The sequence below is a fragment of the Jaculus jaculus genome, chromosome 4 (assembly GCF_020740685.1).
Source record: "Jaculus jaculus isolate mJacJac1 chromosome 4, mJacJac1.mat.Y.cur, whole genome shotgun sequence".
Taxonomy (NCBI): Eukaryota; Metazoa; Chordata; class Mammalia; order Rodentia; family Dipodidae; genus Jaculus; species Jaculus jaculus.
Window position 1 is genome coordinate 52,767,761 of NC_059105.1, and position 144,179 is coordinate 52,911,939.

The 144,179-nt window shown below is 40.1% G+C and overlaps 1 protein-coding gene across 2 annotated transcripts; it reads right to left on the reverse strand.

Annotated features, from left to right (window-relative positions):
- Positions 1 to 11,870: 11,870 nt before the first annotated feature.
- Itgav (integrin subunit alpha V) lies at positions 11,871 to 110,340 on the reverse strand. Of its 2 annotated transcripts, none has more exons than XM_045146685.1 (30): positions 110,116 to 110,340; positions 90,121 to 90,248; positions 68,628 to 68,719; positions 65,329 to 65,443; positions 59,728 to 59,789; positions 57,640 to 57,685; positions 54,123 to 54,248; positions 53,314 to 53,358; positions 52,122 to 52,165; positions 51,982 to 52,038; positions 49,307 to 49,359; positions 48,699 to 48,901; positions 44,174 to 44,365; positions 42,206 to 42,251; positions 39,999 to 40,106; positions 37,377 to 37,435; positions 34,554 to 34,708; positions 32,270 to 32,407; positions 30,226 to 30,293; positions 29,442 to 29,589; positions 28,831 to 28,923; positions 26,475 to 26,554; positions 25,633 to 25,713; positions 25,108 to 25,213; positions 24,435 to 24,593; positions 23,243 to 23,356; positions 16,867 to 16,980; positions 16,654 to 16,761; positions 15,950 to 16,072; positions 11,871 to 15,554 (listed from the first exon to the last, which is right to left on the reverse strand). In XM_045146685.1, exons 1-30 carry the CDS (start codon positions 110,313 to 110,315, stop codon positions 15,459 to 15,461), a joined length of 3,159 nt encoding a protein of 1,052 aa, XP_045002620.1. In that variant the 5' UTR covers positions 110,316 to 110,340; the 3' UTR covers positions 11,871 to 15,458. The 2 variants fall into 2 exon arrangements, with proteins under 2 accessions (XP_045002620.1, XP_004660331.2); XM_004660274.2 differs by having other exon boundaries at positions 90,121 to 90,251.
- Positions 110,341 to 144,179: the final 33,839 nt, after the last annotated feature.

Here is a 144,179-nt window from a genome sequence, read left to right on the forward strand (position 1 = left end):
TAACCATTCTACTTATGCTATTCCTTCAAAGACCCTACTTCACTTGCTGAACCTAGAGATACTGAGTTGGCTAAAATAGTTATCCAATGAGTTCTAAATATTCCTTGCCTCTGCCTCCACAGCAATGGGATTACAGATACATGCCACTGTGCCCAGCACTTTAACTGGGTCCTGGGGATCAAAACTCAGATCTTCATGCTTTCATGACAAGCACTTTACTTTTTAAGCCATTTCCCCAGCCAGCCCAAACACAGCTTCTAATCTGACATCTTACCTCGAAGCCATCCTGTCATACACTTTCAAATACTAAATTAAATAAAATGTGAATTAACACTCAATACAATTGCCCTAAACCAAACTCTATTGTTTTAAATTCTCAATAAATTCAGATGCAAAAATATTAATATTAAAAGAATAACTGTTAAGAAATCTTGCTGTAAAGAAAACATAGAAGCTATACAACATTTTATTTATATTACAGAAAATTTTCTTTCAAAAGACTAAGCTAAGTGACTCACAGGTCCCGTCAGACATCCAAACTGGGGATGACAACACTAGGAAGGTGAGCTGGGTAGCCTCGTGTTTGACCCACTAGACTCCCAAGTTTTCTGGATGTGATTATCAGCAGAAACACTGCTGACGTGGCTTGAAAGCAGGAAGAAAGTCATGTGAATGAAGTGCATTGTGTCTACAAAATTTTACAAGCTGTAATAGGTCTATGACATTAGTAATCATAAATATGTGCTATACTTCTTGAAGATAAAAAAAATTGATTCAGATGGCAGAAGTATGAATTTTCAAGCCTTAAAACTAAATAGAAATTATCCAGGTAGATTTGAAAGTTACTTGAGACCAGTAACTTCCCCTCCCCTTCCTGTTCCCATTGCCTTTTTAAAGCCAGAATGTCTATAAATGCATTTTGTCTTCCCCACTACTGTATGTTCAGAGAAAAGAAATAATTTCTTTAGTTTCCTAGACCCATATATAAAGAAAAACTATACCTCAAAATGTATCACATCCTATGCCTCAGCAATACTTAAATCAGAGGATGAGATTTGATCACTTTGAACAATAAGATTTAGACTTTTAATTGATGCTGTATTGGTTTGAGACTTTTGGGAATTTTTGGATTTTACATGAAAGAGTAATGTGCACCTTTAGGATCCAGAGACGCTTTTGTAGACATCATAAGACCCCAAAGATATCCATAGTCTATTTCGTTGATCCTTGGAATCTATTACATTGACTTTGAAGCAATTCATCACTAATTGATTATCCGATGCATGGTAAAGTGAAGAAGAAAGCCATCGTGAACACACTGGATGTAGGGAGCATATGGAGCAGGTGGGGCCAAGAGCTGAATTTGGAGGGCTGGACCTGAGGAGAGCTTGTCTGTGTGTGCTGCATAAGCAGATTGTCAGCTCCATCACAGAAGCACTGATATGCTGCAGCTGCCTTAGGGTTCCCCTGAGAGGTAGGACTGTCTGTTCCAAAGAAAATGGAATTAATTAGTGGCAAGTCATCACTAACTCTTACTTAGGAATCACTGGGTAGAGTGATTGAGAAAATACCCTTGAGGCTTAGTTTAGGCTACATATTCATCACCACATGGCAGTGAAATGTTTGACTATAATTTCAAGTAAAAATATAAAAATTGGTCTTGTGGCTTATATTTGAAATTCCTCTTCCCCCAAAGATTCATGTATGGAAGGCTGGATCCCCAATGTGAGTAGTGTTCAGAGCTGAAGACTTCAGGAAATGATCTGATCATGAGAGCTCTGACTTCATTGGTTCATGGATACAAAATGTAAGGAAACTATTGGAAGGTAGGAGAGGAGGACTAGCTAGGGTAAGTGGGTCACTGAGAACAGGGTTTGGAAATGTACCTTGTCCCTTACTAGCTTTTACATCCTCTCTGCTTCCTGACTGCCACGAGGTGAGCAGTGTCTGTCACCCCCTGTCGCCATCATAATGTTCTTGCCTGACCTCAGACTCAAAGCACAGGATCCAGACAATTTCAGACTGAAGCCTCAAAAACTGTAAGACAAGATACACCTTTCCTCCTTTTCACAGTTTCTGTTTGGCATTTGTCACAGCAATGCCATTACCAACAGACAGAAAATGTAGTTATTTTTTCATAAACTATTTTCCCTTACATTTCATCACTAAAGCATACTGAACAATTCCAAAATAATTATCTGATAATTAGGCAATATTGAATTTGAAATTGTTTGTGTCACTGAGAAGCTCATCAGCACTTTTTTTTTTTTGTTTAATTAAGGTCTCACTCCTGCCCAGGCCGACCTGGATCTCAGTTTTTGCAGGCTGGCCTCAAACACACAGGATCCTCCTACCTCTGCCTTGCCAGTGCTAGGAATAAAGGCATGAGCCAGCACATCTGGCCATTTATCCATTCTTTAAAAAAAACAAACAAACAAAAAACCTTCATTCATTTATTTGAGAGAGAAAAATGCAGATAGAGAGAGAGAATGGGTATGCCAAGCCCTCCAACCACACTGAACAGTAAAAGTATGCTGGACCTGGAGTTCAAAGGTATAAGCTTTGATCTCCTCTGCCACCAGTACCTTGGCTAGTACTGAACTCTGAGCACCAGGAACATTTTGAGGGGTGAGGGAGTCCCATTCTGACTTGTGCTTCACAGTAGCTTCACCATGCTGTGCTTGTGCCCTGTTTGAGTTCATCGAGCTTCTAGAATTGTAGGTTGCTACTTTTTAAATCAAATCTGGAAATTTGTTAGCTTTAAATAATTTGTTTACCCTGTTTTATAGCTGAACCTCCTTTGCTATCTAGATTGCTCCACAAGTCATTGAGTTTGAATACTTATTTACTGTAATCTTTTTCTCTTTGTATTTTGATTTGTATAAATTATACTGATTTATCTCCACACTTATGGATGTTTAATTCCATCTACTCTATTTTCTTTAACAATATTTATTTATTTATTTGCAAGGGGAGAGAGAGAAAGAGAGTTGCCGTGCATCAGGGTCCAATGTCCTGGTGGATGAACTTCAGACACATGTGCCACTTTGTGTATCTGGCTTTACGTGGGCACTAGGGAATCAAACTCAGGGCATCAGGCTTTGCAAGCAAGAACCTTTAACCACTGAGCCACCTCCCTAGCCCCTACTCTTTTTTCACATATTACTTATTTATTTATTTGTAAGTAGAAAGAGAGAGTGTAAGAGAGGGTGAGTGTGCCAGGGCCTCTTATTATTGTAAAAAAAAACTCCAGATAAGTGCATCATTTATACGTCTGGATTTAGATGGGTACTGAGGAATAGAACCTGGGCTATCAGACTTTGCAAGCAACTGCCTTTAACTGCTGAGCCAACTCTCTAGCCCCTTCTCTGGTTTTAAATACTCCTCCAGTAGGTTTCTGATTTCAGATATTACTCTTTCTAATACTAAAATTTCCACTTGGATCTTATTTTTAAATTTATTTTTATTAGGTAGAGACATACTTAGTACATAAACGACACATGTTGGTACCATCCTTTCCCTCATCCCTGCCCCTTTTCTGAAGAGGTCCTCCTTATTGGAGATGCAGGTTAACTCCATGGAGATTGTGGGTCATGCATTATTGGGGCAGTAGTCAGGTATGGGAAGGGCAATGTCTCTGTGCATAACATCTCAAACCATGGCTCTTATAATCTTTCCGCCCCCTCTTCTGCAAAACTCCCTGAGTCATGTTGGATGCATTTTGAGTCTACTTCAGTGATGGGCACTTCAGAGCATCTGGATCTCTGGTTTGGTAGATGTTAAGTGTCCTCAGTGTCTACCTCTTTCACCCTTGTGCTGATATCAGGTTCACGGAAAAAGCAGCACTCTTGCTCATTTCCCCAATTCCTCTGTGGTTTCAGTTGGGGCTGAGGTGGAGTGCACTAAGTCATCAATCTCCTTAGGTTCTGCTCCCATCTGAAAAAGAGAAGCAGAATCTCCAACAGAGAGTGAAGTCAACCCTGGTTAAGTGGAATAAGCATTATTAATGTAGAGAGAATTTAAAGGGTGTAGACCCTCTAATAACCCAAGATTAGTGGGAACTTGACAGTGGAAAGCAGAATCATTATCTAGATATGATTCTGACTTGTTTTCCAGTTCCAGATATGGTTTATTTTCCAATGAGCAGATCCAATTGCAGTTGGTTACCCACTATGGCTATGTGCCACTATTATACTTGAGTGAGCATCAAGTCAGGTTGGTTACTTCTGAGACACTTAGAATTTAAGTCCCCAGTAGCTCATGTAGCACCTTCTAGATGGGCTGTCTGGAGAATGGCTCTCTTCTGGATTCCAACCAGGTCTCTCCATGGTCCATGCCAACAGTATATGCTGTCTTCAGCAGTACTGTCTTACCATTAACCTCTGATGGGTAATCAAGAGCTCTGACAGAAGTCTGTTTTGTTTGTTTTGGGAGACTTTGTAGTTCTCTCCAATTATCAGCTCGTTGTGGATATTGGAGATAGCCTAAAAGATATAAAGGAGTAAAGGGAAAACACTTGAAAAGTAGGGCCCTGGTAAGTGTGGGATGAAGCCTAAACTTAAAAGAATAAAAACTTTTTTTCTGTCTCTGGCCTGTAACTCCCACTACCAGAGATTGGTTGCTACCCACATTGAGCTATTGATCAGAGAGACCTATGAGGTTCCCAAATCAAGAGAGCTTTCTGTCAAAGTACTTGATTACCCACTTGAGGCACAAGCTAAGGCCCTATTGCTAAAGACACCACATGCTGCTGACACAGAGCATGGAGAGACCTGGCTGGAATTCAGAAGGAAGCCAGTCTCCAGACAACCTGTCTAGTGCTGCATGAGCTAGTGGAGGAAAGTGGCCAACAAAGGTCTGGTCACCCAGAGGTCTAAGCTACTCAGAAGCAAACACTCTTGCAGGATGTACACCCCAGTGCAATAGTGGCTCACAGCCTTGGTGAGTAACCAGAGTAACTAATAACTTTCAGATTGGCTAAGAGATCCATTCAGTGTAAAGGAACCCATATCTGGAATTAGGAACCAGATCAGAATCATATGGAGACAAAGATTATGTTCTCCAATGTCAAACTCTCACTCATCTTTGGCTAAAAGAAGGGTTATATGTGGGGCTCCTTCCTGCTCAGGTAGAGCCGAGGGAAGGACCAGGCCTGCTGGTTCCTCCCTAGGGGTTGAGGGGATGATGAGTGTCGGCTGACTCAGAAACCTCTCCTGGCCACCGGAGAACAACCACACTGAGTCGGGAGTCTTTTCCATGCAGAAACAACTCGCTTTATTACTCTGAGCAGTTGCCTATATCATGTTAGGGACGAAGGCGGGGATTTTAGGGTGGAGAAGAGGTAAGGGCCAATAGTAAACTGTACCTATTGAAATGGTAGTTACACGGAAGTAGCAGGCCAGAAGCCATTAGGCATCCTGCTGAGTCATAGCTGGCCAGAGACAGGTCACCAAACTTTAGCTAGGCTCAGGAAGTTCCAACAGGCCTCACGCCTGGGCCTTTCAGGGCCCAACAGTTATATACATCAAACTCTCCCTGAATTAATAATGCTTATCCCATTTAAACTATGCTATCTTCACTCTCCACTGGAGAATCTGTTCTTTTTCAGAAGGTAGTGAGATTGGAGAAGATAAACTGCTCCTCACACTTCAGCCAAGCCACAGCTGAAACCACAGAGGAACTGGGGAGACAAACATGAGTGCTGCTTCCCTGCTGAGCCTGATAATCAGTGCCGGAGTGTAGGAGACAAACTGTGAGAATACTCAACACCTACCAAAGCAGAGGAAGCTCATCCCTGAAGTAGACTTAAAACTCACCTACCACAGCTCAGGGAATGTTGTGGAAGAGGGGTTGGAAAGATTGTAAGTGCCACAGGTTGAGACATCATGACCAGAGGTATTCCCTCCTCCCAAAAGTAACTGACTGCTGCTCCCACAACGCATAAACGACAACCCCATGGGGAATACCTGCAACCCCATTGAGCAGCGTCCCCAGCGGAATAGGGGCAAGGATAAGGGAAAAGAGGGCACCAACACATGATGTATCCATACAAAATATATTGTTAATAATAAGAAAAATGTAAAAAAATTAAAAATTATAAAACACATGTATTATTTTCTGCCATCTTATCTTCGTAAACTTATGTGAACAGTAGAATATAAAAATTAACTGATACAGAGATATGTGGCACCATGTGATTTTGACATCATACTGTGTAAATCAGGCGTACTGTAACTCCTCAAAAACTTACAAGTAACATTTTCTACAGACTGTGTTTGATCAGTGCTTCAGACCAGCAGCTTAGACTCCTGCAGTCTTGACCTGTTGAGCACCAACCTTGGGCTCAGAGTTGTTTTTGGATTTAGGATGTTTAACCTCCACTACAATTGACAATGTCCAAAAAGTTATGAAACAAAGGAAGTAAATGCATTTTTAAAGCAATCTGATGAAGTAAAAATAAAGTTTGATGCAATGAAATTTAGAAATACTGGTTCTTACATGTCAGGCAAATATTTATCTTGCTAAGGACTAAAAAAAATATTTTTAGTGTATATTTGGTGTACAAAACAAAAACGAGTTTCATAATAACACGTTTGTTCAAGTATATCATGCACTATTGTTGCAGGTTTGGGGAGCGACAAAGCCTTCCTCGGCTATGGGTGGGCTTAGCTTGGGGTCAGAGCACCAGACACTCAAAGAACATGAAAACTTACCAAGCCAATGGTGAATTCAAGAAAATGAGTTAATTTTCCTGCAACCAATGAAGAATGACACAGATAGTGGATGTGCAAGTTAAACAGGAGTTTGTCAGAAGACAAAGAGAAAGTAAAGCAGAAGCATTCTCTAGCTAGTGGGAGTCTAGAGAAGGTGGCAGCGAGTGATTTGGATCAGGGGTTTTCCAGCTTTGGTGACGTAAATTAAATAAATTGAGGTGGATTAGATTGGTTACTTTTACTATTTGTGAAGGGCTCCACAGGCTGATGAGTTTTACAAAAGATTAGTTACTTTGAATACTGATGAGGGGCTTCTGGTAGGTGGGTATGTGTGGGCCAGCCTATCTTCTAGTGAGTCAGTATGAGTCAGGGATCTTAGCCTTTTAGAAGTCAGCGCTTATTAGATTTTGATTCTGGACAAACTCTACTTTTCTGGGCTTAATATAAAATCTTGGTGCTCATCAGCTCTGTCAGATCATACAGATATTCTTTTGGGGTCTGTGACCCTGAGTAGCTCTCTACAAAACGGGGGCTACTTATTCCTAATCACTGTCACTGTGGTGGTTTGATTCAGGTATGCCCCATTAACCTAGGTGTTCTGAATGGTAGGCTCCCAGCTGATGGAGATTTGGGGATTAACGCTTCCTGGAAGCAGTGTATTGTTGGAGGTGGGCTTATGGGTGTTACAGCCAGTTTCCCAATGCAAGTGTTTGGCACACTCTCCTGTTCCTGTTGTCTACCTTATGTTAGCCAGGGAGTAATGTCCACCCTCTGTTCATGCCATCATTTTCCCCTGCCATTGTGGAGTTTCCCCTCAAGCCTGTAAGCCAAAATAAACCTCTTTTTCCCACAAGCTGCTCTTAGTTAGGTGATTTCTACCAGCAATGTGAACCTGACTGCAACAGTAAAGTGGTACTGGGGAGTGGGGTAGCTAGCTGCCTGGCACCTGACTGTGTGGCTTTGGCCTTTTGAAGCTGATTTTCAAGAGGAATGTGGAAGGATTTGAAACCTTGGCCTAAGAGACACCTTGCAGTGCTGTAAGTACAGCTTGATGGACTATTCGTTCAGAGTTGAAAGGCCTGAATGCAGTAAGAACTATAGACGGTGAGGTTTGGCTTATGAGGGCAACAAAGAGCTTTACCTGGACTGGGCTAGCAGTTTGTGTGAAAAGCTGGCTGTTATGCCCGTGTCCTGAGAAGTTGTGCAGGGTTGCTTTGCATAGAAATAAAATGGTGTGAGCAGAGGGATATGGCACAGAAAGAAATCTTTGGGCTTAAACTATTGCCTGTTCAGCTGCAATTGAGAGATTATAACCTTTGAGCCTGGGCTAGCTGACCTGCACTGGGGCAACAGGAAGAATGTAGACTCTTTTGGAGGAGACTGAGGGCTCAAGAAGTGTCCTGTTCTTCAAAGTCTGATTTATTCCCCCCTGGATCAACAAATTGGCACCCTACCTGGTATTGTGGAGTATAAGAAATGCAGGAAAGAGAGGGTCATTGAGTTTGTAACATGGTCTTGTGTTTTGGAAATGGTCATGGGCAATGTGAAGCAGGTTTGCTGGTTGCCTACATGGAGACCCCATGGGGCCATGAGGATGTACCATGGATTGCAGTGGAGACCCAGGAGATTCCAGGACCATGAAATGGCTGCTAAGGAAAGCTGCCGGCCCTGATGAAGTTTTTCAGGACTGTGAGTAGCCTAGCTGGAGGGGGAATTCCAGAGACTTGTTGCTGGTTAGAATTATCAGACTTGGAGTTTGGTCACTGGCTAGAATTGTTGTATTTGGAGCTACAGAGTTTGATGTTTGCCCTGTTTAAATCATGTATTGCTTAAATATTTCTTTGCTATGCCCAATGACATGTTCAGCAGTGTGAATGTTTGTGGGGTTTGGGGGGTATTATGGGTCAGTTAAAAGATTTTGGACTATGGGGATGTTTGAACATCATTGGGATTGATAAGACCTATGGAGACTTTTAAAGTTGGACTGAATGCATTGTATTTTACGTCATGTATGATATCAGTTTATGGGGGCCAGGGACAGAATGTGGTGGTTTGATTCAGGTGTCCCCCATAAACTTAGGTGTCCTGAGTGCTAGGTTCCCAGCTGATGGGAGATTTGGGAATTAATGCCTCCTGAAGGCGGTGTATTGTTGGAGGTGGGCTTATGGATGTCATAGCCAGTTTCCCCATGCCAGTGTTTGGCACACCCTGCTGTTCCTATTGTCTAGCTTATGTTGGTCAGGGAGTGATGTCCACCATCTGCTCATGACATCATTTTCCCCTGCCATCAAGGAGCTTCTCCTCGAGCCTGTAAGCCAAAATAAACCTCTCTTTCCCACAAGCTGCTCTTGGTTGGGTGATTTCTACCAGCAATGTGAACCTGACTACAACAATCACTAAGAACATATCACCCCCAAATTCTCATTTCTTTCCTCCCTCTCCTTTCCCACTAGTACATTTCCTCTTCCCAAGTATTTCCCTTCTACTTTCAAGTCTCATGTGTGTGCATGCATGTGTGTATGTGTGTAAAATCATAAATAAAGCATATGAGGAAAGAAACCACACAATATACACAATTTCTGAGTCTGATTAATACGATGATCTCCAGTTCCATTCATTTGTAAAGAGCATAATTTTGTTTTCAGAGCTAAAAAAAAACTACAGTGTAATTAATATATATACATATATATATATGTATGTGTATATATATATATGTATGTATTTATATGTATCTATATCCATATCTACATATATATCACATTTGATTAATCAACTCTTGTTAATAGATATCTCAGGGCTGGAGAGATGGTTTAACAGTTAAGGCACTTGCCTGCAAAGCCTAATAACTCATGTTTGAATCTCCAGGTTCCATGTAGCCAGACACAGTGACACAAGCACGCAATGCCACACATGAGCACAAGGGGGACACACATGTCTGGAGTTTGTTCACAGCAGCTAGGGCCCTGGTGCACCCATTCTTTCTCTATACCTCTATCTCTCTCTCAAAAAAGAATTTAAAAAAATAGGTATCTCAAATTGATTCTATGAATTGGCTATTATGAACATGCAGCAATAACCATGGATAAGCAGCTGGCTGCTCTAGAGTCCTTTGGGTATATTCCCAGTTCTATAGCTGGATCCTACATAGGTTTTGTTTTTGTGAGGTGCCTCCATACTGATTTCCATCATGGCTGCACTAGATTACATTCTCACCAGTGGTGTAGTAAGAGTTACTTTTTCAGGGGCTGGAGAGATGGTTCAGAGGTTAAAGTGCTTGTTTCCAAGCCTAATGATTAGCGTTCAATTCCCTAGTAACCACATAAAGTGAGAGGCACAAAGTAGTGCACACATCTGGTGTCTGCAGTTGCTAAAGGCCCTGGCATGCCCATTCTCTCTGGCATTTTTCTGCTTGGAATAAATATATTGTGGTGGTTTGAATAGAATAGATGGCCACCAATATATTCAGTTGTTTATTTGTTTGTAGTTTGAATCTGCTGGCTACCTGGCTGGAGGCAATGTCAGTGGGTGATCTTGAGGTGTGGTGGTGGGTTTCCGATTTCAATCTAAAGATATGCAAAGTGTGCTTATCTGGAGTTCCTGAAGTGTGCTGTGGCTTTTGATCTTTAGGCTTGTGCTTCTCTCTGTCTGCTTGGACCTGTGAAGGCAGGCCAGCTTCTTCTGCCATTATGGAACTTCCCCTGGATCTATAAGCTTTAATAGATCCCTTCCTCCATAACTGTGCCTGGTCTGGAAGTTCATCTCAGCGAACATGAATTTGTCTGCTACATATATATATATGTATATTTTAACTTTTTTTTGTACTCAGTGAATTCAGTCAAGTTGGTATCATTGTTAGTCTCATCCTTGTCCTCCCTCCTCCACAGGGACCCTCCTTGTTGGTGGTATGTGGGTCGTGCATTGTGGGGTTAGCCATCAGTTTTGAGGAGGAGGAAATATCTCTGCATATCATGACCCAACATGTGGCTCTGACATTCTTTCCACCCCCTCTTCTGCAAATTTCCCTGAGCCACGGTAGGTTCATTTTAGGTCTGCTTCAATGTTGAGATCTTGGGAGCCTCTGTGTCTCTGAATATCTGGTTTGGTAGGGACAGATTGTTCTCTGTGTCTATCTCCTTCACCATTGTGCTGGTACCTGGTGCACCAAGAAAACAGCACTCTTGCATGTTTCCCCAACTATTTTTCCCACAGCTGGAGCTGTGGGAAAGTCAGAATCATATCCAAAATTGAGCCTGCTTTCTATTACCAAGCTCCCAATTGTGGGCTACAAGTGGGCCTACACCTATAAAACTAAAAAAATAACTGTTATTACATTTATCTGGTGCTAACTTTACTCTCCTTCAGAGAATCTCCTTCTCTTTTTGAGATAGACACAGATCCTAAGGAGAGAACCACCTCATCATACCTCAAAATGCCCCAGGTGAAACTAAAAAAAGAAGAAGAAAAGGTTATTTTTCACAGTTCCTCCCCAGTATTATCTGTTTTGTTGTTGTTGTTGTTGTTATTGTTTGTTTTGGCTTGGTTTTTTGAGGTAGGGTTTTGCTGTAGCCCAGGCTGACCTGGAATTCACAATGTAGTCTCAGGTTTAGCCTCTTACCTCAGCCTCCTGAATGCTGGGGTTTAAGGCCTGGCTATTTTCTTTTTTTTTAATGACAGCCATTCTGACTAAGGTGAGACAAAATTTCAGTGTAGTTTTGATTTATTTTTGATTTGTATTTCCCTAACGACTAAAGATGATAAACATTTTCATATATTTACTGGCCACTTGCATTCCATCTTTTGTGGTGTTTCTGTCATTAGCCCATTTATATGAATGGATGATGGAAGGATGGTCTTCAGATGTACAGCTATCAAAGATTTTCTCCTGTAAGTTGTCTCTTGTCTCTGTTTCCTTCACTATACAAAAACTTGTTATTTCATGCATTCTGATATGCCAACTCTTGCTGTTATTTCCCGAGCTGTTGGAGTACTATTGATAGTTAAGTTCCCTTTGCATTTTTATACTTCCTTCCTTTAAATAATCAATGCTCTTAGGGGAGCTGCACCACCACTGTGAAGTGACCTGTTCGGTGTATTATTGCTGGCCCTTGTAACTAAGAAACAAAACACCATAGAAAGGATGACGTTCACACAAAAAAGTGGCACCATATGCTCACGTTTATTGTACAGTCACAAGTTACATGTTGATCACTACACAGAACATGGTACCTGCTTTCACTAACTCATCAAGTTAGCAAAGGGCAGAGCTGAGAACACTCATTTCATGTCTCACCCAATGTGGGTGGTCACAAGAGAAGCTAAACAAAGATAAGTCCTTTCTATGTTACTTAGATAGCAAATTAATTTGATTTACACAGCTTCCAAGTTTTTGAAAGTGTTTCAAAACTGGCAAGAAACAGTTCATGTCCTGCCTTAAAAAAAAAAATGGAATAACGGACGGCTTAGGAGTAAATGACCTCTGTATTGGACTTTCTCCTACCTGTTAAAAATACTAATAAACCTCAGTTTAGATTAGGCTTTCTAAATTAATGGTGTCTTTGCTATGACCTAGGTTTGGTTACCTTGAGAACAATGACAACAAAAAATCAAAATTCAGTACCTCTCTCAACAAGTTCATTATGTACCAGAAAGTACAATAAAATACCAGTGTATGTTACATACTGCACATCATGGTTCAAGGTAGGCAACAAGTTTAAAGGGAAATTTTCCAGATGAGCAGATATTAAATAATTTTATTTATTTATTTTTGGGTCCTCTAATAAATTCTCAAATTTTCCAGTTTTTCTTACCTAGTTACTATACATACAAGCTGTCCACAAGTACAAACAAGGTAACCCTCAGATAGACAATGGTCACACAAAGGTATTCCAAGAACTTACTCATTCCTATCAGGCTCTAACATTCTGAAACACAGGAACAGGTATTGCCTTCCACACTGCAAGAACGAGCTGCTCTATCGTACACTGCATTCTGCCACTTGAATGCCTCCCTCAGGGCCATGACTCACGATTAAAATTCTCTGAATGCTCTTGTAACAAAGTAGTAAATGCTTGCTTACTGAGTTTCCTCTTTACATAAATATAAATATTGTATACATGAAGATGAACTCTTCATAAGTAATTTCATAACACAAGGTAGAATTGGGACAATTATATTTTGACTATTTTACCTTTCAGAATCATTCAGAACATAATCAGAATTTTAATGATAATTGATCATAAGAGGAACATAAAGGGGAAAATGACCCTCAGAAATATTTTGCGAAATATCAATTTGGTAATATCTATATAAGAAATCAATAACAGTATCAATATTTCCTACCTGTATTACACATATTTATTGTTCTCTGGCTCACTCAATTTTTTAATTGAAGTAATTATAATAATTTGATCCTTTGAAATTAATTTTGACTCAATAAATCTCATATGTAGTAATATTTAAACTGCTTACAGATTAACATGGCTTTCATAGAACTATCTTGTGATATTTTCTCAAATATAGTCTACAATAAAAAGAATCTTAGCATTTTTCCTCCAGGTAGACTTTAAAATTATAGTTCATATTTCTTAAGATATAATTTTTACTTTTTGAAAGAAAATCTATAGTATCTAAAAACTGCACTTCATAAAGGCAATTTAAAACATCATCTTAATTTCCAATTATAGCATCATTCATTCTCTAATAGAAAATTATTCCTTGAGATAGAAGCCAGAAAGGGAATAGCTGTACAAAACCCAATAATAACTCTTTTCCAAAGAGTGTCTATCTAACACTTATTTTCAGAAATAATAACTACTAGGTAGGAAAATAGATAAAAGTTATTATAGGCCAACTCAGTGACTATTTGGTGCTGGGAAACACTTGGCCCTAGGATAAAAATACCTTCTTGAAATTACTCAAATTTATTAGTAATAAAATACCTATTGCATATGATTAAGATCTTTCAAACCACTAATAAATTCTAGACTCCAAAACCTACTAATTTTAAAAGTCACTAACGCTAAGTATAGACACCCGTCTATAGTCTAATTGGTATAACTCACCTAAATGTGCTTCAGGTTAGGAATATAGAGTTTCTAGATTAGCTCAGGCACTTGTGCATGAAATTATTACACAAGATATGGTGAGATAAATTTCAATTATTTTTAAAATGTAGAAAAATAGCCAGTTATTTAAGAGAAATATTTATCATTGCCTAAAAAGCATGGCAGTTAAGAAGCTATTAAAATTCTCACTTGCTAGCGCACAACATGATGTAATGACATGAAGATGGATATAATTGATAGTCATCCCTAGGCCTTGAGGAACTGTGAATAAATCACAGGCATTTAAATTTACAATTTACCACCTATGCTGTTTTATTAAAAATAATCCTAGAAAATTCATTTATGTTAACAAACTTAAGAAAGGTTTAAAAGGGTTGCAATAATGATTGCTTACAAAAATACATTTTAATAGTCATTTTGATAGCTGAGGCTAGTTTTCCACACTACCTTGCTGAACATGAGGTACTACCCCTGCAAAAAACATCATGCTTGTACCAGAAGCAAACCAGTGAGCAAAAACACCAAGAGTTTTTAACTCCACATATACCTCATGAGGTGGGAATGGGGATCTAGGTTCCGGTAGGTTTTAAAGATAATTTTGACCCATTCAGTGTTGGAAATATAAGGAAAAATATGTATATGAGAAAAATAAATTAACACTAACTAAAAACTTTGTCCTAATTAAAGAATATACTACTAGTAAGCAGTGATATCAATAAGCTACCAGAATAGTATTTCAATTACAATAATTTCTTTTATATACTGCAAATCACCAGGCAAAAAATATAATGGAATAGATGTACTTTGGAAACAACTGCCAACTCCATATGGCTTTAGGCATAATCATATTTAACAGAAGTCAAACTATTAACAAAAGGGTAATTATGATTGTAGAATTAATTTTAGTATGGGGTGGCTTAAAAGGTTTGACATAGAACTTATACTATACAAGTTAAAATGTAATAAAATGGATTGTGGATTAAATATAAATACAAATTTAAAAGCATGTACTCAATTTTCATATGAAAATATTGTACCATTGTTATTATAGGAAACAAATTTTCCCTCTAGTGCTGGGGATAGAACCTAGGGCTTTACACACGATAAGCACATGCTTTACCACTGAGCTATATCCTGTTTTAATGATATCATGTGCTTTAAAAAAAAGTTCTACAATATAAATGACATTAAAGTCCAGCTTCATGCAACTACAAAGGCTTTAGTAGCTTGAAAACTTACCTGTAGTGTAATGTGTATTAAAGTTCTAAGTACCTACAGAGAACTACTGATGCTAGGGTCTACCCTTGAATGGCTCTCAGATTCTAATTGCCTTAACATAACCACAACAATGAAGAGCAGATCCTAACATGTAAGCAGAAACAGTAATTACAGGAGGTACGATGCTATATAAAGTAGTAAGTCAGGCCCAACCTGTCTTCTGTACACTAAGAACCATCATTTGAAATTTCATCATTTAAATACCTAAAAACACAAGTCAGTGTATGTGTAGTAATTGTAGTTTGAACTTATTTATAAAGAGAAAATGGACCAATACTGCTCTCAGTTTTGTGGTTAAACTGAGGCTACTGAGTACCATCAGAAACACAGTCTTCACATTTTCTTTTCATGTGAAGGAGATTTAATACTATAGTCAAGATGGAGCATAGATGAAAGATCACAGTTAAGTTTCTGAGTTTCCTTCACCATTTTCATGGGGTTGAAGCTGCTCTCTCTCTTGTTCTTCCTGAGGTGGCCGGACACGTTTGAAAAAACCCACCTGTCAGTTGAAGAAAAACCAACATTATTCTCACTAAATAATAGAATATTAAAATGTTTTTGAGCCAGGTGTGGTAGCGCACACCTCTAATCCCAGCACTCGGGGGGCAGAGGTAGGAGGATCGCCATGTGTTTGAGGCCACCTTGAGACTACATAGTGAATTCCAGGTCAGCCTGGGCTAGAGCGAGACCCTACCTCAAAAAAAAAAAAAATTTTTTTTTGAGTGGCTATTATCACCAAGAAGGTTCAAATGACACTCTGTACAACTTCTCTTACCCTAAATCATAAGCAATGCCATCATGTATCATAACGGTAGTTCCCTTTCTTCTTTCACTTATTTCCTTTTCATTATTTCTCTCTCTCCCTTCCTCCTTCTTTAAAAGTCTGTTACTTACCCTGTACATTATGAATACAAGAACAGCCAATAACAATAGTCCTGCAAGAACTGCCAAAATGATCACCCACACAGGCACTGGCATAGGTGCGGGCTGAATCCCCCAGGTGACATTAGTGGTAACCTGTCAGAGAACATATATTTAATTTTTTAAAATAACTCATTGATTTAGTTAAAAATACCTGAGTGACAACTAACTTTTTAGGGGTATTCATACTGTATTGGCTTGCACATGCTATAATTTAGTGATTGTATGTTTGTCATCAACAGCATGGGTGTGTGTGTGTGTGTGTGTGTGTATGCATGACTTCCAACTTTCTCGCTGAATCTGAAATGATATTTAAAGAATCCAACATAGCATAGAGTGACTGATCCTATTTTCCATCTTTAAAGACTTTCAAAATACCTCTTACTGTAGTTAATTTCTAACTTTATAATTTTGTGTGGAGAAATGATCATCAAATGTCTCCAATATAATTAATATACAGTTAAAAAAATCTTTTACATAGAACAAGGTGGTTAAGTGAAAGAACCAGCCTTAATAATTCTATCATCAGGGAGTAAAGTACTCATAAAAACAAGGTGATAATCCTATTGTATTACTTTAAGTTATTGTATTTACATTTCTATTTTTAAAAGCAACATAAAAAATCTACAGAATTTGAAATGCATGCATTTATTCATCTCTCTAAACCAGTGACTTACTACAGTGGAGTTGAAGATATCCTCAATTGGGAGATTCTTATAAGGAAACTCTATGACATTAAATGAAGCAGATGACTTCAGAGAGTAGGAATGATTCTGGTTCTCCTTCTGCAAAGAAATAACAAGGGTTTTGGTTCTCAGGTACTAGGCCTTTTAGAAAATTTCTTTGGAGAAAAATGGTAGGTTAATTTGATGAATGTCACATCTGCTTACATTCATAAAGGTCTCCGTCCACAGCAGAGACTTGACATACAGGATGGCACTCTTCCCTCTGTCCAGTCGCCCAACCTGGCAAACGATCCGCAAGCACTGAGCAACTCCACAACCCTGCCAGAACCAATCAGTTACTCACAAGAAAACATCAGCCTATCATCTTGCTAACATTATACATTATTATGTGTAGGCCAAAGAGTGATGACATAGATTCTTCTGTTTTGTAGGACTAATGCTTCCAATAAACAGGCTAACAGTTAAGTCAGTGCTTTTTGTTCTGAAAAGGCTCATTTTAATGTGATTTATTATAGGAACCAAAAAATCTTTAATATTGAAATATCCATTTTATGACTAGAACTCAATAGTCTTTGGGCAAACCTTGAACATAAGTATAGTAAGTCCTGAAAACCAGATCACAGTATCTATGAAGAAATCAAAGTAAACAGTAAATTTTCAGTGGTTAATCCAGCCAGGAACTTAATCCTAGCCAGGAGGCTAAAGGAGGAGGATCACCATGAATTCACAGCTAGCCTGGGCCAAAGCGAGACCCTTCTTAAAAGAACAAAAATCTTAGTAATAAAAAAAAAAAAAAAAAAAAAAAACCTCAATGGGCAATCCATGTGAGACCTGAAAAATATCAAATGACATGATGATGACTTTTGCCACATTTAGTGTTCTCATCAGTAAGCTAAGTTTGGCAGCCAAGGGAAACAAATACTTATCACCTTGTATGTGCTGGTCACACTGCATTAACTATATCACAGGCATGCACCTCACAGCAATACTGTCTCACAAATGGGGCAAACACTTGATAAGCAGAAACAGAAGTGGCCTTGCTCCACCTGGTAAGGAGCATGGAGGAAACACACATGACAAACAGCAAACTTATCCCCTACGGTAACAAACACTGTAGGGGTGCCTAACCATGCTATCTCTACTCAGCTGCCCTGGTTCTAGAAGGGACAATAAAGCAACAACACAAAAAGAAAATTCATCTCTGTGTACATGACAGTGATAGAGACCCAAAGGTGGGAGGATTGCTAGAGGAGGGTAAGCAAGCACACAAAGAGTGGCTGAACTTGAGCATCTATACATTTGGTCAGTTTGTTTTCCACAAGGTGCCAAGATCACTGAAGAGGGAGAAAATGTCCTTTCAACAAATAAATGATGCAGTGAATCTGGACTGTGTGCTCAAGTTAACTCAACATGAATCAGAGATATAAAGGTAGCCGGTCTCCTGGTCATGGTAGTGCAGACCTTTAGGAAGAGGAAGGAGGGTTGTCTGAGTTCGAGGCCACCCTGAGACTCCATAGTGAATTCCAGGTTAGCGTGGGCTAGAGTGAGATCCTACCTTGACAACCCCCCCACACCATAAAAGTAGCAAGTTGAAATGTCAAGCTTAGACAAGTATAAACCTGACCATGTACTTCTTGACCCTTACCACCATGCCTGGTTTATTTCCTTCTCAAGATTACTCTGCATATTTGGTTTGCTTTGCAGTTCTGCATGAATACGTAATTGGAATCTTGCTAGCAATTCTGAGTGTGACTATCAGTTGGCAAAGCATTACCACCCTAAAGAAATATGACCTTGCCATATTTTAAAATATGGCAGCCAAAGTACAGGCAACAAAAAATAATACATATATAAATTTGGCTTCTCAACATTTAAGAGCATTTGTTCACCTAAAAATGCTATGAAGAAAGTGAAAGACAAAGAATGAGAGGAAATATGTAGTCATCTATCGGATAAGGTTAGTATCTAGAACATATGAAGAACTTTTTACAGGGCAACAATGAAAAGCAAATAACCCAAGTTAAAAGGGGACAAGGATGTCAATAAATAGTTCTCCAAAGAAGATACAACTGAAAATATACTAAACATCACTAGTCAACAGGGAAATAGAGACCAAAACCATCATGCCACTATGATGATTACAAAAATTTGGAAACAAAAATAGTCAGTAACTGGTACCAGAAAGGAAATAGAAAATTACAACTATTATATATTTGCTTGTTGGGGTATAAATAGCACAGCTATGTAGCAAGGAGTTATATCAAAAAGTTAAGCACAGGCTGGTGATGCACACCCGTAATCCTAACACTTGGGAGGCTAAGGCACACAGACTGCAAGTTTGAGGCCAGCTTCATTGCACAGTAATAAGTCCATGTCTCCACAAAAACAGTGTATGTGGGGGACAGGTTATGAAGTTTCCATGTGATCCTGCAATTTCATTGCTAAATTTATTCCCAAAACTTTCACATAAACATTCATAGTGGCACTATTCAAAATGAACAGGTGAGAACCATCTAAATACCCATTAAATTGATAAATGGATAAACAAAAGATAGTGTATTCAAGTAAGCCACAAATGGAAGAATCATGAAAACACGTGGGAAAGAAGCCAGGCACGAGTGCATTTCATGTGTATATATGTGTGTGTGTGTTGATCAGGAGCTGTTGGACAGAATGGGAAATGGCTACTTACTAACTGTAGCATTTACCTTGGGACCGACAAAAATGTTTTGAAATTATAATGGGGATGGTAACACCAGTGTTATGATATACTACACACTTCAGACTTCAAAATGGCTAAAATGAAGCTGAGCCTGGTGGCGCATGCCTTTAATCCCAGAACTTGGGAGGCAGAGGTAGGAGAATTGCTGTGAGTTCAAGGCCACCCTGAGACTACATAGTGAAATCCATGTAAGCCTGTGCTAGAGCTAGACCCTACCTTGAAAAAACAATGGCTACAATGATGAATGTTTTGTTACATAAGCTTCATCTCAATCAAGAAAATATATAATTCAAGAGGATGGAGACTGTGGATTCAAAAGTAGGATGGGGTAGTAGTGGAAGTAGAAGCGTTTGTTTTATATAGTTAGCCTGGCATGTTCTCTGTCATAAACTGAAATTTCAGGATATCAGAGGAGATGGTGTGTTAAACCATAGGGCTATCAAAACACAAAGTATGCCAGGAAACTGAAGAGTAATTTCAAAGTTTTGAGGCAGAAACATGCATGTGTTGTCTGCTCAATGAAAAGCAAGGTGGAAAATGTGAGAAGCAGAGTAAACAGATGATGAGGCTCAGGCAGAGAGGTAGGGAGGGCCAGATCATGTGTGCTCTCACTCATCTGCGGCTCCTAACCTGGATCATCCCGAGATGTGGACATATCTAAAAAGCATCTCAATGACCAGACAATAGGGAAGGTGGGGTAGGAGGGGGACACAAAACTGGACTCAAATGGAACTGGTACACAGATTTCTATATCATTAAAGACAGACTGAAAGGCTGAACCTTCATCAGGTCCTTAGTGGGTATACCTGAGTCAAAGGGCACTGGAGACAGTATGATGAAGACTAACCTTTATTTTCCCATTTCTTTCTCTCTCTCTCTTTTATATTACCTATCTTTTTCTTCCTTCTTTTCCCTTGTCACTGGCCTATATAACTCCCAGTACCAGAATGTAGTTAACATCCATAATGAGCTGCTGGTCAGAGAGACCTACAAGGTTTTCCAAAAGAAGACATAATTCTGTCAGAGCACTTGATTACCCACTAAAGGTTAATGGTAAGACTCTACTGCCAAAGACACAATATGCTGTTGGTATGGAACATGGAAAGATGTAGCTGGAATCTGGAAGAGAGCCAGTCCCCAGACAGTCAGCTCATCTAGTGCCAGAAGGTGCTACATGAGCTACTGGGAGAAAATGGCCAACATCTGTCCAAGCAACTCAAGGTCTAAGCTACTTAGCAGCAAACAACCTGACGTGATGCTCACCCAGGTACAATAGTGACACACAGCCATGGTGGGTAACCAACTACTCTTGGATTGGATAATAGATCCACTCAGTGGAACAGAACCCATAGCTAGAACTGGGGAACAAGGCAGAATCATATCCAAATAACGAGTTCGCTCTCCAATATCAAGCTCCCACCAACCTTGGTCTAGAGGACCTATATCTATTAAATTCTCTCTAAACTAGTAATGGTTATCCTGTTTATCCAGGGCTGACTTCACTCTCCATTGGAGAATCTGCTTTGCTTTTTCAGATGGACAGAAAACCTGAGGAGAGAATCAGCCATCACTCCTTACTAGGGCCCCAGCTAAACCCAAGAGTAATTGGGGAAATGAGCAAGAGTGATGCTTTCTTGGTGAACCTGGTACAAGCACAAGGGTGAAGGACATAGACACAGAGAACACTCAACCCCTACCAAACCAGATATCCAGAGACACAGAGGCTCCCAAGACCTCATCAGTGAAGTAGACCTAAAACAAACCCAATATGACTCAAGGAAGAGGGGTCAGAAAGACTGTCAAGGCACAAACTGGGACATTACACACAGAGACATTGCCTCTTCCCCATAACTGATGGCTACCCGAACAATACATGACCTACAATCCCCATGGGGATAACCAGCATCCCCAATGAGAAGGTCTCCTTTGGGGAGGGGCAGAGAGGAGGGCAAGGATGTTACCAACATGTACTGTTCACATATAACTAATAAAGAAGCTGCTAAAATTAATAAATGGGTTAAATAAACCTGCAGGACTGCAGGATACAAAACTAAAAGAAAAAAGAAAAGCCTATTTTATTATAGGCTCTGGGTTTTTTTTTTTTTTTCAGCTAGCAGAGAAGATTTTTGAGTGATCTGAGCTGACCTATATTTAAGAGAAAAGTTATAGTGATGTGAAGGTGAGAACTCATAAGCCAAAGAGGTGTCCAATAAAAGCTAAGTGAGGGAAGAAGGTGGCTGTGGTCAAGTTATGACAGGATGACTGATGCATGTGAGTCAGCTCTAGCTACTTCTGAAAGTGCAGGTTAGTAGAATTTGCTGAAATGGAGGATGTGGACCTTGCTACAGAATATGCAAGTTTTGCATGGAGAATGGAGATGATATTTACTAATGTGGAAAGAGAAGAGTTGGGAAAATTCAAAGCTGTATTTTTAGAATTAACCTTTTTTCCTATTAGATTTTTTTTAAAAAAGTACTTCTAGCAAGTAGTTGGATAAGTCTGGAGTTCAATACAGAGGCTAAAGGCCTGAAGACAGAAAGTAAGCAGGAGCCAGTGGAGGTATATGGAGAACTAGGAGAGAATGAGGTCCTAGAAATGATGAAATGAACAACAGAGTGGTTGAACTGGATATAGCTTGAGAAGGGCTCCAGAACTGAGGTGATATAAAAATAATTAGTGTAGCTCAGTTGGCAGAGAGCTTGCCTAGCATGCATGAAGCACTGGGTTCAATTATCAGCACCACATACACCAAGGGTGGTGGTACATGCCTATGATCTCACCACCTCAGAAGTAGAGACAGGCAGAATCAGGAATTCAAGGTTATCCTTAGCTACCTGGTGAATCTGACGAAAACCCAGGCCACGTGAGACCCTGTCTCAAAAACAAACAAACAAACAAAAAACCTAAAATAAGGAAACAAAAACAAGTTAAACAAGTTAGAGATTGCTATGAAATCTAAACACTCTGCTATGCGATGGTATACAGATATACTAATTTTCGAAAAGCTAAATGATGGGTGGAGAGATGGCTTAGCAGTTAAGGTGTTTGTGTGCAAAGCCAATGGATCGTGGTTCAATTCTCCAGGACCCACGTAAGCCAGATGCACAAGGGGATGCATGTATCTGGAGTTTGAGTGCAGGCCATGGCACTCCCAAGATCTCCTCTCTTTCTGACTCTTTCTCTCTCAAATAAATAAATAAATAAATAAATAAATAAATAAATAAATAAATAAATAAAATATTTCTTTAAAAAGCTAAATAAGTTTCTTTCAAACAGTATAATCACTACATAACCTGTCTCAACAAAAGTTAGTCATAGTGAACATTGGTCCTTTAATATATTTTAATTAAGGCTTTTTCTTCCTGCTGTACTGTGTGGAAGCATCAAAGATAAAAAGTGAGACTAAGAAGGGTCTGCTGGGCAGGAGTAATGGCTTAGTGGCTAAGGTACTTGCCTGCAAAGCTTAAGGACACAGGTTCGATACCCTAGATAAACCAGATGCAAAAGGTAGCACATGTACCTGCAGTTCATTTGCAGTGGGTGGACGCCCTGATATACCTATTCTCTCTCTCTGTCTTTCTCTCTCAAATAAAGAAATAGACATATTAAAAAGAAAGGCATGCTAAAGGAATGCAGTAAAAAAAAAAACAAGTTAGGATACAAATATTTTTATTAGCAATCAATAAAAATGGATCACTTGAGAATGTGGCATTAATTTGAATAGGAGAAAGCAAGCAAGAGTTCAAAAATATTTGCAGTTGTTTAGGCACAGCTGTTATTTTTGAAATGTTCTTGGCCTATTCCTATAATCACGTATTTCTAAATGTTTATAATTTGCACATTTGACATGGCACTTACCAAAGTGTGAACATCTCCTTCATTGAGGGCAAGATCCCGCTTAGTGATGAGATGGTTCCGGTCACCTTGCCCAGCAATAGTGTCATTCTTTTCAGGTGTTTGTGATGATGAGATCTGGATTGTATTGTAAGACAGTGGAAAATAATATTGGAAAATATTTTATGTTGACATTTGGCAGAAAATGCAGATTAAAATTCTAAATATGTCCTAAGAGTGTTAACTTTTCCTAGCCATTATTTTCCCCAGTGCATCACTAAACAACAACCGATGTAATTACAGAAGCAAGCTGGAATTCTGTCAGTTATGCGGATTTGTTTTTGTTGTTTTCTTTTGTTTTTATTTACTTATAGTTTGTCCATTTTTATTCATTAATTTGAGAGCGACAGAGAGAGAAAGAGGCAGAGAGAGAGAGAGAGAATGGGCACGCCAGGGCCTCCAGCCACTGCAAACAAACTCCAGACATATGCACCCTCTTGTGCATCTGGGTAACGTGGGTCCTGGGGAATCGAGCCTTGAACTGGGGTCCTTAGGCTTCACAGGCAAGCATTTAACAGCTAAACCATCTCTCCAGCCCTTGTTTTGTTTTTAAACAGGATCTTACTATATAGGCCAAACTGGCCTTGAAGTCATTATGTAGTTTAAGCTGGTCTCAAACTTGTGATACCCTGGCTTTCCTGAGTGCTGGAATTATCAGCATGTACTAACATGCTTGGCTTATTTTTTCATTTTGTTCCCTTAAAATTCTTTAGTCTATATATTATAATATCTTCTTATGTAAATGTACTTGCTACAACAGAAAATGCTATATCCAAAAATATGTGTAATTTTATAAAATAACATTTTCCAAGGTCCTATACAATAAGATTCATGAGTAAAATAGAATATTTTATTCTAAAGACAAAATAACTTAAATGCATCTTAACTTAAAAATAACTTAAATGTATCTGATAATCCAAGAAGCAATGAAGCCAAGGTCAAGTTGTATCACTTAAGAATGTCTCCTAAGGCTTACTGAAAATAAATATATGGCTCACCAAGAATTCACAGGATTGGTTCTTACCCATTATATATGCAGCATAATTTTTAGTGCATAGGTCATCTATATGTTAACATGGTTACTTGATTTCATTTAGAAGTTTAGAAATAAAACATTATAAAACATTGTAATGAAGAGCTATTTGAAGCACATTACCTTAATTCTCAAAGGGTTGAGCTCCATATCTGAAGTACAGTTCATTGGCCCATCAATATCATAGTGAAGGATGTACAACAGAGTGTTATTGTTATACTTGTATGGCCACTGAAGATTCAACATTGCCTTGCTGAATGAACTTGGACCATTGTTTCTTAGCTAATAAAGGAAAGAAAATGTAAAAACACTGAGTAAAATTTATTCTATAATTCTCTTATGTCACCATTACAAATCACATTAGCAAAAGGATATGAACAGCAGTGTTTGTACAGTTAGACTCTAAACTATAGCATGACCACTGTGCAAAAGGTCAAACCAGAATGAAAATATTCAATATTAAAAAATAATTGATGAATGATGACAATGAAAATGCCTTTCTATTGAAATAAAATTGTGATTACTATAAGCACTTTTAGTTTTGAGTCAGAACTGTAAAATGCATGGCAGTATACCCACTGACTTATCATTCAAGTTGAATGAATTGATTGTAAATAATAAATTTAATCAATTGCTTTCTGTAAACATCCATAACTGTTTAAAATGAATTTATAAGTAGGATATGCAAAAACTATGAAAAGTTTACATAAAATTATAGAAGATTTTTTTAAGTAGTTTAGCTGTTTTCTTTGCAGAGCCTCTCACTATGTTTCCATTAAATCCAGAAGCCACAAACCTCATAGATGTGTTGAACAACAGGCCCAACATCTTCCTCAGTCTCGGGATTCTCCTTGTGCTCCCAATTTGGAATTGGAAGAAAGATGTGATCAGGACTTGAAACTCTAAACAATGATCAGAGAAAGCCTACCATGAATATCAAAATGATAGTTCCTTTTCAAATGTACCCTAAATTCAAATAAAATAAGATACAATTAAAAAGTCTAAAAGGAAAACGTAATGAATACACATACATATGCAGAACAACTACTAGAACATGTAGCATGTAGCAAGTGAGAAAGCAAATAGTCTAAAGGTCTAACTAATTTGAGATTAGTGTTATCATATTTTCCTTTTCAGAGGCCTACCAAGTAAATGTGTGAGACGTGGGATCTTACCTGAGACCTAATTTATATAAAACCTACTACCCTCATAAAGAACCACCAAACAAGGAGTGTCAGTTGTCCCAAAGAAGCCAGAGTCTAGCAGTTACAGTTCAAAAGCCATTATGGCAATGAAACACTCCACCCAGAATCATACTTACCCTCTTATCTCAACAGCAGCTAAAACAGCAAGGTCAACTCTGTGAGATACAACTGGACTTACATTGTCAAAAAGATTAGAGCTGAAAAAGAAAAGAGAAAGCACATTCAGGCTGGACAACACAGTTAGCATGCAAATCCAAACAGGGAAACTTGTGAAACTGAAAATGAACCACAGCAAGGAAGAAGACCATATAAGTCAACTATTTCCAGCAGGACTTCATTTCAAGACAGTGACCAAGTGCTACTTCCTAATACTTTAGTTTCGCTTTGTAAGTTCAAAATTGACCATAAAATTATTCTTATAACATTGATTTAAAATGTATATAACCACCTATTAAAATTTTAGTCTATACGATTCATGGTATTTAAAGGATATCACACAATACGCTTATGAGAAATAATAGTATAATAGCTATGTCCTAACATATTGACTTTTTAATTAATTGATTAATCTTTATTTTAGAGAGAGACAAAGGGAGAAAGAATTGGCATGCCAGCGCCTCAGCCACTGTAATCAAACTCAAGACACTTGTGTCACCTAGTGGACATGAATGACCTTGCGCTTGCTTCACCTTTATGTGTCTGGCTTATGTGGGATCTGAGTCAAATACAATACTTAAGCTTTGCAGCAAGCACCTTAACCACTATGCCATCTCTCCAGCCTTTTTCTTTTTAGAGGTAGGGCCTCACTATAGCCCAGATTGACCTGGAATTCACAATGTAGTCTCAGGCAGGCCTCAAACTCATAGCAGTCCTCCTACCTCTGCCTCTTAAGTGCTGAGATTAAAGACATATGTCACCATGTTCAGCAATTTTCTCTTTTAATACAATATTTTCATACCTTTGGATCTGTAAGTCAAACCTTACAGATGTATCCATCTCTGACTGCTGGTGTACACTGAACCGAAGACCAGCAAAAACCTAAACAAGAGAAAACGTAGTGATAACAAAGGTTAGTACCTAGTTTTAAATTAAAATTTTCAAATCTGACATCCAAATAATAAATTCTAAAATACAAATTCTAAAACACAGTTTTCATGAGCTTACAGCAAAAGTGAATAAAGATAATTAAATCTTATTTTCTACTGAATCTCTTTTATCCAAGATGTGTGGGCCAATCCATAATGGAGGCTATTTAACAATTAGTTCTAATTATACCTTTTGTTTGTTTGTTTGGTTTTTCAAGGTAGGGTTTCACTCTAGCTCAGGCTGACCTGGAATTCACTCTGTATTCTCAGGATGGCCTCGAACTCATGGCGATCCTCCTACCTCTGCCTCCCGAGTGCTGGGATTAAAGGCGTTCGCCACCATGCCTGGCATTAATTATACCTTTTTTTAATGATATTAACTATCTTTCTAAAACTAGAAAAACTTTTGCTGAGCCAATGAAGGTTCAGCAATTAAGTACAATGTTTTGGTAACAGAAAGCCAACAGCCAAACTGAGTTAGTAGACCAGGAAGAAAAAACATGGAAGGTTTACAAGTATAAGGGACCAATGTGAAAGAATGAGTAGATTCACAACCAGATTTTCCGCCTCCTACCTTTCACAATCCACCTCCCCAGCACCACACATCTTAACCCCTGTAGGTGAGATTCTGATAGACTTTAAAGAAAATCACTTAAAATGAGCTTCGTGGGGATCACATCAATGACACAAAGTGGCACCTCCCTTGGGCTGCTTCCCGCATTCCAGAACCTGGAGCTGCCTCCTTAGACTAGACAGGGAGTGCCAAAACTGAGCTAAAATACTGGAGATATTTATCATGAAAAAAAATTTTAAAAACACACTGGATTATTAATGATGAAACATATGTGGAAAAACAATGAGATTCAGCAGACTGTTCAAGCCCTCTTCCATAACAGAACATTTATCCATAGATAATGGCTTTCAGTGAAAATATACCAAAAGACAGTAAAATAAAATAAGTCATAGTAACAGATCTTCACATTACCAATATCAGTGTGCCATTAAATGAATTCTACCATAAAAACAAGAGACTACCATGTTTTCCTTGATATCAGAAATATACAAGATACTCTGTTTCCTTTTTGGAGGACTTGGAAAGAGACCCATTTGAAGCTTCATTTCAAGCTCCAGGACTCTTTTCTCCCCCATTGGAAGGGGAGCCTAACTCATCTATGTTGAACTTATAAGGCAGGGCTTTGAGCTAATAAGATAACCCCACATCATTTAAGAATGGCAGCCCTGGGCTAGAGAGATGGCTTAGTGGTTAAGGTACTTGCCTGAAGAGCCACACAACCCAGGTTTGATTCCCCAGGACCCACATAAGCCAGATCCACATGATGGCCCATGTGTCTGGAGCTTATGTGCAACAGCTGCAGGCCCTGGCATACCCATTCGCTCCTCCCTCCCTCCCCCTCTCTCACTCTCAAATAAATAAAAATGTTTTCAAAAAGAATGAGGGCTGGAGAGATGGCTTAGCCACTAAGGTGTTTGCCTGCAAAGTCAAAGGACCCAAGTTCAACACCCCAGAACCCACATAAGCCAGATGCACAAGGGGGCTCATGCATCTGGAGTTTGTTTGCAGTGACTAAAGGTGCTGAGTGCCCATTCTCTATCTATCTCTTTTTCTCTTTCCACTCTCTCTCTCTCAAATAAGTAAATAAAAATATTTTTTTAAAAAAGAATGACAAGCCTGAGTGGCTTTCTAGAATCCACTAAAGCACTGGTTCCAAAAACCAAAATTATAATTCTAGCCTTTAGCTAAAATCATGTTTCTATCCATGCGCCAAACTGAAGGCAGTGTAAAGAGCAGCTAATTAAAGAAGATGTAATAGCTCATCCCATATATTCAGAATACTAAACTGAACAGTACTCTCTTAATAATTAAGCAAAACCAATTTGAAGATTACTACATCTAGCACAGTTTGGGGGTATGCCCCTGTTATCTCAGCCCTAAAGAGGCAAAGACAGGAGGATCTTGAGTGGGGAAGGACAGGCTGGGCAACAAAGCAAGATCCTGTCTCAAAAAAAAAAAAAAAAAAAAAAGGAAAAGAGAAGGCTGAGGATGTCACTCAGTAGCAGAGCATTTGAGGTTCAGTACATAGCACTAGAAAAAATGAACAAACTACTTTGAAATGTTTGTGTTTAATTACTATGAACAAACCAAATGGAAAAAAAAAATATAGTATTCTACTTGTAGGGACAAAATTCCATTCAATTAAAAAGGCTTACTTGAGTTCCAGCCTTCATTGGGTTTCCAAGGTCACACACCACCTGCCGGGTTTGGTTTTCTGTCTTAAATGCACAGGAAAGTCTTGCTAAAGCCTTGGATAGAAACAAGAGAATTTGGGGGGGGGGATAAATTAGTAGTCAAAGATAGGTAAATAAAACATAAACCATAAGACCATAAAGTTCTCATTCAAGATCATGCAGATACTTCATTTTTTTAATGAAGCAAATAAATCTAGTTGTGCAAACATGGAGAGAAGACAGAACTGTGGACAACCGCTGCACATAAATGTAACAGTATTAGGCAAGATCCCTCAGGACTCAGATACATAATCTCAGTGCCTCTGACAAATGATGGGATGGACAGGCTTAGACACTTTATCTATCTGACCTCGTTTTAAGGCACTTAGCTGGCAATTCTAAAAATGCCATACCAATACATTCTGTAGAGGATTAAACCTAAAAAGAATTATGTAGGATAGACACGCTATTGTCTAGCAATTTAGCCTTAGGTAGAATGGCTAAGCCAGCGCATCATTAAATAGGCAAGCATCTCATTAATGTTAATAGGACCTGGGAGTGCATTTCGATTTTCAAAGAGGCAGCTAGCTTACTTCACTGTTTCGGACAACCCCGATGAAATCTGCCTGAGGTGGAATGGAAATGATGAGCTCAGCTTCGTAGGCGCCTTCTCCTTGGTTCTGTGCCTTCACAATCAATGTCAGAGGGTTGTCGTCCCCGATATAGATCTTCTTTTGGTCACTGAAAGTTAATATGAATCCAGACTGTGAAAAAAAGGCTACATGGGGAGCATATGCACTGTTCAAAGAAATAGGAGATAAATAACAGCACTGACATGTTCACCAGAGTCTCATATTTTAAGACTTCTTCACAGCTCAGGAGAAACAGAAAATATCACACTGGGTACAAATCTGATGCTTCCCTCAGTAAGAACAGCTGGTGATGCCAGTAATATATCCCTGTTGCTCCTGACTTTGCTGAAGCAATTTTATGTATCTGTACATTCTAATTTCCTTTATTTTTTTCTAGAAAGATTAATTAGTCATTTGCCATAATTCTCACGATATTCATCCTAATCTGTATGTTACATAAGATGGCAAGGATCTCCCTTAAGAGTAGATCTATGATGAAGCCTATCTTCCAGGTGATATATTCCTTGTGACACACTCAAAGCCAATGCTCATAAGCCTGCCAAGCCAGGCATCTAGTAAAACATAGTGGATATTTTAAAGCTCAAAGTTAATAATTTATTATTACAGAAAAATCATGAAATATCCTTTACTGTAACTAATTGTCATTAAAGTAACAGTATTTTGAACAGTAAAATGTTCTCTTCCACTTAAATTGCTGGTAACATTTATTTGGAGCAAAACTTACCTATCTACAGAAACATCCAGTTTAGGTTTACAGACATTGTCATCACCACAGTCAAGTAGAATATGAGCCTAGAAAAAAAAAAAAAATTTTAATTTTCAATGAAAACATCCCAGTATAGGTTGTATATGTACTATGAATTTATGTATGTGTGTGTACATGCACATGTATTTACATGCACTCATTAAGTTGTCTTGCAGCTGGGAGCAGGCAAAAGAAATCATGGCCATTTAAGTCAGATAGCTAAATAAAAAAGGGAACAAAATTTATAGGGTATGATATGATTACTTGGAAACTTTATATATCCCAAATTTATTAGTAACATTTTGGAATAAAGACTGGTACCACAAAGTAACAATCAAGAAATTAGAATTCACTTTTAACTCTGCTCCTAGCTAAGGTGTATGAACTAGGGCATAATTAACTCCCTCCAAGTTTCCCACTGAGGACTGTGACCCCTGTCAATATCACAGAAAGTGGCTGAAAAGGTTGAAGAATAAGGAGCTATCAATATGCAGGAGTAACACGGATAGGAAGATCTAGGGAAAAAGGAACTAGCCAAAACATGAGACCAGTCTGTGCAAAGCCAATGTGAGAGAGGAAAGCAGAAGCATTCAGATGATCAGAAGAAACAAGTAAGTGTAAACCTTTTCTCTCTGGATCTAGCCTGGGAAATATGATAGCTAGAACAGTGTGGGGCAAGAGAAAGGAAGAGAGGGAGAGAAGGAGGAAGGGAGGGAGGGAGGAACTGGGCATGGTGGCACACGCCTTTAATCCCCACTTGGGAGGCAGAGGTAGGAGGATTGCCATGAGTTAGGGGCCACCCTGAGACTACATAGTGAATTCCAGGTCAGCCTGGGCTAAAGCAAAACCCTACCTTGAAAAAAAGAAAGAAGGGAGGGAGGCAGGGATGGAGGGTAGAGGGGAGGGAAGGAGGAAAAATAATGGTACAGAAAAAGCTAGGTAGGAAGTAAAAGAGAGAATATAAAAATGAAGAAAAAAGAGAAATATAGGAGAAACCATTCTTGGATTGTCTATTGTTTTTCTAGTGAGACCCTGGGTCAGAAAATAAGCAATAAAATATGCATAAAACATTTCTACCCAAAATCTAGTACATGAATAGAAAATAATTACAGCTTATGTATCAAAACACATAAGAGGACAAGTAAATATTTATTTTTAATGAAAGTATAATTCTAAATGACAAATGTTTAGAGGCTCAGATATTCATTAATAAATTAGTCATCAATATAATGTGTATCCACTCAAAATAACTAATATAAACACAGAATTATATTCACAAGTTCCTTATGCATGGCTGGCAAAGAATGGTATATAAGCTATGATTAGCAATGTGGACAATGAAATATAACAATTGTAAAAATTAAAAATTATAAAACCTTAAAATATATTTTCACTTGTTTTATGCTGCTGACATAACTAGTGTTCTCAAATTATGGCCTCCCTAAATAAAAACTACTCAAGGGATCTTAGAAAGGTAAAGAAGAAAGAACAATCTAGATTTAACAAAAAGAATTCTGTGAGAGAAAAATGCTTATTAACCCACATGAAGATGTAATAAAATAAATAACAAATATTTAAATACAGATGCTTTGCACAGGATTCAAAAAACCTAATGTTGCTTTGTGAAATTACTTATATATTATATACATATTAGTGCACATGTACATTTTTAAAACAACTAAAATACACACCAAAAATAGTATAGATATTATAGATGTTTAGTAAAATCCTAAAAACAGTTATGTAAGCAAGCCATCATTTTGTTGTTTTCCTTGAAATATTTTACTATTTCATGTATATGAATTGTGACCCTTTCTCTGCATTCAACTATCTTACAAATGGGTTTACAACCTCTGACCTAAATACTCTGATTTTCCCTTTCATTTCTTCATTTCATTTCATTTCTTTAATTAAGCATCTATTAGTGCTACAAAAGCAATCCTACATGATATTTAGGACATGGGTTATAAAACCTTAACAAATATCTCAGAACTAGACGAGGTCAACATTGGGGAAGCAGTACCTGTCGGCTGACGTTGGCAGGGGTGAACTGGTTGAGAATGGGTTGCAAGCCTGTTGCATCAGCAGCCGTTCTGTAATCCAACCGATACTCCATGAAAACAGTGATTGGAGTGAGTTTGTCTCTAAACTCAGATTCATCCTAGAAATGAAACAGCTTCAAATTAAAGATGGTGTCACCCTAAATCCTACAGAGCAACACACAGCCAGAGAAATCACAAAATCTCTGTTCATCTCTTGGCCCTTCAATTCCACCAATGTCTGAAAAATTATATCCTGCAATGAGTAAAGTAAAAATCCTATCATTTTCCAGTGAGAACTTTCAACCAGTTTTGTTTCAGAATTTCACATTTGATTCGTACAAGATTCTATGATGCATGTTAACTAGAAAGAGTAGAAAATCCATTTCCAGTGTATAGAGGTGGAATACTGAATTTGCAATTCACATAACTTCTATGTTGAACAATGTCCCACAGGGTCACTATGTTCTCAGGTCATAATCATTCATATTTGGCTCAGAATAAACTCTTTTACTACTATTTTAAACAGGGTTGTAATTTTATCTCAACATATAGTGAGTCCAAAAACATCCACCCAACATAAGTAGACCTGTACTTCTATGGCTTAAGCTATCCAGTTTCTTTTTCTTTGTAACCTTCTGCCTTCCTTATTAGCATGTCTGCTGGATTTTACCATTCACACACTTGCTTTTCTAGGATACCACTGTTTTGAAACTTGTTTTGATTGTATTTGTGTGTGTGTTCATGTGATGTATGTGTACATATGTGCATGTGCATGGGTAAATATGTTATGGGTGTACATGCACATGTGCATGTGGATACCAGGGATATCAACGGGTGTGTTTCTCAATTGTTCCCTCATGATTTTACTAAGGCAGGGTTTGTCACTTGGGCCCAGAGCTAACTGATTCAGATAGTCCAGCGCTAGCTGGCTTGACCAATCTGCCCTGGGTATTCCCCGTATCTGCCTCTCCCACACCATGACCACAGGCAGCCGCCGTCCCCACCCGCCCGGCACTTACATGAATGTTAACATTCTCACCTCCAGTCCTCATGCTTTTACAGTAAGCACTCTACAGATTGAGCCTTCCCCCCGGCCCCAGTCTTGACATTTTTTTTTTTTTTTTGGTTACTTCTTTCATGCTCTACACATGGTTGCTTTTTATATCATCGAATTGTAGAGTGCCACATTGGATATATGTCTGTTAAGACTCGCCTTTATTGCACTGCTTATGTCACTGAGCAATATGTTCTTACCGATAATTTTTCTCTTGGGTTTATCTGAAAATATAAGTGTACATAGTCTTCTGCTCAAAACTCTTAAGACTCAAATTTAGCCTCTGGATCATTTACTTTTTGGACTGTAGAGATTTCTTTCACAGTCTTGAGAATCTCTGTGCTTTTAGTGGGCATTGAGTAACGCTGTGGTATAAAGGCTGCTTAGAGCACCAAGCCATGACCTCTCCTGCCAGTCTGACACTTTAAAGCTAGATTCCTCAAATGCATTTCTCTGTGCTTTTGAATTGGGTGAAATAATAATTTATAGAAAGTGAAAAGTATAACTTAAAGAAAAATCTTCAGAGAAAATATCTCTTGGGGCCAGAGAGATGGTTCAGTGTTTTAAAGGCTCTTGTTTGCAAAACTTGATGGCCTGTGTTCAACTTCCCAGCCATCCATGCAAAGTCAGAAGCACAAAGTGGCACGTGCCATTTGGAGTTCATTTGCAGTTGCAGGAGGCTCTGCCATGGCAACTCACTCTATCCCTTTGTCCCCCTCTTTCTGTCTCCCTCTTTCCTTTCTCACTGCCGGCCTCTCTCAAATAAATAAACAAAAATATTCCTGTTTAATATTTAAAAATAGCCAGGCATGGTGGCACATGTCTTTAATCCCACCACTCAGGAGGCAGAGGTAAGAGGACTTCTGAGAGTTTAAGGCCAGTCTGTAACTACAGAGTAAGTTCCAGGTCAGCCAGGGATATACTGAGACCCTCCCTCAAAAATGCAAACTAAGGGCTGGAGGGATGGCTTAGCTGTTAAGCTTGTCTGCAAAGCCAAGGGACTCAGGTTTGATTCCCCAGGATCCATGTAAGCCAGATGCACAAGGTGGTGCATGCATCTAGAGTTTGTTTTCAGTGGCTGGATGCCCTAGCATGCCCAGTCTCTCTCGCGCTCACTCTTGCTCTCAAGTAAATAAATAAAAATAAAATATTTTGAAAAATACAAGCTAAAAAAGAATCTTTAAAATTAGAAAAAGAGAAGTATCTCTTACCCGCAGATACGCTATCAGTTCCTCACACTGCATCTGTCCCCCCCGGAGTATGGTCATGTTCTTGGAGTGACCTGGGGACCTGTTATGGAGAAACAGTGCTCGTCGAATTGCTCCCTTTTGCTTGAGTTTATCCAAAAGAAGCTCCACCTGGAAGTCTATAGAACCAAAGCATTTATAACCAACACAATTCCTTAAGGATGTACCTCTGTCCCAGATACAAACATTTTTCTTACAAGAGATACTTATTTCTGAAAAAGGAACTTGCTTCTAGTTCCCTAAGAGTGCCTATATCTTGTGGTGAGACTGTAACACTAATTCTGAAGCTGAATGATTAAATAGCCCAACTGTCCTCAAAGTACTATCACACATAATGACAGTGACATCAGTAAGACAAGCATCAGAGAACAAAAACTGTCTTCTAATTTATGCAGAGGACAACAGGTCTGAAGAGTGAAACACAAGTTGACTGAGAATTACCCCTGGTAGGGTGGGCACAGATGGCCGCACCGACCCGGCACACATGAGGCCCTAGATTCTGTCCCCAGCACCACACATGCAACAAATCGACTATTAATCCAACTAGCAAGTATCTTTTGACTAAGAAGTATTCATTACTATGCATCCATAACACTATACTAAATATTATGGTGAGCAAACAGTTTGTATCACTGCATCGCTGTTCCCCTATGATATGGCCAGATAAATATGTCCTTCCTGATGTAAGTGACCTAACAGAATTTAATCATTTAAAAATGAATATGCAGCAAAGAGTTTGAAATGGTTGTTAAGATTCCAGCCTTCTATGATTCTGTTCTTTAAGCAGCCACAAGTCTCTTTGCTAGTTTCTATAAAGGCTTCATTTCTGTTTAGAAAAATCCCCACAGGTGGTGGTTGAATATAAAAATATCCCCCAATAGCCTCATGTATTTTGAATACTTGGCCCCCAGCTGATGGCAATTGGAAGAGCTGTAGAGCTGTCGGGAGGTTAACATTACTGGAATAGGTGTCCAGGGCTAGCTCACTCAGACTCCTTCTTTCCTGTGCATATGAAACCCTGGCTGCCTAGACAGTCATGCTTTACTTGCCATGATGAAATGTCCCCTCAAAACTGTAAGCTAATGTACATCCCTTCCTCTCACAGGCTGCTTTTGATCTGGTGTTTTGTCCCAGCAACGAGAAGGTCAGCTACACCAGGTAACTGCATGTTCTGTTCTTCACAGCTGCACTGTCCTTGCAGTTTCTCAGATACTCTGAGCATACTTCACCACAGGTCACCATTTCCCCTGTGTGAAATAGTCCCCAGAACATCCCAGAGCTCCCTTGTTTCCTTCTGGTCTCCACAGAAACCTTATCTTCCAGAGTGATCCTGCTTGCTGCCCTACCCTACCACCCCCCGACACACACACACACACACACACACACACACACACACACACACACACACACACACCATGCACTGCTGCCTTGTTAATCACTAGCACAGCAGATCTTAGCAACACGTCTCACTTTTTCTCATTAGGACAGGAAGAGTGGAGCTTACTGTGTACACTAAATGCAATGACTGAAACTTTTTTCCTTTTTCTCATCTTTTCTAAAACATTTCCATTCCTAAGATTGCTGGGGCCAGCCAGGAGTGGTGCCTTTAATCCCAGCACTCGGAAGGCAGAGGTAGGAGTATCACCACATGTTCAAGGCCAACCTGAGACTACATAGTGAATTTTAGGTCAGCCTGAGCTAGAGTGAAACCCTACCTCAAAAAAAAAAAACAAAAATAAATAAATAAATAATATTAATAATAAGATTACTAGGGCCTTCCCCAAGTTGCAAAAGGTCATCTGCTTGTAAACAATGACACTTGTCTCTCCCACAGTTCAGGATTTTTATCATGAACCACATAACTTCCTGTATAGTTCTGTATAGGAATAAATATAGTACACCTGCACTGGCTTAAACTACCAAACAAAGAAGTAATTGTATTGTCATCTTAAATTCCTTCAACCAAAAGCATTCAAGTGAAAGTAGTAATACATTCTGAGACAGGGCTGAATGCCAGGGCTAGATGCCATTCTACTGCAACTTTCTAGAGTGAACAAGCCAGGGGAACATGGCAAAGAAAACAGAGGGGAACCAAGATCCATCAATATTATAAGAAAATAGCCAAATGAGATGAGCCACCTCTACCACATCTGCCAGGGCCCAGGAGATTGCAGAGGAAGCAGCAACATGAATACTGCTCTTACTGCTAGCCTGGCAACCAGCCCCAAGGGTGATGGTGACAGATACAGTGGTCAAGCAAAACCTACCAAAGGCCAAGCATGGTGGTGCACACTTTTAATCCAGGCACTTGAGAGGAAGATCACCATGACTGCAAGGCCACCCTAAGACTACACAGTGAATTCCAGGTCAGCCTGGACTAAAACAAGACCCTACCTCAAGAAAAAGAAAAAAAAAAAAAAATCAAAGCAGAAATCCAGAGGATACAGAGAACTCAACGCTAAATCAGATTGCAAATGGGCCTGACATTACTCAGGTAACACTGCAGAAGAAGGGGTGGAAAAGGCTCTAAGAGCGGGAGTGGGTAGGAGTAACTTGAGGCATGGTCCCCTCTCCCCAGCTACCCCATATTCACTGCAGTGAAACCTAAAACCCCACTAAGAAGGGCTCCCAGGGAAATGGGACCAGGGGTGAGGGGATAAAAGAGTATAACATGTTATTATATACATATATATACTAAATACTAGCAATGATTTGTGTAACTAAATGCCCTAAAGCATTTTATAAGTATATTCAATATCATTAAAATATGATTTTGATGATACTCACTCAGTTTCCTTGCAAGTGCTCCTTTACCATCTGCCTTTAAGCAGAATTTGACATTAAAACTGTAAGAAACCAAAAGCATGTAAATCTTAACAATCTAACTTAGATACAGTATCGAATATCTCCCAAATCTCTTGTTTCTGAATACTTCACATCAAGTCTCCTGGTATCTGTTAGGATTGACTCTAGAACTACCCCTACACTCCCACAGATACCAACAGCAGTGCAAGCTCAGGGCTCTTCAACAAACTGGTATAGTCTCTTCACACAACCCATAAACACCTACCTAAGCATGTAGAAATCTTTATGATTCCTTACACAACATACATACTACTCTAATACTTGTTATGCTGCCATTTTAGGAAACAATGACTAGAAGATCTGTACAAGTTCAAAACACATATAAGTTTGATTTTTATGTTTCTAGCTACAATTGTTTGAATCTACAAACACAGAACTGCAAGTATGCAGCCCATATTATGAAAACTTGTATCTTCAGTAATGTCTTAATAATATTCTTAAAATAGAAACACAATATAAACTAATCTATAATATCCTTCAAGCATATTTCCTTCGGTGGTGGCTTGATGCTGAAAATAAAAATAATTTGCCAACTTTTTAAGTTTACAGAACCTGTTGATAGATCTAAATGAGGTAAATGATGACTCAGGTTACAGCATTCCACTAAAAATACACATATATGGGAGCATCTTTTAATAAATCCTCATCTAAAACAATGTTTGACATAACATGTCACAGAATCAGTGTGAGATCATAAACAAATAACATTAGCCTGCTACAGGCAGGAATGGTTGCACATCTTTGTAATCCCAAGACTTGGGAGGCTGAGGTAGGAGGATTTTGAGTTGTATGTGAGCCAGGGCTAGTAAGACAAAAGTACCTTATATTAAGAAAGCAAGAGAGAGAGGTAGAAGAAAAAGAAGGAAAAGGGAAGAAGAGACAGAGAAAGAGGATAAAATTGATATAAGGATTAAATGTTGAATAGAAGATAATGCAAAATGCATTTCTTGCTATACCATGGTGGCCATTTGAAGCCTTTTAATTGTGATAGCAATTATCAAAATATTATTGGCAACTTCAAGTCACATGAAGTATGATGGGAAGCAAGGCAGTACAAGTGAAAGCCAACATCTTAACAGCATGATTACAAACCAATAAAAACAAAGAGCAAGTATCACTTACTATTTAATATAGTCCAATGTAAATAAAAATTGTAAAATTTCAATGTTTATAATAATTCATAAGGGCCAGAAAAGAAACCTTTAATTAACACTTTTGAAGTGAAATCTTTCTGTCTCCTCAGCATTCTTCTCAGACCTGTGAGTTCTGTGGTCTTCTACGTAAGGACCACAAACAGGGTTCATTGATGTCACTACTTTGTGTGACTCTCACTACTCCCGAGTCAGACTTATTTAGACATACACCAGAAAAACACTGGTTTATACATTTTGTCTTTTATTTTATTTATTATTTATTTATTTTTCTTTTGAGGCAGGGCCTCATTCTAGCCCAGGCTGATCAGGAAACTGCTCTCTACTCCCAGGCTTGTCTCAAATTCATACAGTGATCCTCCTACCTCTGCCTCCCAAATGCTAGAATTAAAGGCATGCACCTCTATTCCCAGCTTTAAAATGTTTTAAAATAAAACATGAGTCAGTTTAAAGAAAAGATAATGATGATAAAGTTATATCTAAAATTCAGTAACATACCCAGGACAGATAGGAAACAACTGTATAGAGAAGAGGTCAGACCTTGACTAATGAAAACAAAAATGTGTGTGTCTAATATTTTATAGGTATTATAGATGAGAACCCTGAAAGCAGATCTTTTAAAAATTTAAATTTTTGTTTTTTAGAAATATTTTATTTTTATTTATTTATTTGAGAGAGAGGGAGACAGAGAATGAGAGAAAGAGAAAGGGCATAGCAGGGCCTCCAGCCACTGCAAATGAACTCCAGATGCATAAGCTACCTTGTGCATCTGGCATACATGGGTCCTGGGGAAACAAACCTGGGTCCTTTGGATTTGAGGCAAGTGCCTTAACCACTAAACCACCTTTCCAGCCCTAGAAATTTAAACTTTCAAAAGGCCTATGCAGAGTTAAATATAAAATAAGTTTTGACCTCTTATTATCTCTTCTTTCTTTTTAAAAAATATTTTATTATATTTTTATTTATTTAGTGAGAGAGAGTAAGAGGTGGGAGGGGGGAATGGGTGTGCCAGGGCCTCCAGCCACTGCAAACAACTCCAGATACACATGCCACTTTATGCATCTGGCTTTTGTGGGTCCTTTGGTTTTATAGGCAAGGATCTTAACAGCTAAGCCATCCCTCAAGCCCTCTTCATTCTTTTTTAATATATTCACTTATCATACATAATTCTTTAAAAGCTACTTTTATATTATCTTATAGAATTATTTCTAGAATGTTCTAGATCTCTTCTATGAAATATTATCCCTATAATCTAATCTATGATGTGAAAATAGAATATATCCATAGAAACTGCTTTAGTAAGAGTATCCTTTCCACCTTAATTTTTTCATTGTTGTTACAGTGACCAAAATGTTAATCTTAATCACAACTATTGCTAAGCAAAAATACTTACCAGGAAACTTTAAGCATTGTCCCAGGCAGTGAGCAGGTTTTACTGTCTTGATTTAAAATGCTTGGGTAGACTTCAAGGCCAGCATTTACAGTGATCACAGGTCTAGCCCTGGTTTTGAATGACAAAAAAGAAAATGTTATTAAACATGGATTGATCTCAGTGTTTTAGATTCACACTTGCCACAATGCAGTCCACATCTACTACTGTCTGCAGTAGTATAAACAGGAGTTACCTAGATGACCAACCATCTTGATATGCCCAAAACTGTTGTGGGGCATTTGGCTGGTCTATCTGAATTCAGTTCATTAAAGAAGAATTGCTAATAACTGTGGGATAACATGCAACAAACAAGAGCCAATATAGTGGGAACATGATGTCATAAATCCACCTGTACTGGCATGGCATGATCTTGAAGATAAAATTGTAGCAACAGAAAAAAATATCCCACAATATAGAAAGAGTACCTACAGACAATACATACATAGGTACACATGATCTTGAGTACATGGAATAGTTATGGTATAACATATACATAAACTACTACCTAATAAGAGAAAATAATCTATTGTATGTTCTTAAAATGCTTAAATATTTACTATATGTGTATTACTTCATGACAGCAATTTTAAAAATTAAAACAGTAAACTAAAATACAGGTTGAGCATCTCTACATCCTTAGAATCCAAAATCTGAAGCCTTAAACTGTTTGAGTGGCAAAAAGATCCTTAAAAAGTTTTAGATTTTGAACCATTTCAAATTTAAAATTTTTAGATTAGGGCTATTTAGCTGATAAAATCTACATACGTATTTCAAAATCCATGTCTCTAAAATCTGAATCATATCTTGTCCCAAGTATTTCAGATAAGGAATACTCAGTGTATAAATTTATTTTTATCCATATATAAATCTATAGTTTTCCAATGTTTACATATACAAGTTTAAATCCAGGTCAATGTGGCTCTCTCTTTTTTAAAATTTTTATTTTTTTAATTTTTTTGTTGTTTATTTTTACTTATTTATTTGACAGCAACAGACAGAGAGAGAAAGAGGCAGAGAGAGAGAGAGGAGAGTGGGCACACCAGGGCTTCTAGCCACTGCAAATGAACTCCAGACACGTGCGCCCCTTAATGCATCTGGCTACCATGGGTCCTGGGGAATCGAGCCTTGAAACGGGGTCCTTAGGCTTCACAGGCAAGCGCTTAACTGCTAAGCCATCTCTCCAGCCCCAATGTGGCTCTCTTAAAACAAGTCCCTGAAATCCATAAGTGCATGTTCTCTCACAGCTAAAATCAATTGATCCACTGTAAATTCCCTATCCAGCAGCAATGTCAGCTTTCAGTCCATAGAAGTTTCCACATCTCAGTCCAACCAGATGCCAGATGGTATTCTATGGTATGAGTAAGTGAAACAGAGAGAGCTGGGAAGGTGTATACATTGGGGAAGCAGAGGAACATGACTATGTACAACATGCTCTGACAAGAACACACGAATTCTGGAAATTTAATCCATACTTTATGGTTAGAGAACATTCAGGCACTAGTAACCAATCTCCTGCTTCTCATAGGAAAATGTAAACCCTTATTACTTTTTTCTGTTTATTGGTGGGGCTTGGGATCAAGCCTGGGACCTTGTACATACCAGGCAAACACTCTACCACTGAGCTCTGATACAATTTCTTAAATTTTAAAAAATATTTTCTTTATTTACTTGCAAGCAGACACACACACACACACACACACACACACACACACACACACACACAGGAGGGAGAGAGAATGGAGAAGAAAAAGGGAGAGGCAAGTCAGGGCCTCTAGTCACTGCAAACAAACTCCAGACACATGCGCTACTTTGTGCATCTGGTTTTACATGGGTACTGGGGAGTCCAACCTGAGTCATTAGGATGTGTTGGCAAATACCTTAACCTCTGAGCCATCTCTCCAGGCCCTCCCATACAATTTTTAAAGAGAAACTAAAGGACAATGAAAGAAAATTCTGGATATTTTCCTAAACTAACAAAAAAGCCTGTATCTTTCTCTTTTTTGAGGCATCCTTGCATAAATATTGCTTGCCTATAGCAAATCTTGAGTAGAAATAACAAATAATTTTTGACACTACCTCACAAAAAGTAGACTGAAATTCAAGTATTTGTACTTAAAATGTTTTCATATAGTTCAGAATAATCCTACATGACAGAATATAGAACATACCTGTATAAGACAGCTCGATCCACACCAAAGGCCCCAACAATTAAGTCTAAGAGAAAGTGGAAAATGAGTTAATAATATAAATGGTTTAAAATTTTATATATTACTATATGAAATGTTTAATGCTTGGAAAAAATTAGTTAAACATGCTCCAAACTAAGAAGATTAAAGAGATACACACACACATTTACTGTTTTCATGTATATATATGAAAACAGTAAATAAGTTTTCCTCATCATAAAGTATGACTTTCAAGCTGGGCATAGTGGCGCATGCCTTTAATCCCAGCACTTGGGAGCCAAAAAAAGTAGGAGGGTCGCCATGAGTTCAAGAACACCCTGAGACTACACAGTGAATTTCAAGTCAGCCTGAGCTAGGGTAAGATCCCACCTCGAAAACAAAACAAAAATAAATGAAGTATGACTTTCATCCAGATAGGCAAGAATTTGTAAAGAGATTGTTTGGCAAAAGGAGCAAAAATAAGGAAGTATGTGTCCCCAAACATATACACTTCCAAATGAGAAAGTTTTACAGATACTTGTGCAGTTTAGTTTTTATGTAAAATTTATTTGTTTTTCTCCATCTTTCTTCTTTCAAAACCAAAACCAAAACAGCACACACACACATTCAAAACAGCAAGACCAAATTGCATTTTTTTCATATATAATTAGTAAAATTGTTTCACAATTTGGGAGATTAAAATGAAGTCAGATATCCCAAGCTAAATTTGAGGATGTTCTCTATGCAGAATACATAGGGGAAAATGTAAAGATGGGTAAAGCAAATCTCATTAACAAAAAAAAAAAAAGAAAGAAAGAAAGTTTTGGGAAGAGATGGGAGTGTGGAGTATAATCAAAACTAAGGATTGTGAAAAAAACATTTGGAAACCTACCACTTTATAAGATAACTAAAAATACAATTTACCAAAAAAAAAAGTTTTAAATAAAGATATCTGGCCTGGAGAGATGGTTTAGATTGCTTAGTGGTTAAGGCTCTTGCCTGTAAAGCCTAATGAACCAAGTTCAATTCTCCAGGTCCCACATAAGCCAAATACACAAGTGGGGCAGGTGTCTGGAATTCATTTGCAGTGGCTAGAGGACCTGGCACACCCATTCTCTCTCTCTCTCTCTCTCTCTCTCTCTCTCTCGTTTTCTTTTTCCCTCTTCCTATCTGTCTCAAATAAAAATAAATTAATTAATTCAAAACAAAAATAAAAAGGTAAAGGTATACTACATGGGTAGTTAAAGGTGTTACTAGAAGCCAATGTCCAGGGTCTGTGGCCTCCTGAGCTGTTCATCAGGAGGCCACAGAAGTGCCTAAAACAGTATAGGCTACTGCCACTGTTCTTGGTTGCCCAGTAAAACTAGATGGTAAGCCACTGACATTTCCTCAAGGATGTGGCAGGGGCTCACAAGGCTCCCCCTCTCCCAGAGGAGCCATGGCCGTCAATGATTGCCAACAGAAGGGAAATTAAAAAAGTCTTGCTCTATTGGATCCATCCAGTGGGTAACCTTAGGCAAGTTACTTTTTCTAGTCACTTTTCATATACACAAAATTGCTAAATATTGACCTAATTTAATTTATCGTCCACAATCTTTGTTGGGAGAAAGAAGTGAAATGGTATGTTATTTTAAAAACTACAGTGGTTGTACTAAGAACAAAAATAAGACTAATATTTCAAAATCTTAAAATGAGCATTTAGCTTTGCCTTTGGATTCTACTCTGTGGTTTTATTATAAACTTTCAGACAATAAAAGAAACTCAGAGTATGTTTCACATACACTTCTGGGAAGCAGAGCTGTCTTCTCCCTTCCATGGTGACAACAATGTCTTAAAGGCAGTAGAGGCTTCACCAGCATTTCAAACATTAAGTCATCATGATGTACAATTTAAATCCAGAAAATAGTCACTAATACTGCTTGCTGTTGGGGCTGAACAAGCCAAGGGCCACATGTGTTTATAGAAAAGTACCTGGATATCCATTTTTGTCTATGTCTGTAGCTCCCTTCATTGCATAGCCAAAGCTCGGTGGCATGCTCTGAGCTGCCCACTGCCCCTCAAGGATCTGGGATGGAACCGCATTCAGGCCTGTTGATCTACCATTAAAGATGTAAACAATTCCTTTCTGATCTTCACCCCCATATGGGGCAGCAATTGCAATATCTGCAAGTGAAAAGGAGGATAGGTGGAGAAGGAGAAGGGGAAAAGGAGGGAGAGAAGGGGAAAAATGCATTAGGAAGAGTGGGCAAGGAGGGAAAGAAGGGGTTCTTAGACTTAGTATTTACATGGACGGAGCTCTTGGTATTTATAGAACCAATTTTCCATGATAATAATGATTGGAAATTTGGTACAGTATGCTCTTGACTCAAAAATAACAGTTTAGTGGAGCATGGTAGATGCCTATAAACCCAACATTTAGGAGGCATATCTGAGAGACAGAACAAAGCCCAACTTTGCTGGAAGAATGAATGAGCTGTAAGTTGGGGGCAGTAGCCAGGGAAGGAGGAGTGAGATTTGCTTAGTAAGTAAAGGATAAGCCAGGTAGGGCTTAGATTTTGTAAATGCTTGGGAATAATTGGACTTTATTAGAAGGGGATGGATCTGACGTAGTAAGGTGGGCATTTGTCAGTTCTGAAGAGTGTGGGCCATGGGAACAGGACTAGATTCGGGGCTACCTGGCTGCTTGAGGGACCCAGGGAAAGAATGGCAGAGGCTGACAGCATCTCAAAAGGAGAAGTAGACATATTTATAAAATAGTCTAGAGTTAGGAATGGCCATAATGACCACTTAGCACCTTGGCTATTTCAAAGAATTTACATTTTTGCATGTTTATGTTGTCTGTCAGATGTATCATCCTGATAAAGCAATGTGATATCCCTATACTCTTACCATACAATAAATATCACTATGATATCACCTTGACTTTTTCTTTGGTTAAAAGGTTCAGTCCTCATTACTAATTGGATATCCTGGCAGTCTCTTGTTGGCTGGCTCCATGGCTTCCCCAGAACACAAGCTTCATGACATCCAGGGTGATGTCTCCTTTGTTTATGATGATCACTCTGTACCAGCCAGACCAATCTACTTCAATTTCCTAACTGCGCCAGACTGTTTCATACCTTCTTGGTGACATCCCCTGGGGCACCAAAGATACACTGATCTTTCAGCTTTGATAAAGCCATTATTCCTGAGAATATCTCAAAAACTGTAATGATCACATTCCAGTTTAATTTTCTCATCTATTCACTCCCCTACTGCATGCTGAGTTCCTTAAGCACATGTGTGGGCCCTGATTATCCTCTCTTCTCGAGAAGAGTGTTTGCTACAACTGTGTTAGCCTACGAAAACGAGTACTTAGCTGGGTGTGGTGGACTTTTGGAAGTAAGCAAGAGAAATCTGGCATGGTGGCACAAGCTTTTAATCACAGCATGTGAAAACTGAGGTAAGAAAACCTCCATGAATTTGAGGCCAGCCTGGGCTACAGAGTAAGTTCCAGGACATCCTAGACTAGAGTGCTTAAAAAAAAAATCAAAAACAAATAAATAAATAAGAAAGAAAAGTACTTAAATTAAGAGTCCTTTGGTACCTTAAAAAAAAAAAAGTATAACTTCTACATTGACACATGCATTAAGAAAGAATTTAAAGTTGGGCGTGGTACCACATGCCTTTAATCCCAGTACTTGGGAGGCAGAGGGAGGAGAATTGCCATGAGTTCAAGGCCACCCTGAGACTACACAGTTAATTCCAGGTCAGCCTGGGCCACAGTGAGACCCTACCTCGAAAAACCAAAAGAAAAAAAAAAAAAGAAGAAGAAGAAGAAAAGAAAGTATTTAAGGGCTGTAAAGATGCCTCAACAGTTAAGGTGCTTGCCTACAAAGCCTAACAACCCAGGTTTGATTCCCCAGCACCCACATAAATACAGAGATGCACAAAGTGGCACATGCAACTGGGGTTCATTTGCAGCAGCTGGAGCCCTTGGCACGCCCATTCTTTTATTCTCTCTCTCCCCCCCCCCTCTCTCTCCTCACTCCTTGAAAATAAATGAAACATTTTTTTAACATAAAGTAATAATTTCCCATTGAAGTTATTTAATTTAAGTTGTTTTTAATTTTTCTAAACCCTTCAATATTTTATACAAGGTAATTTTCTTCTCTCATGACATATCTAGCATTTTCACAAAATCATTTCTTCCTGTGATCATTTCAGTCGCTCTTTTTTAGGGCCCTCCTCCTGCACATACTATATTTCTGGAGCAATGGCAAAAGCTTCATAAAATTATCCTGGGTCTACATAAAACTATAGAAAAGAATTTACTGTTTAATTTTCAATATCCCTTTTGTTGTGGTTTGAATGTGAAATGTTCCCCATGGGATCATGTGTTTAAAAATTTGGTCCCCAGCTGGTGGTGCTGTTATGGGACACTGTGGAACTTTTGGCTAGTAGAGCCATTCTGGTGGAAGTGAGTGACTGGGGGATAATTATTCTATTAACCTAGCCCCACTCTGCTTTGTAAGTGCAGATACAATATGACCCACTCTCTCATGCTCCTGTTGACATGCCTTTCTGCCACAATGGACTGTGTAACCTTGAACTGTAAGCCAAAATGAACCCTTCCTAAGTAAAATGCTTCCTGTCACAGCATAGAAAGATCAATTAGCCTACCTTCTGATGCTACCTAGGGTCTTTCTGATAGGGGCGTATGCATAAAGGAGGTTTAAGAATACTGGAACTTACTGCCATCATATGAAGAAAAATAGATTTGGGTTATGCCTAATAGCACACATGTATATATTTACATAAGTACAGCTCAGATAATCTTCCCTAAAGACATTATCATTCACAATCTACATTTGGAACAAGACCCGGTGAACAACTTTACCAGACCACACACTCTACGGTATTGATGGCTAAAACTTTTGTAAAATCTTTATAGAATTTTAGCTGCTTTTTAAATGTATTTGTTGACAGTAATGTTATGATAAAAATGTGAAAAACAGGATGGAAAATACTAAGACTTCTTTAAAGTAACTGAAATACCCTCAGGAAAAAGTCACAGCATATATAACTGGACTTTCCCACAAAGTCTTGAAGACAGAAGGCCAGCTAAACTGATAGACTTATTGGTTGATGCCATGTAGGAGCTCAAAAGTGGGAGTTTCTATTCTGTTTTAGGTAGTTTTTGTTGTCAGTAAATGGTTTGGTCTTTCCTAAAGTAGTCTTTCCTGTTTTTATTATTAGCTTTATTTCACAGTTCCAATTTATGTTTGTTCTCTTGGTGAAAAGAAAATCTGTTTTGTTAGGAAGCAAAATACACCTTGGAATACTTTTTTAGTTGCACTGAAAACCTCTAGGTTCAATCAAGATGACACTTGTGTGTTATGTACAACTGTCTACAAGGCAGGCATGAAATACTTCCTTTCTGCTAGACAATCAGTTTTCTTCTTAATGAATAACTTTCTGTTTCATTTTCAGAGGTCATTTCCCTATGCCTATATCATACAGATTGTGGTGGTTTGATTCAGGTGTCCCCCATAAACTTAGGTATTCTGAATGCTAGGTTCCTGGTTGATGGAGATTTGGGAATTAATGTCTCCTGGAGGCAGTGTATTGTTGGGGGTGGGCTTATGGGTATTTTAGCCAGTTTCCCCTTGCCAGTGTTTGGCACACTCCCCTATTGCTATTGTCCACCTTATGTTGGCCAGGGGGTGGTGTCCACCCTCTGCTCATGCCATTGTTTCCCCCTGCCATGATGGAGCTTCCCTTTGGGCCTATAAGCCAAAATAAACCCTTTTTTTCCCCAAAAGTTTCTCTTGGTTGGGTGATTTCTGTTATCAATGCAAACCTGACTGCAACTTAGATAGACAAAAATTCTTATCTTCATACTACTGTTTCTTTAAACTACCTTGTAATCTATATTTCAGGCTTTTCAAAAGAGTTCTATAATAAAATCCAACTTTGCTTTTCAAAGATATTTACAACTATTGGGCTGGGCCTTTTATAAGTCCCCATGAAAAGATACAACCTCTCTCAGAACTTCTAACACAGCTAGTAAAGTTGTGGCTTTAAAAACATTAGTGGCAAATCATCACTCTGAGGTTTGTATTACAGTCAGCATGGTCTTGGCAATGGGCCTGGGAGCAGTTTTCCATTCGTAGCGGAATGGACAGGAGAGGGCGCTGCCGTTCAGCAGGCTGAGACAAATATAACCAGCTACTACTGGGCCCCCTGGGAAAGAAGGTTCTGTTTAGAAATTAATCATTGCATACTCTAGCTTGAGGTTGCATGAATAGTAAGTAATGAAAGTCAATTGTGAAATCTTTTGCTAGTTAAAAAAGCAATCAACTTGTCACTAAACTTGTTATATTAGTGATGCTCAATCCATTTTTCCAGGAAGGGCATTTGCTCATGAGCTTCTTTCTACAGATGCTGTTACAAGACTTGTGCCCAGAAGGACAAATAAAACTAGGAACCCACAGTTTCTGAACTCTGCTCTTACCGTTGAAGCCATCCTGGTCCAAGTCTCCCAAAGGAGCTATGGCACTGCCAAACCTTGCAAAGACCTCAAACCCATTCAGCTTCATGGTCTGGAAGTCGCCTGAAGCTCTCTGCAGAGACACGGAGACCTGCCCCACCTCTTGCAACTTGCCATCGGAGCCTCGATCCATGAACAGCGGTGCTCCAATAAACACATCGGCGTAACTGGAAGAACAGAACCCCCTCACCAAATGGAGATCAAACCCCATCCACTGGCACCCACGTTCTTTCTTCCTGACACTGTTACCCTTCACAGGCTTCTCATGACTACACTAAGGAATACACACACCTTCACCACAGATATCTCAAAGTCATGAATTCCTTCAGCTCAACCACAAGGAACACATAAAATTATATTTTTAAGTTATGAGAACTATTTGAAAAATTAGGAGCAACACTGACAGAGGTTTACTAATACTTGTGATCAAAGTTGCTTCCAATTTCTTTCTCAAACAGAACGGAGATTAGTAGAAAAGGGACAAAGACACAGAAGGAGCAATGTTTAATTTTTGCAAAGCATTTGTAAACATGAGAAGGAAACAGTTTCTGGAAACATTTTTTAAAACTTACTCATCCCCATTAATGTCAGTGGCAGCTACAGAAAATCCAAAATACGCAGCCATCTGAATGAAAAGAAAAGAAACATTTACATTCCATCCAACGAGATTAGACAATGAACATGTGTGGTACATGCACCACACAGAAAGGGTGATTTCTCTGCATGAAGGGTTTCAATCTAAATGGCTCCTCTTATATTACCAGCACAATGACAATACATATTCCATGTACATCATTCTACTGTCTCCAACATGTACTATTTAAGTAGGAAAACAGTCAGTTTCCTTCCTGGGGCTAACTTATTATCTCACTACCTTTCTATTCCCTAAAACACAACACATGAACAGAAAGACATCTGATCACAAACAGGCAAGTTAATTGGACCCCAGAAGTTACACATGGAAGCATATCTAGTGAGGGCAACAGACAATTATAAATTATTAATTATAGATAACAGTTGGATCTCCCTATGTAAAACTACTACTGCCACAAAAATTACTATTTGGGAAGATAAGCAAGGATTCTTACATTTCAGCCAAATACTTTAATATTTGCCAGATTCTTTTGGTTTTGAATCATATGTAACACAAATGCATTTAATTTTATTATGTTCTTATGATTGATAGGGAGAAGGAATGTCCTCTCTCCAACCACGACCATCTGTTAGAGCTGTCTTGCTAGAAATAAGTGGGAAAGGGAACATGCAAAACAAACAAGGAGAGATGACAGCAGAAAGACAATTATGGTGGTTATGAACTGGCACACCACACGAGGACCATTAGCAATGCTTCCAAAATTTTATTACCTAAGATATCAGAAAACCATAAGGTTCTTTGCTACGGTATGTGTTCTGCTTGTTTATTCCCCCTAGTAGTGAAGATTGAACTTTGGGCTTTGTACATGCTAGGCAAGTACTCCACCACTGAGCTACAACTGAAGCCATATTCTGGGTTGATGGAGTATAACTGAGAAAGTTTAAGGCATATAATAAAGCAGACAGTGTCTGGGGTGCCATGTTGATATGCTTGATAAGAGTGTAACAGTAAAATATTCTTGGTTTTTAGTGTATCGGAATGTCTGGCTTGAAACTAGAAAAAAAAGTTGGAATGTATTGACACAAATTTTGTTAGGCTCTATGACTGATATTTTCATGTGACTTCCACCAACTCCACCTTGAGGAAGTGACCAACATCACAAATTTTATAAAAGAGGACACACAGAAGTCAACACTTTGTCCAACACAATGACAGAGCCCAGAGAACCCAACTCTCTTCACTCCCAAAGGACATGTTTTCCATCCCCACCTGGCAGCCAAGCAGGAATATATCAAGTGCCCCAGGTGGCACACAGCAGGAACCAGAGAAGCATGTGGACATCAGGACAGGACAAACTGCTTGAGCTAATACAATCCCAATGCCAGTAGCAAATCCCTACAGCAACAAACTCCAGGCCTCTCCATACTGGGCATCTACTCTGCCTGACACTCAAGAACAAGAAGGTTCTGGAGACCCAGGCCTCGTTCCTTATCCCTCCCATCCTCTTCTGCCATAAGCAATCTCCACTGACCACATACATGGCTCCACTATGAGATTCACAAACTAGGAGGGCGTTTTATTCCTCGACTTACTGATTATTTTTTCCTTTATCATTAGCAACTTCTTAATTAATTCTCTAAGACACACAAATGAGAATATTATAAAACACTGGTGCTTGTAGAGAATGTTTTATATTTAAAAGAACTTTTTGACTGAAGACTATTTTATTTCATGTAGTAGAAATTCAATTTGCTTATGACATCAGTAACACAAAATGCACATCTGTCTCACACATTTTATATCCAATAAAAAGGCACAAGTCACTCTTTTAAAATATTTTAATAGTTTTTTTTTTTTTTTTTTTTTTGGTTTTTCAAGGTAGGGTCTCACTCTATCACTCTAGCCCAGGCTGACCCGGAATTCACTATGGAGTCTCAGGGTGGCCTCGAACTCATGGCAATCCTCCTACTTCTGCCTCCCGAGTGCTGCAATTAAAGGCATGTGCCACCACACCCGGCTAAAATATTTTGATAGTTTAACAAAGAAAAAGAAAGCTCCTGTGGTTTGGGGAATGGGCAATTTGATCTTTTGTTTCCTAAAATACCCAGCCAAATAAACAAATATAATGGACAACAAAAAGTTTTGCTTAAACAAAATACTGTGCTCAAAACAAAGGTAAAATATTTAAAGCCTATTATGTCTGTAACATTGAATATTACAGAATCATTCAACCATTTTGACACTGCCAAGACAAGTCTTAAAACTTAAAAATGAGCTGGGTGTGATGGCTCATGCCTGTAATCCCCACATTTGGGAGGCAAAGGTAGGAGGATCTCGGAGAGTTCAAAGCCACCCTGAGAGTACATAGTATATTTCAGGTCAGCCTGAGCTAGAGTGAGACCCTACCTCGAAAAACAAAAATACTGACAGTAAAATGTTGACTGAAAGAAATAAAATTACAACATTTACAATAGAGTAAACTAATTTTTGCTTATGTATGTAGTCACATAAAAGAGAAAGAATTATAGCAAAATAGTAGTTCAACATATCATCTGGTTAGATTGCAATGATTTTTATACTTTTGCTTTCTTAATACTCTCCAATAAACATATGTGGCTTTTATAGAGGTTGTGTGACATTTTCAAAGCATACCTGCTCACCAGTAAAATTGTATAAGGAGGACATGTTCTTCCCATCATAAATGTAAACCTGTGTGGGAGAAACAAGTCAATAGTATACAGTAAAATAAAATTGAGTCACAGATGTTTAAAAATGCCTTTTATCTTTCCTACCATTCCCAATGTCCTTGCTGCTCTTGGTACTCCTGAAACAAAATCTGAGAAGAAAAAAAATACAACCTTAATTATTTTATTTTAGTTTTTATTTATTTTCTGGAATTTTTCAAGGTAGTATCTCATTCTAGCCCAGGTTGACCTGGAATTCACTCTGTAGTCCCAGGTTAGGCTTGAACTCATAGTGATCCTCCTGCCTCTGTTTCCTGAGTACTGGGATTAAAGGTATGCATCACCATGAATTACTCATTTCTAAAACAGCATTGGAAAATGCTGAAGTAGGTGGCTATGCTAGGGAGAGTTGTTTTATTATTTCAGCAGAAAAAAATATAATACAAGATTTTAAAAATTGATAGTGTATAATAGCCCTAGCAATAACTATAAAAACACAATTTATAGGGCTAGAGAGATGGCTTGGTGGTTAAGGCACTTGCCTGCAAAGTTTAAGGACCCAGGTTTGATTCTCCATAACTCATGTAAGCCAGATCCACATGCATCTGAAGTTCATTTGCAGTTGCTGGAGGTCCTGGTACACCCCCTCCCTCTCTCTACTGCCTCTCTCTCTTTCTAATAAGTAAATAAATGAAATATTTTTGAACACAATTTATAAATTATCAAAGACATCATTAGGGACTCAGACACATGCAAATAAACCCTCAAATGATTTGTCATGCACTAGCAGAAGATAATCTACCAACTAATGACAGCTGCATGACGCTATGAACACAACTGAAAGCAACGTGGAAGAGGCCGCGTGGCGGGGACACAGAAGCACCATCAGCATCAGCAATGCCCCGGCCAGCTGCTCCGAGCTCTGAAGGAAGGTGGAGGGTTAGCCATCGTCCAGGCTGTGCTCAGAGGCAAGTACCAAAGTGAGATAGAAAAGGGCCTCTCCAGGAGGGCAGAATTTGCTGGAAAGGAGAAGGAAAGAGCTAAGGAAATCACCGGCAGCGCCACGGACGCTGGAAGGGGGCAGAGGAAAAAGCGCCTGGGCCTCTGCAGCCAGTCAGCTCCAGGAGGACATGGAACAAGACCCCGTCTAGACTCCGCTCAGGGTACTAATTCCTCCACCATCTGTTTATATCCCATAACTATGGTTACGACTTGATGAAAATTCTCAATGCCACATGTTTCAAATGCCTACTTTAAATTTTTTAGAAAGGGATTAAATACAGGTCAAGTTCTTACATACCATCTATGCCATCACCATTGAAGTCTCCAACAGCCACTGAGTAACCTAGGTGAAATCAAAATGAGACACCATGATGGTGGTGTATCTGCCAAGCAAAATTTCAACACATTTTCAACAAACTTACATGCATATGACAAGTGAATGTTAAAAGCAGTAAGTCAGTTAAATACTCAATAAAAGTACATCTCTGTTATAAACATAAGATTGTCTTTGCAGTTTACACAGGAATCTGTTAACAACAGAACAAATTTTCAATTCATTAAAAAGGAACAGCAAACAACAGATTTTTCTCAGTTAGCAAGTTGTACTTCTGGTTTGTGTATGAGCAAGTTGTTTCCATAAATACCAAAAAATTAAAGAGTGAAAACAAATACTGATAAATCTTCAAGGCCAAAACAGTCATTTAAGACAATGTCTAAAATTTCAGTAGTCAGGCTTGTCTGGGTTGGGACTCAGAACAGCAGTTGTAAAGTGAGCGACATTAGGCAAGTGGCTTTACTTCTCAATGCCTCCACACACCAACATAGACATGGTGTGAGGATTAAGTGAGAAAATAGAAACGAAACACTTGGAAATTGCCTAGACACAGAAAGGTATCTTAAAGATTACTAACTGTTACTATTATCAGTGCTATATAATCACTTCAATTTCAATTGTTCAACTGGAACATAACACAAATATTCAATACCCATTTGATATGGTTTGCTCCTTTGGTGTTGAAAACAATCTTAATCTCATAGAAAAGACTGTTCTACTTAAAGAACAGTATGCACATACTTGGGCTAATACCCTGTAGCTGTTTTACCTACCCAGATAACTGTCATCAAAAATTGCTTGTGCAGTCCGAGTTGCCAGCTGGTTATTGTACTTGATGCTGTAAACACTTGGGTCATATTTAGATACAATTTCTGCAACTTGATCAGAAATGAGCTGACCTAAAAATATATGTATATACATTATTACTAATAATATATTATTTGTTAGTAGCATATATTGTAACATTAATGCAATATTTATAAATAACCTTCTAATGGAAACTTTATGATGCACACAACAAATGCTGCCTGCACAAACAAAACATATTAGACATTGATATTTCTGTTTTTGTTTTGTTTTTTTTTTTTTCATTTGTTGTTTGTGAGGTAAGATCTCACTATGTAGCCCAGGCTGATCTTGATCTTTCAATCTTCCTGTCTCAGCTTCTAAATAACTGCATTACTGATATGCACCACTGTCTGATTATATATTAGTATTTATGAATATTAGTGTACAATAAGCCTCAACCTCAAGAAGGACTGTCCAGTGTAGCACAGGTCCATAACACGGAATCTTATTAAAGATTTATTTTTAATATTTTATTTATTTTGAAGAGAGAGAGGAAGAAGCAGATAGCGAGAATGTGTTGAATGTGCTAAGCCATCTCTCAGCCCAAAGATAAAGTATTATTAAAATAAAGACTTCTTTTCAAATTCACTCAGTCTTTTGGACATTATAGAGCACTTACATAAACAATATAGATATCTGTCCTAATATATAACAAATAAGAACATATAAAGGCATTACAAATATTAAAAGAACAATTCATCTAAACACATCCACAGCTCTGTCTCTAAAATAGCAGACTGAGATGGGCATCATGGTATACATGTATAATTCTAGTGTTAGAGAATCTAAGGCAGGAGAGGAGAATGAGAACAACCTGAGACTCTTGACAAACATGTCTCAAAGGAAAGGAAAGGAAATGCAAAGAAAGAAAAGGGACGGAAAGAAAAGACAGAACAATACTTAAGTAAGACTTGTATCTACCTTCCTTCACAATTCTGGCTCCTCCTAGAAATACATACTTCCCTCACCTCCAGTGGACAAAATAAGACATATTTAGTAATAAAGAAAACTAACTCTATGTTTGTTAGTGGTTTGAATCTTTTTTCTCCCAGAGGTGGAGATTCAACCCACAGCCTCACTCACAGGGCAAGTATTCCACCACTGAGCTGTACAACCCAAGGCCATCAATCAAAGGTTTTATACCTAACAAGGAATAGCCACTATTTTTTCATGCACTTATGACTGATATTTTGTTTTAAGAAGAAAGAAAAACTCAATTGTAATTTCCATAAACAAATTTTGTTTTCCAGTGCATATATATTTCATGGAAATTCATTTTTTTCTGTTTCAGTTACATGTGTCATACTGGTCCCTGTGTTTGATACCTGATTTTTCTTGTCTTCAACCCTTCCTTTGTTCTCCCTTTCAACTTTTAATTTATTCTTATTTCTCTTTTCTTCCATCCCTCTTCCCTTCAACAAATATTTATTTCCCTTCTCTTTCTAAAAATCAAATGCAAGCAGATGTCCTCCTACAAAGAACCAAGTACAGAAAAGCATAATAGAATAGAAGAGTAATATTCAGAACTTAAAAGGACTTTCATACCAATATAGTCTTGAGACTTCCAATGTTTCCAAGCAATGACAATATTTAAACTACCATGGCACTGGAGAGATAGATAGCTCAGTGGGTAAAGTGACTGTCCATGAGGATCTGACTTTGATCTTTAGCACCCATGTACAAGTGTCAAGGGTGATAGTGCATGCCTATAAACCCAGAGGTGGGAAGGCAGAAACAGGAGGATCCCTGGGGTTTGCTAGCCAGCCAGTTCAGCCTGATTTGTAAGCTCCAGGCCAACGAGACACCCTGTGACAGTTGTTCTGAGAATACCACCTGAGGTTGTCCTCTGACCTCCACTCACATGTGTACACATATGCAGTCATATGTGCATAAACATATGCGCATGCACACACGTACACACATACACACACAGACATCTGGATGAGGATAACAATGTTTTTTTTTTAAATTTTATTTATTTATTTCTTTGAGAGCGACAGACACAGAGAGAAAGACAGATAGAGGGAGAGAGAGAATGGGCGCGCCAGGGCTTCCAGCCTCTGCAAACGAACTCCAGACGCGTGCGCCCTCTTATGCATCTGGCTAATGTGGGACCTGGGGAACCGAGCCTCGAACCAGGATCCTTAGGCTTCACAGGCAAGCGTTTAACCGCTAAGCCATCTCTCCAGCCCGATAACAATGTTTTGACTTTGAAAACCCCATTCTCTTTGTGTACATATGTGTGTGTGTGTGTGTGTGTGTGTGTGTGTGTGTGTGTGTGTGTGTCTGCTATATGCATGACTATGTGCCCTGTGATGTCCCATGTACCCACCTGAGGTGGCCCAAGCAGAATGGAGTGCCCCACTCCACTGGGCTTCTTCCCATTCTTATTTGACCCTGAGTCTCTTACTGACAGGGGGAGTCCATTTTTTTCCCACAAGCCATAGAAATTTCCTGGTCCTTACTTCCCCTTATACGACTGGGGTAACAAGTGCACATGGCCACACCTGGCTGTTTAAAAGGATTCCAGAAATTCAGACTCCAGTGGTTTCAGGTTCCTCCAGGTCCTCGTGTTTGCACAGGAAGTACACTTAACCACAGGACCACCTTTCCAGTCCAACCCCATTCTTTAGTAGAAAATAAACATGTAGCATACTAGCTAAACAACGTGTGTCTCTAACAGTAAATGAAACATAAAATGGACTTAGTTACTTCAAACTATCAGCAATCCTGATCTCATGTACTTGTCCAAAAGTAATTTAATGAAGCCTTCAAGAAAGAACAGAGATAGTGTTTTATCTTTTTGTCAATACCAGTTTAACTATAATTTTAAAAAGAAACTTAAGATATTCTCTGTTATTTTGTTTTGTTTTGAAGTAGGGTCTCACAGTGGTCCTTCTACCTCTATCTCTCCAGTGCTGGGATTAAATGTGTATGCTCAGCAAGATCTCCTATTGGATCACTGTAAATCTGAGGTCAGCCTGAAACCATATGGTAACTTCCAGGTCAGCCTGGGCTATAGGAAGACCCTACAAAAAAAAAAAAAAAAAACAACCCTGAACCACCTAAAGAGCATTCTTGAGGTCAATGATTAAGGAACAAAACAATCATTAGCAATCATTCACACAGTCTGGGAACCCTGAGCTTTCAGTTTGCCCTCAGTGGACTCCACACACTGATTCACCTGTGCCATGGCCTCTGGAGGCTGCACATCAAATGCATGCCACAGACAATAAAAAAAATTGCTCATTTTCTCTCAGGAATGTATGTAACATTTAATATGTATCATGTTTGTATATCACATTTTAACATATCTATATATTGTGTAACAGTACTTGTGCCTCTAAATTGCATTTTAAATTTCCCTCGTTAAAAATTTTTGAGATGATTTACAGGTAAATGAGTAACCAGGTATTTACTAAGTTAAAAATATCAACCTACCTTGCCAATAAAAACTACCAGGACCACCAAGAAGTACTCGGTCAGCCTAGATTTCAGCAAAGAACAAAAGGATATATACTTAGGAACAAGAAATGTGGGAGACACAAATCAATGCAATAAGCATAAAGAACATTCATTTGTATTTAAATTATATACATATTGAAACAAACAAAGCACAAGCCTTGCTTAAAAAACTTAAGGACAGTTACAATACCTTCATTTAACATACAAAAACATTTTTCTTCTGAAGATCTTCACTGGTAGGTTTTGAATGAACTAGTACAAACATGATTAAGTGACAGTAAGAAAGAGCTTACTTATTAATCTTGTATATTAGATTTGTGAATACTTAAGGCAAATTTTCTATTAATCTCTGAGAAATTTTCTGCAAAAGGAAAGCTACTTTCAGTGTCTCAGAGGTAGAGGAACAAAGTTCAAGACAAATTTCTGTAAATGACACTTGACTAGCATCATAATTTACATCTGTAAAACCTGTAAGGGTCTAATTGAAGATATTTTGTGTTTGTGCACAGTGTTTTGGAAATTTCTTCTTGCTGGAGGCAAAGGAATTTTTAAAAAAATTTTAAATGCACATATTCCCTTTTCAAGTATCCAACAATCTTTTGCCCTTGCTATGAAAAAGAGCCTTCTCAGGTAGCTACCTTAAAAAGATACCCTTCTTTTCAGAGACATGTTTAAAGAATTTAATAGTTAATTAAGCAAATAAGTTAAATAATAGTTAATTAAGACTTGTACTTTAGAATATTTTGGGGAAACAGTATATGGGAATAGCTATAGAGAACAGGAACAATATGTTTTTTTTGTTTGATGGCACATGTCTGAAAATATATCATTTCATGTAACCTTATATTTACTACTATGGTTTATTTCTCTTAGATATCCTTAAAATTTGAATTACAACTAATGTAACATAGACATGAGTTAATTGAATGAATTATCCAGTAAAAATACCTGCTGATAGTTATTAGTATCTACTACAGAATATCTTTATTTAAAAAAATACAAAATATTTTAAAATAGAAAATGCCTTGTTAGCTCTTCATCATCACATGATTTTAGTGTTTGTTGTTTTCATAAATTTAAAGTGTCCCTGTTTGTTGTTTTTCTTTTCTTTCTTTCTTTTTTTTTTTTTTTTTGCATTTTCCAAAAAAGCCATAGTCCCCCTCTCTAAGCTCCATTTCATTGTTGTTGGTGGCTTTGTCTGTTTTATTTCACATAGCAATATTTTTCTATGTACGCAGGCTGGCTTCAAACTCACAACCCTGTCTCAGCCTCCTGAGGATTGGGATTGCATGTACATGCTCCTGCAACACACCTAGGAAGCTTCACTTTCAATCAGTCAACATTTTTTTTTTTGAGCTTAATATTCTCAACTTATTATTCAAAAGCTTACTAACCACAGAAAAAAGTAAAGAAATTGTTTGAAACATAAACAAAAGTACTTAAGAGCATTTCAATGAATTATAAAATATAGATACATTTTCATTTTATATAAATTAAAAACAATCAACTTTGAAGAGCATTTTACTTTTGTCAAACTAATGTCCAACCCATGAGATTTTCCACAATAATTATTAAATTGCCCCAGCTTCATTTGGCCCCTACAGCACAAAATAGATAGCAAATGTGTGTGTGTGTGTGTGTGTGTGTGTGTGTGTGTGTGTGTGTGTTTGTCAGCTTTTTTTGTAATTTAATGAATTCTGTAGCAAAATTCATGTCACAGCCACAGTTTCAGTTGAAAATTAAACAAAAAAAACTTTAATATTATACAAACTCACATAAATGGAAAATTTAAATATCAAGTCACAATAATTATTTATCATTTCCTAAGGAGATTATCTACTTGCTCCATTCTCTTTGTGATGTCTCTCTATTTTAAATATGCAATGTACATGAGGGAGAGAATGATATTAGGCAGAAAATGTCCAAATGAATGAGTTGCTTTAAAGCTATTTTTATTAAACAAGTAGTAATTACAAAGACATTAAAGTAATGGCCAGTATCTATTTAACCACATGAGTCATTTAAGAAGATCTGAATCCCATTCAGTCTTAAATGAGAACTTACTTTAGTAAAATCAATGCTGAATCCTCCTTGACAAAACCCCTGTCCATCAGCATCAATATTTTCTAAAATAAAAAAAATTGGAAATATACACAAGTCCCAAAACAAGCAACACAAAACACAACATGAGATAAAACCATTATAACTATATTCATAAAAATAATGTACAAATTTCTGTAAGTGGACATTCATTTGACTCCTATCACACTGAAAACATTAGCATAGTTGGACCAGCGTCATCTTATCTCCTCCTATATGAAAACAGGGAGACAATGGAGAGACCCATCACCAGGGAACAGAAAGATGAGAAGAAATGTGACTTTCCAGCTGGGAAGATGGCTCAGACAGTAAATTTGTTTCCTATGCAAGCATGAGGACCCAAGAACCCACAAAAAGCTGAGTGTGGTTACACATGCCTGTAAACTTGAGACAGAGACCTAGAGAATCCCTATGGCAGATATAGGAGAATCCCTGAGGCTTGCCAACTAGCTAATCAAGCCCAGTTGATAAACTACAGGTTCCACGAGAGACTTTCTCATCAAACAAGTTGGAGAACAAGTCGGAGTTAAGGAACTTCAACCCAACATCATACACTGCCTTGCACATGTGCACACACATGCATGTTCATCCATACACACACAAGAACACACACACATGCATATATATCTACCCACATATAAGTACACGTACACAAACCACACTTACACATGCAAAAAAAGTTTAGTTCCTACTTTTAAAATAGTTTTATTTATTTATATGCAAGCAGAGCATGAGAATGAGAATGGGCATGACAAGGCCTCTAGCTGCTGCAAACAAACTCCAGATGCATGTGCCACTTTGTGCATCTAGCTTTATGTGGGTACTGGCAAACTGAACCCAGGTTGTTAAGCTTTGCAGGCAAGCATCTTAAAACAATGAACCATCTCTCCATCCCCCTCCCCCTTTTATTTTTGACACAGAATCTCACCATTTAACTGAGGCTGGCATCAAACTCAAGATCCTCCTTGCCACTGCTTTCTCATTTCTGGAATTATGGGTGTGCACCACACCTGGCTCAAACTATTTTTAATCACAACCCGCAGCAAACTTATAGCTTATTTCACAATCCATCAAGCATTGAGCTTGTGCAAAATAAATATATAACTTAAAATCTCTCAAAACAATATAAGAAATCATTACAGAGAAAAATAAGCACCTCTCCTCACACCTGTAGCCTTAGGCCCAACTGAAGAGAACATCTGTAAGCATGACTTTTGAAAAGTACTTTCTAGTCAGAGCAGAGTCTGCAGAGTTTCTCTTTTGCAGCTACTTCCTTTTACAGCATTCTCAGTAAAAAAAAAAAAAAAAAAAGGACTCTGCTGAACTAAATAATTAACCTAATAATATATATTAATTTTAATCATGAGCAACACTGAACCCAGAATAGAGACGTGCATTAATTTTAGAATTATCTCCTTGTTTTATTTTGAGGAATAGCTACAATCAGTGGAAAACACCAGCTTGCATTAACCAAAGAATCTGTGCCACCAATGTTGCAACTATATAAAAAGCTACCAATACATATTGGTCACCCAAATATAGGAACAAAAACATCTATTTTTTAAGTCATAAGGACAAATTTCCAAGAATATTTGTTTTTTTGCCAAATAATGCCACAATACTTCCCAACCCATTTTTAAAATCTGGGAACTGCCCCAAAATTACACAATAAAAAATTTTTTAAAAAGAAAATGGCCACAAGAGTGTAATCCTACTTCAATGTAAATTTTTCTAACCAAGAGAAAGAGAGGGAAAATGTAGGCTGGAGTTTCCAGGGTCCAGTGACTCATACCAAGGAATTATACTCCAACCTCAAGTCAGGCATGAATTTCTTGATTCAAGTTGCATCTAGAGAACTATTTCAGGTTATTTATAAGGGCATCCTGTTCAGATTATCACACTGTACAACTATCTGCTTTCTTTGTTTCCCTAGAACATCTAGCTCAAAAACAAAGTGATTATCCTTAAAATGCTCTTAAAAAGTACATACTAAGTTGGTTGCTTCTGAAACTTTCAAAGCTTTCATGTTAAACACAGCTTACTTCAGTGAAGTCTTTAATGTTTATTTTTACACATAACCACTACTTCTCCCACCATGACTCTCAGTAATTAAGACAATAAGATCTACGAGTATTTACTGTGCCATTCTGAGCCAAGAACCATGTGTATGCAGTTAACATGGCATTTTCTTTTCCCCTTCTTACAGCCATCCTAGGAGAAATGTAACTATTATACACTATTTGTACAAATGAGGAAACTGACGCTTAGGATATTTAAGCAACTGGCCAGTGCTCAACCATCCAGGTATCAGTATGGTCCTGAATCTGGGCATGTCTGCACTAAAAGACTGCACTACCTCAACCAGCAACCTAATTATCACTCTCTGGTTAAGAAAAAAGTAGAAATTGGGCTGCAGGGATGGCCTAGCAGTTAAGGTACTAGCCTGCAAAGTCAAAGGATCCAAGTTCGATTCCCCAAGACCCACATTAGCCAGATGCACAAGCAGGCACATGCATCGTCTGCAGTGGCTAGAGGCACTGGTGCACCCACTGTCTCTCTTTCTCTCTCTTTCCCCCTCTTTCTCTGTCAAATAAATAAATGAATAAATATAAAATATTAAAAAATAAAATAAAATCAACCAATCAAACCAAAGCCAAAGAAACAAATGAACAAGGACGAACCTGCATCACATGTGCGGGCACACACACACACACACACACACACACACACACACACACACACACACAAAAACCTCTATGACCAAGACAAGCAAGGCTGCCCAGAAGTTAGCAATGCAGCCTTACAAAACTGAAATCACAATGTAAAATCAAGTATTGAGTTGTACAATTTACTGGAGCATGAATAAATGCTAAAATTATATCTCTGGCAGCTTAGTCAGAATTAGTGTTTACTGATGATGAAATAAGGCCTCAGTAGTTAAGTGAGCTATCCTTGGCTACAGACTGGATGCCAGCAGAACAGGAGGCTGTAACCTTGACTTCCGAGTCCTTTCTCCCGAGTGTTTCCTGTGGGTAAGCTGCCCCTCTTATTCTGACCCTGAAGGTAGCTCAGTATTTCAAAGATCAAACTGTTGAGATTGACAAAGAACAGACCTGTGAGAAGAAAGGCATCCACTCTGTTTCTGTCTTTCCTAAAGCCACTCTCTGTGTTTTTCCTAAGATTAGAAGGCACTTTTTCATGAAATGTCCATGCATCCTTACAATTATGAAACAAGCAGGATGTAGTCTCTGTAGGAAAACTGTATTTGAAGGAAGCAATTGATGAGCTGGGGCTGTAAGTTAATTGGCAGAGTGCTTGCCTGGTATGCACAGAGCCTCGGGTTGGATCCCTAGCACTGATTAACTGGCCTGTAATCCCAGCACTCAGGAGGTGAAGGCAAAAGGATTAGGAATTCAAGGTCATCCTTGGTTTACTATTGAGTTCAAGGCCATCCTGAGCTACATGAGATCCTGTTTCAAGGAACAACAACAAAACCCAGTTTGGCTGGTAGGTATCTCACTCAGTTAGTAAAGCATTAAGTCCTGAGTTCAATTCCCAGTACCAGGCATGTCAGCATGTATCTGTAAATCCACACCTGGGGAGGCTGAGACAGGAAGATTCTAGTGGCTTGTTGGCCAGCTACTCTAGCCTAACCAGTGAGCTCCAGGCCAATGAGGAACTCTCAAAGGAAGCAGACAGCATTTCTGAAGAAGACATCCAAAGTTGTCCTTTGACCTCCAGGTGTAGTGTGTCCACTCACATATGAACATTCATATACACACTCATGCACATTATACACACAAAGAAACAATTAAAATGGAAAACAAGGTCCATTGTTAGTAATTCACAGAAATTGTCCATCTGGAATGTAATAGACCTAAAAGGCTCAGGGTATATAGTTCAGTGATAGAAAGTGCTTAACATGCAAGAAAAAAAAAAAAAAAAAGAAATCACCTGGGTTCAAATTCTCAGACTATTCAGTAACATAGTGTATGGAAAGCAAAACAAAACTGCTTCAACTGTCTGAATCTCAGTTGTTGCACTTCTCAACTGGGAATGAAGTTGAAGTTGATCGGTGGGTATGTGCAGGAGGGGTGATTATCATGTAATTGCTATGCATTCCTCTGCTACACCAGGGCTAGTTCCTTCCTCATAGCTATAAAAATAGGAACACTTTTGAAATATCGATATTAAGTAGACAAATTTAGTCCTTACATTTCCTACACACTACCCAAGATGGCGCTACCAGGTCTAATTACCAACATACAGGTAGTGAGACACGGTGCTAAGGGCTGAGGAGGAAACCGCTAACCTCCTCCATCCATGGCGCTGGGTGCGCCTCTGATGTCTTACTCATACAAATAGAGATCTGAGTAGGCACACCCATTCTCTCTATCTGACTCTCCCTCTCTCAAATAAATAAGTAAATAAACAAATAAATATTTTAAAATCACCTGAATAGTAACATCATTTGAAACTTCAAAAAGAATATTAGTAAAAGCACAAGGATCCTCAGAACTATCAAAAGATGGGTGGCTTTGAAACTTCATTAAGAACCGCATTATAGAAACGCTGATTGGGGGCTGGCAAATACAGACTCAGACCCCCAAATTCAAACTCACCTTCCCATATCAACCTTTTTACTTTTCTTTTTTGTTGTTGTTGTTATTTGTGTGTATGTGCACGCTCATGTGAATGAGTGTGGACATTCACACGCCATATATGTGGTGGTCAGAGGATAACTTTTGGGTTCACCCTTGGATTCTTGTTCTGTTGCTCTTGCCACAAACTTCCAGAAAATTCTCCTATATCTACCCTCACATCTCACTATCACCATTTAGTATGCTGGGATTACAGAAACCTACCATGGCTCCCAGCTTTTTATGTGGGGTCTGAGGATCAAATTCTGATACTCCAGCTTGAGTGGTGAACACTTTATCTACCGAGCATTCTCCTCAGCACCCTCCCCCTTTTCACTTCTAATGTCATGCTGGTAAACACCAAAATTAACTTTGTAATAGAAATTGTTAAACATGCAGGTTCTCAGTGCCGGGCGTGGTGGCGCACACCTTTAATCCCAGTACTCGGGAGGCAGAGGTACGAGGATCACCATGAGTTCGAGGCCACCCTGAAACTGCATATTGAATTCTAGGACAGCCTGAGCTAGAATGAGACCCTACCTCAAAAAAAAAAACAAAAAAAGAAAGAAAAGAAAAGAAAAAAGTGCAGGTTCTCAGATCTAATTTAGACCTAGTGAATTAGAATCTTCAATGCCAGAGGCCCACATCTCTGCTAAGAGAAGATCACTTGAGCAACTTACCACCAACTAAAACTGAAACTAGAGGCTTCTAAAATCAGACAGTAATCATGAGTCATCATGGAAGATGAACATGAGCTCTTAGAAACAATAAACCTGTTGACTTCACATTTGTAACTTCTTCACGTAAATAGCATCATTTTCATCTTGCTTCCGTCATGCTAACAACATCTACAGTGTCTCTCTCTCTCTCACACACAAGACACGCTAGCCCCCCGCCCGACATGTCTTGTCAAAAGCATACATACTTGACCTGCAGGGAGCATACTCAACAGTCTTTGCCCCATCTTGAAGAAAGCAAGTTCCAACAGGCTCTCTCTCCTGCTTCAGCTCCGTCCTCCAGTGATACAATGGAGCACAGGCCTAAAACCAAAGGTTTAGTCTATGAAATAAGAATTCTCTGAAAAATTAATAGTTCAGATCATCTATACTAACAATACAAACTCATTTTCCAAGGGATAATAAAAAACAAACTATCAGCCGGGCGTGGTGGCGCACCCTTTCAATCCCAGCACTCGGGAGGCAGAGGTACGAGGATCACTGTGAGTTCGGGCCACCCTTAGACTACTGCCTAGTGAATTCCAGGTCAGCCTGGGCTACAGAGTGAGACTCTCCCTCGAAAAACCAAAAACTAAATAAAGAAAGAAATAACCTACCATATGCCTTATCATAGTAGTGATGTTTTAATTTGAAGGTAGTTTTTTTTTTTTTTTCTTTCCACGTACTTAGTTTTGGTTGACTTCCACTTCTCCTTCTTATCTGCCTCTCCCCCTCTTTTTTATGAAGGGTAACAAAAGACCCTCTTGGGATACGTTCATTTAGAACAGTCTATTAACTAAATGGAAATGCAAGAGAGTTAGTTGAGAAGTATAGCTTTAAGCGGGGATGGAAGATGGTTCAGCAGTTAAAGGTAGTTGCTTACAAAGTCTGCTAGCCTGGGTTCAATTCTCAAGCTGGACACAAAGAGTGGCACAAGGATCTGGTGTTTATTTTCAGTGGCAAGAGACCCTAGTGCATGCGTACACACACACACACACACACACACACACACACACACACAAACACACATATATAAGTATTTCAAATATGTTATTTATTTATTTATTTGAAAGTAGAGAGATACAGGCAGGAAAGAGAGAATGTGTGTGCCAATCTTAGCCACTGCAAACAAACTCCAAATGTACTTGCCACTTTGTACATCTGGCTTTACGTGGGTATTGGGAAACTGAACCTGGTTTATTAGGCTTTGCAGGCAAGTGCCTTAACACTGAGTCATCTTTTCATGCCCCTAGATATATTTTCAATTATTATATTACTGTATTTATTGAGGGAAGTACAGAGCCAAGGAAAGAGGCACACATGGCTAGGCATACCAAATGGTGGGCCTGGGAAAACTGGTAAGAGAGAAAAGAAAGTTTAAAGAGTTCCTACCCTGTGGGAAACTGGAGAGGATAAAGAGCTCACATGGAAAGTAAGGGCTAGGGGGCTCTCCCCTCAGCTCAGCCCTGGCCCAACCGAAGGAAAACTCACCAACAGCTGGAAGTTCCCATGTGGTCAGACAGCTCAGAGAGTGGGCCCTCCCCTTGCAAAGGTATTTATAACCTTATGGTGGTGAGCCTTGCCTTCTGGTTCTGGTGCACCAGAGGGACAGCTGATTGGTTAGGACTAGGGGCTGTCTCAGGAAGAGGCTGGTCATGTTCTGGGGTCTCAGCTTGACTAATCACTGTGTAAAAACTTCACTCCCAAGAGGGACCCAGGTTGCTTGTGGAAAAAGAGGTGTAGAGAACTAGGCAAGAGATACAAATCCAGATCCTCCTCTGATCGGTAGCAAGTGCAAATTTTCCTGCTTTTTTGCTTTCAGGGCCCAGTCACCCTAACTGCCTAGTCCATTTCATTCCCCACTCTGTTGAGAAGACACTCTAACTGCTATTAAGGGAAAGAGGACAACAACTGGTCAGTCTTTAGCTGCTTCTGCTGAATGGGGGTGTAAACATCTGGCAGCTAGAGAGTCTTCCCAGAGACAGGAACTATTCTAAAGGACCCCAAAAGTGGATTGATGAAGTGCAGGATGATAGTCTTGCAATACAATGTTGGAGAGAAAGAATGTAAGTAAGGAGTTAATGAAGTGAGCACAAAGCAATGTGGTTTCCTTCAGGGTTGTCCTTGTGGACTTCTAGGTCTTGGGGAGCATGAGAGGGAAGCCAGGTAGACGGAGTTGGATTGTCTCAGGACCATCTGAGAACGAGCTGGCAGAGATTTTCTCCCAGAACCATTCACCGAATGGCACAGTAGTGTTTGACAAGGCCTGAATCTGTTTCTGTATTGCTTATAAAACAAACGAGGTATTAGTGGAGTTATCAGGAATACATACACAACATTTAACTTTGATAATGGTGAATATACCACATTGTGCATAATAGCCTTCCAGAGTATACCTTATATCATCTGTCCTGGAGGCAGCCAGGGCCAAAGATTGGTACTATAGAGTCACTAGGTACAGTTAGGGGCTATACAATATATTTCTGGTCTCAGGACTTATTTAATGATGTCCTGGCACAGTTAGAAGGGACTCACTATGGTTCCAAGTATAAGGAAGTCTTTTGAAATAAGTGACCCTTGGTCATAGTCATCCATGCATATTTTAGATTTGAAAATAACCATTTTTACATCTATGGCTTCTTCTTACTATAGGATTAGAACTATTAGAGAAAGAGCCAACATGCCTTAAGGCCTTATTTGTTTCCCCTTTTGGAAACCTCTTGTTGTGTTACTTAATAGGTCATTTATATATAATTAAATTATATTATTAAAATAAAGAAACATACCCTTAAAGATCTAGGGATAGCTAACAAATAGCCAGAGGCAAAAATGTGAGGATTATGATAACATGTATTCACAGACAGAAAAGAAAAGAGGAGCCTCTGAGTAAAGAGTATCATCACAGGAAACAAAGGAACCCATAACAGAATTCAAAGACACCCAACATCTGGAACCTAATCAGGAGAAAAACCCATTAAAGGAGATTGCAAAGGAGCATCAAGCAAGATAGGAGAAAAACCAAGAAAGTGCAGGTGTATAAACCAAGAGATGACAGGGTTTTCAGCTTGGCATGACGATACATGTCTATTATCCTAGCCTTTGCAAGGTAGAAGCAGGAAGATCATGATGAGTTCAAGGCCAACCTAAGTACACAATTAAAGCCTGTTTCAAGAGAAGAGAAACAGAGAGCAGGGAGAAGGAAAGGGAAGGGAAGAGAAAGAGAAAACAAGGGAGAGGAGGAAACTTGCCAGAAATAAACTGATGAGAACTACAAAGTGAAGTAGAAAAAAAAAATGAGGAAAGGGGGTAGAAAGAAACAGAAGCCTAGCCCTAGAAGGGGAAGAGAAATGGCATCCTTGGATAGGTGGTCTCTGATCAGAACAATCTTATTTCATCATAACCTGTACCCTCGACTAGAATGAATGAATACCCCTAGAAAGTATTAGACTTCCTGTGTCTCCACATAAACTGATTAACTCACCTGAAAGGAAATATCAAAAAGACTTACCAAAATTTTGTCCTGTTTTGACCTCACCGAGGCTCCAAACCACTGGTGGGACTTAAACTCCAAAGGGTCATCTTTGGCATAATCTCGATTGCCTGAAAAAGAATGTGTGACAGGTAAGACACAAAACAGACTGGTTTTGGTACAGAGGAGTTTACTTCTATCTAGATAGATTTAAGAATGGTATAACATTTATTATTGTAATTTTTATGTATTAATTTTCAAGCAAAACTGAGAGAGTGAATGGGCATGCCAGGGCTTCTTGCCACTGCAAATGAACTCCTGATTCATGTGCCACTTCTTTGCACACTTTGCTTTTTTAAAGTATTGGGCAATCATACCCAATCCAGCAGGCTTTGCAAGAAGGTGCCTGTAACCATAACCACTGAGCTATCTCCCCAGACCTGCTATACCTTTGATTATTCAAATATTACACTTCAGTGGGATGGGTTGCACACCTGTAATCCCAGAAATTCAGAAGTGGAGGCAGGAGGATTAGGAGAGCAAGGCTATCCTCAAGGCTAGACTGGCTTATATGAGACTGTCTCAAAAAATCAACAGGGCTGAGGACAAGGCTCGATGGATAAAGTAGTTGCCACACAAGTGTGGGAACTTCTGTTTAAATCTCCAGACCCAAAACAAAGGCCAGAAGGAGTAGTGAGCCTCTATGGTCTCAGCAAGATGACAGTGAGAGAGGAGCGGAGACAGGAGAATTTCCTAGAACGTGGCAGGCCAGCTAGTCCAGAGAACACAGCAGTGGACAGCAAGAATGGGAGACCCTGCCTCAAAGGGGGATAGAAGGCAGTAACCAACACACACATACCCCAAAAAAGAAAATCCAAATGCTATACTGGATAGTTATATTATTTTGCTATTTTGAATAACAAAGAAAGAATTATGTGATGACATGTGGGCACTGCTATTAATCCCATCAATTATCATGACATAAATGTGAAAAATGACGTACAGGTCATACAGAGACTTGTGCATGTGTCCAAGTAAGGAGGTTTACCTACAGGAGGGGTCATCATGGCTTCTCTCCTCACCATCATTTCTTTTACTAAGAATGCAATTGGTTTTAGATTATACATGCATCTGTGACTTACTTGACCAACAGCTCACACTGACATAAGAGATCCTGGTTCAGGTAAGGTTATATCTCTTCAGTGATGACAGAATCACCTCTGCTGGTCTTCATTCCTTTCCTCTGTGACATTCCAAAGCCTCCACTAATATTGTCCTCTTCAGAGAAGAGAAGTGCAATGCAGGATGTCACTCCTATCTATTCAGTTCAGGATTCTATGTGTTTCTACACAATTATTTCAGGATAGATAGAAACTGGTTGTATTGTCAGTTTGTTTTAAACATCCCTCTACTTCTATATAAAACAACTATCAACTAAAATTTTGTACAAAATTAACCACTTTGAGGTCATTTGTGTCTTGCAATAATATAATGCTACCAAATAACTGAGATAAACTTAAATGCTTCTGTTTTTACTCTTGTTGTATAAATAAAACTTAAATTTAGTGGGAGGGGTTGTTTCTGTTGTTATTTGTTTTGTTTTCTGAATGCTAATGTAAGGTGAACATTCCTACAAGGTTTATACTGTTTCTTACTAAATTTTATACATAAATTATAAAATGCCTTCTCAAAAAAATACCAGCCACATGAAAGGTATCATTTCCTTAAACCACCACCCATCCAAGGGAGAGCATATAGTTATCCAATTCCATACTGAAAAATTAAAAATAATTATAGTTTCAATAACTCCACAATTCATATATGCAAGGTGAAGACTGAAATATTTACCATATATTTTCACTTTATTAGAAAAAAGAAACTTTTAATATGTTAATCTCCAAAGACCTCTGGGACATAAACTAGAACATAAAAACCATTGTTTTTCTCAGGGCCCATGAAAAGCAGTTTCGTAAGCAGAGGAGAGGATGAAGAAGAAGTGGAACTAGCAAGTACTCATCCTTTACCGCAACACCTAAGACTTCCATCAACGTTCAGCTTGTCTCTAAAACCATGCTTTCTCAAAAACAATATACTTCCATGACCTATGGACCAACAAATAGAATACATGCTCCTTGGGCTCAAGAGATGGCTTAGGAGTTAAGGCACTTGCCTGTAAAGCATAAAGACCCAGGTTCAATTCCCCAGTACCCACATAAGACAGATGCAGAAGGTGGAACACACATGGTCCTGGTTCACCCATTCTCTATCTGCCTCTTTCTCTCTCTCAAATGAATGAATGAATTAAAAATAAATAAAATATATTTTTAAAAACTAAGGCTTCTGTCAAAGTTCAGCTTATCTCTAAAAGCTGTTTGTCATGCTGTCCCCAAAACAATACACATCCATGACCTACAGACCAACAAACAGAATACATGCTCACCTACACCTGCCATCCTCGCTGACGCAAAAGAAACAGAAATGGCAGTTAAATGTAGATATAAGTTTTCTGTTTTCTCTGTCATCCACAAAGTTATTAGAACAGACAGTGGAGCTGCTAGATGGAGAGAGACCCAGCCCAATCTCTATATGATATACCCTAGATAGTAACATGAGTAGGGACTTATTTTTTCTGACATGCAGCTAAATAGATTTGGGGATACGGTTCCAGTTGCAGTATGTTATTACCACAGTGTACAACCTAACATATTGAATAAACATAATGCTATTTTCAAAAGGACCTGAACTAAAACCACAGAGAACTGGACTGAACTGATTGGCTTTTTTAGTCAAAAAAAAATTATTGTTACCACTTATTTATTAGGAATGTTTGCTTACTTGTTTGTTTATGCCTCTGAAAGTTAAGCGAATTCTATTACTTTGTTGCTTGCTTCCTATTCTAATCCCTTCTTGAAGGCATTTTCTCTACCACATGAATGAAGCAAGAGAAATTCAGGATGACTATGAGTAAAAGCCAACCTCAGGCCTTTGCCGGGATTCGCCTCTCCTCTCCATGATAAACTTAGGTAACCTTCAGGCACTGCGTTTATGAGCTACCGTGCTCCATCAGAAAGTGCGGCACTTACCCCGCTGGGCTCTCCTGCTTCTGCTTGCATTTAAAACAGCCTTTTCAGCAAGATGAGACTCCTGTGTTCAAGTAGAAGCCAGGCTTTTCTTAGTTTCATTTGTTCGTTTGTTTTTCAAGGTAGGGACTCACTCTAGCCCAGGCTGACCTGGAATTCACTATGGAGTCTCGGGGTGGCCTCAAACTCAAGGCAATTCTCCTACCTCTGCCTCCTGAGTGCAGGGATTAAAGGCATGTGCCACCACGCCCCGCAAAGCTAGGCTTTTCTACATGAGGGGGAATGACAAGTTGAACCCAAGTTCCACACAAGGCTGTATATGCTTTTTCACTCTACAACTTCCAATGTCACAAACAAAATGATGCAGTGGGACTGACTCAACAGCACTGTATTCTTACCAGCAAAATTAGCCCTGACTGCCAGGTGTCTGGGATACACATCCATGAACCCTGACTGCCAGGTATGTGGGACATACCTTACCCACTGCTTCAGTGGCTCCCTCTTTAACAGCCACAACTTTATACTACCACTCTTCAAGAAGTTTGCTCCTTACTTATCAGACTTTTCTTTCCACAGCACAAGTCTTAAAATACTTCATTCAACATCAGGCAGTAGCTCCTCTGAAAAGAAGTGTGAATAGAGTAGGCAGAGAAAGAAAGGCAAGCCTGCTTTCCAAATAAACGAACAAAAGTTCATTCAGGACCTGGCCGGAGTTGGCAGCTCTTCTGCAGCCCATGAGTGAGGTAAATATTTTGAGTCACAGCCCTGAAGTCACCAGTTGGTGTGATGCTGGAACTCCCCAGCCTGCTTGGCCTGGGCTAGCACCCTTGAAGAGGAAATAGGACACAGACCACAGTAGAAATTCTAGGACTGGGAGAAATGCTGCTTCTGGCAACAGTCAAGATTACAAATGCTTCTGTCCACAATTGCAAAATGCATTGGAAGGTTAGTTTTTATTGCCAAAATAAACTATAGGGAAGAGGGGCTTTTCACACAGGATTAACATGAGAAAAAAACAGTCCTGTGTTAAATAAATTAACGTAATACTATCACTTTCGAAAATACAGAGGAAAATTGTGGGAAAGATTTGGAATTATCAGGAAAACCACTAGAGACTTGAACATTCAGAGCCTATTCTAACAGCTTTCAAATTTTCTTATCTGCATTTTATCAAATTTCCATGATTAACTGATTGAGGACAGAAGCAGATGACAAGAGACGATGGTCACAGCCTCAGTCTGGGTCTCCTTATTAGTGGCCAACTCTTCCCACTTCCTTGGGATCCTCTTCACAAGCTGTTAGGCCATAAGGAAAGTGTTCTCCTGCATCATCTTCAAATTTCTGCCCAACATTAAGCATTTAACTTGTGAAAGAATTACAGGGAATGCTTAGTTTTAAAACAGAGTTACCCTGTTACTCTAAAGCTAAGGTTGTTTTTTTTTTCTTGTTTTGATTCTTTATACTTAAATAACACCCTTTCAAATAAGATTATGTCACTGTTTTTGAAAAGCCCAGAGTTGTGGGAAAAAAAAAGCCAAAACATTAAAAACTGAAAGTAAACTTTTGTTTACTAGTTAAATGTGGTTTTATTCACCTGGTTCCCATTCATTACTATGTTCTCCATAAATAATGTCATTAAAACACTGATGCCTCACATTCGACCTTTAATAAAATAAATAACTTGCAAAACTCCTTAAGCAGGAATTTGCCTAAATACCACTTTGGCTCAGATGTACTACTAAATATAAACCCAGCTGAAAGAATTGCCCAGAAGAGTTTCCTTATTTATGTAAAACTTGAGAGGCAAGAGGAAGAAATCTCATTGATCATCCATTAAACATATAAATCATGGGTAACTCCTATGTCCAAAAGCTAGGAACACAGCAGCAACTGAGCTACACAGGCTTCATTTTGCACAATACAAAAACAGTACCTACCTAATTGTGTAAGAAATAAGATATTTTCTGAGTCATAAATGCTACAAAAGAAATTTGAAGATGATGCAGGAAAACACTTTCCTTATGGCCTAACGGTATTGTGAAATAATGCATGTTACCGCAGTAGAGCTGCTAGGCATGACGGCACATATCTATAATCCTAGCATTTGGGAGGCAGAGGCAGAAGAAATGCTGCGAGCTCAAGGCTAGTCTCGGCTACATATCTAATGTGAGGACAGCCACAGTGACATAGTGAGACAGAACTCAAAAAAAAAAAAAATCATATTATTAGATGCTACTGAAAAAAAATAATTTAAAACATCAAAATCCTAGATATTATTGAGGACTAAAATAGAAATCGATATCTTTGATTTAACAAAGAAATAGTTTTTTTTTTAATTTACTTAAGAAACTCTGGGAGCCATGCATGGTGGTGTACACCTTTAATCCCAGCACTCAGGAAGCAGAGGTAGGAGAATCTCCATGAGTTCAAGGCCACCCTGAGACTACATAGTGAATTCCAGGTCAGCCTGGACTAGAGGGAGGCTCTACCTTGAAAAACAAAAAAAAAAAAGAAAGAAAGAAAGAAAGAAACTAACTAACTAACTCTGGGGCTGGAGGGATGGCTTAGAGATTAAGGTGTTTGCCTACAAAGCCAAAGGACCCAGGTTCAATTCCACAGGACCCACATTAGCCAGATGCACAAGGGGGCGCATGTGTCTGGAGTTTGTTTGTAATGGCTAGAGGCCCTGGCGCACCCATTCTCTCTCTCTTCCTCTCTCTCTCTCTCCCCTTCTTCCTCTGTCAAATAAATAAATAAAATTAAAAAAAGAACTCTAATAGACCTAATAAGTAGTGGTAAAGTATTAGTGTTAGTATTAATGAGGGGATAATTTGCTTATAAGTTTCCCAGAGGTTTTTAATGCTGTTTAAAAAAATTTTTTAAGTGGCAGAAGATAAACAGGTCATAAAACCAAAGTGTTTGAAGTCACAAACTACTAAAAAGTTGCATATATATATATGAAATCATAATCTGCAGGCATAGGAAAGTGCTGTTAATTTCTACAGAACTATCAGAAATACCTTTTACCTAATATACAGCTATCCTCTAACAGTGAACAGGAAGAATCAACCAAGTATATCTAGAAGAAAACAGGATAAAGCTCACTTTACCAGTTCTGGAATTATTTACTTATGGAGTTATTACTACCACAGTTAACAAAGAACGCGAGTCTCCCTTTCATTCCATGAGCAGGAGGCTCTGCTGGAAGGCAGCCCAAAGGACTCAGCCAATGGAACGAATTCTCCCTCTCTCTCTCTCTCTCTCTCTCTCTCTCTCTCTCTCTCTCTCTCTCTCTCGCTTTATCAGTGCTGGCTTGTTTCCTTCTAGTGATGGAGAGGAAATAATCCTGAAAGCAACAGTTTAAAACAGAAACTCTTTAATGGAGATTCACAAAGAAAAATAATTAATTAACTAAATTAATACCGTCCAGATCAAATTTGGGCAGAAGGAGACAGATTTAAAAGGATCAGGTCAAATCTAAATCAATTTGGTAAAATGCTGAAAGTGGGGCTGGAGAGATGGCTTAGCTGTTTGTTAAAAGCATTTGCCTGCAAAGCCAAAGGACCCAAGTTCAATTCCCCAAGACCCATGTAAGCCAGGTGACACATGTATCTGAAGTTTGGGGTTTTTTTGCTGCAGCAGCTGCAGCTGGTACACCCAGTCTCCCTCTCCCACCCTCTCTCTCTCCCTCTCTCTCCTTCTCTCTTCCAGCCCTCCCTCCCTCTTAAAAAAAAAAAAAACACTACTAGTGGCACAGGTGTATGGTTAATTAGTAACAAGGGAACTGAATTAACTGATTTATTGCTAAAATGAACAGCTCTCAAGTGTATAATTCTAAATGAGGGAGTGACAGATTATATCAGGAAGAACATTTTCATTAGAAAAATAAATATTTTTGGAAGTGATGTTATATTAACTAGAGAAATGAAAGTATTTTTCATTTTGTCCTTAACTTTTTAATTTACAGGTCTGTTGCATGTATATAATCTAGACATGTCTAGATGATAAGAAACTCATCAAAAGGAGGCAGTTAAACTTGGAGGCTATTTTAGAGTCTACCTGAGTGTTTTATTCTCAATGAACTGGAAACCGCATGATACAGGCCAGACAACTGCTAATGTTTTGTGCGCTGTAGTCAATACAAAGTTTGGGAGTAACCAGAAAATATCCCACAGCATTTGACTGGATTGGAATACACATGGCCAGACTTGCCCAGAGACTACAACCAAGACCTTCTGGGGAAGAAGTGGTGTGTATCTTAGCAGCAGGATGAGAATGAATAGAAATTGTCTAGGCACACTCGTGGAACTGGACCCCAAAGTAAAGAGTTGGTTTTTTTTTGTTTTTGTTTTTGTTTTTGTTTTACTTGGTGAAAAATAGAAAATGTCTTTGAGCCTGTAAGGGGAGTATCTGGTTCTTCCCAGCCTCTATCTTGATGAAGGCCAGAAAGGCCTTTATCTCTTTTTCCCCAAAAGAGTCCCCTTCCTTAGAATCCAGGTGTAAGGAAGACTGGCATGAGCAGTGGAGTGACCAGCTCATCCCCCTCCAGCAAACTCTTATGAACTCCAAGGCAGTAACCGTCAGTGCTTCTTTTTTTTTTTTGCCCATTACTGGGGACCCGCTCCTGCTAGTCAGGAGTTCCTCTTAAAGCTCTTTCTAAACCTTATCCTATATTAAAGATTTGATTCTTCGAATTCACAAGACAAGGATCTGGAGGCCACTTACTCAGGGGAAGTCTTGTGTGACCTTCAGTTTCAGGCACTCTTATCTCCTGATATCAAAGCCCAACCAGGATCTGAGAGAGGTTCCAGTTGATCTCAGAGACACCCCAAATGCCCATTTCAAAAAGAGGAGCAATCCTCTTCCTGCCCTTCTCTAGGACATAGACACAGTGGCCTGTACCTACCATCTACTGTATTTGGAAAATAAAAATAAGACTTTCTTCTGGTTTTGAAAGATTATTTCATAAACTGATGGGGAAGCCCATACTTCTAAAGAAAGAGATATGTTCTCCTTCCTCAATGGAGACCAGTAGTCCATCTTTTTTGGAAAAGATATTATTCTTGAGAAAATTAGGCAGTGATTAGTCTGTCAACAGCATCTGCTTCCTTGGTAAGAGAAAGCACGTGCCAAGGACAGGGTTTGCCCAAGAGCCACAAAACCAGATGAAAATGTAAACCAAGACATGTTCCACTTAAGAACATACACACATCTTCATTTCTTTCCTTTTCCATAAGTGTCCACTTCGCCAGGTTTGGTATCAGCCTAAAACAAGCAACCCACTCCTTGCTGGTGTGATGTTTTCTTGTTTACAAAGTTCATCCACAGACATCATTTCCTTGATCTACAGGACAACTCTGAGAAGTAGATGTTATGCTTACTTGACAAATGGGAAAACTGAGACTGGCAAACATAAGCCACTTGCCCAAGGTCACCAATAACTATCAGAGCCTGAATCTGAGCCCAATGTCTTCTAAATCTAGTTTGCGTTTCGAATAACCACTGCTGCCAACAGAAAAAGAACCAGAGAGAACAATGCCTATGTACATCAGCATAGCTCTTGCTTGGAGATGGCTTTTAGCATAACCAATATCAGTTGAAAAATACATAAAAGACTGGACGTGGTGGTGCATGTTTGTATTCCCAGCACACCAGAGGCAGAGGTAGGAGGATCTTTGTGAGTTCAAAGCCAACCTGAGACTACATACTGAGTTCCAGGTCAGAACGAGCAAGAGCGAGACCCTGCCTGGAAAAATCAAAACAAAACAAAGAGCAACACATAAATGGTCACTGTGGTAGTAGATAGAGCAATCCTACTCCCTGAGCTAAAAAGTCCTAATTTCCAGAATCTTTCACATGAATACACAAGGTCACATAGCATAAGAGACTTTGTTGGTGTCATCAAATACATAAACCTGAAATGAAAGATTATTCTTAATTATCTAAGTGGATCTAAGAGGGAGGCAGAAAAATCAGTGTTAACATGACTAGAGGATTTGGAGTGATGGCTCAGCTTATTGCTAGAGCCTTCCAGCCTGGGTTCAAATACAGACAAACCAGATGCAAAAAGTGGCACAAGTGTCTGGTAGTTGTTAGCAACAGCAAAGCAAGAGACCTTGGCACACCCACAACCCCCCAAACACACACACACACACACACACACACACAAACACACACACATAAAAGAAAGAAATATAAGTGGGAAGTGCCCAACATGAGGTAGAGGGAGGTAGAAGTGTCCCTGTTAGAGTGGAACAGAGAAAGAATCCTGCAGCTGCTGCTAGGTTCAATTCCCCAGGGCCCATGTAAGCCAGAAGCACAAGGTGGCACATGAATCTGGAGTTTGTTTACAGTGGCTGAAGGCCCTGGCATGCCCATAGTCCTTCATTCATTCATTCTCTGTCTCAAATAAAAAAATTAAATAAACTGTGTATGAAATTCAAATGTTCATCACAAAACCCATTATTTGCTTTGTTTGAAAGGTATATTGGCCATATTTTGAAGATATCCACATAGTGTTCATTACTTTGTATAACATGTAATTCTACCCCAAAAGTGACTTAAAAAGTTAACAGAATGACTACTTCAAGTATCAATATCTCTCATGTTGAGTCTACTGAAATCAAACACAGCTACCAAGCATGGCAACTACACTCCACAGACGTCGTCTTGTTCCTTTCATCTCTGCTCAGTACATAGAGGTTTTAATGGTGAAATCATCTGGTTAGGCTACTAGAGTATCATTTCATCTCCTTACTTATACATTTTTGTTTCCTACTTTTTTAATGTTTTTGTTTATTTTTATTTATTTATTTGAGAGTGACAGACAGAGAAAGAGGGAGAGAGAGAGAGAGAATGGGCGTGCCAGGGCTTCCAGCCACTGCAAACGAACTCCAGATGAGTGTGCCCCCTTGTGCATCTGGCTTACGTGGGTCCTGGGGAATCAAGCCTCGAACTGGGGTCCTTAGGCTTCACAGGCAAGCGTTTAACCGCTAAGCCATCTCCCCAGCCCTCCTGATTTTTTTTTTTTTAAGACAGGGTCTCATCATGGAGCCCAAGCTAACCTTAGCCTGCTAATCCTCCTACCTCAACCTCAAGAGTATTGGGATTCCAGGCATGTACTGCCACACATGTCTTACAGTATCTCTTTAAAATGTATTTAGATATTTCTGCAATTTATTTCCAGTTTCATTTCTCTTTATGCCCTCAGCACCTCAGTCTCCCCATGGATATAAACTTTATATCTACAAGCATATGTGTAGGTATGTATATGTGTAGGTAGGTGATATATAATTACTTGATTTACATTCATTAACTTTCTTTTTTTAGGTAGGGTCTCACTCTAGCACATGCTGACCATGCTGACTGGAAACTCACTCTGTAGTCCCAGGCTGGCCTTGAACTTACAGTGACCCTCCTACCTCTGCCTTCCAAGTGCGGGGATCAAAGGCATGCACCACCAGGCTGGGCTCATTAACTTTTACCAAACATGTAAATACTGTTTCCTGTACCTGTTAGCCTCTTGCACACCATATTTCACTAGCTAGCTCATACGTCACCAATTAATCTAAGGAGGCTTTCTTCAAAATTCCTAGGCAGAGTTAGAGACTTTCCTGTGATTCCTCTTCTTCTAACTACCATATATAATTAAATAAAACTAAAGACAGATTGGACCCTACACTTACTACCGAATTCATGTTCTATGGTAGGCAGAAAAGTGTCCATCTGTGATGGCTAATCTTCACTGTCAACATGACATAGAATCACCTAGGAAACAAACCTCTGGGCATGTCTGCAAGGGCATTTCTAGAGAAGTGTATCAGATGGGGGAAGACACATGAGGACAGCACCACTCCACGGACTGTGGCCGGAATAGAAAGGAGAAGTCAGAGGAGGTGCTACGTGGGTGACTGGGGGAAAATTACCAATATCTCTCTAAGCAACTCATGGTGTAACCTACTTAGAAGCAAGCAACCTGACGTGATGCTCACACAAGTGCAATACTGGTGCACAACCATGGTGGGAAACCAACTGCTCTTGATTTGGCTAATTGATCCGCTCATTGGAACGGAACCCACAGCTGGATCTGGGAAACAAGTCAGAACCACACCCAAAAATGAGCCCACTCTTCATTATCAAGCTACCACCAATCGTGGGCTACAAGACGGCATACACCTATTAAATTCTCTTTTAAAAAAATGATGGTTATCCCATTTATCTGGTGCTAACTTTACTCTCCATGGGAGAATCTGCTTCTCTTTTTCAGATAGACACAGATCCTAAGGAGATTCAAAAGGGCCCTAGCTGAAACTAAGAATAATTGGCAAAACAAGCAAGTGTGCTGTTTTATTGGTGAACTTGATACCAGCATAAGGGTGAAGGAGATAGACACAGAGAACAATCAACTCCTACCAAACCAGATATCCAGAGACATAGAGGCTCCAACACCTCATCACTGAAGCAGACCTAAAATGAACCCAGCATGGCTCAAGGAAATTTGTGGAAGAGGGGGCGGAAAGAATGTCAGAGCCACATGTTGGTCATGATACACAGAGATATTTCCTCCTACCCATAACTGAGGGCTAACCCCACAATACATGACCCATATACCCCAACAAGAAGGGACCACGGGGAGGGTGGAGGACAGGGAGGAGGCTGACAATGGTACCAACTTGACTTTAGTCACTGAGTACAAAACTAATAAGAAAGAAAGAAAAAAAAGAGAGGGAGGGAGGTAAGGAGGGAGGGAGGGAGGAAGGAAGGAAGGAAGAAAGGGAGGGAGGGAGGGAGGGAGGGAGGGAGGGAGGGAGAGAGGGAGGAAAAAAAGATAGAAATGGAAAGGAGAAGGCAGGCAAAGAGAGCACCAGCATTCACATCCTTTGGCTTTCTGGCTGCTGGAGCAGTATGGCCAGCTGCCTCTGAATCTTGCACCATTTCTCCACCAAACTGGGAACCAAAATAAATCCTTCCTTCCTCAAGTTGCTTTCATCCAGGATTTTGTCACAAAAAAAAAAAAAAAAAAAAAAAAAACCAAGAAAAACAACCAGTACAGTATCTTAGCCAGACGTGGTATCACAGCGGCCCAGTCATCGCAGCACTCAGGCCGAGTCACAGAGACCCGCACACACTGGGCCGTCAGCACTTTGTCGCAGGCGGTGGAGGAGGGCCAAAAAACAACAAAGAAAGACAACAAAGTAGAAGAGGGACTAGTTGGAAAGAATGGAAAGAAGAACAGATATACTGAAAGGGGGATGATGAGGGAGAACAAGGGAAGGTAACGAGGAGGTTATGATCCAAATACATACACTATGTACATGTATGAAAACTGTAAATTCAAAAAGTTTTCTAAAAAAAAGATTTGCAGCACATTTGAGACCAGCCTGGGCTATCTAAGTGAATTGAAAGCTAGCCTGGGAGGGGTTGGGGAGTTAGCTCAGTGGATGAGTGCTTGCCCAGCAAGCGCAAGGCCCTGGGTTCATTACTCAGCACAGGGTTGGTGGGGGGGGGGGGGGGGGGAGCTAGCTGGGATACACAGGAAGGTTCTATCTCAAGACAGAGTCTATCTTTTTTCAAAAGCTAAAAATGGGGCTGGAGAGACAGGTTAGTGGTTAAGGCATTTGCTGCAAAGCCAAAGGACCCAGGTTCAATTCCCCAGGACCCACGTAAGACAGATGCACAAGGGGCACATGTGCCTGGAGTTCATTTGAAGTGGCTACAAGCCCTGGTGTGCCCATTCTCTGTCTGTCTCCCTTCTGTCCCTCCCTCCCTCCCTCCCTCCCTCCCTCCCTCTCTCTCTCTCTGTTTCTGTCTTTGCAAATAAATAAATTAAATTTTTAAAAAGCTAAAAATATTAGTAGTGTTCTATCTCAAAGCCAGCCTTCTTTCTCAGCTACAAGGGTTTTGACACATGTGACGTCACATGGTTAGGTAGCTTTCTAACACATTACACACTATCCAATATAGAGATACATTCTTGGTAAACTCAAAATATATCCAGAAATTACTGATTATCCCAACAGAACACTATATCCTTCTAAATGATATAGTTTTCTAGTCAAAATGTGAAAAGGGCCATCTAGTATTCCTATTCTTTTTCTTCTTAAAAGAAAAACCCTAAGTTTTTACTTCCATACATAAACTCATATTCTTTCACTTCTTTCTTTCTGTCTTTGTGTGTGTGCAGTGGGGAGAGGCAGTGCTAGGATCAAACACTGGGCCTTGGATATGCTAAGCAAGACTTCCACTCACCTATATCTCTAAACCACATAAACGGTTTCCTAGTTGGTAAGGAAGGTGTTTCCTACACTTCAAATGCACCAGACTTAGGCAGGGATAATCAGGTACCACCACAAAAGCTTAGAATCACCAGCATGGGCAGGATGAGGAAGAGACTACCCTCACACTGCTTCTCCATGCCCAGTAATGGGCAGTTCTGGTAGCAGTACAACCTAGCACTAGCAATGACCCCATTAGCTTCTCTTGGCAGTTGGCCACCCCCCCCAAAAAAAATTCTAAATTACTGAAATTACTTCAATAAATTCCTATACTGATAAAACATAGCCAGAGTCTATTTCTATTGCTTCTAATACAGAACACATTTACACCCATATAAACACCCAGATCATCTTACCATACCATGTCCCAGGCATTCTACTGTACACAGGCATATAAGGGTGAAGAGAGACAAGTTTGGCCCTTCCTTTTTGGAAAGCTTAAAGCCTGAATCAAGAGAACAAGCATATCATCAGCTAATCAGGTGAAAAATCGAGGTAAATTTCAGTTTAAGGAAGCAGAAGAACTGAACATAATCCACTAAGACTGCCAGTACAGAAGCTATGGAGAGGGTTCAGTGGGTAAAAGCCCTTATTAGCGTAAACATGCGGACCTGAGTTCAGATCCCGAGCACGCATGGGAAATGCCAGGCATGGCAATGTGTACTATACTCCCAGCACCGAGGAAATGGACACAGGGAATCCTGGGACTCACCTGCTAGTTCAGCTGGCAGAATCACTAAGAGATACTATTTCAAAGAATCAGATAGAAAACGACTGAGGAAGACACCCCAATGCACATACACACAGATGTACCCACACACATATGAGCATACATACATGCATGCTCACCATATACACATGCAAAAGAAAGACTGCCAGTCAGGCACAACTTTACTTTACAGGGGAAGGGAGAGAGGAAAGATACATTTTATAATAACTACTTTTTGTTTGTCCACCATTCATAATATTGATAGGGCGAGCAAATTCCTATAATAATTTTTTATGTGATTCTGCAGATAGTAATTCACACAATCACAAACTTCAAATGTCATGGCAGTACCCACCTGGAGTTCTTAGAGCTCAGCTAAAATTTCACACTTACCACAGTGCATGTAGCACTGGGTGGCTTAAAAGTATACAGCACCGAACCACGGCATGCCTGAGAATTGGACCAGACCCCCTTACAGGTGACAGCCCTCGCATGTCCTCTCCTAGACAGTGGACCACACAACTGGTCAGAACTCTTCTCTTTCCTCCACCAAGTGACATCTCAGCTACAAAATAACAAGACCAGGAGACATGGGTTCAAAACATCTCACCCCCTAGGAAGTTATCTTCCTAACTATACCTTTCAGAGACAGAAGAAAAACGAAATAAAGGTTGTAAGATGAAACAAGGGTTGGGTAATTATTTTCTAACAACTGACTGCCAGCACTCTGTTTTAATCTCACCATGTCAACAGAGGTCATTGCTACTCAATCTTTACTAGCCTAGAAAGGCCTGCCCAGAAGTCTTAGAACTGTGAATACTCTAAAGAGCTATTGTATCTACAGTCATCTTACTGGAGCTAACTTTCCCAGAACTATTTTTAAAATTTCCCAAAACTAGCCAGACGTGGTGGCACACACCTTTAATCCCAGCACTCGGGAGGCAGAGGTAGGAGAATCACTGTGAGTTCAAGGCCACCCTGAGACTACATAGTGAACTCGAGGTCAGCCTGGGCCAGAGTGTGACCCTACCTTGAAAAGCCAAAAAAAAAAAAAAAACAAACTAGCAGTAACTTGGCTGACACAAAACCAACAACTGGTGAGGGGCAAACCTGACAAACCCAGGCCCTTTGCATCCAGAATCCACCCAAATCACTAAGCTACAATTCCCCAGCCCCCCACCCCCCTGCACCCAGAGGCTGGAAAGCATCAGAGGATGCTTCTATGGAAGGAAACAAAGACATGCTTATGAGTGTGAACTAGAATAGGCTGAGAGCTCCTTACGAGATACCTGTAAGTTTAGGAGGAAACTAAATTGTAAGTATTTTTTCCATGAAGGTCAAAATTGCCTATAGTCTAATGATCCTGTTCTAATAAACCTACTTTTTATTTTATTTTGGGGTGCTGGGAATGAATTGTAGGCCTGGAGAATGCTAAGCATTTACTCAGCCAGTGATAAGCCTCCAACCTTAGATACACATTTTCTTTACTAAACTTCTGAACTGTATTCTACCTCCTAAATTCAAACAAACAGCGTTTATGTAATAGTAAAACATTTAAAAACTGAAGTTTTAGTCAGGTATGCACACACCTGTAATCCCAGCACTTGAAAGCCAGACACAGAAGGATTGTCAGTTAGAAACTGGCCTGGGCTACAATGCCAGAACCTCACACAAAGAAGTCTTAGCCAGGTGTGGTGGTGCACACCTTTAATGCCAGCACTTAGGAAGCAGAGGTAGGAGGATCGCTGTGAGTGCAAGGCCAGCCTGAGAATACAGAGAAAATTCCAGGAAAGCCTGGGATAGAGTGAAAGCCTACCTCAAAAAAAAAAAAAAAAAAAAAAAAAAAAAGTCTTTGTGCATTATTTTTACGAAGAATGTCTCAGAAGTTATAGAAAAAGATTGCAGCCAAAGTCATCTAAGCAGAGACAACAAATCAACTCTTATGCCTACACATATTTACCTAGGAATCAGTAAGGTTTACCTACTTCCTCATCATAGAAATAGCTCTTGTGAGCCACTTACCCATTTATTCATCATCCATCTATTCCTGCGCTAGGTACCTACTTACCGAAGGCAACAGGCATTATTCTAAACCTTGGGGTTGGGCAGTGAACAAAACAGATTTTGGGTTTTTTTGTTTTTTGGTTTTTTTTTTTAATATCATGGAACTTGCTTGCTCATGGAAAGAAAAATAATAATTTATTCACCAAAACATTTTGTTGTGGCTTGAAAGGATGTCTCCCAACAGATTCAAGAGTTTTAGTAAAGCTTGTAATTTAGATCTCCAGCCACATGGCTGGAGGAGGTGTCACTGTGGGCGGATCCTAGGGTCCAACCCTAAGGTATGTTTGGGGATGGATCTGAATTCTAGCCTAAAATATGCAAAGTACCTGGAGTGTGCTTGTTTGTGCTGATGGTGGTGTTATTTCTCTCTGCGAGGACCTGTGAAAGGGGCCAGCTGCTTTAGCCATTATGGAACTTCCCCTCTATCCATAAGCTGCAATAAATCCCTTCCTCCCATGAGCTGTGTCTGGTCTGGAGGTTCATCCCAATGACTTGTAACTGTGTGTAACACACTTTTTCACTGATACATAAATAAAAATAAAACAAAAAACATACAGCAATGTGAGCGCTATAGAAAAAAAGTAAGAGAAGAGGATGGAAGCACAATGCGGGAGGGAGAGATGGCATTTTAAATAAGATAGATAGCCAGACCAACACTGAGATATTTGAGTCAGTCTCAAAAATAAAAAAGATGTACTCAATGGGCATACAGGGAAAGAATGTTCTGGCAAATCAAACAGTCCAGCCAAGGAGGAGGTTGAGATATGCTTATAAAAGGATCTAAAAATCAAAGAAAAGTGAGACCAAGAATGTACCATGGCTTAGATCTCACATGTCCCCCCAAAAGCAAACTTCCTGATCAACACCCTGATATTTGTTGGTAGGTGGTGGAACCTTTAAGAAGATCGAGCCTAGAGAAGTTATGGCACTGGGGGACATGCCTTTGAAAGGACAGTGTGACCCCAGCTGACTAACATCCTGCTCCTCCTTCCAGAGGGCTGACAACTACCCTCTGACCCAAGCTATAGCTCTGACCAAAGACAGAGTTCCATCAGGGACTCTGTTGCAGGATTTCTGGTTCCTGCTCCCTTCAGGCCCAGGCCATGAGGGCAGATTTTAACTAGAGTTCAAGTACTAGCAACCCCCCAAGAGCCTGCATGGCTACCCCACTGTAAGTGTGCCAACCTGTTCCCAACAGTGCTCTGACTAATTCAGCAGTGAGAGGCGGTAGTCGAGGGAGAAAACAATAATGGTGTGTGCCAGGATGTTAGAAGCAGGCGAGATTCTAACTTGCTGACAGATGCACTGAGCACTGGAAGGATGGAATGCCTTCAGCAGAGATTCATGTCATTAAATTCACATATCAATAGAAAATTTGCACAAATAGATCGAAAGTAACTGGTCACAGAAAAAAGGAATATTCATGGCTTATAAAAATGCAAACATCTGTCTTGACTGCTAATGAATGAAATGTAAATTAATATATCTGATGCTACTTTCTCCTCCAAAACTGGCAAGATTTAATATACAGAGTTAACACTGGACATGGTGGCACATGCCTATAAACTCAGCACTCAAGAGGCTAAGATAGGAGAATTGTCATAAGTTCAAAGCCAGCCTGGGTTACAGAGTAAGTTCCAGGTCAACCTGGCAAGAATGAGACCTTACCTAAAAAGGAAAAAAAAAAACAAAAACTAATAAATGTACTAGAGTAAGTGTTCGAAAACTGGTAACACACAAATACCATGAAAAGTAATTTGCAATACTTAAAAAACTTTAAATATGCATACACTTTTAATTCAAAAATAGATGGATACAGCCTCCCCTCACCACAGCCCACCCACACACAAATAAATAAATGAAGATGAAAGTTTAAAAAGATAAGGCCTGGGGAGATGGTTCAGCAGTTATGAGCACTTGTTTGCAAACCTGTTGGTTCAGGCTTTATGCCCAAACAGCACCCACATAAAGTCAGATGCAAAATCATGCACTGCTTCTGGAGTTCATCTGCAAAGGGAAAAGACCCAGGCCCACCCGCCCACATACACACACACACACACACACACACACACAAATAAATAAATATTTTTTAAATACCTGGCTACAATTTATCACAAAGATAAACTCATATATTTGTAACAAACATACCTGTGAATAGGATTTTCTGCAGTAGTTTTTAAACATTTTAAAAGACTAGAGAGGCTGGAGAGATGGGTCAGTTAAGGTGCTCACCTGCAAACCTAATGACCTATGTTCAATTTCCTAGGACCTCTATAAAATGCTACATACACAAAGTAGTGCATGCCTCTGGAGTTCATTTGCAGTGGCTGGTGGAGCTGGTGAATCCGTTCTCTGTCTCTGTCTCTATCTCTGTCTTTGTCTCCCCTGCTTCTCTCTCTTAAATAAATTTAAAATGTTAAAAAAAAAAACTATAAGCAGCCTAAAAATTCATTAATATGAAATATATTTAAATAAATTAATATGCATGCATACAAAAGAATACTGTCAATGACTTTTTTAAAATAGGTACATCTATATATGTCAACAAACAAAGATCTACAAAAGCTCTGTACTTATAGATGCAAGCATGCAAGGCAGGGTGGAAGAAGGGTAATGCCTAATGCCTATCAATATATTTATTTTTTAAATTTTTATCCATTTGTTTACCACATGTGTGTGTGCACACGCGTGCATGCACACACACACACACACACACACACACACACACACACACACCAGGGTCTCTTGCTGCTGCAAACAAATGCATAATGGCTATGGTCGTTTGAATGTGAACATATGTCCCCCCCTAGAGTCAGGTATATTTTCTTAAATATTTACTTGTTTATTTGAGAGGGAGGGGACACAGAGAGAAGAGAGAATGGATGCACTGGGGCCTCATGCCTCTGCAAATACACTCCAGATGCATGCACCACTTTGTGCATCTGCCTTTACATGGGTAATGGGAAATCAAACTCAGGCCATCAGGCTTTACAAGCACCTTTAACCACTGAGCCATCTCTCCAGCCCCATGGGGTATTTTTTTTTTTTTTGGTTTTTCAAGGTAGGGTCTCACTCTGGTCCAGGCTGGCCTGGAATTAACTCTGTCATCTCAGGGTGGCCTTGAACTCATGGCAATCCTCCTACCTCTGCCTCCCGAGTGCTGGGATCACCCGGCCCCTGGGGTATTTTTGAATAAACTTACAACTTGATTCTCCAGCCAGAAGGTGGAACCCTGCTGGGAAAGGGAGCTGTCACTGGGGCAGAACTTGTAGTCTGGCCCGAAGGCATGTTCAGAGCAGTGTTTCAGCTCTGGCTGTCCATGTTTGCTGGCTGTTAGTTGGCTTTTCTCCCTCTGCTGTAGAAGCATCTATGGAAGAGAGCCAGCTCCCTCTGCCATGATGAAATGTCCCTTGGATTCTGTAAGCCTGAAATAAACCCTTTCCTCCCATAAGCTGTTTCTGGTTGGATGTTTGTTCCAGCAACAAAAAGTAACTGTTTATAACTTAGGAAGATTAAACTTGAGCCAGGTTTTGCAAGCCAGTTCTTTTAACCACTGAGCCATCTCTCCACCCCCAGCTAGTATGTTTACGTTTGTGAGTGTTTTTTTGTAATTGCTAAAGATGCCTAAATGTACAGAATAAAAATAGTCTAGAAGGGTAAAATCATTCTGTTAATAGTTAATGCTTTTAACAAACTGAGGTGAGTGACCCATTTTCACTATAATCTTTGAGGACTGAGAATTTTTTTCTATCATGTATATAAGTGATTTAAAAAAAAAAAAGGCGGAGAGATGGCTTAGCGGTTAAGCGCTTGCCTGTGAAGCCTAAGGACCCCGGTTCGAGGCTTGGTTCCCCAGGTCTCACTTTAGCCAGATGCACAAGGGGGTGCACGCATCTGGAATTCGTTTGCAGTGGCTGGAAGCCCTGGCTCGCCCATTCTCTCTCTCTCCCTCTATCTGTCTCTCTCTCTGTGTCTGTCACTCTCAAATAAATAAATAAATAAAAATGAACAAAAAAAATATTTAAAAAAAAAACAGTCAAGTTTTTAACAAGCAGTTATCGTGGAAATGTACACAAGATATAGTATTTAAAAACAGCACTATATCTAAACAGTTCAATTTATAAATATCAAACTACACCTCATTCTTAGTATTTATATTTTATTATAGTATTCTTAATAATAGCTCTTTCTAGGTTGGGCATGGAGGTGCATGCCTCTGGAGAGCTGAGCACTCCAGAGGCTGAGGTAGGAGTTTGAGGCCAGGCTTGGCTCAAGTGAGACTCTGCTTCAAAAAACCAAAAAAGACTTTTCTAAATATTTACAAAACTATTTCCCCATTTGTGGTAAGATTGAGCCCATTTACAAAAACCATATAGATGAAAAGAAGAATGAGGCTGAATGCCAACAGTTTCAAATGTGACCTGTTTCTTATTAGCAGCTGGCTCAGTGACTGACAGGCATCGGGCCCTCAGCCACGTCAGTGGAACGCTGATTCAGTTCTCACTGAAACTGAAACATCAGAACTGGAAGGAGAGAACAATATAAAAATAGGGATTCTCTTTTTTCAGGCTCTTCTCAAAGCATTTTGTCAAGCCAGAAAATCAAAATTATTTTTGAAAATTATGAAACTCTTATAGTAGAAGAAATATTACATGTTTTCCTTGAGGGTTCACTAAGTTTTCAATAAATATATATAAATATACAATATAAATATACATGTATCCATATTATACATATAAAACATTTAAATTATCTCTTATTTTCCTTGTGCTATTTTTTTCTTACTGTCACAGTCTTGAATAACATTGAAATTTACCTCAGCAAATAAAATTATCCTGTTATTAGAAAGGTAACATACTTTTTCCAATAAATTTTAGATAGAAGCCTTTTTTTTAAGTTTACTTGAATACACAAAGAATCCTGGACTTGTTTTGTGTGTGTGTGTGTGGGGGGGGTTAGCCCACAGCTGGTATACATACAGAGCAGGGTTGTGGAATGGGGAATGACTCATGTCTTACTTTGGCTGCCAGGGAAACAACAGAAAGCTCTGCTGTGCCCAGGAGCTCCCTCCTCCCAGAAAAGAAAAGAAAAGAAAAAAGATACAAAGCATCTTAATAAATAAATATTTACATGTGAACACTGTCCATGGAAGCTGGAAAACATCCAAAGCTATGTTACTAGCATTGATGGTAAGGTGGTGAGCATCGCTGCCTTCCAAAGCAATGGTAATATATGTTTTTAAGGCTTTCTTATGTCATATGTGTGTATGTATATATAAATATAACATATCATTTGTCTTTATATAACTTTCCCATACAAGCCAAGGTGATCTGGTGCACTACTAAACTGTTACAGTTTTTAAACAAATGAAACAAATTAAGAGAGCAACAACAGCAATGTCTTACCTGTTGAATCAAATTCAATTGGATGGCACCGGCGGCTAGATGACCAGTCACATTTGAGGACTTGCCCTCCTTCTACAATCCCAGGCTGGGTGGTGTTTGCTTTGGGGGCTCCCACCAGGAGAAACATCCTGCTAAAAGTACAGAAAGGTTAGACAACATTTTGAAATGACCCAAAGCACACACGGTATCTGATGACTTATGAGCAAATGTTTTTGGTTGTCATCCACAGTATTAAAACAAACCTTCTAAAATCATCATTTTGCACTATAATTTGTGTTATATTCACTTACTATTTAAACTAAACATTTTAAATATCCATACTTTATTTCATGTGATATGTCTTAATAAAGCTGTTTTATAATGTTGTTTAAAATGTTGACTGGCTTCAGTCAGAAAGGTTTTGTTTTTGGTTGGTTGTCAGCTATATATATTTCTTAATTTAAATTTCTTTATTCTATTTTACTTATTTTGGTTTAAAAAATATATATATATATAATTTAGGGGCTGGAGAGATGGCTTAGCGGTTAAGGAATTTGCCTGCAAAGCCAAAGGATCCCCATTCAATTCTCCAGGATCCACATGAGCCAGATGCACAAGGGGGCCATGTATCTGGAGTCATCTGCAGTGGCTGGAGGCCCTGGCATGTCCATTCTCTCCCTCTCTCTTTCTCTCTCTCTCAAATAAACAAATAAAATATATTTTTAAAATATTATTCATTTATTCATTCATGGCAGAAAGAAAGAAAATGGGCATGCCAGGGCCTCTAACCACTGCAAATGAATTCCAGATGCATACACCACCGCGTGCATCTGGTTTACATGGGTTCTGGGCAAGTTGATCCTGGGTCCCTAGCTTAGCAGTTAAGGTGTTTGTCTGCAAAGCCCATCTTTCCAGCCCCCTATTTTTTTAAGGTAGGGTATAACTTTAGCCCAGGCTAACCTGAAACTCACTCAGTAGCCTCCAAGCTGGTCTCAAACTCACCATGATCCTCCTACCTCAGCCTCCAGAGTGCTAGCACTAAAAATGTTCATCACTATGCCTGGCTACATTTATTTTTAAAGTATGCCTAAAAATCGTAAATACTGTGTCATGCCACAGAGGTGAATGAGAATAGGCCACCTCCTTTACTGCCTGCTTAGTTATGCCATGCTGTTCACCACCCTTCCTTCCGACCCAAGTGACCTCCTTCAGATTGTGAATACACAAACATGGGATACAGAAGCACCCAAGTCATACAAAAATAAACTACTGGACATCAGTTTACAGATTAACCCAAACACCAGTATAGTTGGTGACTTCAACACACCACTCAATAGACAGGTCAAGCAAACAAAAAAACAAACACAAAAACACTGCAGTTAAATGACATCAGAGAGCAAACAGACTTAACAGATGTGTATAGAGCATTCTATCCAAAAGCTAAAGAATGCACATTCTTCTCAGAAGTCCAGTGGACTTCCTCTAAAAAGTTCACATATTAGGACACTAAACAAATCTCAACACATTTAGTTAAACTAAAAAAATGTCTTGTATTTTATCTGACCACAATGCAATAAAACTAGACATTAACAACAGGAAAAATTACAGAGGATATACACACTCCTGGAGATTAAACCACACACTATTGAATAATGAATGGGTCACTAATGAGATCAAGAAGAAAGTCAAGAAATTTCTAGAATTGAATGACAATGAGAACACAACATACCAAATCCTATGAGATATAATGAAGGCTGCCCAAAAACAGAAGTTCTAAGTGCTCACATTAAAAAAATCAGCAAGATCGCAAATAACTTATGATATACCTGAAGCCCTTGGAAAAACAACAAACCAACTCCACAAAAAATAGATACAAAGAAATAATTAAGATCAGGGCAGAAATTAATGAAATAAAAATTTTAAAAATATAGAGCTGGGCTTGGTGGTACATGCCTTTAATCCCAGCACTTGAGAGGCAGAGATAGGAAGACCACCATGACTTTGAGGCCAGCCTGGGACTATGGAATTAGTTTCAATCAGTGTCAGTCAGAGTGAGACCCTACTTCAAAGAGAAAGAAGAAAAAAGAAAATAAAATGAATCAATGAAATATACGAATAAGTTCTTTGAAACAGTAATCAATACTAGACAATTTAACCACAAGATGACCCAAATTAATAAAATTGGAGATGAAAAGGGAATCAATATAATAGATACCAACAAAATTCAGAAAATCACAAAGACATACTGTAAAAGTTTATATTCCACCAAATTGGATAATCTAAGAATAGATGAGGGCCTGGAGGGATGGCTTAGCAGTTAAGACACTTGCCTGCAAAGCCAAAGGACCCAGGTTCGATTACCCCAGGACCCAAATAAGCCAGATGCACAGATAACACATGCATCTGGAGTTCATTTGCAGCAGCTGGAAGCCCTGGTGTGCCATTCTCATTCTCTCTCTCTCTCTTTCTCTTTTTCTTTCTCTCCCTCCCTCCCTCCCTCCTTCTCTCCTTTCCTCTCAAGTAAGTGAATAAAAGTTAGAAATGTTTTACAAAACAAAATAAATAAAAATGGATGAATTTCTAGATGCACATGACCTACCAAAATTGAAGTAAGATGAGCTCAATCATTTAAACAGGTCTATATTAAATAAGGTTGAAGCAAGAATATTTTTAAAAAATTACAAAAAAAGTCCTGATCCACATGGATTCACTGCAGAATTCCATTAGACATTTTTAAGAAATAGTTTATTATTTTTATTTTATTTATTTATTTATTTATTTATTTATTTATGAGAGAGAGAGAGAGAGAGAGAATGAGCACTCCATGGCCTTCTGCACTGCAAACAATCTCCATGATGCATGCACCACCTTGAGTATCTGGCTTACGTGGGTCCTGGGAAATTGAATCTGAGTCCTTTGGATTTGTAAGCAAGCACCTTAATCAATAAGCCATCTCTCCAGCCCTCTACTAGACTTTTAAGGAATAAATAAAAATTGTACTTCTCCAACTATTCCATAAAACAGGAAGGGAAGGACACGTCCAAACTCATTCTATGAAACTAGTATTACTGATACCAAAATCAGATTAAGACACAACAAAAAATAAAAATTATAGACAAGGCTCTGAAGATGTGTACCTATACACAAGTTTTATTCAGGTGTAAAGAAAAATTAAATTTGCAGGAAAATGGATAGAACTGGAAAAGATCATACTGGGTAAGGTAACTCAGATTCAGAAACACAGAAGCCACAAGTTCTCTCTCCTATTTGTATCCTAGTTTCAAATGTCTAGATTAGTATGTATAAGTCAGAATGAGTGTCTGTAGAGGCCAGGAAGCTAGAACAGGGCGATGGAGGTGGGGGAGAGACTGGGAGATGATGCAGGGAGATGACAGAACACATGGGACATGGGGGTATATGGGGTAATAGTGGGAGGGAAAGGTTTAAGCAGGGATAGAGATAGAGGGATGAGGGAGGAATGGAGGCATTAGAAAGATGAACCAAAAGTCAGAACATATGAGCAAGCTTTATGGAAAACTATTATTTGGTAAACTCACTTAAAGTATGTTTTAAGGGCTGGAGAGGTGGCTTAGCAGTTAAGCGCTTGCCTGTAAAGCCTAAGGACCCAGTTCAAGGCTCGACTCCCCAGTACCCATGTAAGCCAGATGCACAAGGTGGTGCATGCATCTGGAGTTTGTTTGCAGTGGCTTGAAGTCCTGATGTGCCCATTCTCTCTTTCTGCCTCTTTCTCTCTGTCTGTCTGCTGCTCTCAAATAAATAGAAATAAGCAACAATAACAAAAATATCTATTAAATTTAAAAAAAACATGTTTTAAGTGTTTAATCAAGAGTTCCCTACATGGATGAATAAAGATGTTCCTAGAAGCCACAGGGTCTTAACAAAAGTTCTCAGTGCCAGGGATGAGATACCTCCCAATGAGTTGTTGTCATAGAGGCCAAAGAGGTCTCTAAACCAACACTGGATATTGCCATTGCTCTTGATTACCCACCAAAACTAGACAGTAGGGTCCTATAACTGAAGACCCCATGTGCTCTGGTTACAGGTCATAAAGAAACCAAGGTGGAACTGAGCTGGAAGCTTCCTTCCTGCCACCTAGCTTTTTTCCTGCCATAATATGATATGTAAACCAATGGGAGGGAAAAGTCATCAACAATCATACCCAGCTATAGACCTTGTGTGCTTCCGAACTGACACGCAAGACAAAAATGTGTACACGGGTACAGTAATGGCATGAAAGTTATGGACATAACCACTGCTCTCTGATTGGATCTGAGGCCTCCTCCACAGGTAGCATAAATATAGACAGAAAGTTTGTGGCTGGGGACTTATACCCAATACTGTAGTGATCCTTATTGAACAGCATTTCAAGCTGACTTCCAGATATTGGTATTGGTTTGTTCCCATACATCAGTACCATTTCCAGCCTCCAACACATGGAAATTTCTTTATTTAAAGGAAACAGGTCAATACAAAGATACAAAGCTACCAAGTTACCAAGAATAAGCACTACTGTGTCCTATACATGGCATCTAACAACACCCTCCAAGCCATCAGTATGTGTTTAGCCCTAAACATGACATCCAGCCACCCCCTCTAAGTTGCAGGGACTTCCATAGAAGGCAAGGTCGAAAGAATGGAAAAGCAAGAGAATGGGAGATGGAGATACAGGCTGCTGTCTTCTGGATATAATAAGTTGGCTACCCTCATGAACTCAGGGCAGATATGGTTTCCTCCACAAGACTTAGCCTGTCACAATGTAAACAGAGCAAAGAGGCTACCTATACAATTAGGAGAAAATCTTTGCCAGCTATATATCTGACAGAAGATTAATATCTAGGATGTACAAAGAACTCAAAAAAAAAAAAACAACTAAGTAATAATAAATCAAACAACTCAATCAAAACCTGGGCTACAGAACTAAACAGAGTTCTTAAATAAAGAAAAACAGATGGCCAATAAATATCTAAAAACCTGTTCTAAATCCTTAGCTATCAGGGTAATGCAAAATAAAGCTACTTTGAGATTCCATCTCATTCCTGTCAGAATGGCTATCATCAAGAAAAGAAACAACAATAAGTGCTGGTGAGGGTGTAGAAAAAGAGGGACTCTTCTGCACTGTTGGTGAGAATGTAAACTGCTACAGTCATTGTGGAAATCACTGTGAAAGATCCTGAGACAGTTAAAAATAGATTTACCATATGACCCAGCTATACCACTCCTTGGTATAGATCCTAAGGACACTACTCACTACCTTAGAGACACTTGCTTATCCAGGTTTATTGCAGCTCTATTCACAATAGCTAGGAACCAGCCTAGATGTCCCTCAACAGATGAAGGGATAATGAGTGTACAGTACATTTATACAATGAAGTTCTATTCCTGGAAAAGAAAAATGAAACCATGAAATTGTCAGGCAAATAGATTGATCTGAAAAGGATTATACTAAGGGAAGGAATCTAGGCTCCAAAAGTCAAATGCCACATCTTCTCTCTTATATGTGAATTATAGCTACAAAGATTTAGATTTGAATGTGAGTAGGAGTAAAAGTCAGTAGTAGAGGCCAGGAAGATAAGAGGAGTTTTGAGGGAAAGAGGAGAAAGAAGAGCTTAAGGGTATTGTAGATACATAAATAGAGGGGCAAAGTACTGGGGCTGTAATGGTCTAAGTGGCATCAGAGGGAGGGATGGAGGAAAGAAGGGGTGGGGGAAGGGTTCATCAAATTTTAAGATGCTATGAATAAGCCATATGGAAACCTATTTCTTTGCTAGCCAATAATATATATGTGTTTTAAAGAGTTTGAGCAGAGGTATTCTATGAACATAGAATAATAATCTATGAACATAGATAATGGTACACCCAGAAGTCATAGATTGTTATTAGAAAAATTTCAGTGCCAGAGGTGGAATACCTTCCAGTGAGTTGTTGGCCAGGGAGGCACCTGATGCACCCAAAACATTACAGGCCATTGCCAAGGCTCTTGGTTGCCTCTATGAACTAGATGGTAAGACCCTATTGCTAAAGACTTCACGTGCCTGGGCTGCAGGTCCCTGAGAAATCAAGCCGGTGCAGAGCTGGAAACCTCCTCCCTGTTGACTAGCTGTTAGAATGCTGGAAAGAGCTCTGCTGCATGCAGTGTTTGGGGAAAGAGAAGTCAACAACTATGTTAACCACCAGGAGACCCTAAAAGCCTTACCAGGCCAAATATGCCAACTAGTGTAATAGTGGCATGCCTGTTATGTAAGAAACCAACTGCCTGCTGATCGGACTGGAATTCTGCTCCATGGGAGGGAATTCATAGCTGGTCCTGAAAACCTATTCAAAAGCCTATGGCTAGAGAGGCCATAAATCCTAGGGGAGTAACGACTACTATTATCTGGATAAATGAATATATTATGCCCAATAAGCTGCCCTGTAAACACTTATAGTTATGCCCATATAATACTTTCCTTTTGGTTAGAGAAGCTTCTCTTTTCAGATGGTGGTGACTATTGGGTGAGTTAAAACTCACCTTATTGCTGAGAAGAAATGACAATGGAGTGTTCAGCACTGAGGCATGTCTATCTCACACCCTCCAAGGCTCAGGGCTCACTGGGGAAGAGGTGGAATAACAAAATGAAAGAGCTAAAGGAAAGGTAGGACTGCTTACAATGCAATCTTCCAGACACAAAATGACCTTGCTATTCATGACCTTAACGGGTCCAGCAGCACTATCTACACAAGACTTTCATAACAGATGGAAAAAAATGATGACATCAAAACAGAACAGAGAATAATATTGAAAAGAAGAAGAAATTCAATGGAGGGTAAATTTGAGAGGGGGGAATTGAGGGTGGTGGGAGGGAATTATCATCATCTATACGTATGGAAGTTGTAAATAAAAAATTTTTAAAAAAACACTCATCAATAAATGGGCTAAGGAACAGACAATTTTTAAAAGAGGAAACACAAATGGATAATAGATACTGTTAAAAATGTTCAACATCCTTAGCCATCAGGGAAATACAGATTAAAACCACACTGAGATTTCATCTCACCCCAGTCAGAATGGTTGTCATCAAGAAAACTAATGACAACAAATGCTGATGATGTTGTGGAAGAGGAGAACTCACTGGTGGGAGGGTAAGTTGGTACAGTGAAGAGGCTTCTCAGAAACTTAACTACGAAGTGAACAGCTATACCACTTCTGGGCATATACCCAAAGGACTCTATATCCCACTACACAGATAACATGCACCTGAACACACACACACCCAATTTAGAAAAAACTTGGGCTGGAAAGATGGCTTAGTGGTTGAGTCCCTTGCCTGCAAACCAAAGAATCCAGGTTTGATTACCCAGGACCCACCCTTAGTAATATAAAAATTTGCACCTTCTTTTCAGGTAATAATAGGTAAAGCTACTGCCTAGCTCATCGGTTAAAGGCACTTGCAAAACCTGGGTTCAAGGCTGGAAAAGATGGCTTAGTGGTTAAGGAACTTGCATGCAAAGCCTAAGGACCCACATAAGCCAGATGTACAAGGTGGCACATGTGTCTGGAGTTCATTTGCAGTGGCTAGAGGCCCTGGAATGAACACTCTCTCTCTCTCCTCCAACTAAATAAATAAAAATAAAACAACAACAAAAAAAAAAACCTTAAGAAAACTAATTTCATGCCTTGAGAAGAAAATATTACATGGGAGACAAAACGGACCAAGGAAAATAAGCTCAGGGAGGGGATAGTTACCTGCAGTGGGCAAGGATGGAGGGTGGTCAAAGAGACAGATGAGCAGAGCCTTAACAGCAGAATGAACACAGATTGTGCCAGTGGCCTTGAGTGTGGACAAAGAGATGCCAGAAGACCACCAAGTTCTTGCTTTTGAAGGCATGGAAGGGGAAAAAAATCTAGTGAGTAGGGGACCAGAAGACAGATTATAAGAAACCATGAATTCAGTTCTTAGTCTAGATTTGTTTGAAATGTCTCTGAGACACCTAACTCATAGCCTGGTGCTGAGGAGAGAGAAATAAAATGTTAGTGATGTCAGATCACAAAATGGACACAAACATCCAGGTGAAGCTTGGAGGGGAGAGGGTTAAAGACCCAGATCTGAGGGCAAAGGACCCAGAAGTGAGGAAGAGAAACTGAGCACAGTGGCACAAGTCTGTAAGTCCAGTCGTCAGGAAGCTTAAATAGGATGTCCACCAGTTCAAGGCCAGCCTTGGCTACAGAGCGACTTCTAGGTCAGAGTGGACTACAGTGACATGTTACCTCAAAAACAAAAGAAAGAAAGAGAGACCGGGGGGGGGGGGGAGAAAGAGAAAAAAAGTGATTGCTTAATGATTAGGGCACTTGCCTGTGAAGCCTAAGGATTCATATTTGACGCTCCAGGTCCCACATAAGCCAGGCACACAGTGATGTAAGCTCACAAGGTCACACACACACAAGAGGGCACAGTCATCTGGAGTTTAAATGCAATGGCTGGAGGCCCTGACATGCCAATTCTCTCTCTCTCTCTCTCTCTCTCTCTCTCTCTCTCTCTCTCTCTCACACACACACACACACACACACACACACACACACACATTTGCTCTCTTGTTAAAAAAAAAAGCTAGTCTGTTGGGTTTACCTCAGGGGAAAAAATGTGGGTGTCTGGAGAGATGGCTTAGTGGTTAAGGCTCTTGCCTGCAAAGCCAAAGGGCCCAGATCTGATTCCCCAGGACCCACATAAACCAGGTGCACAAAGAGGCACATGTCTCTGGAGTTCGTTTGCAGTAGCTAGAGGCCTCTCTCTCTCTCGCTCTCGCTCTCTCTCCCTCCCTCCTTCTCTCTCTCTCTCAAAATAAATAAATAAATAATAAAAATATTTTTTAAGCAAGGAAGAGAGGATATATTAAAAGACTTGTAGCCATTCCTTTTAAACTGATTGAGGCACAGAGAAAGAAAAAAAGAGCATACAGTGAGACTCCGACAGCACTAACTCTAAGCTATAATTACCATTTCATTAACACTAAGTCACTCTAACTCTTCTAGCAAAAGGAAACACAACTGCATTTCTCTTTAGGAAAAATTATGAACAAGTCTACATCTTAAATATGAAATAAACTCATTTTAGCTTTCAAATTGATTTTAAATTCATTTATTCTGGGTAGTAACTCTCAAATCTCAGCTAGACCAGACTGCAAACAGCTATGCAGACCGCTAGGTAATGAGCATCCTGGCCTCTCACACTGATCTCGCTATTCACAAATTCAAAATACAAATTAAACTCCCAACCAAACCACGCCCTGCTTAATAAGGCTCTATGCAGTCATATTTGGCAGCAGGAGGACACCAATGCTGGCTCTCTCTCCCATCAAATCAGCTTGGTGCGTATCCAACAGAATCCTTCACACAAAAAATAGAAATAGGGTTGAGCAAAAAACTGCCACCTCCTCCCACAAGGAGAAAAAGAAATTCCTTGTTATTACAATCCCCTGTATTCTTTTTCCAGAGCAGAGGTGTTTGCATAGCTAAACTACATATCTATGTCAAGTATAGGTACACTTTGTTTTGGTAAATATGTAAATTACATGTGAATGAAACTTTCTTCCTTTCAAACAGATCTAAAGTTTGACCACAGGACAGGGGGTCATAGCTCAGTGGCACAGTGCTTGCCCAGTATCTGTGAAGCCCATGATTGGATTTCTGGATTTCTAGCAAATTTACACACACATGTACATACAACTGCCCTTATTCCTGAAAATTAAATTGTACTTTCAGTATATGTTGGAGAAAATGAATGTTTACGTATGTGTATACTTTTCAAGGTCACCATGGAAAGGGTTTGGGTCCTTCCCGCAGAGGTCCCTAAGAAGGCCAACCCAAGCTCAGGTACGTATGCTATTTTACAGCTGCAGACCACAAAGGCTCCAGAGGAGGTCAGGCTAGGACAGCTGGTTCTGACCTTTGCCTTGACACCTACAAACAGCTCAGGTCTGTTGCCATCACATAACACTTCTCAGAGCTGCTCATAATTTTTTGTTAAAACAATTCTTTTCTTATGATACAGTGATTCTTTGAACGTGGGGCCTCTAGTTCATCCTTACGCATGCCACATGTAAGAAAAAAGAAGGTATTGGGGGGAGATTGTGATCAAAATACATTATGTACATTTATGAAAATTATCTATAAAAATATATTTTTTAAAAACAAAATTTCTAGCCTGGTATGGTGATGCATGCCTTTAATCCCAGCACTCAGGAGACAGAGGTATGAGGATCACCGTGAGTTTAAGGCCACCCTGAGACTACATAGTGAATTCTAGGTCAGCCTGAGCTAGAGCTAGACCCTACCTTGAAACCCTGCCCCCAAAAAAGTAGAAAAGAAATTTCTGGGCTGGAGAGATGGTTTAGTGGTTAAGTCACTTGCCTGCAAAGCCAAAGGATGCAGGTTCAATTCCCCAGGACCCATGTAAGCCAGATGCGCAAGGTGGCACATGTGTCTGGAGTTTGTTTGCAGGGGCTAGAGGCCCTGGTGCACCTATTCGCCCTGTCCTCCACCTCTTTATCTCACAAATAAATAAATTTTATAAAAAGAAATATTTTAGCCAGGCATGGTGGCACACGTTTAATCCTAGCAGAGGTAGGAGGATCACCGTGAGTTCAGGCTACCCTGAGACCCTGAGACTATATAGTGAATTCCAGGTCAGTCTGGGCTAGAGTTAGACCCTACATCAACAACAAAAAAAAAAAAAAAAAGGAAGGAAGGAAGGAAGAAAGATAAAGAAATATTTAAAAAAGAAATTTCTAAAATGCAAAAAAAAAAAAAATCAAGAAAAGGTGACTGGGGTAGCAAATAAATTCCTCAGCTGGAAGTTTCAATCTCAAACTAACCATATACAAAAGAAGTTATTTCCAGTGAGCTTCAACCACTCTAGAATGCAAAAGTCATCCTCTCCTAATCATCCAAGTATTTAAATTATCCTTAAAATAAGTTCCTCACCTGACAACTCTATCTAATTGTACGCTTCAGATATGATCTTGATTTGGCAAACTGTGAGACAGAGGGAGCTAGGAAGTTATTGGGGGACCGGGGGACCACTTTCAGCATAGACAGAAAGAAGGCACAGTAAGAGAGACTTCTGAATGAAAACAGAGCTCTTGGCAGCCCAGAGCCGAAGTGCCTCAGCGGAGACCAGGAACAAGACCGCTGCTTTTCATCAGACCACTCGCGGGTTAAAGGCATGAAATGATGGCAATTAGAAGTGCTAATGTGAGGTTCATCCAGTTTTCCTAAGCATACCTTCATGTGCAGTCTTGCACAACAGTGAAGACCACAGAATACAACAATGTAAATGGAATGTGTGACGATGTTCACGCTCTTAAGTGCTAGGTTTACAAGGGAGAAAGTTGAAGAATGAAGTTACTTTGTCTAAAATGTCATTGTAATAAAGTTACTTTTCAGATAATTTTATAAAGAAACAAATGGAGAGGTGAAGAACATAAAATTACTTTAGATATATGTTAAAGCCTTAAGAGGGAGTTGTGTACAAAGAAAATACAGATTCCCATAGAATGAAGGGTAGCTGGTAGGAAAATGACACCAGCTGAAGGGCCAGGGAGGCGGAGCAGCAGTAAAAGTGCTTGTAGTACAAGCGTGAGGACCTGAGTCTGAATCCCCAGAACTCCCATGAGAGCCGAGCGCAGACGCCATGTCTGTAATTCCACAGCCAGCAAAGTAGAGACCAGAATATTCTCCAGGGTCTGCTGACTAGCTTGTCCTGCTGAATTGGTGAGCTTCAGGTTCAGAGAGAGATGCTGTTTTAAAAACTAAGGTGGAGAGCCATTAAGGAAGACACTTGACATCAACTACTGGCCTCCACACACGCGTGTGTGCACACCTGTGCACACGCATGCATGCACACACACACTCCCACTCACATGCAAACATGCTTGTACATATGTACGCACACTACACACATGCAACAAGGAAAAAAAATGCTGAGAAATATGAAAATTTTATATGTTATAAGAAAATACTTTATAAAAATCAAATAACAAAAAAAGAAAGAAAATGATTTTTAACTAAATTCAACTCAGTATATCTAGTAGTTTTAGGTAAGAGTACTAAAAGACTGAGGGGGGAATGTCAGCAATATAATAAGCAGCTCAATCAAGTGCAAAGAGGTTGGCATTCAAAGTTAACTTACACTACAAGTGAACTGAAGAGGTCACTTTTAAATCTAGAAGTCTCTTTTCCCTGCTCCAGTGACCAAAACTAACAATGCTCCCTGTAACTACTTAAAAGAGAAATTTTTTTTTCCAGGTGGACAGTAGAAACATTAAAGCTTAATAAAAATACAAAATGACAGTATGAGAAAGTATTTCCTAACAAAATAAGAAATATAAAATTTTAAACCTATTTTTAAAAGGCCTTAGTTTTCTCAAAGGGACATCAATGGTCAAGCAATTAACTCAAATGAAGTAGGAAAGAACAAAGAACAAGAAAGTTGGCTCACAGCTTTTCCTGGCAAGGCAGAACTGTGGGGCATCAGCACAGCTTTCCTTGGGGTTGAGGAGACTTCCCTGAAGAGCAGGGAAAATCTGAAGTAAAGCAACTTGAGTTTCACGTGCCTTCAACTCACAGACTCAACTCCCTGTAAACTGTTTGCCCAAGAACACTATCAGGAGCCACATCCTCACCATTCCTTTTAGAGAACTGGACTCATTCCCACTGAATGACTCCTTAGGACTCCAGAATAGCTCGGAGTAGGCTATTCATATCATGCCCTGAAGTATGAATGTGAGGAGCGATAGAAGAGAAGGTGGAAAGAAGACAGAGGAGGGAAGGAAAAGAGGGAAGACAAAATAAGAAGGAAAGAGAAATCGGAGGGGAGAGGTAAGGGGAGAAGAAGGGAGAGACAGATACCAATGGAAAAGATGTCCTTTGGACACACTTGCAATCCAGAGTGTACTCCAAGGGCAGGAGCTTCAGGGAATGTGACCCTGGGTACCAAGGAAGGGCAGCCTGCCAAACAATGACAAGTACATTTTTCAAACCCTCCAAATGAACTAAGTTATTTGGCTGCCTTCAGCACTGACCTTGCCAAGATAAAGCAGACTTCATACATTTAGCTGACTCCAGGGTGACCAGCGAACCTTAACCAAAAGGAACTTCTGAAAAAAATATCACATGTGTATATAGAAAGAAATGTGTATAAAACAGATGAATGTATTTTCAGAAGTATGATTCCATTTTTAGATTTAATTTTATTTCTTAAAAGGCTACAGGGTTCATAATGATGAGAGGTAGAACAGAAACAGTGACTATTAAGTTACATACACTTGAACTTCTCTAATGTCCAAGAAATCTATAGCCTTTAAGCTATTGCAGGAAAACCTCAGTGCCAGTTAGTTGGTGGTCATGGAGGACCCCCAAACAATACAGACTATTGCCAAAGCTTTTGGGTGCTCAGCAGAACTTAGATACTAGAAGCTTATCGCTGACAACAATACATGCAGCACACAGGAGGATGGAAATTCAAGCTGGAGCTGAGATGGAAGTCTCCTCTCACCGTGGCTATCTGATGTAGTGCTGTGAAGGGCTATGCAGGCTGCTGGGGGAGAAAACTCATCATTAGGCTCACCTAAGTGCCGAACAACCCTGGGTGCCTACGCTACATAACTGATTAGCCAGCTAAAATGTGCCTATGGTGCAATAATGATGGGACTGGTATGGGGGTGACCAACTGCTCTCTGACTGGATCTGCTAACAACTCCACAGGAGAGAGTACATGCCTGGTACTGAAAACCTATGGGTGTGAAGAAAGTCAGAGATCCTAGTGGGGAAGCCACTACTTTTTGTTTGGGTTTTTTGGTTGTTTTTTTTTTTTTTTTTTTGTTTGGGGGGAGGGGTGATTTTTCAAGGTAGGGTTTCAATCTAGTCCAGGCTGATCTGGAATTCATTATGTAGTCTCAGGGTGGCCTCACACAAAGGTGATCCTCCTACCTCTGCCTCCCAAGTGCTAGGATCAAAGGCCTGCCCAACAAACTTGAGTTTGTTGGTTTGTTTGTTGTTAGAACGCACTACTTTTGCTGGACCAAATGAATATGCTGTGCCCATCAAATTGCGCTCTCAATATTTATATTCTGTTTATCCCCACAGATGAGTGCTAATCGCATGTTTGGTCAGAGAAACTTCTTTTGGCAGAAGGCAGTGACTACAGGGAGACACCAATTTCATCAAAGTGCTGAGAGTGAATGAAGACTGAGTGCCCAGCACTATCTCACACATCCCCTCCAAGGCTCAGGGAACATGGCAGACAAGCAAGTGGCAAGAATGGACCAGCTAGAGGATGGGGAGACGTGCTTAGGGACACCATCTTCTGGATACAAAGTGATGGTTACATTATGACCTCATACTGGCTATCACTACCTCCACAAGTTCTGTACAAAAATGAGATCATCAACAGTTTGATATGGATGATAGAAGATAGCAGGAAAAACCAGCCATAAAAAGAAAAGAGGGTCAGGTATGGTGGTGTATGTCTTTAATCCCAGCACTCAGGAGACAGAGGTAGGAGGATCACTGTAAGTGCACAGCCTCAGAGTTAATTCCAGATCAGACTGGGCTAGAGCAAGACACTACCTCAAAAAACCAAAGGGTGTGTTTGTGCGGGGGTAAGAAGAAGAGAAAAGAAAGAAAGAAAATAGAAAAGAAGGTCTTGTTGCAAAGAAGTTTAGTACAAGAGAATGGGAAAGGTGGGGGACAAAAGATACTGGGAGGGAATTATGATCAAATTACATTATCTTCATGTAAGAAAATCATTAATAAAAATAAAACATATGGCCTTAATAAGGAGCAGTTGACCTAGAATTTGCTTTTCAAATATAAAGACTATAGCGTCTGTATGTATATTATTTATGATAAGAAAAATCAGAGGCTGGGAGGATAGCTCAGCAGGTAGCAGTCAAGTGACTACCTAGCATGTCCATGATTCTGGAATCACTCCCAGGCACCACCTAAAATTGGGTATGGTGGCACTCATCTATAATCCCAGTACTGGGGATATGGAACAGGAGGATCAAAAGTTCAAGGTTATCCTCAACTACATAGTGAGCAAAGTCAGTGTTGTGTATTAGAGATCCTATCTCAAAAAAAGAAAGAAAGAAAGAAAGAAAGAAAGAAAGAAAGAAAGAAAGAAAGAAAGAAAGAAAGAAGAAAAAGGAAAAGGAAAAAGAAAAAAGTGAACTAACAGCCAGAGCCACACTGAATCTATGAAAATATGCTGGGAGGCTACAGCTCATGCTGGCCTCAAACTGGTGGCAATTCTCCTGTCTTAGCCTCCCAAGTGCTCCAATTTCAGGTGTGCTTCTCCGCATCACCTCACCTGACTTTGGAGCCTGTGATGGCTAAGGAGTTTTCAACTTGATGTTTAGTAATCAACAGAAATCCCTTTCGGTGGGCCTGTGAGGTTGCTTCCAGGAAAAGTATATGCGAAAAGCAAATGAAGGAGGAAGTCCTTCTCCCAGGGTAAGCCCTTCCCCCAGAGCAGGCAGCCCCTCTCAGAGAGGAACTTGATATAAGGGAGCTCTGGGTGTAAAAGCCCCTTCCTTCCACTTGCTGCTGGAGCTGCTTGCTGCCTTCCAGTGCAGACTGAAGACCAGCGTGGATTGAACACCAGTGGCTCCTCAGGAAGCCTCCAGGCCTTCAGTGCTGGATCAGGACTGCTGAGGCATCTGGCCACGTGGTCTGAACAGCTACCGGGTTCCTTGATTCTGGGACCTGTAACTGCTACAGGACCTCCGTAAATAACTCAATAAATTCCCTTTCAATATAATTCATCTTATCAGTTATGTTCCTCTACAGAATCCTGACCAATTCAGAGCCATTTTGTAAAGTGCTGCGGCACTGGTTACAATGCTGAAGTTTAGAAATACCCACCAGGTACGACGGACTCCAAGGGCCTTTATCTAAGGCAAGCAGTTTGGACTTTCTCTACCAATGGAAACATTACTGTGAGAATTTAGCAGCAGATATCAAGATCAAAAATTATGTCTTGGGGCTGGAGAGATGGCTTAGCAGTTAAGCGCTTGCCTGTGAAGCCTAAGGACCCCGGTTCGAGGTTCAGTTCCCCAGGTCCTACGTTAGCCAGATGCACAAGGGGGCGCACGCGTCTGGAGTTCGTTTGCAGAGGCTGGAAGCCCTGGCGCACCCACTCTCTCTCTCCCTCTATGTGTCTTTCTCTCTGTGTCTGTCGCTCTCAAATTTAAAAAAAAAAAAAAAAAATTATGTCTTGGAGCTGAGGAGACAACTCAGTGGGTAACATCCCTTGTTGTGCAAGCATGACGACTGGAGTTCAAACTCCAACAGCAGCCATATAAGAAACCCTACCACTGAGCAGTGCAGAGGAGGTGGCTCACTGGGGCTTCCAGGTCAGCCAGTCTAAACAAAACTCAAGGAACTTCAAGTTTGGTGAATCTGTCTCAGGGAAGAAAGGTAGGAGAACAATGGAGGACACCTATCACGTGCATCTGCACACACATATGCACACACCACACAAATATACACACAAATACACTCACACAAAGGTTGTTTCCAAAATATAAACCAGAGGAAACACAGAAGATATTCTGTAAGCCTACAAGCCAAAGGACAGGATGATTAAAGACCTCTCAGTAGCCCAGACCACACCTGTGATAATTGAGTCTGAGATAGGGAGGGGAAAAGTAGATGCAAAAAGCAGAGATGGAGGCAAGAAAATCTTAACAAGGAAGAAGTTTTAAGACCTTTTGCCTGGTGACTAAGCACTGACTAATATTAAAGGAGTGCAGTAGGAGAGACAAAGAGAAATAGAAAATAAGAGGGAGGAATGTGAAATTATTTCCAGGGCAACAGAGAAAATGGTAGAACCATGAATAGAAATGGAGGTGCAACTGACATCTTTGGGTGCAAAAGAATTCATTTTTTGTCAGGAGTTAGAATGAGCTAGTCACACAGTACTGCAACAGCAAGTTAGAGCTCCGCTTTTAGAACTGAGAAGCAGCCCAGCAGACGTTTCATTTCAAAAGCTTTCCAAGTTTTGCCACATTAGCACTGAGAACCACTGAAGATCTGGAGACACTTAGGGCTCTCAGAAACATTCACTACCCCATCTTTAGGGTACAGAAGCACACAGTTAAGTACAAGAAAAAGAAAAAATGGTTCCACTTGTTTCCACTTCTCAAGAAGAAAAGGCAAAAATTTGAAACTGTATATCTTTTTTGTTTTGAGACATGGTCTGCCACCCAGGCTGACCTGAAACTACGTACACAAGGCTGGCCTTGAGATGCTAATACTCCTACCTCTGCTTCCTGAGTGCTGGGATTACAGTATGTGCCACCACGTCCAGCTTCACGTTAATAGTTTTGACTAGCATGTCATGTCACTTTACTAAATATTTATATTTTAATTTACACAACAGTAAGGAGAAAATTCACTAATAATTTTCTTTTTTTTAATTTTTATTAACATTTTCCATGATTATAAAATATATCCCATGGTAATTCCCTCACTAATAATTTTCTATACCAGGAAAAATGAAATATTCTACAGTTTGCCTGCAGTCTTTGGACCCTTGAAACTGGAACACATCTTAACAACTGTCCCTCCTTCCCTCAGGGTAGAAACACTCATTACAAAGCACTAGTAATAGACATTTTTTTTTTTTTTTTTTTTTTTTTTGCCTGTTACACCACCAAATGGCAAGAATAAATTCAACTAGTAATCTAACTTGGTTAAATTTTAGAGCGCTCTTAACAAAATTAAGCACAACTATACACTGATCTTCATTTAATCTGAAAATAAGTCAGTATATAGAAACATTTTATGTATATTCTGTCTAAAAATAATCTCAAAAAATCTCAAAGCTGCTTTCTATTTGTTAATTTAAGTGATAGATAACTAGTGTGATAGTAACAAAGTTGCTGGTGAATGTTTTATGCAGCTAAACCATTGAAGGCCCATGGGTAAATTCATGTAAACAAATGAGGTCATGTAAACACATGAGATCACAGCATGTCAATGATCATGATGATTGGCCAAAGATTAGTCATACACTTGTAATCAACAATAGCAAATGTCACCAACCATTCACTGTTACTGTTTTCCATAGCAAAAAATGCTTAAAAGCTGTCAGCTGGTCATGTATCTTTGACACTAAATCCTTGCCATAGAATTCACAGAAACATTTGCACAACAGACTATCAATTCTGAAGTAGTTCAGTGCCAGTCTGGACAAAAGACAGAGAATATTCTCAGTCACATTTCCTATGCAAATCAAATCTAAAGGTGTACCTCTGGTGCAACTAAGTCTACATTATAAACAGTATATACTTGAAATATCTGGAAACATGGAATTTTAGAATGGTAAACTGATAATCACATGAAGGGATGGGTGTGTAGCTCAGGGTAGAGCAGGTACATCAGTATGAAGGTATTAAATGTAGCCTCCCTCCAATTAGTGGACATTTTTATCATTATGGAAAATATGTGCTCAGGATTCACCTAGAGCACTGAAACTTGAAATATGCAAAAGTAAGTTTGTTAACATGCTCCTATCAACTACATCCAATCTATATAACATGGCAAGGCTTGTTACCAAAGCTAATGATACTCAGCAACATTGAAAACAATGGCAAGAATGACTGCTATGAAATGCCAGAACAGTCCCAGGCAAATACTGAATCCACATTCAAATAACATGTATCAGAAAATAAAGTCCTATCCAGGTGTAGTTAAGGCATATGCCTGCAAAGCCAAAGGACCCAGGTTCAATTCCCCAGGACCCACCGTAAGCCAGATGCACAAGGTGGCACATGTGTCTGGAGTTTGTTTACAGTGGCTGAAGGCCCTGGCATGCCCATTTTCCCCCTCTCCCATCCCCCCCCTCACTCTTTCTCAAATAAATAAAACAAAATAAAAATTAAAGGTCTCATCCAAGTAAATACCAAAATTATATTGTGGTCCTCCTCCTCAAAAGGACCCCTGCAGAGAAAATAGAGAAACAAAAAAAAGTGTTAGTATTTCTAAGTGCTTACAATGAACTGAAGGAGCCAATTCTTTCTCGGGAAACGATGTAAATATCATAAAACACCCAGTGGACACTTATTAAACCAGTATTTCCAACGCTAATACAGGAGGTGGGGCGCGGTGCTAAGAATGATGTCAGCATTTAGTAAAATCTGAGACAACTTTTAATCCAATATACACAGTAACTGTTACAAACCCAGACGATCTTAGCAACACTGAACGTTGACAATTTGAAAGCTTAAGCAACTTATTATAAATTCTACAGTATTCAAATGACCTGCAGCGCGTGGAAGCTCAGCAAACACCCTTGTTCTTTCAGAACAATGACCTAAATAGTGAATGACTATAAAAAGAGCAGATGACACATTCGATTCATCAGCGCGACCTCAAATCCGTAACGTCTCACAATCCCAAAGATAAGACAGAATAAACTAAATGCAACAGTTCGGTCAATTTAGTCACCATCAGTGACTGGAAAAGGAGTGAAAAGAAATGATCAGATTGAGGGCCCTGACGATTGGGGGAGGGCTTGTTTCAGGAGAGGGGAGAAGACGGGACGGGCGTCAAGTCTGGGAAGAAGAAAAGATTGCCCAACAGGCCAACTGGTACAGGAGAAAAAAAATAATAATAAAACTCCGAGATGAAATGAAGCAAGGCAACAAAGTGACAGAAGCTGCACGAAAGTCCAGCGGAGACCTGCCCTGACTCATTTCCCCATGTCCTGGACATCGAGCCCTGCTCTTCGTAGCTTTCTCCCGGTGACCCCAGACTAGCTTAAAAAGTTAGGGGCACGGTGGCGCTGGGTGACGGGTGTTAAAGCTGGAGTTCAAGCCCCCGCAAAGGTTCCATCCACAGAGGACGTGGAGCAGCAGCCCAGCCCGCGTGGGACAGGCCGAGGCCGGGATCTCCCGCGACCCACGCGCGCGGGGTGTCTCGAGGTGGGTGGCGGTGGGGGAGGGGCCTCCACTTACGAGGACGCGCTGGGCACGAAGAAGTCCACGGCGAACCCGAAGTAACTTCCCTCGGGGCCGGAGTACTCGGCCGGGCTGTCCACGTCCAGGTTGAAGGCGCCGCCGCCGAGGGGCAGCAGGAGCGCGGGGAGCAGCAGCTGCAGGAGGCGGCCGCGGCGGGGACAGAAGCGCAGCGGCCGGGGGCGCATCTCCGCAGCCATGGCCGGAGCGCGGGGGGAGCCGAGCCCCAGGCGTCCGCCCCGCTAGGGGTGAACGGTACCCCGCGGGCCCCGCCGCCTGCGCGCCCGGACGTGCCGGCTCGCGGGGAAGCGCGACGGAGAGGCGAGAGGCTAGGCGTCCCAAGGCCGCCGGGGAGAAGGAGCGCGCGGGGACCCGGGCGCGGGGACGGAGGGACTGCGGGGGCCTCTCCGCCGCGAGAGGCACGGGGCACTGCCAGGGAGCGCGCCGCACCTCGGGCCAGAGCGCGGCCCGGGGCCGGGGCCGGGGCCGGGGGTGGGGGAGGAGACTCGGAGGGGAGGAGCCGCCAGGGAGGCTGGGCCGCCCCACAGGAGGAAGTAGGGGGAGAGCCCTCCTCTGCCTTCCGTGCGCGCGGGCGCCGCGGCTGCCTCCGGGGCGCGGAGCCCCGGCCAGTGCCTCGGTCCTTCCTGGGACACCCGGCGCCGCGAGCGGGCGGTGACGATCGTCCCTGCGTCCTCGGCACTGGAAGGGCCCCCAGCGTGCCCCGTTCGCTCCGGGCACTTCCCGGCGACCGGTGTGTTTAAAGAATGCGGAAAGCTTTCTCCACGCCTAGTATTTCGGCGACTTAGCCTGGCAGCGGAGCTCTGTAATTACTTGTCGTTCCCTCCCCTCCCATCCCACACGCGCCGAGCTTAATTACAAACCCGAGCGCCGGCGCAGCCTCTCCCCAAGGAAGCCAAGTGTCACCGGTCCACAAAGGAAAAGACTTGGCCGAGATCCTGTCCGATCAAATCGGAATGGCCCAAAGCCTTGTTCCTGGGTCTGTTCCTCGGAACAGCATGGTTTCGGAGAACTGATCGGCTGAGTTATTTTAGGATGTGTAGGTAGTCATAATTTTAGAGCTGGAAGAAAGAACCTGGCATGTGGAAATTCAGTTCACTAGACTGAGCCGTCCTTCCGGGGCAGCAACTGTGAGTTCTTACCACCTTGGCCCGCGGAGAATCGATCCATCAAATGGTCAGTCACTGAGGATGGCAGATGAAATGAAGAGTTAAATGCACAGAGAAGTTCTTCTGTGTATAACACAGATGAATTTGGTGAAGAGGATAAATGTAAATACATTGTGTTGACCCTAAGTAATTACCATTACTGTAACAAGTTTTGGGCTATTTTCCCAAAGAAACTATTTAAAAAAAAAAATCACAGGCCACCCACTGAGGTAGGAGGATTCCTTGAGCCCAGGAGCAATGGCAAGCGTAGGCAGCATGAGAAGATCCCTGCCTCAAACAAGAAGAAAGGCACTCAGTGACAACAGGCATTCATGTAACAACCTTCAAATAATCCTATGAAATGATATATGTGGGCTGGAGAGATGTCTTAGCAGTTAAGGCGCATACCTACGAAGCCTAAGCATCCAGGTGCTATTCTGCAGGTCCAGGACCCACCAGAGCCAGCTGCTAATGGTGGCACATGCATCTGGAGTTCGTTTTCAGTGCCTAGAGGCGCTGGTATGCCCATTCTCTCTTTCCCTTTCTGTCTCTAATAAAAATAATAAACATCTTTTAAAAAGATATGTGTATATTCTTAAGCGCATTAAACATTTTTGTTCTAAGATCTCACTGCATGGTATGCTGCAGAAATCTTTGGGCAGTAGAAACATCTCTGTAACAGAGATGACTAAAACATGAAATCCTACCTGAATATTCACACATAAATACACCTCCTCATTGTTTCTTAATACACCCAAGAGGCCATAGGTATATGTACAAAACCCAGACAGAGTCGTTATACCTTAAAAACATACAAAAGAATTCTCTGCGCACAAAAGAGCTCAATTTGATTATGCCAAACTTATTTAAGAGAAACTTCAAATTTTATCCTTACAAACTAGCAAAAGGAAAGTTCAGTTCATAACTCATGGAAACCCTTCTTAAATCCTCTCAACTGTTCTTTCTCTAGAGCCTATAATCCACTGAATTCAGCCCTAGGATTTTTAACTACTGCTGTTTGCCTAACTCCCCCGCCTGAATTACTTCCCATCTATTGTCTAAAGAGATTGACTTGGTCTGTAGAGCCTCATCCCCAGGTCTAATGTAGCATTTTTCTATCAGATCTATGTTTGAAATGACCCCAGCCAGACCAGGATTCTTGAATGCCTGAGAAAGGCAAGATGGAAGCAAGAAAACGTGTCTCCTTTCCAGGCCACCTGTCCTAAACCACCCATTCAGTAGTAGAGCTCTCCCAGTCCCTCTCCACAGTGATTGCAGGTCTCACTCTCCCCAGCCACAGTGCGAGCTACTCACTGTCAAGGCCTCCACTAGCTAGCACCTCTACCACTTCAACTCACAAAGGAGCTCAGGCAATATTAAAACAAATAGTGATTCCCTAGGATGCCATCTCTGTTCAAGACAGCTCCTCTTGGGGAGGGGAGGGGAGGCTGGGAAAGACTCCTCAGCCACTTCCGGAGGGCCCCATTCCCTGGCACATAGAAAATTATGCAACTTCCTCCACTGGCTAGTTCCTATTCCTCTCTCAAGACCTGTTTCAGTGTCTTCATGTCCTCCAGGAAGGTTTCTTTTGAGAACCAGCCTATGACTTTGTATCACTTTTGCTCAACACAGGGTCATAGGAATGGATTCCATTGTCCAGAGACATTTTCAGCTAACATAACTATTGAACCTGCTCACCATATACCAGGTATTATGCTAAGCATTTATGTATTATTTATTTGGTTTTGCAGAAGGTTATTAGTTACAAAGCCCTCGCTATCAGGTCAGCAGTATTAGAATTCCCAACTTAACTATGAAGGAACTAATTATCTGGAAAACTGAATAATTTTCCAAGCTCATAATGTAACACAATAGAGGCAGCTTGTCACAATTAAAAAATAAATAAATAAAACAATGTAAGAGTTAGCAAAGATAAAGGCACAATATTCTCAAAATGTGTCTCAATTAACCAAGACAAAGATGCAATATACTCAAAGTGATCTGAAAATTTACTTAACATACTACCTTGTCCTAAATCTATCTGAATTTGTTTACAGCATATTTATGTGAAAGAGATTTTAAGCAACTTTTGCCACTGGTTACTGTGGTGGTGTGAATGAGATGTCCATCATAGCCTCATATATTTTAAATCCTTAGTCCCCTGCTGGGGGCAATTTGGGACAGGGGAAGCCTTGCTGGAGGAGGTATATCGCTGGGGACAGACCTTGGGGTTTATTTGTCCAGCTTGGCAGTGCAAGAGAGCTCAGCTCACTTTCTACCACATGTTGTGGCAAAAGGTGAGGCCCAGTCTCTGCTCTGCCAACTTCGCCCTGCCCTAGTGAAGCTTCCTCTCAAGACTGTAAAACAAAATAAACCCTTTCCTCCCATCAGCTTCTTTTGGCCTGGTGTTTTCTGCCAGAAACTCAATGTTAACCGCAAGTTATATTCATCAAATAAATTCCATATCAGCAAGGCTCGTCCAATCATGAAAGCAGACCAGGAGAAATGGTTTTAACTATGACTAAAATTCTCCTAATTTACTGAAGTATTATTATCAAGAATTAGTCTGGGGTGAAAATTCTGTGGACTAATATGAAGAGAGAATTCAACATGCATATTCTTCTGGTTAATATCTTCAAATCTGTCAATCTCTGTATCCTCATGGACAAGGAAAGAAGCTGGTGATGATGTCATCGTCCTCTTCATCTACACATTTAAGTCATGAAAAACTGATTTTTCAAATAAGTAAAGTAAATTTGTTCAAATAACCATTATGTTGTCTTTCTTCCCATATAAAAGCTCCAGTTGGCTGGGTGTGGTGGTGTATACCTTTAGTCCCAGCACTCTGGAGGCAGAGGTATGAGGATTGCCTTGAGTTCAAAGCCACTCTAAGATTATATAATGAGTGAATTCCAGGTCAGCCTGGCCTACAGCAAGACCCTACCTCAAAAAAAAAGGGGGGAGCTGAAGTTTGCTTAATGGTTAAGCACTTGTCTGTGAAGCCTAAGGACCCCGGTTCAAGGCTCCATTCCCCAGGACCCACGTTAGCCAGATGCCCAAGGGGGCACACACATCTGGAGTTCGTTTGCAGTGGCTAGAGGCCCTGGCGCACCCATTCTCTCTCTCCCCCCCTCTTCCTCTCTCTTCCTCTCTCTCTCTCTCTCTCTCTCTCTCTCTCTCTTCCTCTTTCTCCCTCTCTCTCTCAAATAAATAAATAAATAAGAATGATAAACAAAAAAATAAAAAGTAACTCTAGCTAATTCATTTTTTTAAACCATATAGGGGCCAGCGCTGGAGAGATAACTTAGCAGTTAAGGCACTTGCCTGAGAAGCTAAAGACCCAGCTTCCCCAGGGCCCACATAAAGCCAGATGCACAAAATAGCACATGCATCTGGAGTTCATTTGTAGTACAAGAGGCTCTGGTTCTCTCATTCTGAATCTCTAGCCATCTACACAGCATGCTCCTGACTCACAACCACTATAAGGTAATACCTGTAGTTTAAAGTCAATGTATAGCTAATAAATAATTAGTTTATAAGTTAATCTATATACATCAACCATTCCATTCCCACCACCCTTTTAAAAATATTTTTTATTATGTATTTGTAAGCAGAGAGAAAAGAGAGACCGACAGATAGAATGGGTGTTCTAGGGCCTCCAGCCACTGCAAAGGAACTGCAGACACATGTGTGTCTTTGTGCATGTGGCATTACATGTGTACTGGGAAATGGAACCCTGGTTGTTAGGCTTTACAGGCAAGCACCTTGACTGCTGAACCGTCTTTCCAGTCCTCCCCACTTTTTTGAGAGAGGTTCTTATGTATCCAAGTCTGGCCTTGAACTCACTAGATAGCCAAGGATGACCTTGAATTCCTGATCCTCCTGCTTCCATCTCCCAAGTGCTGGGATTTTAGCTATCCACCATTATGCCTGGTAAATATGATGCTCAGGATGGAACTGGGGATTCATGCACGCTAGGCAAGAACTCTTCCAGTGGAGCACCCTCTCTAGTCCTTATTTGTTTTTAATGTAACTAAAACAATAACATTGTCCTCCAGTTTTTTTTTTTTTTTGGATAATTCAAAAGTCATTATGATTTAAAGAAGCTAGAATAAACTGGGCCTGGCTCATGCCTTTAATCCCAGCACTCAGGCGGCAGAGGTAGGAGGATCGCTGTGAGTTCAAGGCCAACCTGAGAATACAGAGTGATGTCCAGGTAAGCTTGGGCTGGAGTGAGACCCACCTCGAAAAACAACAAAAAAAAAAAAAAAAAAAAAAAAAGGAAAAGAAGCCAGAATAAGTCCACTTTTTATTATCTTTGAGAGTTTTATACTTTCTGGATGCTCACTCAATTGCTGGTACTAATGTAACAGGTGACCAATACCCTAATTTTTTGATAGGCAGGTGCCTTCCCTCGTTTTGTAACTTTCAAATAATTTATTTTTCTACTGATTTTTTCTAAAATCTCTACAATACTTTCTCTAAAACTTAAGGGGATAATTAAGAATTTTATACCACTCAATGATTATGGTACTGTGCCAGGGGTTTTTCATGAAATGCTAAATATTTGGATTTAGCAGGAAATGATTACATTCACTAAGGAATGTGAAGCTTTTAATTACATAATTGAATCTGGCTTAGCACACAGAAACAAAAAGAATTAAATTAAAGGTTTGGTACATTTTTGATAAAGATAAAGGTATTTCTATACTTAGAATATTTTTTATTTTAAGGTTTGAAGCAGTAATCACTACAGTGGAGATAGTTATGTGAATTATTTCTACCATTTGGGCATAGGTAACATTCTGAGAAGCTGAGTTAACATTGTTTTTAATCCAACTATTTAATTTTAGTTATTGTTTCATTATTTTTTTATACTCAGACACAGCCTCACTATATATAGCTCAGGCTGGCCTCAAGAGCTTTTCTCTGGGATGCATCTTTAACCACGGTGATGACAGCACTAAATGCAGGGCCCTTCAGATTCATCAGATAGGTTTGGTGCAAAGTGACAGAGACAGGAGGCATTCTAATGGACCAATAGCATGAGATGGAATTGATCTTATAGAAATAATGTGATATTGGTTGCTCATGAGGGAGTTCAGGCTGCAATTGTTTCCCTAAAGCCAGTATCCTTCCCACTGTTTCTAAGGGATGGAACAGTGAATTCTGTCTCCCTGACCCCTCATTTTCTGTCTTGTATATTCCTTGTCCTCACCTAAAGTTGAGGCATGGGCCCTTTTATATTGATTTCACAAAGCAGTCCAAAGGCAATCATGTAGCAGAGTTCTAAAGAAGGTCTACAAGACAGCTGGAAGTGTTTCAGGGTAATTCAGGGAAGACCAGCTAGCTGCTTACAGTGGAATATTGGTATTTCTATTCTTTAATTCCCTCAGACATTGCACCACAGGAAGTTCTCACGGACTAGCTCCTGAAGCTTTTGACTTCCCATCCATGCGTGTTGTGGGCACACCTCCACACACTCTTTTTTCACTTCTCATTCTCAGGCTCCCATTTCTTATCTTGGGCCAAAGCTATGTTGAAATCTCTCTCAGCGTTCATACTTAGCAATACAAACCACTCTTTGTTTTATTCCATCTTTTTCAGACTCAAGATTCCAAATAAAAAATAAGTTAAAAGAAATCTCATGCCCTTCTTCAAAAGGATTCTGAGGCATGTGGGATGATACATACCTGTATCCCAACACTTAGGATGCAGAGGATGAAGAGGAAGGATGATCACAAGTTAGAGTACAGCCTGGTCTATGTAACCATTTCTAGGCCTGTAAAGAGTACATAGTGAGACCCTCTCTCAAAGGAATAAAATAAAACAATATTGAAATAAAATTTTATTTTTCATGTGAGCACACATATGACATAATTACATATGACTTAAGGAAAGTGTCTTTCAGAGAGGATTTAGCTATGGCCATAAAAGTAATAGAAGGCATCACTGAGATAAAAAGAAGTTCTCCAGCCGGGCGTGGTGGCGCACGCCTTTAATCCCAGCACTCGGGAGGCAGAGGTAGGAGGATCGCCAAGAGTTCAAGGCCATCCTGAGACTACATAGTGAATTCCAGGTCAGCCTGAGCCAGAGTGAGACCCTACCTCAAAAAAAAAAAAAAAAAAAGAAGTTCTCCTGAGCAACTATTCTTCAATTATATTATAGCCATAAGCAATACAGATTAAACAAGCTTTTACAAAGTCTATGAGACTCTCACAATCACTTATAACATTGTCCTCCCTGGGAAATGTCATGAATAACAGAAAAAGCAATATAATAAAAACTTGGGGAATACATCATATAATCTGTGAGAAGCAGTATTCCTGGAGACCCAGCTGTTCAGAACACTGAAGCAAAAGGACTGCTGTGTCCAGTATGACTTGTGTCCAAGATGAGCCTGGGTTACATAGTGACATCCTGTCTCAAGAACAAAAATAAAGCAAAACAAAAACATCAGATAAATATACAGATTAAAAATCAACAATAATATACATAAACATATCTAACTGGTCTTATGATATTTTTACATGGGTATATCAACTAATTAAGAATTCACCCAATACAGTGATGATCCAATGTTACACATAGAAAAAAAGAACTTAAAAGAAAATCTATGTCTCATTCTCAAAGAGTTTTTCCCAAGTAACTCATGCAGGGTAAAAGAATCAATCTTATTCCCCCCACCATGTTATTGTGTGTGTGTAGTGTATGTACACATGTGTGGAGATGCACATGCCCCAGGCACACGCATGCAGAGGCCAGAAGTGAACATCCCATGTATTCCTCTCTCCCTGTTCCTCAATGTTCCCTTGAAACAGTTTCTTACTGAACCCACAATTTTCAATTGTGGTCAGATTGGCAAGCCCCTTCACTTCTCCTGTCACTGCTCCTGTCCTCCCTCTCCCCCACCACATACACATACAAAACTAGGGCTGCAGACATGTGTGGCCATGCTCAGTCTTTTTTTGTACATGGGTGCTGGAAATCAAACTCAAACACTATCATGCCCTCATGCTTGTATAGCAAGCACTTTTTACTTTATGCCCCAGCTTCCCAGCCCATGCAACTTAGATTGGAAATTGTATCACCTTTGGTTTGTAGTCAGAAGTTAACAATGACATAAAATCTTTCTCTGCACTATAAATCACAAATTGATTATTAGGTGCTGCAGGAACAATGTTAAGCTATCCAGTCATTTCCTGTTAAGCCTAGTTCTGTGCTTATGATGGCTTGAAATCCTTACTACATGTTTGCTGCTACTATATTTAGAAACAAATTAGTTTAGTCTTCACAACACAACTATAATTATTCATATTATTTTCTACTCTCCTACTGTGATATGTAGAAACAAATTACAAACCTGGTATTTGAGTCATGTATGTATACTAAGTATGTCACACATACAGTAAAGTCATAGGCAAGTTTAGTTGCCTTCAGCTTCCACAGTCTGTTCATTAACTTGACAGTGATCATACACATACATACATACACATACATGTGTGTATGTTTATAAAATGTACATCTTAACCAGTCCTGGCAAACACTGATGTATTAAATTGCATGTAGACATGATTTGTAAACAAAAGGTTTCACAAAAGTAGCACAAATGGTGTACACTTCCCTCACTTCAATATGTATGATTTATAATCGCACGTGTCTTTAGGTGTCTATGCTGAATCTGCTCCAACAACTCCTCCCCACACACAGCAGCAGTCCTTATTAATTTAATTTCACTGTTTCTCCCCAGAGAACTGGGAAAGTGTCATTAATTATTATGCGAGAGTCAGGGAATCTTCAAGCCCATAAAAGTCATAAAGCATTCCTATGCCAACTGTTTGTCACTCTATGATAGCTGTTATTCTTTGCTTAGCAACTGATGGTTCACAAGCAGCCCTTGAAAGGGAGATTGCTGTGGGGAAGTGATGTTACTATGCTAGAAAGTGATGGTTTTGCCAGGAGCTATGTGACTGTCACTGTAACAAAGAAAATGTGGCTGGTCTTGGCAAAGGCCCTGGGGAAACAGTTGAGGGTTTTCTTCATTTCCCAAGGGCAAAGACAGAACCGTGGGAAGACTGAATCTTCTGTCTATTACTAAGTAGCTGCCACCTCTGAAACAGCATCATTAGTGTTGTACTTAACTTTGTCTTGCTTCCACAAAACACTGGACCAAAATTAGCTGATGGAGGAAAGGATTTATTTTGGCTTATAGTGTCCATGGGAAAATTCATAATGATAGTGGAAAGATGGTGGACAGAGGCTAGGTATGACCTAGACTACAGCCAGAGAGTGAGCAGCATTCTGGCAAAAGCAGCTGGATACGACACACCTAAGCCCATCCCTTAAAACATACCTGCTCTAGCAAGGATCCACCTCCCAAACTGCCACCAGCTGGGGACCAAGTATATAAAACACATGAGTTTATGGGAGAAGTCTGATCCAAACCACCACAGCTAGTCTTCTTTAAATAACATTTAGTTTATGCTTCAACACACTGATTTTCAAATTGTCCTCAGCAGCAGAACTTCTTCAAGTGAAATATTGCAGAATTCATAAAGGAAGACTGATAAGAGCAGGTCCCAGATATTCGCAAAGCACCATCAGCAAGCACATCTGAAAACCATGGCTTTCAGAACTTCACACCAGCTTAGTTCAGTGACGTACCTATCTGTGTGGTTTGGTAAGAGCACACAGTAAATGAAAGACCTCAAGCAGAGTCACCTTCTTCCCTTTGCAGTGATTTTTGGAAGATCCCCCTGGTGACTGTATCGCTCGTCACACCTCCCCCCAGTGTCTATGCCTAGTTTCCTATCAGCTCCATTCAAGCTGCTTAAAAAAATCGTTATGCCCCTCGCCCCTCTCCCATGTCAGCCTCAGCTGGGCAAGATTTTAGTATGTGGCCCCTTACTTCAACACACTTGCCCACCTTGATTTTAATCATAATCCTTTTCCCCAGGAGGTTGTGCTGACTGCGTCTTTATTTGATTCCAACCTAACAATCCATGCCAAGTAACTAAGAAGAAAATATTTCCATTTTATGTGTGTGTCCTTAATTTTTTCACACAAACATTTTAAAAGTCACTTTTATGTATATCTGGCAGAGTGTGTATGGTGATGATGTCACAGTTACCTGTTCATTGCTGGGCAAAACATCTGACCAAAAATAACTATTAGGAGGAAAGATTTCAGCTTCCTCTTCTGGGGGAAAGTTTCAGCATGGCAGGGAAGCAGAGGCATAGCTACAGCAGCTGGCAGAAAGCAGCTAGAGTGAGGGTAACTCTGGCAAGGGGGTGCTGGCTATAACACCCCTCAGTCTACTTAAGCAACACATCTCCTCCAACAAGGCTCTGCCTCCTAAATTGCCACCAGCTGGGTGGGTACCAAGCATTCAAAACACATGAGTCTGTCGGGGATGTTTGATTGAAACCATCATTGATGGTGACAAAAATATGAATGTTCAACCTCAGTAGCTCTGTGTGCAGAAGCAATGCATAGTCATGTGGTCACCTATCTCATGTCACCTATATCTAGGAATCTTCCTAGAATGTGTTTCTTCAAGGCTAGTCAGAGCTCTACGTCCATGTGGCCTCCTTGTATGCAAAATGTGATACTACTTTCCCAAAACAGAGTAACTGGGTGAAGGGATTAGAATCTCCCTTTCTTTTTATTTTTTCTTTTTCTTTCTTTCCTTCCTTCCTTCCTTCCTTTCTTCCTTTCTTTCTTTTTTAGGCAAGCCCAACAGACTGGCCTTCTTTTTATGTGAGAGAGTGAGAGTGTGAGAGAAAGGGAGACAGAGAGAGAGAATTGGTATGTCAGGGCCTCCAGCCACTGTAATTGAACTCCAGACATGTGTGCCACCTAGTACATATGTGAAACCTTGTGGACTTGCTTCATCTTGCATCTGGCTTATGTGGGGCCTAGATAGTCAAACATGGGTCTTTAGGCTTTATAGGCTAGCACCTTAACTGCTAAGCCATCTCTCCAGCCCTAGGGTACACTGAAGTTTAATCACCTGTTGCTACAGAATTCTCACACACATTCACCCCAGACCTAGTTGTTTCAGGCAGCAATTTACCCTTTCTCATGGCCCTATTTTGGTTGACCAGAACTCTCTCTTCTGTTTCTACTTGGCTATATTTGACATCATTCCACAAGAGGCCTCACTCAAGTATTTGTGTAGAGGCCTGTGTCCACATGCCCACAGATCTACATCTCTCCTGACTTACCGTCCTTCAGCTGCCTGGTACAGTCCTATTTTGTGGCTGTGTCAGGGAAGTGGCCTAAAGGCATAGATGTAGAATCCACAGCTTCTAGACTGGCTTGTAAAACTTCATTTCTACCACATTGTATTGGTGAAGGGCACTTAGGAGAAAGCTAGCTTCTTTTAAGCAGTTTTAGTTAGGGTCCGGAGCCCAAAGAGGGAACCAGAAGATGCCACCCCTACCTTGGCAAGGATGGAATTCATTGTCAGATCCAGTTTCATCCACAATGGCTGCAGTGCCCCTGCTGCCTCCCCAGTCTAGCTAGGTGAGCTAGCCTTTGGGTCAGCCCCTTTGAAGCTGCAAAGCAATGAGGTCCTCGCCTTACAAGTACCTGAGTCTGAGGAAAGAATACATTTTCAATTGACTATACAGGCTGTCTGTGCTGATCTCTGCTCTCCCTGCCCTGTGATCTCTGTCTGGACACATGTAAGTCTGGCTTTCCTTCTCCCAGCTTGGGTGGGGGAGAGTAGAGCACTGCTTCTTGGCCTGTGGACCCTTCTGCTTTGCCTTCTATCTGCACTGTACATTGGGGTATCTTTTCATTTTGATTGCATGTGTGATTTTTCTCTGATCTCTGAGACTACCATGTGGGTATTTCCTCTTAACTCTGGGCCTGTTACATGTGTAATTTTTCTAAAGTCAGGGTAACCATGGGTGTATCTCTTTACCTCGCATTTCTCATCTGAATTTCCTGGTCTCTGCTTTGCTACTTTCCCTCTGCTACTCTTCCTTAAACTATCACCACTAATCTCTTAACTTTCTTCTACATGGAGGCTCAGGGCAGATGTTGTGCCTCCCAGCTGAGTGAGTGTTTCTTCCAAATCTCTCTACATGAGCTGTCTTCTAAATGCTTGTGAATCTGCTCCTGCCTTTTCCTACCCAATTTCCCTTAAGAAAACTCACAATTTATGACTTCTCAGTAATTCCTAATTTATCCTTCTTGAGTCTGTTTTTTGTTAATCAATTTTTTGTTAAAATAGGATAAAAACCCAAAATTGGGGTTCATAATTTTGGAGACCACTTCTGAACCCCCAAACCTCATATCATTGGGGAAAAATAAGTTACCAGATTTAGAGAGTAGGAAAATAGACTCTACTTTCTAATAGTGTTAACTGTAAAGACTTCATGGCTGTACCTATTTCTTTTTGAAAAAATTTATTATTGACAACTTCCATAGTTATAGACAATAAACCATGATACTTTCCTCCCCCCTCACTTTCCCTTCTCACTTCATAACTCCACTCTCCACTATATCCCCTCTTTATTAATCAGTCTCTCATTTATTTTGATGTCATCATCTTTTCCTCCTGTTATGCTGGTCTTGTATAATTAGTACCAGGCACTGCAAGGTCATGGATATCCAGACCATTTTATGTCTGGAAGAATGCATTGTAAGGACTTCTATCCTTTCTGTGGCTCTTACATGCTTTCTGCCACCTCTTCCACAATGAACCCTGAGCCTTGAAAAGTGTGGTAGAGATGTTTCAGTTCTGGGCACTCCTCTGTCACTTCATCTCAGAACTATTGCACCTTTTGAGTCATCCCAGAGGTCACTGCCATCTGGACAGAGAAGCTTCTCTAACCAAAAGTGAGAGTAGCATTAATGTATATTAACACATAGGTATGAACATTAAGAAACCGGGCAGTTTGGTGAGCATAATATGTGCATTTAGCCAGACACCAGCAGACATTACAACCCTAGGGCTCATGATGTCGCTCATCATAGATTTTCAGTGGCAGGCATGTATTCTTCCCATGGAGCAGGCCTCCAGTCCAATTAGAGAGCAGTTGATTTCCCCCATAACAGACATACCACTATTGTACACATTGGCTCATTTGGTCTGGCTGGCCCAACTTAAGGCTTGCAGTGTCCACTGTTGTTTATCTCAGTTGATGACTTCAATGTCTCCCATGGAACCACATGCAGCATACCTTTTTCAAGTTTTCTGTTAGCTTGTCTACACAGAGGAGGCTTTCAGCCCAGCTACAGCAAGATTTCTCAAGTTACCCTGCAGCCCAGGCATGTGGAGTCTTCAGCAATAACGTCTTGCCAACTATTCCTGGTGGGAAACTAAGAGCCTCAGAAATGGCCTGTAATGTGTTGGGGATATCAGGGACCTCCTTGGCCAACAACTCACTGGAAGGCATCCCATCCCTAGCACTGAAAAATTTCTAGTAACAATCTATGGCTTCTGGATGTGCCATTGTTCAAAAAAGTAGGATTCCATATGAATTATTCATACCCTCATAGATTTTGATTAACCCTCTCCCACCGTTCCTTTACTAAATCTCTTCCCTTGGCCTCACTTAGGACCTTCCACCCCAGTAACATGTTCTTCTACTTGCATATATACAATACCATCCCCTTAAGTCCTCCCCTCTCCTTCCTCCCTTTACAGCTTACTGGCCTCTGCTACCAAGTTTTATTCCAACTCACATACAAGTCCAAACATTTGAATGTACTTATTTTCCATCTATACTGTGGTGCTTAATGCTTTGAGGAATCCCATAATATCAATAAGAACTAAAGTGGTATGAAATTTCTCAAATATGTCATAAGTGAACTTTTCTTTGAGATGGAAGATTTCCAGGAATGGGTCTCAAAGTCAGAATATGTCAATATTGTGTCCAATGAGCTCCTTTAAGCACAGTAGGTGAACCTCAGCAGAAAAGATTTAGGAGAGAGACTGCTATCTCATGGTTGTGGACCTACTAAAAGCGAAAGGGTAACTTTGGGCTTTGGGTGATTTTTTGTTTGTTTTCAATGTTGTTCCTCCCCACACACACTCTGAGGCAAGGTCTCTCTCTCTCTCTCTATCTCTCTCTCTCTAATAACTTCAACTCACTCTGTAGCCCTAAGCTGGCCTCCATCCTCCTACACCAGCCTCCCAAATGCTGGTAATAAATGCCTGTGCCACCACTCCAGGCTCGTTTTGTTTCATTGCCTGGTTTTCTTTGCTGTCGATGTTCTTGTTGTAGGAGTGGTGCTGGGGACCAAGCCCAGCGCACTAAGCACGCTGGGAGAGCATTGCTTCTAAGCTACATGGCCAGCCCCCGGCCCCGCGTGTCTCAGGATGGCTTCAAACTTACAATCAGCTTGCTTGTTAAAGATTGATACTACCATGCCCAGCAACTATGGACTTATTTTTTTAAATAAATCATTAATAGGACAGAATTATGCATGTTTAAGGGTTTTCTCCTTGAATTTTCTATAAATATAAGGAAGCCAAAAATTAAAGGGACAAAAATGAAAGGCAATCTGCACCCCCTCATCTTTATTCATTATTATTATATTTATTTTTTTTGTTTTTTGAGGTAGGGTTTCACTGTAGCTCAGGCTGACCTGGAATTCACTATGCAGTCTCAGGGTGCCCTCAGCACAAGGTGATCCTCCTACCTCTGCCTCCCAAATGCTGGGATCAAAGGGGTGAGCCACTACACCCGGCCCCTCCTCATCTTTATAGTCAAACCCTAACTACTTGGAGCTTGATGATACCTTGTACAAACAAGCAGAGGCTAATTTCCAGTTGTCCTAGTGCCTAACTCCAAGTAGTCTCAGGAAAGACAAAAGGTGTTATATAATTTACTACCTCAAGACAGTGCGCTGGTCTCCTAAGCTCTGTGCAAATACAACTTCACACCCACACAAATGGTCAAGGAGGAAAGTCAGGTAACTTTTCTTAACCACTATGAAAGGGGTGCATTCCCCCTCAGTACAGCTATTCTCGTTCTCAATATTTGCTCACTGTGTTTCTTTCTATGGTGTCTACTCTTTACCCTTTTTGAAAAATGTTTATGTCAGTTCTAGTCTGATAAATACCTTTTCCACCCTGCCATGGGCTCATCATTTTCAGAAAACACTTTCCAAATACAAACAACATAGTCAGAATTGTCTAACGTGACTTTAGTTTGTAATTCTGCTATAACTAGTTCATGAGTGATTTGGTAACAGCAAAGGGTTTAAATATAGTCATGAGCTGACCATGGTGCACATGCCTACAATCTTGGTACTGAGGACGTGAAGAAAGTGCGATCAGGAGTTAAAGACCACCCTCAGCTCATAGTGAGTTGGAGGGCAGTCTCGGCTGCATGAGACTTTATGTCAAACAAACAGACTAACTAACTTACTAACTAAAACAAAATAAACAGCCATGAAGATTGTGGACAGAAGAGAGGATTAAAGCCAACTTAATGAGGATTTTTAGGGGTGACAGGGTTGCTGAAAATAAAAGGAAGCCTGTATGGTGAGAATCTGGTTCTTCCTTATTTCTTTCTCTCTAAAGGAGTCCTTGTACCCTCCACGTTCTCCACTTTGCTAAAGGCCAGAAACTTAAAGGGAGAATCTAATTTTCCCTAACCCTTTCTTTCCTAGAAGATAAAGTTAAGAGATGAATTTGATATGGATTAAGTGAAAGCCTTTTGGTAAAAATATCTTTTTCATTTATTTGTGAGCAGAGAGAGAAGTATAGGCATGCCAGGGTCTCTTGTCACTGCAAATGAACTCCAGGTACATGGTTTTATGTGGGTGCAGGGGAAATTGAGCAAGTGTCTTTAACCACCGAGCCTTCTCCTCAGCCCCAAGACAACTTTTTTTTTTGAAAATTTTTTATTGACAGTTTCCATACTTACAGACAAACCATGATAATTCCCTCCCCTCCTCCATTTTCCCCTTCACAAATCCACACTTTATCATATCCCTTCCCTCTCTCCATTATTCTCTCTTTTATTTTTATGTCATTATCTTTTCCTCCTTTTATAAGAGTCATGTGAAGGTATTTCTAGGCACTGTGAAGTTGTGGATATTGACACCATTTTCTATTGGGACACTTGCACTGTAAGCATTCCTACCCTTTCTTTGGTTCTTACATTCTTTCGGCTACCTCTTCCACAATGGACCCTGAGTCTTGGAGGGTGTGATAGAGATGTTTTAGGGCCAAACACTCCTCCATCACTTCTCTGACAACTGACCTGGAATTCACTATGTAGTCAGACAAGTTTTTAAGTAGCTAGTCAGCCAGGGACTGTCCCCAAAAGCAGGTACCATTGTACTCTGGCAGTACTAGAACTCAAGTCTGATCCAGTCTCATCTAGGGTGACTGCAGGCAGCATCAGCAACAGCATCCTGGTTCTCAGCGTTTCTCAGGTTTGGCCTCTGTGGGCAGGACCTTCCTGAGTGGTCTTCTAGGTGACTAGCAACCAATCAGGGTCCTCCTTGCATTCTCGACTTAGTGATGAGGATCATTCTAGTTTGATGTCTGTTTCATGTAAATGGATCTGAGCCACTGAGAGCTCCTTCCCCAGAGGCTGCTGCAACTTCTACTCCCCAGGGAATAGAAGGGGATAAATAAATAGAAGGAAATAAATAAATAAAATATTTTTATAATAAAAATGTCTTGCGTCTAATCCATATCAAACTTATCTCTTAATTTTCTCTTCTAGGAAAGGAAGATGAGGAAAAACCAGATTCTGCCCTCTTAGGAAAACTCTTCCCTGGTCTTTTCGTCCTTTTTCCTCCTTTTTTCCTAAATTCTCATAATTTACCTTTTCAGTTCTTTGATAATTTGGGTAAGAACCCAAAGTTGGGGGTTCACTAGGCAGGGGTCTCCTGCATCATTATGGAGAGCTAATCCCTCCAGAGCTGCAATTCTGCAACAAGATCACTCCCTTTCTTGGGCACCTTGTGGCACCTGGACACCTGTAATGAGTTCTGGACTGACCAGCTCCGCCCCCATCTGGTAAAGTCTCATAAAGACCTCAGTCAGAGTCTCCAGGGGGGCTTTCCTGTTTCTGGGGACTCCCTCCTTCTTTAAATCAGGAGCTATGTCTTAGTTCCTTCTCTTAAATTCTGTCATAAAATCTTCCTAAACCTTATCCTCTGGTCTGTGGATTCCATTCATGGAAATTCATAGTATAAGAACCCAGAGGCCATTGACTCAGTGGAAGTTTGTGTGACTCTTAATGTGTAGCACCCTAACTCCTCAGTTATCACCACCCATCCAAGAGCTGAGAAAAGCTCCGTTGCTCTCAAAGACACACCAATTCCTGTTTCCCTAAGTAGTCAAGGATAGAATTTAAATCTTGTTGCAGGAGGCAGGCCTAAGGTACCAGACATGCCTATGTTGGAAAATGTCTTGTGTGTTAGTAACAAAAGAAGGGAGGCAGGCCAGCCAGTTCACACCCACAGTCTGCATCAAGGATTTGCAATTGTACTTACAAACTGTATGCATCAAGAAAACAAATTTGGGCTGAAGAGATGCTTTAACAGTTTAAGGTGCTTGCCTGCAAAGCCTAAAGACCAGAGTTTGATTCCCCAGTGCCCACATAGAGCCAGCTACACAAGGTGGCACATACATCTGAAGTTGATTTGTAGTGGGTAGAGGCCCTAGAATGCCCATTCTCTCTCTGCTCTCTCTCTGTTTGCAGATAAATAAAATATTTTTTTTTTTAAAAAAGAAAACAAATCTAAACTGTATTCTTGGACAGCCTCTGAGAGGTCTTCAACAACAATAAATCTCAAGAGAAATATTTGAGCGCAACAGTCAAATAAACCATGAAAATCTTTTAAAAAACTTTTTAGTTGACTAAAACCATGATTATCTATTGCCCCAAGCTAAAATTGTTTAATATATTTCCCTGTACTTAAAATTTATTTTTAATTTTTTTCCTCTTTTTTTGGTTTAGACCAAAGGAAAAGTTTGCCAAGGCTCATGTCTTCCTGAGTCAGCAAGTAAATTTCCCATTCCTAACCCAGCCCTGTGAGTCACCAGCCTGGCTGGGGGAAGTTGGAGATTTTGCTGTCTGAGAAACATTACAGTCAATTAGTCTAGACAGCTGACAGGGGTGGCCACTTGGCCATGTATGGTATTATTTCCCCCTTTTCACTGACAGAGCCTAGAGAGCAAAGTCTCCTGGGGATTATATGTAAGGTTAGAAGATAAAAAGAGTATGTTCAGATAAATTTGGATTTCATATAAACAATGAAATTATTTTAGGACACATATGTTCCCTGAAATATTTGGCGCATACTTTCAATAGCACCTAAATGCTGATTGTTTATCTGACATTCACTTTGACTGGATACCCCTCATTTTATCTGGCAGCTCTTTGTGTGTGGAGACCACCTCATCTTCTCCACACTTAATTATCCTACTGAATGCCTTAGAGATGAAAGTCTATTTTACTGAGTTTCAGAGAATGAAAGTTGTGGTTTTTCTTTCATCTTTTATTAGCCATGTAATTTCTGTCTAGCATCAGAGAGGGGGTGGGAAACAGATCAATGACAGGAATTCCTTAGAGCAGTGCTTCTCAGGCTTTCATGTGTGTGCAAGCCAACAAAGAGCTTGGGGAAATCCCCATTCTAATTCATCCTGCGCTTGTCACAGAGCTTTCAGGTAAGAGCCCCTGCAGTCAGCGGCAGCTTGTGGTGTTTCCTAAATTTTGCTATATCTAAGAATTTCCTGGGAGACTTGAAGCTTGTGATGACCAGGCTATACTCCATCCAAATAAAACATTTGAATTCTTGGAGTTGGGGATTAGGTGTATTATTATCATTTTGTTGTTGTTTTTTGTTTTGCCAGGTAGGGTTTCACTCTAGCCCATGCTGACCTGAAATTCACTATGTAGTCTCAGGGTGACCTTGACCTCACAGGGATCCTCCTACTTTTGCCTCACAAGTGCTGGGATTAAAGGTGTGTACCACCATGCCTGGATGTTATTATTTTTTTTATTTTTATTTATTTGTTTAGTTTTTACTTTGTTGCTGCCTATGGACAGCCACAATTGAGATGTAATGTCTTTGGTCAACCAGGTCATCTTTACAATGGCTAATGCTCATTCTTACCACTGGGTGAGAGGCAAACCCTTAAACAAGTATACACATGCTTAGTGTAATCTCTCTCTTTCTCTCTCTTTGGGAGACAGGGTCTCACATAGTCTAGGCTGGCCTTAATCTTGCTATGCAGTTGAAGATGGCCTCAAACTCCTGACTCTCTGCCTCTACCTCCTAAGAGCTGGGAACACAGGTATATGCCACCCTGCCTAGCTTTTTTTTTTTTTTGTGAAAGACTCCAATTTGAAGTATCACCACCAGCCTTTTCATCTGCTCAGTCTGCTTGATATGGGAGTTTGGGGTGTCTTTGAGAGTATTGGAGATTTATATCTGCTATTGGGTATGTAATAACTCAGAGATAGGGGCCTCAGACCACAGTCACATAAACTTGCACTGAGTCAGTGGCTTTTGAATTATTGTCTTATGAATTTTAAAAAATATTTTATTTATTTATTTATGTCTTTGAGAAGGGGAAATGGAGGCAGATAGAGAGAGAATGCGTGCACAAGAGCCTCTAGCTACAGAAAACAAACTCCAGACTCATGTGCTACCTTGGGCATCTTGCTTACATGGGTACTTGGGAATTGAATCTGGGTTCTTGGACTTCACAGGCTGCTATGCCCATCTCTCCAGCCCTTCTCTTAAGAGTTTTGATGAATAAAATCCACAGAAAGGAGAATAAGATTTAGAAAGGTATTATAGGGATAGCTTAGAGAGATAGGGCTTAGAGTTTAGGATTACAAAAGACTGTAGGGCTCCTGTCCAACTGAACAGAAGTGGGGTTCCCAGAAAATGGGAAAGTACACCCAGAAACATAAGTTGGTGTCTTTTATGAGAGCCCCCTACTTAGGCAACTGAACCACTGAGTTCACTTCTGACGCTGGTATTTAGATGGCTTCAGGCTTGCAGAAAAGTATTTATCCCTCTTCATGCCTTTCTCCATAGGAACGGAAGAGATAACAAGGGAGGCATGTTGACAAGAAGTACACACCTGTGCAACACTGGCACACAGCCTAGGTGGGTAACAAATGGCTCTTTCTGATTGGTTATGAGATCTTCTCAGTGGAATGGAACTCACAGTTGGAATTTGGAACCACGTCAGAATTTTATGGTGACCAACATTATGGACTCCAATGAGTATCTCCAACTAGTCTTTGGCCAAAAGACTACACCCATCAAAATTTCTCTAAATTAACAATGCTTTTCCCTTTAACCTATCCTGATCTGACTGTCCTATGGAGAATCTGTTTTTCTTTTCCAGAAAGCAACAAGAACCAAGGACACCAAAATTTGTCAAGAAGGCAAAAAAAAGATAGCTGACTCCCTGTGAACCACCCCTAGCACAGCAGCTAGGGCCCAGGTGAAACCACAGAGGAGTTGACAAGATGAGCAAGAATGCTGCTTTCATGGCAAGCCTGGCAGCCTGTGTCAAGGTGATAGACACCAACACTGAGGATACACAAAACACACCAAAGCAGAAATCCAGAAGGGACTGAGAGCTCAACACTAAGACTTAAAGCTCACCCACCAAGACTTAGGGAATTTTGAGGAAGAGGCAGGGAATGAACGCAAGAGACACAAGGTGAGAGGTAATATCCAGAAGCACTGCCTGCCCCTCCAGTGCCTGCCTGCTGCTCTCACAACTCATAACCCACAACTGCACGGGGAATACCAGTAGTCCCACTGAGGATGGCCCTCAGCAGAGTGAGCGCAGGGAGGAGGGGAATGATGGTAACAATACATAAGGTGTCTATACAAAGCTTCTACTTAATAAAAAAAAAGAAAGAAAGAAAAAATCTGGGGTTGGAGGGATGGCTTAGCAGTTCAGGTGTTTGTCTGCAAAGCCAAAGGACCCTGGTTCAATTCCTCAGGACCCACGTAAGCCAGATGCACAGGGGGCATATATGTCTGGAGTTCATTTGCAGTGTCTGGAGCCCTGGTTTGCACATCCTCTCATTATGTTTCTCCCTCTTTCTCTCTGTCAAATAAATAAACAAAATATTTTTTAAGAAAAGAAAAAAAATCTGGATGCACTTATTCACCTCCTCTAGGAAAAAGGAGACAATAAACAAGCCAGATTCTCTGTTATAGGTTCAAGGACAGTTTGCACATTTAGCCAGGAGAAATCCATTCACTTTGGGGGTCTTGCTACCCTTATGTTGCCTCATGTCCATTTTCAGTTATGCTTTCTAAGTAATGAAGAAAACAATAAATTTCTACTAAATAATTTCAGGTCTGGAAATTTTATATCTGTAACATCATGTTTGTTGGAAAATACTTTTTCCATGAGTCTAATGTGATTATTTTTCTTAATGTCTCTAATGGAAACCAACTAACCATGACCTCAGTGTTAGTCCGGAAAAGACCAAGATTTATAGTGAGTTGCTCTTTGTGAGGTTTGGTTAGAGTCAAGGTTGTGGCTTTAATTCAGAGAATCAAATCTTTAAGTTCTTGTTGTTGTTTTTTTTTACATGAAGACATGTCAATCATATTAAAATTATGCTTTCAGAGCTCCTGATAAGAACACAGCATGGGCATGTACACAGACCAGATGGCTAGCTGGAGAAATTCAATCAAACCTGTATCTCAACTAAGTAATTTCATTTTTTTTCTCTCCTTATATCGCCTACTTAGTGTCATTCATTCTATGCCATCTTTCTTTTTGTTGTTGTTTGTGATTGTTTTGTTTGAGGCAGGGTCTTATTCTGTCCCAGGCTGACTGGGAACTCACTCTGCAGCCTAGGCTGGTCTTGAACTCATAGTGGTCCTCCTACCTCATTCTTCTGAGTGTTGGGGTTAGAGCTATGAGACACACAAGGCTCACTATCTTTTTCTTTTCTGTGGCCTTGTTTAATGGAGCTTGTTTAAGCTTTCTGTGTGTCTGGAACTTTATACAAGTTTGTAAAATCCATGGAATGTTTTGTTTCCTTTGTTTGTTTGTTTGTTTGTTTTATTCTGTTTTCTTTTCTAAGTTTGCTGCATGCATCATGCATCCTCTTTCATTTATGCTCAGCCTGAGTGCTCCTTCTCTGTGCTTCTCTTCCCTGGAGCTCCTGAATCGGTGGTGAGAGCTTCTGCTTGATATGCCCTCCTCTCAACACAACAACCCAGCAGCAGTTACCACGTCCTAGAAGCAATCTTAAGAAGTTGGCACATGCCCTTGATGCCTGCACGCAGTATGATGAGGTCCAATCAGCTGGTAGAAAAACTAGAACTTCAACAGGTAACTCCGAAGAAATACAGGCCATGAGGAGGTGAGGAGCAAATTAACAGTTAACTGTGGATCCACTTAGTGTGCCCTTCCAGAAAGCTTTTGCAGCAGGGCATGTGAAGGCAAAGCAAAAATTAGCTTGGAATCTATCCCTACTACAATATCAACCACTGAAAAAGTGAATGAGTGTGTGTGTGTGTGTGTGTGTGTGTGTGTGTGTGTGTGTGTGCGCGCGTGCGCATGCGTGTATTCTAAACAACGGGGTCTACATTTTTTCTTGTCATGAAAAGCTCATAAACATTTTCAGAAAACACTACTCACATGGCACCAGGACAGTGTACAGTGTTTTAGTAAAACAATAACTATGACCTATGGCAACATTTGTTAAGCAGTCACTGTGATTCTACATGCTCACACCTTTGAAACTTTATGACAACCCAAACAATAACTGTGGCCACCTGATTTTTTTTTTTTTAACTGAAGGAAAGACTTAAAGAAGAATGACTTACTCATGGTCACACTGGTAATTGCATAGTGAAAACAGGATGTGAATCAAAACAGCCACATTAGAGGTCAAATTCTGAGGATAGCTTAGTGATTATATATTTGAATTATGTAGGGCTTCTGTTATGCTCTGCTGCCTTTTATGGTGTGCAGGAAATGACTAGATCTTAAAGGAACCTTAGTTACATATTAATGGTAGCATGTCCATTAACTGTGGTTGTGTTCAAATTGAACCAGTGGCTACAGATGTGAAGTGTTACCTAAACGTTAAATAACTGAATTACAGTAAGACCGAGTCCCTTCTCAATTTTCTTTTTTCTTTTCTTTTCTTTTTTTGAGGTGCGGTCTCATTCTAGCACAGGCTGACCTAGAATTCACTCTGTATTCTCAGGGTGGCCTTGAACTCACAGTGATCCTCCTAAAGGTGTGCACCACCATGCCCAGTGCTTCTCAATTTTCTTTTAGTCTCTCTGCTTATGATACAAGGTAAGTTCAGGCAGCCAGAAATCTGCCATAGCTGGGAACTAGGCTGGGAGTCTCAAGGCCCTGCTTGGGAAGGGCTCCTACCAGCCTGGCCAGGCCTTGCCTCCAGCACCACCAGCAGATCTACTAGGAAAGGAGTCCCATGTGCAAAAAAAAAAAAAAAAAAATCCAGATGAAGGTACATGCAGATAGCAATGTAGCACCAGCCTCCAGGAGAGACCCCTGAACAGATCTTACTCCCAAGTTCCATTCTCAGCTACAGCCCATAGGAGGGATCCCATCTCTAGAGACCAGGAAAAGGCAGCAAAAATCTGTCAACATGACAAAAAAAAAAAAAAAATAGCTGGTTCCATATGATGAGCTACCTCTTGCACATCATCCAGGGTCCAGGTGAAACCACAGAGGAATTGGTAAGCTCAGCATCAGTGCTTATCTCACTGTGAGCCTGACGACAACCTGCACCAGGGAAATGGAGATAGACACTGAAGACACTCCAAATGTATTAAAGCAGAAATCCAGAAACTGCTGAGAGCTTGAAACTAAAGTAGACTTACAACATACCCACCAAGGCTCAGGGAACATCTCAGAAGTGGGGACAGAAAGAATGTAATAGCCTCAGGGTGGGAAGGAATATCCAGAGGCATTGGCCTCTCCCACAGTGATGATCTCATAACTCATAACCCATAACTCCATGGTTAATATCAGAAATCCCATTAGGAGGGCCCTCAATGGAGTGGGGGCGGGAGGAGGGGAATGGGACCAACACATGATTTTTCCATACGAAAATGTTTCTAATTAATAAGATAAAATTTAAATTGTTTTAGAAAAAGTAAGCTCAGATTGGGGTTAATTTGTATTAATGTCTCTGCTTCATATTTGTTAACCTGATTAACAGAGAATGACAGGCCTTAAGCAGGAAACCTTTGGTGACATCTTCATATTCATTTTAAGTTTACCTTTTATTTGTACAAATAAATTTAATTATCCATTTAGGAAAGTATAAACTATACCACTCACTAAAACTTATGTACTATTTTTTAAAATATTTTATTTTTATTTATTTATTTGACAGAGAGAGAGAGAGAGAAACGGAATTGCCAGGACCTCTAGCCACTGCAAACAAACTCCAGATGCGTGTGTCCCCTTGTGCATCTGGTTAATGTGGGTCCTAGGGAATCAAACCTGGGTCCTTTGGCTTTGCAGGCAAACACCTTAACCACTAAGCAATTCCTCCAGCCCATGTACTATATTTTAAAATGCATAATAGAATTGATAAGTGGATGTTTCAAAAATTATGGCATTTTGAGCTGGTGAGATGGTCCAGTGGATACAGCATTTGCTGTTCAAGCTAGAGTGCTTGGGTTTGCTCTTCAGACACCATGTGAAGCCTGAAACACACCAAGGAATCTTGGTGTCTTTGAGAGTATAGAACCTTATCTCAGCTCTTGAGTGATCAATAACTCAGGATCGAGGGTCTCAAAAGCTCAATAGTCACCACAAAGCTTGCCCTCAGTCAGTGGCCTTCTGGGCCCTTGACTTTATGAATTTTGACAAAAGAAACCTACAGATGAGAGGAAGATTTTATTATAGGGAGATCTTAGAGCTTAAGAAAGGAAAAGAATGAAAATCTCCTGCCCAGTTGGACAGGAGGAGGGTTCCTGCAAAATGGAAAAGCCCATCTAGAGACCTGGACTGGGGTCTTTGAATGGGACTGGTTAGTCCATCTTCAATATCAGGTTTCTAGGTAGGGGATCAGGTTTTCTGGGAAAAGGCAATCTTCCCAAGAATGTTCATTCTCCAGGAAGGGTATAACCATACAGGAGGGAGTGAAGTCTCTCGTAAGACAGGGAAACTCCTTGAGGGAAGAAGAAATAGAAAAGGCCAGATGTTTCTGACATTTTCAATGTCTAGCAAAGTAGAATGATCCAGACTCAACCATACAGGCTCAAAGACATTCCTTACTTCTATTTTATCAGGAGGAGGGGCTGTTTCCCCTAAAGTGCCTCAGCATGGCAGGCTTCTAAAATCCCAGCACATTACAATACTGGTGTGATGGGAGGCAGAGACAGAATCCTGAAATTTGAGGTGAGCCCAGCTAAGGACAATAGAACAAGAATACAGATTGAGGGCTGGAGAAGTGGCTTAGTAGTTAAGGCACTTGCCTGCAAAGCCAAAGAACACAGGTTCAATTCCCCAGGACCCACGTTAGCCAGATGCACAAGGGGGCACATGCATCTGGAGTTCGTTTGCAGTGGTTGGAGGCATGTGCCCATTCTCTCTCTCTCTCTTTCTCTCCCTCCCTCCTTCTTTCTCTGAAAATAAATAAAATAAAATATTTTTTAAAATTATGAAGCTGGGTGTGGTGGTGCATGCCTTTAATCCCAGCACTTGGCAAGCAGAGGTAAGAGAATTGCTGTGAGTTTGAGGCCAGCCTAGGACTACAGAGAAAGTTCCAGGTCACCCTGGGCTAGACAGAGATCCTACCTTGAAAAAAAGAAAAAAACTATAGCATCAATAGCATTCCAGTGGCTAATACACAGAATACTCTACCCAAAACAACAAGCTCAAAACCAATAACGAGTTCATTCTTATTTCCACTAGCAGCATGAAAATATCCACATTAAGGAAAAAGTTGAAGACTAACCCCACAGAGCTATCAAAGGCTGTAGATTTCCTCTAAAGTTTATAGTCAACAAACTATTGCTAAGAGGTAAGGTTGTGTTGGAGAAAGAGCTCCTGACTCACTCTCACCTGAAACTTTTTCCCTGGGGAGATGTTTACATATGTCTAGTTATGACAGATAGGGCCCATAGGACATACCAATGCATTATTGCACCAAAACTAGTTTTGGTGAATGAATGAATATATTAGGACCACACACAGAGCAGGGTGAGGGGCTGCTTACAGGAGGAGCATGGGTGAGTCAAAGGCAGCTACATCACCCAAAAGCCCACCCCAATATAGGTGACAACTTCAAAGCTCCGTCTCAGGAGCACACTGCACAATGCAGGCAGCTGGGCTAGTGGGAGTATCCTCTGCAAGCCGTTGCTCACCCTTGGTATAACCTTAGGATGGGGTCTTTGCAACCTTTTTCCCACACTGATGTTAACTTCCTGAGTCATCTGAGCCTCAGAGAGAACAGCTGCACAGAACTGGTCAGTCTGCCTCTCCACAGTTGTTTGCTACTTATATAACCTTGGGGAGTGATCCCGTGACTTTTTAAATTTCTGCCTTCCATACTTGACCTCCTGAGTCTTCTGAGCTTCCCTCTTTCCTTCAGGAGAGAATATTTTAATTTGGAGGACTTTGCAGGACTGTCGATTTGTTCAAATACTCCTTTAATTTAGTTTATCCATCAAGATTGGAGGACCAAATAAAATTGTGGTAAAAGAAATTTGACCAAGAAACCAGACCCAAATGATGCTCTAAACCAGCTTTTATTGTACAACTAGAGAGGCAGCATGACCCCAAGTCTTCTCCCAGTCTATGAGGATGCACCCTGCTTAATATGTTATCTGGTTAGTGCAGCCATAAATACACTCTCTAAAGCTTGTAGGACCCAGTCACATAGCCCAGAATTTAACCCATCAATGCTGTAAAGAAGTGCTGTCAGACTGCCTGCCATATTGTCTACAAAATCTCCAAGCCATCAGAGCTCAGTGCTCAGGCTTTGGAAGAGATCCCTGCGTATAAATTGACATGAGTAAATTTTCTGATTTTCTACTCTATCTTATGCTGGTTCTGTGTGCCTCAGTTTCCTGGAACAAAATAATTTCTCTAGCCTTTTAGTCTGTCATTCTATTAAATGTGACCTCAGTGATCTATGGATTTTCTCTTAGGCCACATTAGCACAGTGTGTACATGCATGTGTGAAGTTTGCTTTGATGCTCCTCTACATGATTAAATTTGATTTATCTATCTATTTGCCTTTCTTCCAAAGTGCTCATCAGGGAGTAGTTTTGTGTAGGTGTATACAAGTAACTTAAGTTTCTTTCAAGAATATAAGCAGAGTTGGGGAGCTGGCTTAGCAGTTAAGGCACTTGCCTGCGAAGCCTATGGACCCATGTTTGATTCTCCAGATCCCACGTAGGCCAGACACACAAAGGTGAAGTAACCGCAAGGTTGCACATGCTCATTGGTGGCACAAGTGCCTGGAGTTTGATTGCAGTGGCTGAGGTGCTGGCACATCAATTCTGTCTCTCTCACTCTCTCTAAAATACAATAAAAATGCCTTTAAAAAAAGAATATAAGCAATGTTTGAAGGGTTAATAAAGCCGTAAAGCTGCTTGATGGGTTAAGTTTTAAAGTTGCTGAGATAAGCCTGTGACCCTAAAACAGAGGCTTGGGAATGAAGGTCAAAGTCCTTGTGTCTTAACTAAATAATTTCTTTTTATCCCCTCTCCTAATATTGTTAATTTAGTGTCATCTATTTTATGCCATCTTTCTTTTTTGTTCTTTTGTTTTGAGACAGGCTCTCACTCCATCTCAGGCTTACCTGGAAATCTCTCTGCAGCCTTGGCTAGCCTTAAACTCATGGTGATCCTCCTACCTCATCACTCAGAGTGTTGGGGTTATAGGTATGAGACAGACCAGGCTCACTATCTTTTTCTTTTCTGTGGCCTTGTTTAAATGAGCTTGCTTAAGCTCTTCGTATATTTTGAACTTTACACAAGTTTGTAAAATCCATGGAATGTTTTGTTTCCTTCTTTTGTTGATTTGTTTTTATTCTGTTTTCTAAGTTTACTGCATGCATCATGCGTTCTCTTCTTTCATTTACACTCAGCCTGTGCGCTCCATCCCTTTGCTGCTCAGTCCTCTCCCCTGGAGTTCTAGAATCTGTGGCAAAAGCTTTTGTCGGACCTGCCTCTCTCAACAATCCAGCAGCAGTTACCATGCCTCAGGGTGCAATCTTAAGAAGTTGGCACATGCCCTCGATGCCTGTATGCAATATGATGGGGTCCAATCAGCTGGTGGGAAGGCTGCCAGAATTGTCTTTGTTATGAGTAATTGCAAATCAGAAAATATTTCCCTACCATTATTCTGATCTTTTCTTCTGTGGATAAAATCTTATTTCAAAAGTAGTGGTTTCTTCTACTTTATCTACATAAACTGAATCATCTGGTCTATGCTTGACCCTGGTCCTTTTCCCCCTAGTCACACCAATGATATATGTAAGTTATCAGCACCTAAAGGAATCTAAAAGGCATGGCTGAAGTTCACAGGAATCCACTCTGTGTCACTTTTATTTGCTGGCTATGTAATTTTGGAAAATTAAGACTGACCTATGCCTGAGTTTCTGGATCTGTAAAGTGAGTTAAGATTTAAGCCATATTCCAAGATTGCTAAAAGGATTAAATGAGGTAACCAATGTAAAACTTTTAGCAGGGACCCTCTGTTAATCAATCAACAAATGTTAGTCATTATTATCCAGTGTGATATGATAAAATATATACTTTTATTTATCTTCTTCTCCTGGCAAGCAATTCCTCACATCCTTGGAATCTCCAAGGTGATATCTTTTTCTGCACTAGTGAGTTAACTTGTGGGGACTTTTATCATCCACTCACATCTCTAAGATGGGAAGAATCCCTAAGGTTGAGCTAGCATCACTGGCCAATGAATTAATCAATCCTACTTGTAGTAGTTTGAATGTAAAGTGTCCCCCATAGCATCATGTGTTTGTGATTAAGCCTCACACTTGATGCCTAGTACATGGAGCCTTTGGGAGGTGGAGTTTTGCTAGAGGGGGTGTGTCTATGAGGGAAGGTCTTGAGATTTACTGGCTCAGGCTTACTGTGTGTTCTCTCACTACTTTCTCCCTGCTGCTGTGTGGAGATGTGATGCAAGGCTGTCTGCTCTTGCTGTGCTTTTCCTACCATGACGAAACATTCCTTTGAAACTATAAGCCAGGAATCAGCCCTTTCCTTCCATAAATTGCTTCTGGTTGGGTGTTTTGCCTCAGCAATGAGAAAGTAACTGATATACTTAAAAAGCCTCCATTAACACTGTGAGAAGGGGTGTAAAGCTTCCAGGAAGCTGAACAAGTGGATCTCAGAACAGCGCTATGGGCTCTCCCACAGGCTCAGTCCAGAAATTCCTCCTGCATCGCTTATTATGTCTTAAAGTAAACTAGTGAGCAAGCTTCCCTGAGTTCTGTGAGTCACTTAAATAAGCTAATCAAAATAGGCAAGGCGGTGGTGGGAACTCTGAGGTATAGCTGGGAGTACCACCAGACTTGGCAAATAGCACCTATAGTAGGCCTTCACCCTGGACACAGGGTTCTAACTGAGCCAGTGAGAACACACCAGCCTGAGGTCTACCTCTGCAGACTTGCTTGCTTGCTTATTGGTGGGGAGAAGTCCTCACACGTTTTGGGGTTGCATACATCTTATTTGACTGGTGTGAGAGCAGAGTATAGAACATTAGGAGATGGCAGCCTCATTTCTACAGAGAATGTAGGCATTGGTGACTCCTGAAACGGGCTTCTGAAAGTGAAAGACAATGGTAGTGGTGGTGATAAGAGCAGAGGCAGGGAGAGGCTTCCAAGATCCTGCAGCCATGGCTGGACCATGAATGAGGAAAGTGGAGTAACTGAGTTCCAGCTGCATTGGTACCTGGGGCACTTCAGGGTGCTGTGGGTAGCAGATCAAATCAGTTTGAGAAGTTCCTCACAGAGGTAACAATAACCTCATTGCAGCTACCTGAGTCACGATTGTGGAGAAGAAATATCACTCACTCAGTAGACTGGAGAGAAAGGGGGTTTCCTTAATGATTAACTCCTAAATCAGCTACTGTTTGCTTAATATAAAGTTTAACACATGCACTAGTGTATGAGGCAAAAGTGAAACAAAGAAAACATACTAAAACCCTCAAACTCAAACAGGTTTAAGACATGTCCAGGTAGGGGCCGCTCTTGGCTTCTATTTCTTGTCCTTAGGTTCCATGTAGGGATACGCTCAAACTTCATTGTCAGAGGTACCATGTAAAAAAGACTGTCCTTGGCCAAGTGTGAATCATGAAACCCCCAGAGCTACAAGAAGAATTAGCTGCATGGGAATTATGTAGACTACGAGTGAGGAGAGAAGGAATTTCCAAGCCTTCATTGTGGCTGTTTTCAGAAGTATGGAAAAATAAATGCTGAGCAGGTCGACTATTGTGCATTGCATCTTGTTCTGGTCACTGTTAAGATGGGATTGTATAATACACAGTGGGAATCTTGAGGAAACCAATTCCTGTTTGGACACTAGAGATGAAGTTTCCCCAAAAGAGTAAGTAGTAAATGCAGACTCCTTTAGCAGTACTCGTCTAACTTGGGCAATTGGCCTGTAGTTCAGACCTCATCTTAGTGGTCATCTTGGAGCATCTCTCCTGACTCACTGCTACACTGAAAGCAGGTCTCACTGGCTTCTGCCATCATGCCAGTTTCACAAGGTGGTTTTGTTCAGTGACTCAGTCACAGAAGGGCCACATTTCCAGTAAAAACACAGTCAGAAGCATTTGATCTTCCATCACCTTTAAAACAGGAATTTGTTTTGGCAAGAATGTAATCATCAAAACTCATGTTATTTAGAATCACATTTTTAACAGCACCTCTCTGACTGGAGAGATATGTATATTCCCCAAAAGAGCAATTGCTCATCAACACTTGGGTTTTTTAAAAATTATTTTTTATCTATTTATAAGAGAAAGAGAGAACAGATATGCCAGGGCCTCCAGCCATTGCAAATGAATTCCAGATGCACATGCCACCTTGTTCATCTGGCTTACATGGGTCCTGGGGAATCGAACCTGGGTCATTTGGCTTTGCAGCCAAGTGCCTTAACCATTAAGCCATCCCTCTAGTCCCAGCACTTGGGTTTTAAATGGAAACAAAATCTCAAGTATTTGATTTTGATCATTTACCAATTTTCTTTCAGCAAGTAGGTCTATATGCTGGTCTTTTGGATACAGGCAACTTTTCCAGAATGGGATAGTGGATTTTGTTTCCTTTTCAGTTGTAACTAAGATGTAAGGTTATAAGTTTAGGTGTTGAGAACTACCCAATTAAATATGAGGTATAGAGGCTGGGCGGGGAGGGGGGGCTCAGTAGACAAAGTACTTGCCATCATAAGCACAGTTACCTGAGTTAAGAGCTCTAGAACCCATGTAAAATCCAGATGCTATAGCATGAGTTTCTGTAATCCCAGAAAATCTACAGAGAGAGGGAAGGCAGAGAACAAGAACTTGCCAGAAGCTTGAGGGCAGGCTAGCCTGAAAAAATGCAGAGGTGAGCAATAGGAGACCCTGCCTTGAGTAAAGTGGAAAATGAGGAATAACTCTCGAAGCTGTCCTCTGACTTCCACACATGCACCATAACGTTTGTGTAACCACACTCACACACATGAACATAACACTGACACATCATATGTCAAAACATCCAATAAATATGACACATGGGATCTGAGTTCTGATCCTAAGATCCTGAGGATAGAATTGTGTGTGTGTGTGTGTGTATGTGTATGAGAGAGAGAGAGAGAATAGAGAAACATAGTGACAGAAGGAGAAAGAATCACAAAAACGTTGCTAGTTGTCTAAGGAATGTGCTGTTCCAGTGGTAGAAGAAAGTGCTAAGGAGCGAACTCAGATGCCAGTGAACTCAGAAATTTAAGAAGGCTGATTGTACACATACCACATACCAAAACTAAACTCAGAGCAGATTAACTTGCTAAACAAATCTATCACATCCACCAAGATTGAAAAAGTAATCAAACATCTCCCCAAAAAGAGAAGTTCAGGACTAGATGGCTGCTCAGCTACATTCTATCAAACCTTCATTGAAGAACTAAAATAAACTTTTCTCAAACTGTTTCATACAATTGGAGAACCAGGATGCTCCCCAGCTCATTTTATAAAGCTAGTATCACACTAATACCAAAACCAGACAGAGATACAACAAGAAAACTATAGGCTTATATCCCTTATGAACTTAGATGCAAAGATCTTGAACAAAATCTTCATAAACTGAATTCAACAACACATCAAAAACATTATCCACTTTGATCAAGCAGGATTCATCACAGAGATGGTTCAACATATAGAAATTGGTCAACATAGTACACCACATAAATAACTTTAATTACAAGAACTATATGATCATTCAATAGATGCAGAGAAAACCTTTAACAAAATACAACATCACTTCATGATCAAAACACTGGTGTGAATAGGCATGGAGAGTTTATATCTCAACATAATAAAGCCTGTATGTAAAGCACATAAAACCCAAATAATACTTATATGCAAAGACTCAAGGAGTTACTGTTGAAATCAGGAGCAAGACAGGGGTGCCCACTCTTACCACTGCTCTTCAACATAGTACTAGAAGTCCTAGCCCAAGCAATAAGACAGAAGAAAGAAATAAAAGGGACTCAAATTGGAAAGAAGTTAAGTAAGCCCTATTTGCCAATGGCATACATAATGACTGAGAAGTCTCCATGTCACAACTTCTAAAGGTGATTGATTAATTCCTTCAGCCATGTGGCAGGATATAAAATCAACATACAAGAATCAACACCCTTTCTATAGGCAAAGGACAAATAGACAGAAACAGAAGTCAACAAGGCTTTCCCATTTTCAATACCCCCCCCAACCAAAAAAAAAAAAAATCAAATAGGACAATTGCTCAGTGGCTAAAGGCATTGCTTACAAAACCCGAGGCCTGGGTTCAAGTTTCTAGTAAACATGTAAAGCCAGATGTATAAAGTGGCACATATGTTTGGAGTTCATTTGCAGCACCAAGAGTCTCTAGCACACTCACTCTTTCATTCATTTCTTTGCTCACAAATAAATAAACACTAAAATATTTTTTTTAAAAGTGTCCAGAGGAGGGCTGGAGAGATGGCTTAGTGGTTAAGCACTTGCCTGTGAAGCCTAAGGACCCCGGTTCGAGGCTCAATTCCCCAGGTCCCACGTTAGCCAGATGCACAAGGGGGCGCACGCGTCTGGAGTTCGTTTGCAGAGGCTGGAAGCCCTGGTGCACCCATTCTCTCTCTCCCTCTATCTGCTTTCTCTCTGTGTCTGTTGCTCTCAAATAAATAAATAAATAAAATGAACAAAAAAAATTAAAAAAAAAAAAAAGTGTCCAGAGGAGAAGGGGTTGAATGATGTATCAGCTCATGGCTACATAACCAGAACTGGACAAATGAAAGCATAAAGCTTTTTCTTTAAAACACATGGGTTAGAACTATTCTTAAATGTTAGCAGACCAATGTCATTGGTACTGGCAACACAAAAAGCCTCGTGCTTTATTGTGCTGCACAAGGACCTTAGCTAACTGCTTGCCAAACAACAACTCCACATACAAATAACAAACGCACTCCAAACTATGAAACCTTAATCATGACTCATTCATGCCTGCTTTCTTTAAATATTTTTTTTTTCTCTCAGAGACTAAGATTACTTACAAAGATAGAATAAATTCTCACAACTTCACAGTTTTTCATTGTTGCTTTTGTGGTGCTGGGAACTGAACTGAAGTGTGCCGGCCTGCAGCACGAAGGTCGAAACAGACCCCGAAGGAGGGAGTGGGAATGGATCTGAGACAAGAACACAAGGAATGGAGCCAAGACAAG

What these genes read in the sequence shown, in the direction of transcription:
- Itgav (XM_004660274.2), bottom strand. Translation starts at nt 110,315, where the DNA reads ATGGCTGCGGAGATGCGCCCCCGGCCGCTGCGCTTCTGTCCCCGCCGC. An exon ending in CAATGGTGATGGCATAGATG is followed by an intron (nt 52,166 to 53,313) that starts GTATGTAAGAAC and finishes TTTTCTTCTCAG; the next exon opens with ATTTTGTTTCAGGAGTACCA. An exon ending in CAATGAAGGCTGGAACTCAA is followed by an intron (nt 26,555 to 28,830) that starts GTAAGCCTTTTT and finishes TCTCTTGTTTAG; the next exon opens with GTTTTTGCTGGTCTTCGGTT.